The sequence below is a fragment of the Pipistrellus hanaki genome (genome assembly GCF_964339955.1).
Source record: "Pipistrellus hanaki genome assembly, chromosome: 3".
Taxonomy (NCBI): domain Eukaryota; kingdom Metazoa; phylum Chordata; class Mammalia; order Chiroptera; family Vespertilionidae; genus Pipistrellus; species Pipistrellus hanaki.
Window position 1 is genome coordinate 131,278,077 of NC_140505.1, and position 144,179 is coordinate 131,422,255.

Consider the following 144,179-nt stretch of genomic DNA (forward strand, 5'->3'; position numbering starts at 1 on the left):
TTTCTTGGGAAGAGGGCAATAAAGAAATAATTTTTTAAAACATTTTTATTGAATTTATTGAGTTGACATTGGTTAATAAAATTACATAGGTTTCAGGTATATAATTATATAAAGACTAGAGGACCAGTGCACAAAATTTGTGCACAGAAGTCAGGGGTCCCCTAAGCTCAGCTGGCACTCTCTCCAATCCAGGATCCCTCAGGGGATGTCCAACTCACAATCCAGGACCACTGGTTCCTAACTGCTCACCTGCCTGATCTCTCCTATCTGCCCCCCCCCCCCCCATCAGCCTGGTCTCCCCCAAATGTCCCCTCTGCTGGCCTTGTCGTCCCTCACTCCCTCCTCTGCCAGCCTGGTTGCCCTTCACTGCCCCCCCCTGCCAGTTTGGTCACCCCCAACTGCCCCCCGCCCGTGGGCCTGGTTGCCCCATGCAGCCTGCTGCTCAGTTGTTTGGTCACCCTTCACTAACCCTCCTGCAGGCCTGGTCACCCGACATAGCCTTCTGCTCAGTCATTTGGTAGCCCCTCACTAATCCTCCTGCCTGGTCACCCCATGAAGCCTGTTCAGTCATGTGTTCGGTTGTTTAGGATGGGATGATCCCTTAACCTTTTATATATATAGGTTATATATACATATATATATATATATATATATGATGTATTATAGAATTGTACACATAAAATGCTCTTAAAGAACAGGTAAATGCACAGTGGGATTCCTTGCCATTGTCAAGTGCCCATTTGAGGTTTTTATCCAGAACTTAAAGTTAAAGCAGTCAGTCTGGTTCCGATTTTCTTCCACAAGTAGCTACAAGATGGTATAGAGTTGGGTTCATCAGGGAAACTTTCAAGTCTACAGAGCTTCACCCATAAAAAAATAGCCTATCTCTAGAACCCAGGGAGGGTGGCAGAAAGGTGACATTATGTGTTATTCTGACTGCTGATCCCTTTAAATGAGTTTCTATTTTAAGAGCCTGGTGTCAATAGTGCTTAATTCAATCAGCTTCGTGCAGAGTGAAAGGAAATTGGAAATCTTCATGAGCACTGAGACAGTTTTCATTAGAAACTCAGACTAATGGGCTAAGGGTGTTGCAGGACAGAGGAGGATGGATGGCTTATCTAACTGTTTATTTCAAAAGACAGTTATGACCTTGTAGGACAAGTTCTTCAGCTTGCATCCCATTTATCTAGATCTTATTAGGATACCCTAGTTGCTTATCTCAGGCTCTCTCTTTAATCCCAAGCTCTCATTTCTAGCACTGGCCTGCAGAATCATTCCTGAGATCAGTCCTGATTGCAGTACAGGGAAATTTTAGGAGCTCTAGTTTCAAACTCAATGGACCCTAGCCTCCTTCCTCAGGAGTGGAAGGCCTTTCATATATGGCCTATACTGTGGTTCAATTCCTGCCACCCAACATATACCAGGCTGCTGGTGACTCCTTGCCTTGTCCACCTGGGGAGTTGTTATTGTTCCCTTGAGACTCCTCAAATATCACCTCGAGCTTTCTCTGGTTCCCTTCATACTCAGCTTCCCCATCAGCACTTAATATCTGGTTCTGTAAGCCTTACCACATTGTGCTGTGAGTTATGTATTTGTCTAGCAAAATACTCCTGGAGGGATTGTGTCAAAATTATCTCTGTACGTCCGTCCACCACTTAGCTCAATGCCTTGCATGTATATGATAAGCACTTTGTTTAATAAATAACAGCATCAGATCCAACTTGTAGAGAGAAAAATAACAATTCTAGGAAAAGAGCTTCGACCTTGTTTCAAGATCTGAAGCATTTGGGAAACTGGTATGGTGAAGTAGCTAATTTTGGTGGTTCTAGTCAGAGGGACCTAAATGTGAATCTAGGTTTCATTACTTATTAATCGAGTACCTCAGTTACTTATTAATTACTTATTAATAGAGTACCTTTGTGCCTCAGTTTCCTCATATTTTTAATGATGAAAATAAGAGAATCACCTTCATGGGATTACTATAAAAATTAGATGAGCCAGTGCATGCAATGTGGTTAGCATAATATTTTCAGAGCTTGGCATGCATGGGTAATAAACATTAGTTATCATAATCATTATTATGAACTGCAATTATCTGAAAGCTCGATTCTTGCTGATTCGCCTGTGCCTGAACCCTTGTCTTAAAACCTTAACTATTCTCACTAGAGGTTCTGGTACACAGATTCGTGCGCCTGCACCGGTGGGGCCCCTTGGCCTGGCCTTCAGGGATCGGGCCAAAACCAGCTCTCTGATATCCCTCGAGGGATCCTGGATTGTGAGAAGGCAGTTATTGTGTGACACACCCTGGAATTGGGATCCCTCCTCTCTAGTTCTAGGTGTGTCACCCCGAGAACCGCAGCTGCCAAGTCAAGGCAGCTCAGCAGCTCCTGCATTGAGCGTCTGCCCCCTGGTGGTCAGTGCACATCATAGCTACCAGCTGGACTGTCGAACTGATCAGCTGGTCTCTTCAGCATATATATATATATATATATATATATATATATATATATATATATATATATATATATTAAATGTATCTCTGCTTATATTCTCCTCCCTCTACTCCCCACCACTTCCAAACTACCATCCCACCTCAAGATGTTTGATCTCCCAGGGGCAGGACCCAGGTCCCTGGTGAGCTGACCTCTAACCATTGCCTCCATGAGGTTCCCCATTGCACACTCCACCTGTGCACCTCTGCAAGCACCTTCACCTCCAGTGGGGCCTCCTCTTGACTCCAGCTGCTTCCTGGGATTCGGTCCCTCGCTGTCAGTACAGAAATCTCAGTCTTCTTTCCTTCCTCTACGGACTCTGCCAGTATGTACCAATATCCCCAATATCTGCCCACCCAGCTTTTCCAGGTCCCTCTGGTCTGCATTGAAGTGTCATCATTAAACCCCTCTTCCATATCTGGCCATATGGTACATTTTAGATTTGCTGTGCACACTTTTGACAAACAGTAATGATCAGTTTTGTGACTGCACACAAAAGAGTGTGCTGACCCAGTTAAATTCTTTCCCTACCAGATATCCTTCTGCAGTATCCAAAAGATCGTCCATGTACTGGATTGTTGTCAGTTCTAAGCAAACCACACATATTAGATTATATTACAATTTGTTAGTTTTAACCAAAGCCATCAAAATGGCCCAATCATTTCATCCAGCCGGAGCTCTGGGGAGAAAGCATTCCAGCTGCAATGGATGGCGGTTAAAAACGCTGTGGGTTTGGTGCTTTATTCAAATGAATTTGCCAACCAGAAACTTCAGCGCTGTACAGTATTTTGACTGTACAAGGATTCTCCAGCCAACTACAAAATACTCTGAGGACATTAGTGTGTTTGTAACAGATGCAAATGTGTGGAAATAAGAAAATTCCATATTCTAATGTTTCCAAAGCCTCATATTTAGAAACGACCAATCTGTTTAACCTAAGGTCTTGGTCATGTGAAAGGTCAAATTTAATAGAAAGAGGAAGAGAAAGAAGATAGAATGAGAGGAGAGTGAGAGAGAGAGGAAGGGAGGGAGAGAGAGAGAGAGAGAGAGAGAGAGAGAGAGAGAGAGAGAGAGAGGGAGAGAGAGAGAGAGGGAGAGAGAGAGAGGGAGGGAGGGAGAGAGAGGGGGAGGGAGGGAGAGAGAGCAGGAGGGAGGGAGAGAAAGAGAGAGACTCCTGGAACTGATTTCCTGGATAAAAATAAAAAATAAAAAAATAAAAAATTACCCTTAAACTGGAGCTACCATAAGTCAGTTGAACAGACACTTACTTCCATATCATCAAATGAGTTAACTTTATCTACAAGACAATTTTTTTATTAATTTCTATTCCCATGGAACTTTACTTATTATGTAAATTTGTCTGAATTTATAAGAAATCAATTCATGCATAATGATTATGTTCTACTTATACAATTATATTTTATAAAGGAAGACACAGTTTTAGGCCCAGGGGATTTTGTAGTGTAAAATAAAATCCTTTTAGTACCAACGATACATTTCCTGCAAAACCCAGCGGCAGGCGATGCCTTTTTATTTATTTCCTAAGTAGAGAAGTCATGAGGCAATAAACTATTCCACTCATCGCATTAGTGGTTAGTTAATCTGATGTGGGAGAAGAGGTGAGGGCTGAAGGGAGGAAAATCACTGTTCACAACATTTTGAGTGATGGTTCATTCAGCAATTACGATCCCTTCTCTCCATGTTATAAAAGCAGCTGAGATGAAAGGGACTGAAATATTCTTCCCGACTGGCAAAGGCTGCCATGCAGACAGTCAGGAGGAGATGAAGGGGGGAACAGCCCAGCTCTCTCCCACGGCCTTGGCCTTCAGCACCCTGGGGATTGGTGGAGACTCCCGCACATCAGTCAAGGATCAGGGCAAAATGAACTCCAAAAGCCCATGGGTCAGTGAAATGAAACAGGAGATAAAAATAAAAGGGAAACATCCTCAGGAGGGTGGGAAGGACAGAAGAAAGGAGGACAGCAGAGGGACTGACAGGTGCGTGCCACCCCTCCCCAGGGCTGTGTTGTCTGCGCTGTTGCAGCAGCTGCTGCCCGAGCGAAGAGGAAGACAGGTGTCCCTGCTGGCTTCTTACCACAGACCCAAGCAGCGAGCAGACTGCAGAGGGTGGCTCCAGGCCGCTCGGCATTCTTCCCTGCCTGTTGGGGCCCCCACCCTTCCAGGCTGGGCCATTCAGTGTTTCAGAGTGTCTACCCAGAGCCAAGGACTGTGGTGGCCCTTGCAGAAATAGAGCGGAAGAGCCAGCCAGTGACTAGACAACGAGCGCTCCTCCTAACCTGCTGAGTGTTAGGGTGAAATACAAAAAACATCTCTCCTCTTTTTCTTGGGCAAAAAGAAGAAAAGCTTTGTAGCAGCTTCCCACTAGCAGGGCTGGTAGGACTGCAGGTTGCTTTGGAGAGGGGGTGATGTATCATAAAACCAAGATCAGTTTTAAGCCACCTCCGCCATGCTGCTGCCTGGTGCTTCCAGAATTTGGTAGGAGGGCTCTCAGCCAGCAGGAGGCCAGGGAGGGGAGGGACACTTGTACCGTATGAAGTGCTTATTCCTGTAAGAGTCAAACGTGGGCATCTGGGCTGTGGGCCGCCCCACTGCTCCCTGTTCTGCTGTGATGACAAGGCAGTAGCTGGCCAACCGTGTGTGCTGGTTCCCCTTTTGGAAACCTACATTATGCAAATCGCCTTTCACATTTTATTCTGTCAAGGCCAGAGTCCCCAGAGAAGGACAGTATAGGAGGTCTCTGCATTAGAAGTGAGATCTCGGTTGGGCTTATCTGCGACAAAAGGCACGGACAAAACTCTCCCAGACATCATCTTCCTCCTGGAGAAATCTGCTTGTGCACATGGAGTGAACTCCCCTGCACCCAGCCCCACCCAGATATTGTCTGCTCCCCCATCACTAGACTCTCTGAGATGCAAAGACACCCCTCCCCATGTGTTCGGGGTGGCTTTCAAGTGGGATAGTTTGATGGAGGCTCTGCAAAGTCTCAGTCTTTGGACGGTGTCCTGCTGAGGGCAGAGCTCCAGGCTGCTGTGGAGGACAGTCCCCTCCTGGCACAGATGGGACCTCTGCTGACACAGGAGAGACCTCTCTGACACAGGCTTCTTCCCTGAGTGATGCATAAAGAGAGAAGGCCACCCATAGCTTCAGCTTGGCTACTTCCGGGCTCTCAAGCCACTGGCTGTCTCTGCCACCTCTGCACTCTCTCATCTCCCTCTGGAGCCCCAAGTGTGGCCATTTCAAACCACAGCCCCCTACACCTCTCTGTGCTCTTCTGGAAGGTGTGGGTGAGCAAGATCTGCTGGCCCCACTGACCTCAGGACCCACCCTGGTTTGCTTTTCAAGCTTTGTTGCTGCATAAACTTGTAAGTGGCAGCTCTGTGCCCCTTAGAACCTTAGCTTTTGGTTCCAATAAAACCTCATTAATAACTGTTTCCAGATACAAGAACCAATTTAGGCTGTTTGAGGGGCAAAAACAAATAAAACTGCAATTAACTCTTTCTTGCTCTAATGGTTTTTGAATACAATAATCCTAATTCTCCTTGGCAATGGGGACCCTCTGGAAACTCCAAAAAGTTTCAGGAAATGCAGAAGAAAAGCATAAAAAAATAAAATATAAGATCTCATATTGCACCAAGTGAAATATCGATAGACTTTATTACAAAAGGAATAAATGATGTCCAATGGACAGAAAATAAACACTAGGAAATTTTAAAAAGCATGATTTCATTTTCAATGAAACAGATTAAAAATTCTTTTTTAGAACTTGTATAATTGCCCATATTTGCAACCCAAATAGAGGGGGGGAAGAGGAAGGTCGATAATTCCCTTGAGTTCTTATTTGAGTGGTCACAGTTAACTTCGCAAATTCACAAACTCGAAGCCACAGTTCAACTTCAGCCCAGCTGTCCCACCCACCCCAGGTTGGGAGAGATGCTTCAAGCCAGAGCCGCAGTTTGCTGCTCTGTTAACTAATGAGTTTGCCAACCACTGCTTTAAGCAAAGGCTATTACTGCTTTGATGCTTTGCATCTCAGTAGCCTGGGGCTCTAAGAAAATGTGGACTAGAACATGCTCATACTCACAAATGAATTACATGAGAAATTAATGTTAACCGATAGGATTCCCTTTATTTAACGATTATATTGTGAGGCCTGCTACATGTCCTCCTCTATTCTTGCTGAAGAAGGTACCGTGGGGACCAAAATCAAGTTTCTACCCTTTGAAGCTTATCGTGGAGGAAACAGACCCAAACAAAACAAAATTGATTGTCCTTATAACTCTGAAGGAAATGAGTAGGGGAGAGGGTGAGTGAGGGGACCAGCAAGAGAACGCTGTTTTGGAGGCATGGCCCAGGGAGAAAGGCCCCTCTGAGAAGAGGGCATTTTGAGTTACGGCAGGCCGAGAAGTGCAAAGGTGCTGGTAGAAGAGACAGTTTAGGGTAGTTGAGGCCCAGAAACCAGTTAGCACATGGCTTGAGCCTCGTAAAACAGGAAGAGAGAGAAGAGAAATGAGATTGGTGGGTAGGGAGGGATCAGAATAAGCCATGGAGAAGTTGAGACTTTTATTCCAATTTCAACAGAAAAGCGTGCAAGGGGTGTTAGCAGGGAAAGAATGTGATCTGATCTCCAGGTTAAATGTCAACAATTTCCAAGCAGAGCTCCAACAACATCGACAGCTTTATCACCCAGGAGACGGCGATGAGATCTCCAGATAGCTGCTGGGTGCCTGCACGTGACCTCAGCAGCGCAAGGGGCTCTCACAGCCTCAGCCTCTTGGAGTTTGAAAATTCTGCATCATCAGGGACCTGAGCTGATGCACATCCCAGAATATGCCAGGTAGGAATGCTCTTTTCCTTCCCTTCTGGGTCAGGAACCAGCTGGACCTTTCTCCCTGACTATATCCAAGAAAGTCAATAGCTCCTGCCGCCAACCTAGGTGATGAACTCCCTCCCCTCCACGTTACAGAGGACTGTCACCTTGCCTTGATTACCACATTCCATGGGCTGGGTTTGCACAGAGAAAGCCAGACAAGGGAAGATAAGCCGATTGTCCTATGTCAGACATCAGGCCTGGACAGATGGTTGTAATAAAACAGCACGTACGGATAGAATACAGTGATTTTGGTAGCTGGACTCTTCCCTCTGCTTTCGGCTACCATCAGTGGCTTTTTTACGGATTCTGTCACCATAGCTCATTGGCACGTAAGTGAAAATCTCTACACTGGATCCTTACTTGATGACCTTGGGGAGGGGAGAGGGGTAAAAGGAAAGGAGGTCAATTATATTTAATAAGAAATGGGCTGAAGATACATTTTTGGGGGTGGAGATCCGCTCTTCAAGGTTGACCACTTAAACTTTGCGGAGCTACAAATCGAGGTGACATGATTCCCTTGCCACAGCAAGGCCTCATGGGTCTCAATGAAACATCATTTAATATTGATGAGTGTTTTTCATACATGCCTTCCTTAGTCTCAGGCTTCAAAGAGGGCTCATTGGGGATACTTAGGAAGGGCCGTCTGATGAACAGAAGCCTGAATCCCAGGTCTAATTAGCGATGCTGCTCTGCTTACAATGAGCTGACATGCCCTTAGCAGGACTCCGGGTTGGTAAAGCCCTCGGATCAATAGCAGCTTAGCGGTGGTTTTTCTCTGTGCACGCATGGAACACACCAAAGGAAGTGGTTCTCTCTAGGCAGCAGCGGGATTCTGTTTCTTCAAAGTGGGCAGAGATGTAGGCAACAGCCATTTTTCACGATAAATATTAGCATTGCAGTGCACTTTCAAACACAGATTTATTGGGTAGGTTTGTGTGAATGTGTGCTTTGGGCAAAGTTCTTTTAAAACACACACACACACACACACACACACACACACACACACACACACACACGCTAAAGACCTCTCAGCCAAGGCCAAGGAAACTATTTCAGCTAGGAAAGAAGCTGCTATGGGCTGCAATGTAACCCATGAAATCATTGTAGCCAGAGCCATAAAACACAGTCATTGAAAAAACCGGCCTGGGACCAGGCCCCCAGTTAGCTGTGCTTTCATCTGCATAGCTTCCACTGCAGGAAAATGACCTTCGGGTGACTCTCAAGCCCTAAATTTCCTTAGGAAAGAAAATATTTGGGAGAAATAAGAAAATTAGAGACAGGCCCTAAAAATCATCTATTGTAGAAGAGGCCATTCTTCTGAGTTTACTTAGAAAGGAAATAATTAAATTCTTCTGAAATGACCTTTTATCTTAAAGTACCAAAAAAGGGACTTGGGGAGGGAGGAAGCAGAGCCAGAGCACACAGGGTCAGACCCCGTCTGCACAGGCCAATTGCTAAAAATGGGTTAGATTAAAAGCGGGGATTGAATTAGGTCACCTTGGCACTTTGATGGGGAGGCCAGCTACCAAGTGTGACTTGGCTCAGTATTCAACTGTTTCAACTGAAGAGGAAGCAGTTGTTGTAGTTGCCACTGCAGATTCACATATGGACAAAGCACCTGATGGTCAGGTGAGTGTTAGGGATGGTTCCTGTCCCTTGGACTCTTTTTGCCATCCTCAGGCTCCTTTCTCTGTCCTGTGCTGTGTCCTAGGGGCAAACTGCCCATGCTCTGGGATGGCTGGGTGAGCCTGGAGAGTGAGAGGAGGGATGGCTGCTTGGGGACTCCTCTGCTGGTCCCTCTCCCTCCCCTCACGTCTGGCAGGCCACTGACTGCAGGCCTCCAGCTCTCAGTGGGCTCTGAAAACAAATCCCCTTCCCCTGGCCTTTCAGCCCTGGAGGTGCTAATGGCTTTTTGCTCCGCTAATCCCTGGATGCTTCTGTTTGCTCCCTTCTCTCACCTACACCTCTCACAATAGCCCCTTCATAGCATTCTCTTCACTTAAGCCACTAGAGTGGAACTGTGTTTCCTGCCGGGACACTGGCCACACAGTCCTGGAGACATTTTTACGGAAAAGACTACAACTCTATTCTGAGGCGGATGGCCGTGTTACACCATTTGTTCCTCACTTAGTGTCACTGCCTTCAAGGGGAAATTAAGTGACATTAGGACGGGGCCCAGAGTGGCAGCTCATTGTTTTCTTTAGGCATTTTCAGCAGGAGGCCCGTGGTTGTTTTTTTTTTGTTTGTTTGCTTGTTTGTTATTGTTGTTGTTATTGTTGTTGTTGTTTTAATATATTTTATTGATTTTTTACAGAGAGGAAGGGAAAGGGATAGAGAATTAGAAACATCGATCAGCCGCCTCCTGCACACCCCCCACCAGGGATGTGCCCACAACCAAGGCACATGCCCCTGACCAGAATCAAACCTGGGCCCCTTCAGTCCATAGGCCGATGCTCTATCCACTGAGCCAAACTGGTTTTGGCAGGCCCGTGGTTTTCATATGGATGTTATAGGAGGTCTGGGACAGAGCCACCGTAACTTTGACATTGTGGAGGACCCCGTGGGAAGGTGCAGGGGAGCAGTGAATCTTTGCAGCTTGCTTTGCCATTGGTGTGGAGAGCTTATGATCTAGAAATATCCTCCAGTTTATAAAGGAGTGGAGACATTCCATCATTTGATTCTCTTCCTGGCTGAGAGTCAGTAGGCAAGATAAGAGACAGGCAATAGAGAGAAACAAGAGAGGAAGGTAATGGGGAAAGGATATGGGGGCCAGCAGCGTTGGGGGAGAAAGAGAGTTGCTACTAATTCTTTCTTAAATCTCAGGGAAGCCTAAATAAAGTCTCTTTCATAGGAAACTGAATAATGTTGCCTGTAGGATTAATGCCAAGAGCTTTGCCTTGGGAAGGGGCCAGGCTACAGAGATTCTTAATTTACAACCTGCCTCAGAGGCCTTTCCCTAGTACCCTGTCTAAAATGCCCTTAGTCCTCCATGACCCTCTGCCCCATGACGCTAATACTGTCATCACATGGAGAGAGACATATGTGTTGGTCTGTGATTGGCCTTGAGGCCTGGCCTTGGAGCTCCATGCAGCAGGGCCAGGTGGAAGGCGGCCATGGAGGCCAACGAGAGGGACCTGGGAATCCAGATGAATGAGTGGGGGTGACCCCAAGGAACAACTGGGGTTACATTTTGTCTCAGAAAGCCTGAAATGGGGCCACTTGCTACTTCAAAAGCAAATCTCCTAAAAGGACTCTCTGAAAACTCGGTTCAGGTCTTGACGCCCATGTTGTTCAAGAGAACGAAGCCATTCTTTTCCCTTCCTTGGTGCTGCGCCTCCTTCCTCTGAAATAAGAGAGAAAGGCCTCCAGATGGGGAGCCGCACGTTGCCAGCAGATTTAGAAACACTCCCTGGAATTTGTATGGGTGATGCATTTTGGTGCACACTGACAAGTGAGTAATCTTCCATCTTATCGCTTTAATTTCAGGCTTCAGAGATGCCCAGCTCTGTTGTTCAAAGAGTTTTATTAAAAATTTGTGAGGAGAGAGGAGACGTCTCCGGGGGCCTGTCTGGTTTCATTATCTCTGACAGAGCACACAGATGGAGCGGAGCTGGAGAGGGCCAGCCGGCCGGCCATGGCGCTGGCGATGCGGAGGCCTTTGGAGCCACAGATACTGAATCCAGATGTTCCAGCGTGCTGTGGTCTCTCACGGAATCCGGACCCGCAGTGTGCAACCTGGTGCAGATGTCAGAGTCCTTAAACCCCCGGCACTCTAGTCAGATGACGAACACCCACAAATCCCCTTCCTTTACCTTGTCCCCTTAGTGTAACTTCTAATGTGGCCTTTCTAACTGGCCAAAGTCCATTCTCTGATAGTTTCCACTGTAAGTTCAATTCCTCTGTAGCGTGGTTGCATAGCTCGAATCCAGCATTCTGCAAAGAGGAGGTGCTGCCATTTGAATTGCAATCCAGACAACATTCAAATTTGCCTCCAATGCCTAGATACAGATTCCACAAGATCCTGAAAGGCAGGGACCAGCCTGATGCCACCAACTAAAACAGAAGGAGAGACTGACTTGTGTGGACCGTAAGAAGGAGCACTAAGTCACAGAAAGGTAGTCACACAGCCACACAGCTGCCCTCTCCCATGCAGATTTTTCTAGTTTTCCAGAGAGGTCTCACTGGTGAAAGATGCCCAGTAGCATTTTGGGAAGGTGTGGGATGCATAAAGGGGTGGGAAGGGAGTGCACTGGCAGCCAGGCCTCTGGACTCCTGCTCCAGCTTACACTCTGCTCCATCACAGGTTTTCTCAGCCCTAGAGAAAGGCCAGTATCAACTGGGAGCTCTTTGAAAGTACTGGTGCCTGGGCCAGATCTCCAGAACAACTAAAATAGGATCAAATTAGAATCTCTGCCATCAACCCAAAGTTCTAATAGAATGTTTAAGGTTATAAAAAGTTTGGGAGCAGAAACTGCAAAGCTAATGAGGAGGATGAGTGTCTTCAGTTCCCCGGGCCACCTGTCACTCTCAGAGGGTGGGGGTGGCATTGACTCTACCAAGGGGTTCACAGCCAGAGATAAAGGTCAAGCTAGGATGACACAGTACCGGGAGGGCCAGCTCCACCCTCAGGCCCCAGTGCTCTGTCCGGATTCCGGATTGCATAGCTGCCTGGGGATATTTGGAAATTCCTGCACAGGCGCCCAACGTAGAGAAACTACCTGGTCTACTGGTCTGCGTAAGACCCCTAGCACCTACCTTTGATTCTTTGTTAAGATCACAGCCACCACCAAAGATTAAAAGATTCCTCCTTTCTTCTACCAATCCCTTCCACTTTATATACAATCCTGTTGCTGCTTAACCTACTTAAGATGATCACAGAGAACTGAGGGTAGTTTTTTGTTGTTGTTGTTTTTTTATTCAGTCATTCCCAACTTAAGATGGTTTGATTTAGGATTTTTCAACTTTACAGTGGTGTGAAGGTGATATGCATTCAGTAGAAACCATGCTTAACATTTTGACATTTGATATTTCCCTGAACTAGTATGTTATTCTCAACGCTGGGCAGCTGCAGTCAGCCACGCATCACGAGGATGAACAACCAGTACTCCACAGCACTGTGTTGCCAGCACTTGTTGGATGTCATGGTCGGTGTTTTCCCATCCCGTCATGTCTACAAAATCCTCCATCTCTCTGCCTCCCACTTCTGGTGGGAAAAAGAAGGCAATCACTCTAGATGAAACTCATGATAATTGCTCAATTGTAGGCTAATGTCAGTCCCGAACACGAGTAAGATAGGCTATGGTATTCAGTGAGTTCAGTATATTAAATGCATTTTCGATTTACAATATTTGCAGCTCACAGCAATGCATCAGGATATAAGCCCGTATTATAAGCATTTTGTAAGTCATTGTAAGCAACAATGGTATATTAGGGGTCATATTAGATTTGACGACATCAACCAAACCTGTAAAAAATATTTACAGGACTTTATTTGAACAAAACTGATGACAATTGGAGGAAAGCAAGATCTCAAATGCTGCAGAGAGTGGCAGTATTGCAGTTGGTTTATTTTATGCATTTGAGATTATGGAGGGAATTAAGGAAGACTACAGGAAGGTGGGAGCAAGCAAGGCAGGGATTGGATTACAGGATAGTTAAGATGAAGTGCTCTCTTGAGGGTGGTTTTGCTTTTAAGGAGACTGAAAAGAGGCATTTCAAAGGTGCAGTAGTCTAGATCCACAGAAACAATGCACAAGGCTGGCTTAAGGCAAAGAGAAACTTTTTACTAAAGAAGTTATAGGGTTGGGACATGATTATTCACCATGACCTGCCCAGTTAGAAATTTATGATCAGATTATCCTGTGAGGGTACTATACACCACAGCAATGATCCTGATTCTTATTCATAGCATCACTGTCCTAGCTAGTGGGGTTGTGAAGGGCACTCTCTGTACAGCTGTAGATGATAACCCCAAGGAGCTGGTGACCAGACAAGCATGCCACAGACACAACAGTCCAAATGACTAAATTAACATACACACATGTACACACATATATACACATATATGCACGCACATACACACACAGAGTGGAAAAGCCATCATTATGGCAAAGAAAAGAAAATAGCACCAACAACTTAACCAGAAGAATGACCATTTTAACTGAAGCAGCAATAAAACAGTTCTATGAAAACTGTGGTTCTAGTTGCTTCTGTAAGTCTAGAAATCATACTTCCCTTTGAAGAGTTGATGTAGCATTTAAATGATTCATTGAGTACGAGAGTTCAGTGTTCTGTGTCTCTGTAGGATGGTAATAGACACTAGATACATGTTCTGGTGTCTAATTCTCAAGTTACATAATTAGTAACTGTATACCATACAAGAAAAAAATCCTGCCACAGATAGCATCTCTTAGGAGGCAAAGAAAAAGTCCTGCCACAAGACAGAATCTCATAGGAGGCAAAGTTGAAGTTGTCCTGCATATTAATTATTTTTTAGTTCGCAAGCTTCTTTAGCTCCAAGTCATTATTATTTGTCTGCTTCTTCATCTGTTATCATTACCACTAGAGGTCCGATGCATGGACTCGTGCAAGGTAGGGTCCCTCATCCTGGCCTGTGAAGATCAGTTCCGAAACTGGCAGTCTGACATCCCCTGAGGGGTCTTGGAGTGGGAGAGGGCACTCTGCAAAGTTGCTGTCTTTCGGCAGCTCCTACATTGAGCATCTGCCCCCTGGTAGTCAGTGTGCATCATAGCTACTGGCCAGTTGGCTGGTTGGCTGGTTGGCAGGTTGCTTAGCCATATATATATATATATATATATATATATATATATATATATATATATATATAGACTAGAGGCCAGGTACACAAAATTTGTGCACAGGGGAGGGGAGCCCCTCAGCCTGGCCTGCACCCTCTCCAATCCGGGACCACTGGCTCCTCACCTGCCTGTCTGCCTGATCACCCCTAACCACTCTGCCTGCCTGCCTGACCCCTTCTAACTTCCCTCCCTTGCCAGCCTGATTGCTCCTAACTATTCTCCCCTAACGGCCTGATCACCCTTAACTGCTCTCCTGCTGGCCTGATCGCCTTGCCCCTATCCACCTCTGCCGCTACCAACATGGCTTTGTCCAAAAGGAGGACCAGACGACCAGAAAATGTTTCGTCTATCCAGTCTAATTAGCATATTACCCTTTTATTGTTTAAGATTATTATTAATACCACATGGTCACTGTCAAGAGGATATTGCTCTAGACATTTGAAGGTTAGAGAGTGGGAGAGAGGAGGTGTGGCATTGGCATCATCACTACACCACAGCTCTCTGTATCTTCTGAGAAGCCTTTCAGAGAGGAGGTGCTTTCTGTCCTAGTTTGCATGAGACCCCCAACATGTCACAATCCACTCTTTGGTGAATAACTCTGCAGTGGACAGAACACATCCCTCGAGAAAAGAAAGCAAACCATGTTAGCTAGAAGACACTGGGTCTGTAGGGCATACATCGACCAATTCCTTTGATGTCTCCTTTTGGTCCTGAAGTTATACTATAATGACTATCCCTCACCCATAGGCTCACTATACCTTTTCTCAGAGAATATGATCTCAGAGCCCACTCAAGATTAGATTTATAATCTTCCTGAACCTTGGGTTTCAGCCCACTGACCACTTCAGAAGACCCACCAAGGTCTGCTCACGACAGGTCTTACTTAGCGACTGACTAGGGCAGCAACTGGAGCAGAGACATCTTACAATTCTCTTTCCCGCAAATAAGGAGGAGCTCCTCCTCTGCGAGGCATCTCTGCAGAGCTGACCGCCGAGGCTGATCTATTATTCTCTTAGGGGCATTTCATCTTCTCTCTGGAAAGGAGCTCCCCATCTGAGTGGTGGTGTCGCCCCTGCTTTCCTTCTCCCCTCACTTCACACACACACACACATCTGCTGTCAGCCCGCCTGCTGCTTGCTATCTGTGGGGGTTGGGGGAGGAGAGGGTCTCCTTTTTCTCTAGCACACACAGAAGATGAGAGCAGTATCATCATCCTCTGACGTGTCTTTTAAAGCTCGAGAAGCCCTGTTGGCAACTGCAACCACAACAAACAGTCCACATCGAGGACTCGCAGCTCTGCCTCAGACAAGGGAAGTCAGGCCAATTCAAATATTTCTGAAACACCTCTCCTCGCCAAACGCTCAGCTCCGTGCACTTCGGGGGCAAACACTCAAGGCCTCTTCTCTGGGGGCTGTGTTGAAACGGCCCTCCCCGCTAGTGTTTTGGTAAGGATTACATAAGGAGATAGCACGCCACAGATTTCTCGTTACTTCTGGGTCTGGGCTCTGAGATTCTTGGCTGTGCACAAAGGTGAACGCTCGGTTCCTCGGTTATGTCATTGGGTGTAGTCGGTGCTAACAGTAATGAACATTTAAGAGAACCAAACAATGTGAAAATTGCTTTTATATCCATTGTGTCTGACTGTGAGGAATGGGTAAATGTAAAAAATCACATGTTTTTAAGAGATTAGAATGGTCTTTCCCTGCCAAGGAAAAGAACGGTTAGAGCCGTCCGCGGTGTCCCTGAGTGAGTACACTTCCCAGGAGAAACTTCCAAATGTTCTACTTACAACATTCCAGCTAGATTTTCCAAAATAGTTTCCATTTTTTATTAATTTGCCCTCTTGATGCCTTAAATATTCTTGTACTTGTCACACTGGGTGCCGTGCCCTTTTAGTTTAGAGTCCGCACAATTAAAGCTCCTTGCCACTTTTGGTGCACAGTCAGGCCTCTCAAACTTGAAAGAGGTCCTAGGTCACTCTCAATTTTTGAAGCTGCTATTTTTAAAGTACTATATTTTTTTTTTAAGGCAAGGCAGGGTTACATAAGTTGCAGCATGCTTTTTTGGCCTTTAACAATTTAATACTTTAACACACATACCCAAAACAATGTAATATGATTGTGGCATGCAAAAGAAATTAATAATTTGGTACACACCTATGCATGGTGTGGGCACCGATCTTGACCTTGGACCGCCTTATCTCAGGAGAGGAGATCATTTGGAAATCCTGTTTGACACCTAAATGGGAGGCGCCTCATGATGCTGATATCATAGGGGAGGAAACAGTAATTTTCCCTCTCTCCTTCTAAGTCCTTGGCTGGGACCCCGATAACAAAAGGCAGATTGACAAAGGAAAGCAAATAGGCTTTACTAACATGTATATGTCATGTATTCATGGGAGATACCAGATAATGAGTAACTCAAGGAGGTGGCTTAGCATGGACTGCTAAATGCTTCAGCTGAAGGAAGAAAGGACTGTGTGAGGAAGGGAAGGCGACCAGGTGCATACCTGAGGTAAACGCAGGTAAGGTTCCTCAGACAGATGGAAGTCGGTGCCTTCTCCAGTGACTTTGTTATTCTTCTCTTCCTGGAACACAGACATCCTTCCACGTGGAGATTTCCTTCATGAATATAAATTCACTTTACAAAATGGTAACTTTTTTTTTTCTGTTTTCAGTACCTCTCATGTCTGGCTATTTCTCATAACAAACAGCTTAAATTACCCTATGCCAACAGGCATACGTTGGGGAGGCATATTCTGGTCTCCTACCATCCTAAATGCCCTTTGGCTAAGGAAGCAGCCTGAGAGTGAGCACAGAGCCCAGGCAAACCATCCTGAGCCCTAGGAGAGAGCAGGCCCACAGAGCCAGGTCAGGAGCATGCAGAGCTGGGCCTCTTCTATCTGGCTCGGTGCTCACAGTCTGGGAAGAGCTGGGAACACTCTGCAGCCTGGAAACAATTTCACAGGCAGATGCATTTCTGAAACTAACTGCGAGGCTGCTAGAGCCTCGGCTTTGGGCTCTTTCCCACTGCAGCTTCCAGGGGAGACGTAGGGAAAGCTCAAACAGGACCACCTTCCAGAGCGGCCAGGTCCCCACCTGCTGCTGTGGACAAGGGAGGGAACCGCTGGCTGTGACGAGCTACTTCCGACCCCACCAGGTGGAAATTGTTAATGGAAAAATCAGATCTTCCTATGGAGCCCTCAGCTGCCAAGCCCAGATCTGAGCAAGGTGCTGGTGATGTGAGTTTTAGGAAAGTTTTAAAGCACAGGAATAAAAAGGTTTCTTGCATATGTGTCATATTTATCATATCTTATATATATATATATATATATCTTACTAGAGGCCTGATGCACAAAATTCATGCAAGAGGCTCAGCCTTTACAACCAAGGCTTCATCCAGAAGATGGTCCGGAAGGTTTTCCGGTCTAATTAGTATATTATGCTTTTATTATTATAGATATCTTACATATATATCATATATCTTACATTATCTTACATATTATATATATATATATATATATATATATATATACACACACACACACACACACACACACACACACACACACACTAGAGGCCTGATGTACAAAATCCGTGCAGCCCTCGAAACCCTTTGCAGCCTAGGCTTTGTCCAGAAGGTCGTCTGGAAGGACATCTGGTCTAATTAGCATATTGCACTTGTATTATTATAGATGTGTGTTACATGTATACACACACACATACACACATACATTATATATCTCTCAACATTTGACAGCAGCATTTGAAGTCTCTGTCCTCACAGGCCCTATTCCCTAAGCTAACTGAAGTATTAGCCCAGGGCTTCCTACTAAATTTAGAAAAGGAAATATAAGGTGGCAGCAGATTGTAAAGAAAACTTAGGGATCCCTGTATGTTCCTTCTCTTGATCATCCCTCCTTACAAGCAGGAAGTGGTGCAGATTTCAAGGAGCAGCCTTCCTCCGCTGTGACCCTCCCCCGCCCCCACAGCTTCCCCTCCAGGCTCTGGGGCACTCCATCCGGTAAGGCTTTGGGTCCGTGGTGCATCTTCTTCTTAACCCTGCATTTACTTTACGGATTAGAGAGTGGAGGGGGTGGGAAGGAAGGACTCCTCATGGTGCAAATATTGTCTCAGACCCAGGGAGCGTGGAAAAGCCTAACAACCAGGCAGCCTGTGTCTGTTTCCCTGACGGACCAGCTCACAGCAGCCAGGAGCAAGTCAAATTCACTTACCACAGCTTTCCCGAGCACTCATTATGTGCCAGACATGGTGCTAAATGCTTTTTATACATGCAATTATTTAATCCTCTCAACTCCTAAGAGATTTATATTACTTTCCCCCTTTTTGCAGAAAACGAAACTGAGGCTTCGGAAAGGGCAAAGCCTCGTCCAAGGTCATACAGCAAAGTTGCTGAACGCAGGACTCAGAGCCACACTAACTCCAGAAAAGGAAAATGATCTTCTGACATTCAGCACTCATTCCAGAGTCTTGGAACTTAACAGAGTCTAAAATGTTGCATCAATTTTCATTTCTTGCTTTATTATTCCACTAAGACTGCAAATTCTTTGAGGCCAAAGGCTGGGTTTTTCAATTTATTGTGTTCTTCAAAGTGCCTAACGTTGTCCTTTACACAAAACAGGCAATCTTAAAAAAAAAAAAAATGTGCATTAATAAATCTAACAGAGGAGAGGCAAATTACTAATTATCAAGCACCTTGAAGAAAAGTGAGCCTACCCAAACAAAAACACAGGAGGATTTATCTTCCCCCGTTCCCAGGACGTGGGTCATTTTTAAAAGGCAGACTTCACATCGATCTTGAGAGTTGCAAAGGAGGGAAATATCACGGCCGGGTTAATTAACCTTCTAAATGGCTACATCGTGACCGACCAGAGCAGCGGAAGCCTTCAGCAGCATCCCAAACACGTCAGTGGGAAATGCTTCCAGCAAAGCTCCAACGTAAATCACACTTGGCTCCCAGAAGCCCGGAAGTCCCACACCTTCTGAGGCATCCTTTCATCTTCCCCACGCTCTCCTGAGGGCTTACACGTTCTGCAGTGGCCAGAGGGCAGGAGTCCCAGGAGCTCAGCCCTGCTGCACACGTAGCAACATCCTTTAATAAGGTGGCCAGGCGTCCCGCTTTTGGCAGGACAGTCCCGATTTTTAACAATTTGTCCCGCGGCATTTAAAAAAAGTCCCGATTCAGCCGGAACCGGTTTGCTCAGTGGAACATCGGCCTGTGTGCGGACTGAAAGGTCCCTGGTTCGATTCCGGTCAAGGGCATGTGCCTTGCTTGTGGACATATCCCCAGTGGGAGGTGTGCAGGAGGCAGCTGATCGATGTTTCTTTTCTATCCCTCTCTCTGTGTTCCTCTCTGTAAAAAATAAATAAAATATTTAAAAAAAAAAAAAAAAAAAAAGTCCAGATTCAAAAATCGGGACTTTTTTAAAAAGCCGCAGTCCAGGACAAATTGTTAAAAATCTGGACTGTCCCGCCAAAAGCGGTACGTCTAGTCACCTTACCTTTAGGAAAGACCCCGGCAGAAACGCCCAGGTACAGGAATGTTTGCAGATGGCGGTCTGCGAGAAGAGAGAGGCCCTCGAGCATCACGGCCTAAAAGAAAACCAAATGAAGGGGCCGCACTGCTGCCCTGTCCACACTGTCCCCCTTTGAGCAGCGTGCTCCACATACATGCTCATGTGTGTACACAAGCATACACAACTTCCTCCCTGTCCTCAGCTCCCCATTGCTTTTCTTCACCAAAGCACACGGCTGTGATTCTCTTAGAATGAGCTGGGCCCAGGTCACCATGGCCATTCCCGGGCGCACTCGCACACAGACAATACAGATGGAAGAAGGTGACACACCTATGTTAAAGTGAGTAAAATCCCCTCTCCCTCTGGCCCTCTGATAACTTGGCAGTATCTGTCACTTACATGTTGTTCTTTCTCCTTCACAGACACAGGTAGGGTGTATTGTCCTTTAAGACATCTTTCTGGGGATCAGGGACTTTCTTTTCAACATTTATCCGGCACCATTTCTGGCTGGAACCTGTGGCCAAAGGCAGAGCCCAGTCTTTGGATGTGGTTTCCCTCCCAGCTGTGGGTCTCAGCCCGCAGGGTCTCCACCGGCAGTGCACATCTGTGCTCCAGGGCCCCGAGTGAGGCCAGGGCTCCTCTCCTCAGAAGTCACAGCCTGCCGCCACGCTCCGGTGTCGCCCGCTGCAATGTGATACGTTGCCATTAGGAGCCTGGTGCTGTGTTGGCTGTTTTGAAAATGAAAATATTTGCTTCCAACTCCCGTTGCCATCTGTTTGTAACCTTTACTCCTATCCTTGTGCCAGTGTGAAACCGCCACCGCGGCCTCTGGGTCTTCGTGGACTTCCACAGCAGACCAGCCACTGGCTTCCTCTTGGAACCTTCTGCTTCCAAGCGGAGTCCCCCTTTTTAAAGGGCTGCACATTACATGTCACTTCCAGGCTCCCGTGGTGAGGACCAAGAAAGGATCAGAAATTAAAACGTGAGAACTTCGTCAATCTACAAAGTTCATTACATGTTTCAGACTATAACTGGGTAGATGGGAGCGGGGGTAGGGGGAAGTTGTTCAGGCTATCAAAGACAGAAAATTGGGGGGGGGGGGGGATATAAAATAGAATCCTTAAGATATTTTTGGAGAACTATGACATACCAGAAGAGAAAGAACTCTATGTAAGAAGGGATAAAACCCATGGGAATTTTAAAACGTGTCAGGGTGTGTACTATTTAACAGCACCATCTCTAGGAAGAAAGGAGAGGCTGAGACATGCAGAAGTGATGTAGGGTGGGATATCAGTAAAGCAAGTCTGGCTGAAGAGCAGGAGTCAAACAGAAATAGTCGGTTCTGACCAGAAGGCATCTTAGCCATTGGGACCATTGCGGACATTTTTATTCATTTTTATTCAGAGGAGGCATAAGGTGAACGTCCCTGGTTGCCCAGCCAGTTGCCCAGGCTTGTCATTCATTGTCTCTTGTTTACCAAGAAAATTATCAGAACGTGAGTTTGTTCTGGCACAAAGCAAGCTGCCGTCCCAATACCCTCTGTCGCCGCCTCCATGTGAGTCTAGATTAGATGGCGAGCTGATGGGGGAAGGAGGGACTACTCTTGCCAACCCTCAGGGGAGCTGAACAGCCAGGTGTACAATGTAGAGAAGGTATGATGTGCTCAGACCTGATTCAGCCATCCTGGTGCGGAGAGGTGCAAGGTGGGAACCCAGGAATGAGGTAACATTCTAATATTGCAGGAGGCAGCATCCTGTTTCTAGGCATAGAGAAGTGCTCCTGTTAATAACAATAACACGACTGCTGGCCTGTGGTAAGAGCTTCATACATTTTATTTCATTGAATCCTTAAAACCATCCAGTGAGACAGGTGCTCTTTTTATCCCTCATGTTTAGGTGGAAAAATTGAAGTTCAGAAGTGGTGACCCCCCTGGTATTTTCCAGAGTTGGGATAGAAATCAAGCCCAGAGTCTGATTCTCCAGTATTTACCCCTCCCCTTCCTCACTCTATACTGGAACCAGAGGTAGGGGTGACCCATATTGGCCCTAGTCAATCATAGTAACTCACTGACCACTGATGGTTCAAATACTTAGACTAGTCAAATCCCTGTTAACAATTATTAATGCAAGTGCAGCATATTCTGAAATTGTTTCAAGCGAATGAATGGAAAGGACTTAGGTTTTAAAATTATCTCTTCCACCCTCCTCGACCTCTCTCTCTCTCCCTACCTCCATCCCTCCTTTCCCCCATAAATAAATAAAAGACAGCACTGATTGTTACTCAAAGCCATCATACTACCACATAGAGAAATCACCTTAGGGTGAAGACTTCTTTTTTCTTTTTATTAATATATTTTATTGATTTTTTTTTTTACAGAGAGGAAGGGAGAGGGATAAAGAGAAACATCGATGAGAGAGAAACATTGATCAGCTGTCTCCTGCATACCCGCCACTGGGGCCATGCCCGCAATCAAGGTCCATGCCCTTGACCGGAATCGAACCCAGGGTATCCACTGAGCCAAATTGGTTTCGGCAGAATGAAGTCTTCTTTATAGATGGCTGTATGGATACAGAGAAGGAAGCTGGCTTGTTGATGACATAATTAACAGTAGAATCAACAAACCTGGAGGCTGCCCTACATCTGGATTTCATTTTATATGAGCCAATAAGTGTCCTCACTTATTAAATAGCTTTGAGTTGAGTAACCATTCTCTACAACTGAAAACATTCTAACCAGTGGTCACCCCATGAGTCCTCCTCAGAGGAGAAAGAGAGGAGTAATCAGAGCCCTTATAAATGGTCTCACTGATGGGAGGGAGAGCATCGTGCGCCCTTTTTATCCGTGAGAAGGGTTAAGTAATTTGCCCTAGGTTCCTTGGCTAGTGAGTGACAAGCTGGAATTTGTGCCGAGGAGGGTCAGACACCAAAGCCTGTGTGCTTTGCAAGTATGCACAGTGGAAATCTTGGCCAATAATTAAAGGTACACAATTATAGTTCAGTCCCCTGCAGAAGGGAGGCAAGAGCTCACTGAGGTGGAGCCTAATAAGTAACTTGGTTTTCATAGCAGGATGCCAGTTGCAGAAGGAACATGTGTGCTGGGCAGGGAGAGCCCCTTGTGTGGCGGAGCCAGTTTGGAGGGAGAGAGAGAGGCTGTGATTCAGAGGCTAAACCCTGGCCCCGATGCCGGGTGGAAGGCCAGAGCATCACTTCTAGACATTACCAGATGCTGTGTGTGAGCTATAATCACTTTTCCGGCCCCCAGTCAGGACGGGCTCTGCCGCCAAAGGAGAGAACAGCAGCTCAAGTGGAAACACTTAGAAAAGACAGAAGCTGGTAAAAATAAAGAAAGAAAAAGAAAGAAAGAAAGAAAGAAAGAAAGAAAGAAAGAAAGAAAGAAAGAAAGAAAGAAAGAAAGAAAGAAAAGAAAAGAAAGAAAAAGAGGAAGGGAAAAGCAGAGGGGGAAGAAAGAAAGGAGGAAAGGAAGGAAGAAAGGAAGGAAGGGAAGGAGGAAAGGAAGGAGGGAGGGAGGGAGAAAGGAAAGAAGGAAGGTAGGAAGGAAGGTAGGAAGGAAGGAAGGGAGGGAGGGAGGGAGGGAGGGAGGGAGGGAGGGAGGGAGGGAGGAGAATCTACAGATATTGGGAACATGATCATTATGAAAGCGACAAATTGGCTCCCTGCCAGATTATTGGTTTGTCTGGAAGTATCATCTCTCTCTGGCCAATGCAAGTTTCTAATGTCTGTTTCTATTGCATTTTCAAATACAACATGGTTTACCTGAAACTGGCTACCATTTTTTCTAAGTTCTTACTCCAAAGTTATACTTGCATCTGGAAACTCAAAGTACTGTGGCCCATGGGCACCTTTCCCAATCTCTACCTGTCCCAGGGCTGGCACACATGGTGGTGGCCGGTGCTGCTGTCACTGCTCTATTTCAGGAAGTGCCAGTCACAGGGCTTCCCTAGAAAGGTCAGTGAACAACCTGAACAACCAGGCCCAGTTGTCCCCACTGGCTCCCTACCACCTCATCCACTATTTGCCTAACAATTTTTGTAATAGTATTTGTGCCTTCTTTTATGATTGCTTATGAGCTAGATTGGCTGATGACTGCCACCGCTGCATAAGTAGCCAGTGTAAGGGAAAATGTTATGACTTTGAATTCACCAAGATGTGGGCCGGAATTCTGAGTCTGCCACTTACTAGCCAGTTGGCCATGGCCAAGTCAACCGACTAAGCCATAGTTTCACCATCGATAACATAAAGTAAATACTACTTATATCATGGTACATATATTAAATTGGATTAAAATGTTAAGGTATATTTTTGTTATTATTATTAACATTATCAAAGTCCTTAGCATGGTATCTGCAATGGAGTACATCCTCAATAAACACCAATTCTCTTCTCGAATTCCTACACCAAGCTCAGCCCCTTCTTTTTCAGAGGCTGACTCTGGCCCAGCAGGTGCTATATTCTAAGTGAAGGGTACCCTTCCCTGAACGTTTTCCAACTGGTGGGGAGCATTTTGCAAAGTGGGTTCCTTCGAGACATTCTGGGTTGAGGGGACTGGGAGAGAAGCTTTTTGGTTGAACATTTGAAAGGTACGGCATTGTATAAACTTGTCTGCGTTCTTTGTAAAGCACTCAGACATGCATACTTAAAAGACAAATTTTCATCTCGGGGACATGGTGTTTGTTATGCTTGTATCTTGTTTCATGGTCTTCATCTCACTTGCTGTGGCATAAATCTGGGTTGTGTAGGGATGGGAGACAAGCTGCTTTTGAAATCCATCCTGGAATGCCTGTAGATGCCTTCTTCTCTGCCTTGCAGATGCAGAAGGGCCGCCTAAAACCCAAAAGAGCAACTGAGTCAAACAATTCTAGGAATCTAAGACATTGCCCTCTAAAGGGTAAAGGAAAGTAGACAGGAACCAAACAGAAAACAGAAATATTTATTGTATTGAAAAATGAGACTTTGTTCTGACTGGTTTGGCTCAGTGGATACAGAGTCAGCCTGCGGACTCAAGGGTTCCAGGTTTGATTCCGGTCAAGGGCATGTACCTTGTTTGTGGGCACATCCCCAGTGGGGAGTGTGCAGAAGGCAGCTGATCAATGTTTCTCTCTCATCGATGTTTCTAACTCTCTATCCCTCTTCCTTCCTCTCTGTAAGAAATAAATAAAATATATTTTTTTAAAAAATGAGACTTTAAGTACACTCTGAACCACAAGAAAATTATTCAAATTGTTTTTAGAAACCTATCTTCTTGAGTTGCTTTGTTTCATAATAACAGAAATTTCAACATACATGGATCATGTACCATATAAGACTGATTTTAAAACAAATGACGTTTTGATTACTTCCAAAATTCAAATCAGTCTTTAATAGAACAAAATCTTCCACTACTAAAAATATTCAAAAGAATGTGTTATGAGTTCTTAAATTAATTCCAAAGAGATAGTCCAAAAATATTTTAGAACAGGTGACACCACTAAAATAAATGGTTTCCCAATGTGCCACTCAATTGAATGCATGATTTTTACCAACATAGTTTTAAATTCAGGAACACCTTATAAAACACTTATTTAATTTGTGGTGCATGCATTAACTTTTCCAGTATGTATCTTTATTAATTAAAAAATGTTTCATTGTCACAACTCAGACAAAAGTCAGGCACTTCCAACTTTCAGTTTCCTCCAATGGACTCTTCATTTACAACAGCGCCTCCCCAGGCCCATAAAAAAGCCTTCCTCTCCTGTGTTTCTCCGGAATTCCATATGGCTCACCATAAGACCACATGTTCCAGATTGCAATTTTTTGTTCTTCCCAAATAAACCCTTTTTTTTTTTTTTTTTTTGCTGCGGGGGGAAAAAATGTTTCATTACAACTTTTACAAATTATTTATGAGACTGTATGTTCTCTAGGGGAAAAGAAAAAAAAAAAGATTACCTAATTTGGAAATGCATGGTACTGGTCAAACATTTTAAACTATGCAAATAATTATAAAAATTACTTTACTTTTATAACTCCATTAATCATTAGTTCTTACTTTAAAAAGAGGCCTTCCTTAAAAGGGCACATATTCAAAAGATATTCCTGATAAAATTCCATTAAACGTTATAAAACTATTAAGAAGATGCCAGTGAGGAAAGGAAGAAAGGGGGTGGGGGAGAGGAAGGAAAGCAAAACAAAAATTTCTGACTGAGAAAAATTTCCAAATGCAGGCCAATACCCCAGTATTTTCAAATAGTATTCACTACAAAAATTTCAGTAAGTCAAAAATATTCATCAGATCCTTAGATTTTTATCCTCAACCTTGACTGATGGTAAATCAAGATGTGTATCTCTTTTGAGCTATTATATTTATAGTTTGAAGTTAGTGGGCAATTGTCCAGGCTGGTCAATTTCTTTATGCTTACATTGATATTTTTTCACATGGCCTCAATAGACAATTTTAAATTGAGGTAATTCAAGTCAAAAGAAGCAGATGGATAATGTACACAAACTCATCCATTGTAATCTCAGAAAAAGCCACAAGGGTATATTGTAAATGATAACACCCTGGGAGAGTAATTGGAAGGCGTGGCTTAAAAAATTCTTTACATACTAGAATGTACGCCATTAATTTGCTGAGGCTTGTTTGGTCCTCATTCTCTGTGACAAGGATTTCTCACAATGGACTGCTAAAGGCCCTGGGGCATATTTCAAGAAAAAGAAGACAATTATTAACAGTGGGAGCACTGAGTCAAAGGAAAATAACACAGAGGTTTCTACTTACTAGAGAACAAATCAGGGGCTCAATTCTAGTTACAACAAAAATAGAAAATTCTCCTCATTCTGGATCATTTCAAAGATGTAAATTATTCTAGAAGCCCACGGCTGGTTACATAATGGCTGATCTGGAAATGAAACTGCCACAGGGGGGAAATGGAACCGGAAAGGCTTGAGTATATTCCCTTGAGCTTCCCCGGGGCTTTTCTTTATGCCCCAGGCAAGGAAATAGCTTTAAGAGGCAGAGTGTGGTTTTGAAAATAACCTTTGTCTTTTCTGAGCACTGAGAAAAAATCCTAACACATTTTAGTTCTTCCACTCTTGCTTACTTTTTGGGCAAAATTTATTTTGGAAATATTTTTATTTATACACTAATTAGCTAAATTATTTAATGTTGCTAATTAAAAGTTACTTAATATTTTTTTTTGAGGAAACTCCACACTGTTTTCCATAGAGACTACACCAATCTGTATTCCCACCAGCAGTGCACTAGAGTACCTTTTTCTCCACATCCTCACCAGCACTTGTGTATTGGTTTGTTGATGAAAAGCCATTCTGGCAGGTGTGAGGTGGTACCTCATTGTTGTTTTAATTTGCATCTCTCTGATAATTAGGGACTTTGAGTATTTTTTCATATGTCTCTTGGCCATTTTTATGTCCTCTTTGGAGAAGTGTCTATTCAGGTCCTCTGCTGATTTTTAAAATATGACACTGCCATTTGATCCAGTGATCCCACTTCTAGGAATAAATCCTAAGAAGCCAGAAACACCAATAGGAAAGAGTATATGCACCCCTAGGTTCATAGTAATGTTACTGATAATAGGTAAGATCTGGAAACAGCCCCAAGTGCCCCTCAATAGATGAATGGATTTAAAAACTGTGATACATTTACACAATGGAATACTATGTAGTTGTAAAAAAAAAAAAAAAAAAAAGAAAAGAAAAGAAAGAAAGAAAAAGAAAGCTCTCTTACCTGTTGAGACTGCCTGGAGGGTTCTGGAAAGCATTATGCTAAGTGAAATAAACCATTAGCGAAGGACAAGTACTACATGATCTCATTTATATGTGAAATCTAATGAACAAAATAAACTGATGAAGAAAATAGACCCAAAGATATGAAAGCATGCAACAGACTGAGGTATTTCAGAGGAAAGGGGGTAGGGTAGGAAGAAATTAAACAGTGAACTTATATGCATAGATGCATAGCCCATGGACAGACAGTAGTTTGGAGAAGGCCTGGGGAGGGGTTGGGAGCAGGGTGGAGGGGAACGATGTTGGGGGGAGTGTGGAAATAAAGTGGACATCTGTAATGCCTTCAACAATAAGGATAAAATTCTTTAAATCACTAAACATAAAAAAATAAAAAATAGTAACAGAGGGAAGAAAAGTTACTTAAATTATTGATTCAATATTTCAGCAATTTTAAAATGTCGTAGCCCGGTTTATTTATTTAGCCACTGAGTCCACATGAAGGAGCCAGCCATGCAAGCATCAGGAACAAAGAGCATTTCAAACAGAGGCACAGCCCCTGGGAGCTAAAGCAGAATGAGTGTGATCTGCTATGGAGCAAGCCCAGGGGAGGTAACTGGGGTGGAGGGAGTCCAGAATAGGCATGGAATCCACCCCAGACCAGAAATCTCAACCACAGCATCGCTGTACCCGGGATTGGATTGGGAAAATCCAGGCCATACGTTTTTATCTGACTTCTGGCCCCTTCCCATTCGTTATTCTTCTAATCTGTCCCCTTCTCATATAATCTGCACTTCACTGCTAATTAACCTAAAAATATTACGTTTGTTGGCCCAACTTTCATGTACGAAAATCATCTCATACACCACCTGCCTACTGCACAAGTTCAAATTTAGTTCGACATTGACAGACACCAATAAATCTATGCAACTTATCCCTCGAAGGTAAATACCCTCCTCCAGCCAAACCTTTTTTCCAACACTTATTTTATCTTCTTGGTTTTTTTAATCCCGCTATCCCCTAATATCCAGCTGAACTTTTCCCTCCTCTGAACAAATGTATCTCAATTTCTATCAGTTACAAGTCTTTTTGTAACTAGCAAGAGAAAATACAAAACAAAGTGGCTTAAATAAAAAGAGAGTGTTCCTGGCTTGAGTAAATTAAATGTTCAAAATAAAACAAACTCCAGGCCAAGGATTATGCAGAGGTCAGTGATGTCATTTATATTGACATTATCTTGACTCTGTACGGTTCCATGTGTTGACTTCATTTTCAGGCTGGTTTCGCTCAGGATGGCAAACAGGACAGTGTTGAAGTATCCCAGCCCCCATCCCCCCTCCAAAGTCGTGCATACCTGGGACCCAGGACCTGTGACTGTGACTTTATTTGGAAATAGGTAATCAAGTGAATATGAGGTCAGACTGAGTTTAGAATAGGCCCTAACGGGCCTAACCCCATGGTCGGCAAACTGCGGCTCGTGAGCCACATGCGGCTCTTTGTTCCCTTGAGTGTGGCTCTTCTACAAAATACCATGGCCTGGACAGGTCTATTTTGAAGAAGTGGCGTTAGAAGAAGTTTACATTTTAAAAATGTGGCTCTCAAAAGAAATTTCAATCGTTGTGCTGTTGATATTTGGCTCTGTTGACTAATGAGTTTGCTGACCACTGGCCTACCCCAATGACTGGAATCCTTTGAACAAGAAGTAAATTCAGGCAGAGACAGACAGGTAGGAGCCCAGGTGAAGACAGGGCTCCTACCTGTCTGTCTCTGCCTGAATTTATCACTCATATCTCCATCTAGTAGTGGAGATCTGAGTGATAAGGCAACACACCAAGAAACACCAAGGGTTGCCAAAACCGGATTGGCTCAGTGGATAGAGTGTCGGCCTGCGGACTAAAAAGTCCGAGGTTCAATTCCAGTCAAGGGCATTTACCTTGGTTGCAGGCACATCCCCAGTAGGGGGTGTGCAAGAGGCAGCTGATCGATGATTCTCTCTCATTGATGTTTCTAACTCTCTGTTCCTCTCTGTAAAAAAAAGAAAAGAAACGCCAAGGGTTGCTGGCAACCACCAGAAGCTGAGATGCGAGGAAGAATCCTTCCCTGAAGCCTTCAGAGGGAGCAGTGTCCTGACAGCACCTTTTCTCTGGGCTATAAGCCTCTAGAATTATGAAGAATACATTTCTGTAGTTTGAAGCCACCCAGTTTGTGGAGATCTGTCCCAGCAGCCCCAGGGAGCTAACACAGGCCCGATGCTCACCTGCTGTGAGGGGTAAAGGACGATGTAGCAGGTGGTTTCCATGGAGAGAGAAGCTTCTCAGAAGCCTCAGCAACTTTCCCTTATGTCCCCTGTGCCCACGTCTGAATCAGCCATTGCATCTAGCACCACCTGGAGCTAAGAGAATGTTTCTCCTGCTTAAACCACAAAGGAAGCCCTGGCCGGTGTGCTCGCTCAGTGGGTAGAGCGTTGTCCCTGGCACCAAGGGGCCTCGGGTTCGATTCCCAGTTAAGGGCACATACCTGGGTTGCAGGTCTGATCCCAGTCCTGGTTAGGTGTACGTGTGTGAAAGGCAACCGATCAGTGTATCTCTCTCCCATCAATGTTTCTCACTCTCTTTCTCCTCCCTTCCTTTCTCCCTTCCATTATCCCTGAAAATCAATGGAAAATTTTCCTCAGGTGAGAATTAATAAAAAACAAATAAACTACAAGGTGGAGGTGAGAATCCCACCCAAAAGAAACAGGGTACTATTGTCAGGAAAAGAAGAAAATAAATGCCAGGAAAACAACTACTCTGTTACTGATAGCCGTTCAGATGAGTTTGGCTGGCAGTTACAGAACACCTGGCTCTAACCCGCTTACACGAAGAAGAAATGTGTTGTCTCACATAAAGGGAGGTCCAGAGGCAGAGCAAGCTGCGGGCACAGCACAAACAGGCCTGAGCTGCATCGCCCTGCTCTCCAGCCCCTGCTTCCTCCACGTGCCAGTCCTGTCCGCACACAGGGTCCCTCATGTCTCAAAATGGCTGTGAGCGGCAAGCAGGTCCACCAACCTCCTCTGGGTGTACAGTGGGAGGGAATAAAAAACTCGTTCCCAATTATGACAAAGGCCTTCCTTTCAGACTGGTTGGATCCACCTATGTCTACCTCTAGAGCAGTGTCAGTAGCTGGGGAAATGCCACCCACTGGCTGGCTTAAACCTGGTTCCCTGAATGAATCATCGAATCATCGGGGAGGAGAGGGAGGAGAAGATAGCATTACCATGATTGACTTAGCATTAGGCTAATCAGGATTCTCCCTTGGAGCTTAAGATGGAGTGTGCTTTCCCTGAGGTATTATGGGGAGGGTTTCTGGAAAACGTGAAAATAAGGGGGAATGAATGCTGGTTAGGCCACCAATGTTGTCCACCACACCATCCTTCTAAGTGCAAATTAGATCCTGCCTCCATCATGAAGCCTACCCAGACTACTCTAGCTAGAAGCAAACTTTCCCTTTCTGAATTTCTTCAGCACTTACTGCTCCTACTAACATTTCACACCTACCTTGTATTTTAAATACTAGCAATATTTTCACATACATATTTCTAATCTCCTGATCTAAATCCTTAAAATCAGGCTATATATTACCTTTCTTGGTATATCGGATATACATAGTACAGTACCTTGCTTAGAATATTTTATGCTTAATAAAAATCTGTCGCCTAATTGAGTGACTTCTAATGTAAACAAAACCAAAACAAAACAAAACAAAAACAGCCAGATTTAAATTTAGCAGTAGAGATAGAGATACAGTTCACTTAATTCAATTCTTCCTTCTTTCTAATAGAACTCTCTTCTTGCTCATCATATCTGAGGAGTCTTTCTTACAGACATATTGGTGATTCTCAGCCTTTAAATTCATCTGTACTTAATAAAAGTGTTAAAATTTTAACCTAATTAAATAGCGAGAAATAATATTGATCATGATAATACATGATGGCTAATATTTTTATTAAGAATCTGTACAAGATACAAAAACCAAATGACAAAGAAGTTGCATTGTGGAAGCTGAATAAAAGAAAGAAAACCTCTTCAATTGTGCAAAGATGTTTCAATCACTTTTTCCATTTAATAACAAATCAAATCGTGCTTACCCATTTGATCTATTGGTATTTTCAGCATATTCTAGGTCTAATCTAGAAGTCACACATGAAAGTTGTAAAAGTTCCATCGCTAAACACCATACAACTGACTGGAGCAACCCAGGACTTAGGGAGATGACACCTGAGAAGGAGAAATAGAGTATAATTTCTGACTCCCTATAAACTTAAGTTGTCCCTGGATGTCTGCAGGGAATTGGTTCTGGGATGCCCCATAGATATCAAAATCCTCCCAACAATGGATGAAAATAGTACAAATATTTATTTTTTTTAAAAAGGAAAAGAAAAACATGGATAACCATGGGCAGTTCAAACCCATGTTGTTCAAGGATCAACTATATAATTACATTTGTATTATCTTTGTACAAAAGACTTTTGTTAAAGTATAGAGTTAGTATACACCATTATATTAGTTTCAGGTATACGACACAGTAGTCTGACATTGATATATCTTATGATGTGATTGACACATAAGTCTAGCAACCATCTGTCACCCTCAAATTTATTACAATATTATTGGCTGTACTCCCTGTGCTGGGCACTACATCCCTGTAGCTTATTTTGTAACTAGAAGTTCATACCACTTATTCCCTTCACTTTCTCTTTTTCTTTTTATTATTTTTTATCCTTGCCCAAGGACATGCTGAGAGAGAAAGAGAGAAAGAGAGAGAGAGAGAAATATATTGATCACTTGTCTTCTATACATGCCCCAACCAAGAATCGAACCCACAAATTCCAATATGGGCCCTGACCCAGAATCGAACCATTGCTGGTGCACAGGATGACATGCAACCAACTGAGCCACTCTGGCAGGGCCCCTTCACTTTTTGATGGTTGCCAGAGGTAAGGGAGGGGGGGAATGAGAAGCAGAATAATATAGTTGTATTATGTTTTAAAATTACTATACTATATTCAATAGTGGGATTTTTATAATGGTATTTTATCTAATACCTCAGAAATCTGCATAGAGTGTCCATTATTAATTTATTAAGATGACTGTGCCACTGTGAAGATGTCTTGAGGCCATCTGAAATTTCCTCTGCAAATGAAGTCCAGTATTTTTTGTCTTTATTATTGTTACTATTAGTGAGTAATGTAATGTCCTGCCTTAGATACATAACTGGAAACACTAAATGTGGCCAATATTGTGTGTGAAGGAGATTTTGTATTTCAAAGAATTCAAGTAAATAGTTAAATTCTTTATTAAAAAATAGAGTTAAGAGTAAAAATGTCTCAATGAAATCACCTTATTTTCCCTCCAAGTGGGAAAGGGGGAAAGAAAATGGATGCACACACTCCCAGCAGCTACTCCTATGTTGGGTGATATTATAAAGCCTGACTCTGCATCCTCTGCCACCTTGAGTAAGCTTTGGTATCATTTTTTTAATTTCTTTTTCAGAGAGCAAGAGAGAGATAGAAATATCAATGATGAGAGAGAATTATTGATCTGCTGCCTCCTACACACCCTCTACTTGGGACAGAGCCCACAACCCAGGTATGTGCCCTGACTGGGAATCAAATTGTGATCTTCTGGTTCACAGGTCGATCCTTAACCTCCGAGCCACACCGGCAGGGCATTTTGGTCTCACTTTAGAAAAGAATTTGAATGAGGGGGAAATAGAGTTCTAACAGTGACTCAAATTTCCAGGGACATTTAGTGTCTGCTGGCCATGTTCAGGCCGCTAAACGTAGGAAAACACACTGCCAGAGGACTCAAAACCCAAATTTCAGTTCTGAGCATTCCCAGGCCCATCCTTTTCCTCCCACTTCCCAGTTAGGTATGTGTGTAACTCTTCCTAGTTACATCTGATGTTACATCTGATGGTAGACCAGCTCTAAGAACCATCAGATGCCCAGGGCGGAGGTGGGTGGAGGCAGGTGAAGAGAGGACATTTCAAAGACAACAGCATAAAAGTGCTCTCAACTTGGCTTGATGGAAAGTATTTTCAAGGCCGAAAATAAAAAGAGATTCCCAGTATCCAAAGAGAGCTGATTTGGAACTGGAGGACGGGTCACTGGCAGGTCATACACACGAAAGCCCTCCTCCCCTACCAGGCACAGACGGGGAAGCAATGCCATGTCCTGGCAGAGGGAGCCATCTGCCTGGCTGAGTCCAAATACCAGCTCCACCCCTTTCTTGGTGACCTTGAGAAGTCACCTCCCTTTGCCACACTTCCGTTTTCATATATGTAACATGGCCGTGCTCACAGCCCTTCCTTTGCAGAGTGGCAGTGGAGACGAAACCATCTGAACCCCGGGAAGCAGCTAGCAAAGGGCCTGGAACATAATAAATGTCCCATGGAGCCAAAACCGGTTTGGCTCAGTGGATAGAGCTTTGGCCTGTGTACTCAGAGGTCCCAGGTTCGATTCCGGTCAAGGGCATGTACCTTGGTTGCGGGCACATCCCCAGTAGGAGGTATGCAAGAGGCAGCTGGTCGATATTTCTCTCTCATCCATGTTTCTAGCTCTCTATCCCTCTCTCTTCCTCTCTGTAAAAAAAAAAAAAATCAATAAAATATATTTAAAAACAAACAAACAAAAAAATGTCCCATGGATGTGAGTGACTATTACAGTTATTTCGGGGACGCCAGCCTGTTTGGGGCCCACACTTGATTCTCTGGCCCAGGGCTTCCAGCTGGCTGTGCACTTGTCTAGATATGGAAGAGGTGGGCTTCCTTCCCTTCTCACCTCCTGGCTGTCATTTTGCTTCTAGCATATGTCAAAAGGGAGGGAGATAATATGTATCTACCCTGTTTCCCCGAAAATAAGACAGTGTCTTATATTAATTTTTGCTCCCAAAATGCGCTAGGTCTTATTTTCAGGGGATGTCTTATTTTTCCATGAAGAAGAATATGGTACACATTTATTGTTAAATGAAAATAAAGGAAATTTATTACCTGTATATGGTACGGTAGTACGGTAGTTGTCAACACAAACCAGACAAACTGTGAATCCTACAGTATCAAGAATTTACTCATTTATTCAATGACAATCATGTCATCATCTTCTGGAACATCATCATAACAATCCAATTCCTGAATTTCCTGGTGAATTTCTTGTGACTCCATTTCTTTCAGAGTCAGTGGACCAAATCTCTCATGTTTAGCCTGGGGCGCTGGGGGGACTTATTTTCAGGGGGTGCCTTATATTTCACTCAGAAGGAAACCTGTAAGTAGGTCTTATTTTTGGAGGATGTCTTATTTTCGGGGAAACACGGTATTTACCTAACATCATCCTCGTGTCCTTTCTTCCCTCAGAAACTCTCCAGAATGATCAAATTAGTCACATTTTGAAGTTGGCATCCACTAGACCTCATCAAACAACAATTTCTGAGATTACCCTGAATTCTCCTCCAGGCGTGGGGCAGCTGCACCGCCTTCACCGGGGGATGGGAACACTCACGCCGCAGACTTCAGCACCGGGCCACTGCCATCGCCGTTGTTTACTGAATGCTGATATTTTCTCCACGTTACCTGGTTCAGCTTTCTGATGCCAACCCTCATTCACTGCAGACAGTGATAAATCTTCCGGGAGGAGAGTCATTCCTGCTCCATCCCAAACCACGTGCTCTCTTTTATGTCCATTGTCTGCTGCGCTTTATAACCCTACACTCTCACGTGCCATATTTCTGAATACAAATAGAGAAGCTTAACCGCTTAAAAAATCTTACACTCGTGTACCTAACTGATATTTGAATACCGCAGAACCTGCTAACAATGGAATGCTGTTTGAAATATGTGGCTATGTCTGAAACACACATCTCATGTGTCCTGTACTTTCCGATGTCCTTTGAATTTGAAATGCTACAGACACAGTTCTTCCTCTTGCATACAAATGTCCCCTAAAAGGCAGGTGTGAGGCAAAATGTCCTTCTCTCCTTCCCCTCCCTTTCTCTCCAGGCTGTGTGTCTCGATAATTCTAACGATGTCTGCATGACAAATGAAAAGTCCATTATTTACACACTTGTTTAAATAACAGAAAACAGCTATCTATACACTTGGTATTATTTCAGAATAAGGTTTCAGATGTTTGGCCCACATAACATCTTTAGACCTCCCATTTTGTATGAATACCTCTGGGGATTCTGGTTAGAGCATGGTTTACGCATACCATGCAAATGGAAGAAAAACTGATTATAAACACAAGATCACCAAATTGTGGTGCCTTTTTAAAATGATACATTCTATGGAACTGTCATACTCCACTGAGAAAAAAAATTTTTCAAGTTTTTTAAGCCAATGCTGATTATGACTGTTTATAATTATTTTTTTAAAATGCTTTCCTGCTTTATTTTTGTATCTGAGAGTAAATAGGTTACATGCCCATAATAAGAATTCAAACAGTGCAGAAAAGCACACGTAAGATAGCAGAAGTCACCTGAAACCTCACTCTTTAAAGATAGCCAGCACTAACATTCTGCTGAATACCCTGAGAGATGTGTCTCTGGGATTACATACAGGTAGATGTAGTTCTACATAATGTCGTAGAACCTGGCTTTTTCCAGTCGGCAATGCTTGGACATTTCCTCATGTCTATAAATATAGCTCTGCACCCGTGATTCTCATCACATCCTTTTTGCCCTTCCAGATAAGACCATGATGTGTACGCGGAATGACGTGGACAGGTAGAAGGATTGAGAGACACTGACAGCCATCATCATAGTTCACCCTGACATATGTAGCATCCACAGCACTGATATGCCATACTTTTTTTTTTTTTTTTACTTTATCTCTTCATGATCGATGTTTATACCCAATACTTCACAATTACAAATTTGTTGGGTCCTTTCACCCTCCAAACGCTTTATTTGTTAAACCTCTTTGTGATATCACTTTATCTTCAGCCTGACTCCTGTTGGTAGCCTGAAATATCTTAATGTTGAGAAAACAAATTCTGTTCAGTTCTGATGCCTTTGAAGTATAAATCCATGGTGAGGCAAAAGTCGGTTTAGAGTTGTTTGCATGGAAAATAATACAATATTTAAATACACGACAATACAAGAATAAACTGTGTTTTGCATACTTACAACTATAAACCTACTTGAGTCTGCTATTTCTTAATAACATGTAATACTATCTACGTAAAAGAAGATCTTCATTAGAATATGAACAATTGTTCCTAACTGATTTTCCTATTTGGCAAACAATCGAAGATGTCCTTGCTGGTAAAAAAAAAAAAAATGCTGGTTCGTGTGCCAGTTTTTGTTTTGTAATTCCAAAGACGGCCCGGGAGGATGCGGTCTTAGCCCCGCAGACAGTCTCTTTGTCACAAGTCAGCGTGCGCAGGCTGTGTCAGTGCACGTGGTCATTCACTGCTCTATTAGGCTTCAAAAGTCAACACTTGGAATAGGTTGAGGAGTTTACCTAAGTTGCAGGACCAGCCTGGCTCGTTGGGTCAAACTCCATTTCCAGAATGTGACACGAAGAGACCAATTCAAAATATTAGCATTTCAACTTGTTTTATGTTTAGGAAGATTTATTCTTTTAGAAAATACTTTGCCTGCACAGTCAGGCATATGTCCGTTTATTCAGCCAGTGGGCTGTGACCTGCGTGACATTGTCCTGCCGGCGCTGTGCGGTTTGCGTTAGGGTCCCAGCACACACTGACGCCTGGGCAAGTGCGTGTTTGTAGGTCTTTGCTGGTATCTGCAATTGAGCCACGTTTATTCCTCCTTTCACAGCCAAGCTGCCTTCCAGATGAGTCTAGAAGCTCATGAGCAGCTCTCAACACAGGAACGGAGACCTGAGTCTGACCCCCGTGCGGCCTTGAGGAATCTCTCCCATCTCAAAAGTTGCCGTATTCACATCCACGAAGGGTGTGATCACATCAATCTCACAGAGTTTACCTGAACGCTAACTAATGTGTGTGAAAGACTCTGGCACACAGTAAGCCCTTCACAAGTGTCAGGTGGTCCACTGTATTCAGTGTCAAAGCAGAAAAAGAAAACCCTTTCTGCTCGCTTCCCTTCATGGCTCTTGCCAGAAAAAAGAAAACCCAAACGCAGTGAGTAAATCCATCCAGATCTGAGTGACCCTGCACTCCCAGAGACTTGGCGGTTCATTCTCTTCTAACAAGCCAAGCTCCCCTTTTTCTTTTCTCGTCATTTAGAAAAGCAATGTGTAGCCAACTAAGCCAGGCACCTTCACTTAGGTGTTTGGTTCCTGATTCTCGATTCTACTCTGGTTTTGAATCCTGTGTCGAGGTCAAAGGAGAGACTTGCTGGACTTTATTCAAGGGGAAGAGAAACTGCAATATGACACCTGATTTTATCATGTCCCCACCAACAATCAGAAAGTCGTTTCACCTGGTAGTGAGGGTTACTGTGACTGCCTCATTCAGAAACTGATACTGCAACTGCTGAGAACAATGACGAATCAATTAACAGCTGTGCCCAAGTGTCTCCCTCTTTCCACAGGGAGTGGGCGAAGTGAGGGCAGTGCATGTAAACTAGGAGTCCCCTTATTATCCACCTACCAAAGACCTGTTCGTATTTCCCTTTCTCCAAGTATTTCTGACTTTTTCCGTTTTCATTCCCCCATCTCTAGTTTAGTCCTTTTCTACTCTTGCCCCTCTCTTCCAACAGAGCATGTGATAGAGATAAATTCCTTTCATTTTCAGAATTGAACAACCTTAAAGGAGGAGAAATCTTGCACTGGGCCTCTAGTTATATGTAACAAATTTCTGTGAATTAAATCTTTAAGCTACCCATAGAGAGTTTTTTAATTGTGTGATCTCATTATTTTGTTTTGTTTCTCTGAAGAAGAGAAGAACAGAGCAAAGCAATTCTCTACCTCTCCTGCTGGCGGCTGTGTCTGGTCCGGGGCAGTCTGTCCAGCCTCAAGGAGTTGTACCCACTCCAGCATCTAGACCAGTGTTTCCCAAACTTCTCTCATGATGAGAATCACCTGGTGGAGTTGTTAAAACACAGATTCCTGAATCCCAACTAAGAAGTGCTAAACTAGAATTTTTGGGAACATATAGGTAAAATTGCATACCTAACTTAGTGCTCTGTATATAACATCTGTCTTAGAGCACTAGTTAAGTATACAATTTTACCTATATGTTCCCAAAAATTCTAGTTTAGCACTTCTTAGTTGGGATTCAGGAATCTGTGTTTTAACAACTCCACCAGGTGATTCTCATCATGAGAGAAGCTTGGGAAACACTGCTCAAATGGTCAGAGTTATTAACTCATTGTTTAATTGAGACTTTAGTAGTTAAAGCAACCTCCACCTGTTAATCATATGTAAATTCTTGCTGATTGTCTATTATTGGAATTTCCTGCCTAAAGAATATGGGTGTTTCCCATAGCCTCAATAAAAGGGATAGCAAAACATCATGAGAGAAGTTTGGGAAACACTGATCTAGACGCTTTCATAGATGGCTGTGTCCATATCTGATTAAAAAGTGGGAACATTTAATCAAGTGGATGATTGTCCTAGGTTCCCTTTTCCCTATCTCACCCAACGAAGTCTAATCCAACCATCTTCATGTCCAAGGCAAGCAATGTCTGGCTGGGATGCCTGCCCTTCAGTGACTAGCAGTGGGAGAACATATGTGGCAACAAAAGTCTCCATTGCAGTGTTTTCACAACAAGCATCTTTGTCCAATAGAGTCACCTCATCAGATATTAGAATTTATTTCATTTGAATTTTCATGTCATATCTTGCCTTTAGCATTGCATATTAAAGAAAGGCATTGTTTTAAAAATATGTTTTTTATTTTTAAAAATTATTTCTCTTTTTCTGTATTTTACTTTTTTTTTTTGCAGTAAATTATGACTTTTTTTTAAATTCTGATCCCAGTAATACAAATTCACTCTGGGAAGGTAAAGGTCACATTTTAATGAAAACCAGCTCACAATGTGGATGGAGGTAGCGACCCTAAAAAGGGAAGAGGCAGGCGTACACTTTGACATTTCTCCTTCTTCTTAGCCACGGCATGAGATTTACCTTCATTTTTTAATATCAGAGAAATTACCCTAGAAGAACCCAGCAGGAAGATGAACTGAATGCCTTGGGAATCCATCAACCCCCACAAAATAAATCCAGAAAAAGAAAGCTTCCTGACACAGAAAAATTTGTGGTTAAATGGCAGATAAACGAAAGCAAATGAGAGTTGGAACGTACAGTGTTTTGTGCTCCCAGTAAGAAAGGGGCCACGTGAGCATGACACGTAACACAGAAGAGGACTTTCTGCCATGTGAGACTGTGGGCAGAGTCCTGAGCCCGAGGCTGTCAGGCTCCGGGAATTCTGTCTCTGTGCCACAGATCATGTAAAGGTGAGCTACATCGCTAAACCAGGCCTTTTACCTATAAATTCATGTCGTGGACATTTACTAGAACTTTATTTTTTATTTTTATTTTTTGTCTGCCCAACATCTGAACCTCTTTCCTAGTTTGGGGAATTTCTTATTCCATGAGATACAGTGAGAAGCAGGGCCTGTCGTCCTCTACAGAAGCAGGGAGCAGATACCTGCCTTTGCCACCCTCCAAAGAATAGAGTTCAGGCATGCTACCCCTGCTTGGCCCACCAGGTGCTCCCACTCAGGTTTCGGAGGCTGGAGCCATCACTGCAAACAGGAATTCGTTTCAGCTGCAGGGACACGACACCCAGTGTGTAGCAGCAGCCGGGGAGCACGTGCAGCAGCTTGTGCTGGTGGCAGTGGTGTTATCCCCAGCCCAGCTGGCAGCAGCAAGCCTCCTCCCAGACTTCTCCCACGTGGTTGTCGGGCTGGAATTTCTGCCTGGTTTCCCAGACGCATTCTCTGGAAGCCGTTGCTACTCAAAGTGGGCCTGGGGACTTGTTGGGGTTGCAGAATCAGGACCTTCCAGGCCTGTGAGGCAATGCATCAAAGGGTAGTACCTTAATGAATGTTTCCTGAGCAAATAGAAACAGAAAAACATTGAGCTCTGATCTTGCTGAAGATCTCTGAAATGTATTTCTTCAAAATATGTATGTGAACAGCCCTTAATCCAAAGGTTGTACTCTTGATAAAACATTAAGTGTTAGCCGAAACTGATTTGGCTCAGTGGATAGAGCGTCGGCCTGTGGACTGAAAGGTCCCAGGTTTGATTCCGGTCAAGGGCATGTACATTGGTTGCAGGCACATCCGTGGTAGGGGGTGTGCAAGAGGCAGCTGGTCGATGTTTCTCTCTCATCAATGTTTCTATCTTTCTATTCCTCTAACTTCCTCTCTGTAAAAAAATCAATAAAATATATATATTTTTAAAAACATTAAGTGTTGCCGAAACCGGTTTGGCTCAGTGGATAGAGCGTCGGCCTGCGGATTGAAGGGTCCCGGGTTCGATTCCGGTCAAGAGCATGTACATTCGTTGCGGGCACATCCCCTGAACGGGTTGTGCAGGAGGCAGCTGATCGATGATTCTCTCTCATCGATGTTTCTAGCTTTCTATCCCTCTCCATTCCTCTCTGTGAAAAATCAATAAAAAATATATTTTAAAAATAAATAAATAAAAAATAAAAAACATTAAGTGTTATATATAATGAATTGCTTTTTTAAAATATATATTTTTATTAACTTCAAAGAGAGAAAAGGAGAGGCAGAGAGAAAAACATCAATGATGAGAGAGAATCATGGATCAGCTGCCTCCTGCATACTCCCTCTCCCCCACCTGGGGATTCAGCTTGAAACCTGGGCATGTGCCCTGACCAGGAATTGAACTCCAACCTCCTGGGTCGACACTCAACCCCTGAGCCACACTGGCCTGGCATGAATTGCTTTTCAAGTTGCATTTCATTGATATTTAAGGGACTCATGGTAAATGCTTCTGTAAATTTACTATGTCTTTTCAAGGTGGATAGTCACCCTTTCATTTATCTGTGTTGCATTCTTTAAAGCAGGTGACACCCACAGTAAAGATTACTGTAATCAAATGAGTTGTCACTGAGATGACCATTGAAATTCTCCCCATGGCCCTCGTTATTTCAGTCCTTGTCTTTTTATTGGTTCCCTAAAATACTAGCTCCGCATGACCCTGCTGTATATCAGCCCATAGCTAAGCAACCAAAACAAATACATAAAACAGCTCTTTCACAAAGCCTGCCAAATGCTATAGTGCCAAAGCGTTGCACTGTATTTGGCTACCTGCAATTACTGGACAGTAAGGGCAAGCTGCCCTTCCAGTTGGCATCACGCCAGCCTCAAGAGTCCTCAACAGCCATCTCAAACCGGTGTTGGTAGAGTGCCTAAGAGAGCACAAAGCTCTCCCATTCTCACCCAGAAGAGGCTAGCTCCTGAAGGGTAGTCTTATTTTTAAAAAGCCTGTTGACAAAAGCTGGAGAAAAGATGGTCATAATAATATTTTGAGATGTTACAACTTTGCAATCAATCAGCTACCTGCTTGCTGGGTTCTTAGGAAAGTTTCTTAACCCTCTAAGAACTGGAGTTAGTAAGAATGCTTAGCTAATAGGGTGCTGTGGGCAGTAAGTGTAAGAATGGATAGAAAACACAGTATTAGGCATATAATTATTGCTCTTTAATTATTTGCTCAGAGGACAAACAATTAATTTAGAATTGCAGCATCATGGATATTCCTTTTCACCATATTTTTAGTTAGATGTCAACCTCTCTCCCCACAATCCACCTGCTGACCTAGACAGTGGACTTAATGGGCCTACAGGAAAGCCCATTCCCATTGCTACAGTGATTGGTTCAAGATTCCAAGCCTCAGCCAATCAGGTCACTTAATCCTCTGAAACAGAGACTAATTTAATAATGGACCAATGAGATGTGAGGAGAGATGTAGCAGCCATGAGAATACACCTCAAATACCTCCTACCCAGGAGCTTAAGACCAAGTGCCCCAGATCCTGCATTTTGAAATGCATCCACAAATGTGTGGATCCTTAGGGCAGTGAGACAGACTGGGGTCCCTGGGAGACACAGAACTCCTTTGTCAGCTGGTTTTGGCTGAAGGATTCCCTCAGTCATGCCTTAGGCTGTAGCAATGTAAGACACTCGCTCCCTCTTCCTTTCAGTCCAGAAGAGACTCCCATCAGGGCCTGACTGCTCCTCCAGCCTGCCCACGTCCGTACTTCCTCTCACACGTGCATTTCCCCCTAATGAAGGCTCAGCATGTAAAATCCTACCTTGATGTTGGTTCTTCGTGGACCCTGACTAACACAGGGGAGTTGCTGGAGGCTTCTAGGAAGTAAGTCTCATTGCCCTTTTCAAGGTACTGTACTAGGAATAATGCATTTCCCCCTCTGGATTTTATCAATGTCATGTAAAGCCTAGGACTAATTGCTACAGTCATATTTCCAACAGGAGTTTTCTTCATCGTGTTAAATGCTCCTGGATTCCTCAACATTTCTTTATATTAAGTGTTTATCCTGGTTATACCTAGAAATGAGGACAACTAGGAAGAGAAAACAGGAAGCACAGCAAGAATATGTTCTTCCTTGTTTCCCATATCGCAGCATTATATGGCTTAAGCTTTGAGAGGAACTGCATATACATTTTTAGGCGTTTGGAAGTCCCCTTTCCCTATTAGAAGGACTGACACATAGAATGCAACTGACAACTGTTTATTCATTCTCTCTTCAGTAAATGGAGCGGCAGAGAACCAGACTCCAGAACCAGACTGAGTTTCAATCCTGACTTTGCCTCTCTTGCAAGATTTGTGTCCTTGGGAAATTTAATTAACCTCCCTGTACCTCAGTAGCCTCTGTAAAGATCATTATAGCACCTACTCATAGTGTTGTAAAGTACTTAGAGCAGTACTATCATACAATGTGTTAAGTAATTATTAAATAAAAAGAGGCCGAGTGCACAAAATTCATGCAGGGGGAGGGGGTGTCCCTCAGCCCATCCTGCACCTTCTCCAATCTGGGACCCCTTGGGGGGTGTCCAACTGCCCTCCCCTGCTGGCCTAATTGTCCCCTAACTGCTTCCCCCACACAGGCCTGATCTCACCCCTAACTGCTTGCTCCCCTGCCGGCCTGATTGCCCCTAATCACCTGTGCCTTGGCCCCCACCACCATGGCTTTGTCCAAAAGGAATTCGAACGTCCAGAAGATGTCTAGTCAACCCAGTCTAATTAGCATATTGCCCTTATATTAGTATAGATTAAAACTTCTAAAGTATCTATTATATGCCAATTCTTGGCCATGCTGACAGAGTAGAAGTAGGACTAAGAAATGAACATCAGATAAATACTTTTTAAGTAGCCATTCCTAAGAATAAAATATCTGCACAAAAATAAGACTGTTGATTTTGGTCAAAGATATATCAGGTTTGTTGGCAAGAGGCTTTCTAAATACCCTTTCAACTTTCAAATTCTATGATATTCCTTCTGAATTTCAAAATCAAGATGGCACATTGTGCTGGATCTGAGGTCAAGACATTTTCTCTGAAGAGAGCCAGATACTAAATATTTTCCATTTTGCAGGCCATGCAGGTTATGTTGCAACTACTTAATTCTATCATTGCGGTGTGAAAACAGCCATAGAGAATGTGTAAGTGAATAGGCATTTATTTGTTCAAATAAACCTTCATTTATAAACACTAACATGTAAGTTTTACATAACGTTCTTGTCACAAAATGTTATTATTCTTTTAAGTTTTTAACCATTTAAAAATATTAATACCAATGCTGTGCACCTGAAACTAATATAAAATAATATTGGCTGTCAACTATGATAGCAATATATATAAAACATTGCTAGCCCGTGGATTGATTGGGCCTATGAGCCATGGTTCGATGACCACTGGTACTTTGCTAGATAGAGCAGAGGATGAAACATCAACTAACGTTAAGTGTTCCAATGACAAGTAAACATCTCAGAGGAAGAACTGAAACAGGACCGTTCCTGTTGAAATGCCACACAATCGTGAATACACAAAAAGTTCTAGGTCAAAAGAAGCAGCTAAATATTAAAAATTGCAATAAGCTGAGGTTTTGCCATTATTGCAACAATCATTGTTGAGCTTATTTTATTTGAATTAGCTCTACCCCTTTCCCATCCCCTCTCTTTATACATTTTGGATAATAAATCTTTATTCATAAGAAAATCTTGGACTTGGGCCTGCATTGCCTGACACAATTTCAGGGGAAACCACTTGGAATATCTGTTTAATTCTCAGTTGTTCTCTTCTCCCCTCAGAAAAAACCTATCCGAAAGGGCAGACCCCATTATGATTTCTACCAAGCTCTCCTTAATTGAATCTTTAGAAGATATTTAAGGAGCTGCTGATGAGCCACTATTGATTATGACTTCTTCACAGCCACCCCGAGGAGGCTGGCCCTGAAGGTGTGTGAGTAGCCCTGGATCAGCCACTGACACGGAGCAGGAGTCCTCCGGAATCCTAGAAAGTGGCCTGCACCACACTCCGTGTTCTCCCATTGCCTGTCCGGTATAACTTTGTATTAGCCCTAGTGTATGGAAAATTTTGGCAAAAATAAGGAAACAAACACAAACAAAAAAAACAGTAACCAAATTTTGTCTATTACCCAGTTTAGCGGCAAGTGACAGGAAACTCAAAATAACTTTGGTTTAAACAAGACAGGAATATGTCCTCTTCCTGCCTAGGTGAAATCAGGAGGTGCGACAGGGGCAGGGCCATCATGGCAGGTTCAGAGTCCTCAAGAGTCCAGACCCCTCTGGTTTCCCTCTCTGCCATCATCCCCCAAGTGACTGATGGTCATCCTCCTGTGTCCATCTTCCAGTCCACAATCCGAGGGAGGGACAGAGGAGCAGAGAAATCAAGGGTGCACAGTAGTCATCTCTCATTAAAGGTGATCAGACCTGCCAAGTATTGTTTGCTGAATCTCCTTGGTTAAAATTTAGTCACGAAGTCATGCCCAGTTGCCCTGAAGACAAGGGAACTGTCTCCTGCGGGATGGCGACTCACATCTGCCAATTTTGGAGTGCAGGAGTTCCCCCAGGCCGGGTTCTCACTCTGGGTGCTCCAACTTCCTTCTCCAGGGAAGTTCTTCAGTCAGGCCAGAGAGAAACCCTGCACACATGAGACACGATCAACTACAAGAGAGGCAACCGTGGCCACCAGAGCCAGAACTTAAAAAGGTCAAAGCCCAGGGGACACTCGTCGGCTTTGACTGTTGTCTAACACCTTCCTCCTGGGAACCGCGGGAAGGTCAGACCCATGTGACTTCCTACCTCCCAAACCTCACATTGGTAAACCGAGATGGAACTCATTAGGCATATGTCCTTGTTTTGAGATAATTTTTTTTTTGAAATGTCTTATAAGTGAGCTACATAAATCCTATGAATAAATATGCATTCTTTTCTCCACTTCCCCAATCTCTAAAATGTCTCTAAAATTCTCCTGGGGTCGCCTGCTTAATCTAAATGTAACATGCATTCATGTTCTTTCTGTGTATTTTGGAAGTGTTTTGCACTTAGGGGATAATCAACTTTGGTTAAAAACAAAACAAAACTATCAGGTCTTATCTTACTCTGAATGGAAGGCTCAGTAAGCAAGCAAATAAACCCGGGACATTTGGATACCATTAAATTCATATTGCTCTAGCGAGGTAAGGTGAAGAGGTGAGAAGATTTCATTTCCTCAGATAAATGAAACTGCCAGTGAGACAAATTGTGCTTTGAGTGATCTGATGGTTTGTTTACAGTGAGTAAACAAAGGAGCTAATTCTCCACCTATCATTCCTACTTCTTAATTTAAGCAATTTCTAGTCCCAGAGAGTGCAACCTACAAACGATATAGACTGGGGATCTGGAGCTTACTTCTACACTCGGTGAGCATGGAACTTGCTTTTTGCTGTGTTTGCCTCTAAAATGTCAGTAAAAATGGGTAGTTCCAGATAGGGAGAATTTTTTTGGAAATTACCTCTTCTAAGCCTGCAAAATCTGACACTAGAATAGTAACTGCTCACAGTGACTGATTGAGCTGCCTCACCTCAATTATATCTAGTGATGCTCCTTTAAGTCATATGTTCTGAAGTCTAATAAACAAATAGCTCATAGTGGAGCCCACCTTCTGTAAAGCAGTATACATATTTCTGTTGATTAAAAACTAAGCCTACATTACAGCATAAATGGTATATATATTTTACCACCACTAATTTAAGCCATAATATCTAAAGTAGACAGACGTAATTACAAAGCAGTTTTGAGGCTAATTTCCAATCTTTCTCCCACAGGAAGCTTGTAATTTTCTTTATCATCTTCTCCATCTCTCATCTAGCTTTTTTAAAAAAGAAGAAGAAAAGGCCATTTCATTCCACATAAATAGCCAAGCTATTCAGGATTCTTTTGGGTTGACTGACCACCCAACACACACACACACACACACACACACACACACACACACACACACTCCGTCCTTCAGAGGCAAGATTTTCAAAGCTCTGGTTAGGCTGTGCCTGTCTCCCAAAGCCCTAATCTCTTGAACTTTTCTCCTAAGGATCGAGTCTCTCTCCTTCCCCCGTGTTGGCATTCCACTGAAGTAAGACTTGATATCTCTTTGATAATTTGGCCTCACAATGAAAATTGTAGAGAAACTGATGAGTAACACTAGGCACTACACATATGCAGGCTGTGCCACAGCTGATCTCTAAATAACCATGAAATATCAGAGAGAGGTGGAGCAACCGCATTCCCAAGATGGCATAGAGCAGGACAAACATTCGTCTGGGTTTTAGCAACTCCTGTTCCATTCTCCCTTCTTCTGTCACTAACACACTGAGAGCTTGCGGTGTGCCCCTGATGATAATGTGAATGGCATGTCTTCTTTACAAACCACCTTCAAATCCATCAGTACATTCAACCTTCTGCCTTAGCGCTGGCTTGGCCCATGTCCACACCACCCCTCACATACCATCATTGTCTTCACTTTCCTTCATCTTGCCATCACTCAACTCAGAAGGTCATGTTTAACCCCTCTTGGTTCTCTCTCCATGTTTCTCTAACTCGGGACAATGTTCCTGACACCCTCCCATTCTGCAGCTGTATCTCAACCACCAGGATGTGCAGTGAACTAAGAAGGCACAGTCCACATCCTTAGGTAAACACCCAGCATTAGTTGGTGTTTACCTAAGAATGAAGATGCATATTAGATATCCCCCGCCAAAGCAGACCAAGTTAGAATAGTAAATCTTTTGGGGGAAAAGTAGTTCATTTTTAATAGAAGTAACTACAATTTATATATATCACCTACTATGAGCTATCATGGCCGTATTTAACATTCCCTCCTTTAAAACAACACTAACGAGGTGGGCGTCTTCTCCACATTTTACAAGTGAGAGCTTGAGCTTACATATTTGTTTTAAGTCACTTAGACATGGAGCTAAAATTCAAACCTGACTCTCCCAACTCTTCTATACCAAACTGCCTCTCCTGTTTTATTTTCCACAATGTGATTGATAATATCATTGTTATCTCTTCTTAAATGGCCACTCTCATCTCCATCTGAGAAGCAGGTTTTTATTTAAACTCAAAGTGGCTAAAAGCAAATGGCTCCATTTGGAAATGGATGTAAAATGATCCCTCTGCAAGGCACGCCTGTGTCCGTCCCTGCTGGGTGTGTCCGACCGCAGCAGGCAGAGTGGAAATTGTGGACAGCTGTGTCTCTATGCATCTCTAGGGGAGTCACAGCCTGTCTTCCAGGACTGTGGACAGAGAGGAGGAAGTTTACCCGATGGCTAGATGCCAATGACTCAGCACCTCCCCGCTCCCAGGAGTCCTGTTTGTTTTTCACAGGCTCCAGCTGGTCCATCCCCACAGAGATGGGAGCGTCTTGTGGAAACAGTGTGTGCTCTGGATGCAAACAGCTCTGGGTTCAGAGCCCCCTTCTGCAAAGAGGAGGTTGCTGCCCTCACCTCTCCCAGTCACTTGGAGTTGAAATAAAATAACATGGAAAGTACATTGCATGTGGCCATTATCTGATAAATGTCCATGGCTCTGGCCTCCCCTCTATTGATATGTCTGCTTCCTTCCATTTTCCTGATGTAAAGGGAGGTGGGACTCCCTGTGCCTCCCCTGAGGGTAGAAGTCAGCCTCACTCAAGCCAACGAGGCTTTTGAGTCAGCCCCTGCCCCTCCTGCCGCTGCTCAGATCCCCACCCCCCTTTATCCTCACCTCTCCATATCATCTCTTTATCCCATTTTCAACAAACTTACATCTTCAGGAGGCTTTGCATTTTTGAAAACGAGCACAGAGCACTAAATTCTTATAGTGTTCAGTCTGAATTGCACTTTCCCTGGATTGACTATACATCCTAGCATATTGTTTTCTGTTTATCTTTCTCTAAAACAACTTGTGCTCCCAACCTGGAGGCGCTTAACACAGCACTAAGAATGTAGGGACACTTGAAATGGCTTCATTCATATGGGTGATTCTTCTTCCACATTTGTAACACACAAGAGCCCTTATTCAGTATCTAACAAAAACGGACTTGAAAATTAAACTGAGTCTGGTTCCCCCGGCCTTCAGTCTGCTTGTGCAGGGCTTCTAAGGAGCCAAATGCTTGGAATTGCAGTAAAATTCTGAGAAAAGACTCTGTGTAGCCAGCCTCACTGATCCCACCTCCTGATGTTCACGGTCTTCTATAGTCCCTCCCACGCTGTATCAGGGTTGGTCTGCACTGTGGTATGATATTTGTGTCCTCCTTCACCCCCAAATTCATAGTTGAAACCTAGACCCCAAGGTGATGGCAGTGGTGGAAGTAGGAGATGGGGCTTTTGGGAGGTACTCAGGTTAGGAAGACTGAGCCCTCAGGAACAGAATCAATGTTCTTACAATAGAGAGCGCCAGAGACTCCTCGCCTCTTCCACCACGTGAGGGTACAGGAGGTGCCATTTACAAACCCAGAAGAGACGTCTCACCACAACGGGACTTTGCTGGCACCTTAATCTTGGGCTTCCCCGCCTCCAGAACTGTGAGAAATAAATGTCTGTGCTTACAGGCCACCCAGTCTTTCTCTCTCTCTCTTTCTCTTTCTCTCTCTCTCTCTCTCTCTCTCTCTCTCTCTCTCTCTCTCTCTCTCCCTCTCCCTCTCCCTCTCTCTCTTTCTGTGTGTGTGTGTGTGTGTGTTCTCTGTGTGTGTGCTCTCTCTGTGTGTGTGTGTGTGTGTGTGTGTGTGTGTGTGTGTGTAGCAGCCCAATGACTGAGACAGTTTGCACAACCAGTGGAAATACATCTTTTGGGGCTAGAATATGAAAGTCCTTGTGGCCTCTGTCTCATGTGCTCTTGGATGACTTTCTGGAATCCTGTGACTGTGTCTTGAGGATACTCACTACTCACACAGTCCAGTAGGAAGGCCGCATAGAGAGAAGCGGGAGGTTCTGGCCAATAGTCTGAGAGACTGAGAGCCAGGCTTCTTGGAAGCAGATCCCCCCCCCCCCCCCCAGTCGAGCCTCCAGAGGACTGAACCCCAGCCAGCATCTGGACTGCAGCTCCACAGGAGACCCCGAGCCACAACAACTTGGTTAAGTTGCTCCCAGATCCCCAATGCTGCCTTAGACTGAAATGTATGAGAGCAAATTTTTGTTCAGCAATAGATAATTAACATAAACTCCCTATCCTATATAACTAATATAACCACTTTTCCCTGCAGGAGTGCCCACCACTCCCAAATGTATTGCTGAAACCCATCTGGGGTCACCCAACTTCACTTACAATGGAAAACAAACGATGTGTACTTTAAAATTATTTGACTAGCCCTAACAGGTTTGGCTCAGTAGCTAGAGAGTCGGCCTGTGGACTGAAAGGTCCCAGGTTTGATTCTGGTCAAGGGCATGTACCTTGGTTGTAGGCACATCCCCAGTAAGAGATGTGCAGGAAGCAGCTGATCAATGTATCTCTCTCATGGATGTTTCTAACTCCCTATCCCTCTCCCTTCCTTTCTGTAAAAAATTAATAAAATATATTTTAAAATTATTTGACTGTCATTTTATTACCAAATGGCAGACACAGCAAAGCCAAACAACCTAACTTTCCTGAACAAGAATATTAGGTTTGACTCTATTATAATTGAAAGCACAACATAAAATAGATTTTCATTTTTTTTCTCTGGAGAATCAAAGGTTTGTTTAAAAAAAAAAAAATACATTAAAAGAACTTGAAGAAAGCTGCAGCAACTGGTATTTTGAAAGTCATATGCCCTCGGCTGCTATAAACCACAATATGGAAAGTAGAACCATACATCACCCTATTAGGATACATTTGTCATCCAAATGGAATGCTTCTCACAATAGACTGATACAGTGTACACGATGTGCACACATTCCACTCCCATTGGGTGTCCCCAGTGTGCCAGGCACTAGGACAGGAATTTAAAACGTTTCCTCCAGAAACTCAGAATCCAGAGGGCCCAGAGAGAGTGGACCATGAGGTCACAACTTTGCAAGCTGTTTTATGATGGGATATGTCAAATATAAGCTATTTTAATAAAAATATTAATTTATAACTACTTGCTACATAGACACGATCCTCGAAGCAGATGGTTAGACATGAGGCAAATTCCAAGGAATTTCAAAGTCGGGCTTTACTTTGTGAGTTAGAAAAACATGACAGGCGGTACCAGCTGCATACTTTGTAGGGCTCCGCGTCACATGAAACCGAAAGCCCTTTATTTGAAAATAAGTAAGAATTTCAAGATGACAGCAGACCATTAGACAAAGCGCAGGGCCTTTCTGAGCGTGGGGCCCCTGGGATGGCTCAGGCCCTGCAGCAGTGAAGCCGCCTAATGACGGGGTACACATGATGGAGCTGGTTAGAGAGGTTTCTCAGCGAGGTACGACCGAGTGGCACCGAGGATCACTCGCTAAGCAGCAACAAGGATTTCTGTTGTTCTTTGTAGTTTACCGTACAGAGCACTCCCGCCAGATCCGGTATCTCACTGAACCAAAGCAATAATTCCGTGAGATGTTAACATGTTCCCTCTTGCGTAGGAGGCAAACTGGGGTTCGAAGAGGTCAAAGCCACTCATCTCTCACGCAGGACCCAGAGGCTGGTCGTCTGCCCTCAAATCCAATGCTCTTTCCATCAAATCAGCACAGCCTGGTGCCGGGAGTTGTGTTACGAACAGGTGCAGAATTCTGCATGTGCAGAGAAAGCTGGGAGGTGCCAGGTGGGCCCCTGGCAGGTGGCATCCCCTGGTTGTTTGCACGTCTGTGGTGCAGACACGCCAGAGCAAACAGCAGGCCCAATTCCACATTCCTACTCTCTGCTCACCACCCCTCCCCGCCGTCCTCACCCTCCAACAAGAGCTTCATGTCTCAGCATTTCATCAGTATCTGGAAAAAATGAGTAAAACACAGTCAACCTAGCAATCTCTGGCTCAGGGTTGCCCTATTATGATGTCCAGGAATCTGAAGCAAATGTTTGCTGCACAGATACCTTTACTAGCAGTTTAAAGGACTCTTAACTATTACAGACATTATCGTAACAGATCCCTCATCTCTTCCAAAAAGGAAGATGGTAGCTAGTATGGAGTTTGCCAGCATGATTCTGCACTTGAATAAAACTAACTTAATAATCGTTCTTAAGCTCGTTTTATTATCTCCTATCTTGCACTAAGACCATGAAAATTTATGGGTTTTTATGACAAATTTTAATTATGAGAAATCAAGAAACAAATACTAAAACCAAAAAATATAATGTTTTTTGTTAGTACCACTCTTCCTTGACACTGCTTATGAATCATTGGCTTTTAATTAGTATATGCACTAATTGATTAAAATACTTCTGCAACCTTCATTTATAATTTCCCCTTCTTATTTCGTGTTTCCCAGTACAGGAAGTTCAATGTAGAATGTAAGATATTTCCCTTGAATTCCAGCTTTATTCCTGACTTGCTGCAAGGCTCTGGCTCCAGTTCTTAACGTCTCTATATTCCGGTTTGCTTAGCTACAAAACCCGAAGTGCGTAGTGCTGCCTGGCTCGCAAGCATGCTTGGGAAATCCTGGCTGGAGGAGTGCAACACTTTCAAAGTACAAAGTATCATCATATTTATGATTACAACTTGCTAGGCAGTTTCACTGTGGTGTATTATAGGAAATAGGTATTTCAAAATAATGGCAACAGAAATTGTACAGTTTTGGGAGTAAGTGTTCCCAAGAGATCCGGCAACAGTCAGAAGGCCTTTCAGAACAGTGTGAACAAACCTTCAAGTGCCAAGATAAAGCTCAAATCCAGAGTTCACTCGTGGCTTACGGTAAAAGAGAGGAGACTTTCGAGAATGGCATATGCTTATTCTCAACTTCTAAGCCATTCTTAATATACATTAGGATATATAATGCATCACGGTATACATTATATAATAAACCACATATAAATGTGTGTTATTATCAACCTTTGTTTTCATCACTTTTATCCTGTTTCCTATATCGATTCCTTGTGTCAATTGGATGAGGAGTAGGAAACATCAGAAGTGCCCAGTGGGAAAGCTTCCTGGAAGAATGGAAAAGCGTGGCAAAAAATGAAGGAGAGGATGTGAAGGGACAGGGCTGGGAGCTCCAAGGATGGAGAGAGGAACAGAGGGACCCTCTTGGGAGGCTTCCTGTGAAATGTGTTCGCTCCTGTTTGGGGCTCTTGTCTGATCAGTGTGGCTGTTTTTGGTTTATTTTTCTCCTTGAGTCAAAATCCCCAGAGAGATGTTCCCTAAGGTTACATGAGGAGAGGTCAAGGTCAAGCCTTTGAATAAGATGTTTTCTAATGAGTGATAACTCGCCTCCCCCTGCCTTAGCAATCTCGCATTGTTATGAGTTTGCTTGACTTTTTCTAGGTTCTTTTATAAACACACACACACACACACACACACACACACACACACACTCACAAAGCTTAATTTTTAGAGCAGTTTAGGTCCACAGCCAAATTAAGAGGAAAGCACGGAGATTTCCCATATACCTCCAGCACCCACAGCTGCACAGCCTCCCCAATTATCCATATCCCCACCAGAAGGACGGACTCTCACTTTTTATTTTTCAATATTTTCCCCTGGCCTGTCCCCAAGTAGTCACTTCCTCCAGTTCATCCTGTGTTTGATTCCCTCCCTATTTCCTTCATTTGTTTTCCTCGGGACTCTCCTACACTTTATTTTGTTTATCTTCCAGCCATCACATCCTCAATTAGCTGGGGTTATCTCTGGGTGCTGGCTCCTCAATAGACAACATTCATTTTCTTCTAACACTACTTTAAAAGACAATTTCAATTCCTTATTCATCTTTTTTTTTTTCTCCCAAAGGGGTGATCACTCAGATTTGCTTTGTCTCTGCCTGTCTTGCATTGTTACAGAGTTCCCAACGCTGGAAGCCAGCTGCCAGGGAGCAGGCAGGCACAGCCTTCTCTCTGCCTAAGGATGGTCCCACTCCTGGCGGTGACTACCCAGCTGCGTCCACCCTCGCCTGTCCCTCCCTGGCTCTGTTTCCAAAGCCCCTTCCTCCATCACCAGGCCTTGTCAGTTGCAAATACAAACACGGGAGAGAAAAAACAAAACAAAACAAAAAAAAAACTACTCTGAATTCCATTCCAGCCCAGGATACTAAACATTATCAAGATCAGCTTGGCTTGTCCTGGCCTGATGGCTCACTTAATTGGAGTGTCATCCTATACACTGCAAGACTGTGGGTTCGATTCCCATCAGGGCACATACCCAGGTTTTGGGTTCAATCCCTGGTTGGGGCACATGTGGGAGGCATCTGATCCATGTCAATCTTTCTCTCTCTCTCTCTCTCTCTCTCTCTCTCTCTCTCTCTCTCTCTCAAAAAATAAAATAAATAAATAAATAAATAAATAAATAAATAAATAAAATCATACTCTTGGGTCAGGATTTAATAAAAAAAGATAAACTCGGCTTTAATCCTAGGTATATTAACTGATGGCTTTTAATTTCATTTTCCACCAGGGACTTCTTTTTTTTTAATTTTTTTTTATTAAGGTATTATATGTGTACATATCTTTCCATTGATAAAGCTGGGTTCATACCCGAGCTGCGGAGTGGACCTGGGAGCAACCGTTGAAGACACTGTGTGGAGGCAAAGGGACGTTTACTCAGAGAGCCTCTAGGGACTGTGTCTCGGTAGGTTTTGGTAGCGTGTACCCTGGTGGGAATTTCTTCTGCTTCCTTCCTACCTTAAAACAACAACAAAACCCAAAAACTACTGTCATGGTTTTTAAAGCATACGCACGTCATTTTAAATGGGCTCAGGAAGTGTGTGTGGCATCTCTTAAAATAGCTGCCTTTTGGCCCTAACATGTTTGGCTCAGTGGATAGAGCATCAGCCTACAGACTGAAAGGTCCCAGGTTCGATTCCAGTCAATGGCATGTACCCTGGTTGCAGGCACATCCCCAGTAGGGGGTGTGCAGGAGGCAGCTGATCAATGTTTCTCTCTCATCGATGTTTCTGACTCTCTATTCCTCTCCCTTCCTCTCTGTAAACAAATCAATAAAATCTATTTAAAAAAAAAAAATAGCTGTCTTTTGTTCCAAGGATTTAAAGCACTTAAAAGATAGGCTTCTGTGCTTAAGGTGGAGAAATGCCAGGGTCATGGAAACTGGGACCCAGAGAGGCTAAATCACTTAGTCTTTAGGAAGGACTGATGGGAACAGTGGGATTAGACATTGAGCTGCTGGCTCTTTCGCTGATGCCCTGTCCATGTGCTCACAGCTCAGGTCCACTAGTGATACATTACAGTGGCTGCTACAGGAAATAGTGGATTTCTTAAACCAGAGACTCCTGATATTCCCTCTTTTAACAGCATTGTGTGTGTGTGTGGCGGGGGGGGGGGAGGGGGGGGGTCTTCATAACATTGCCACCATTACCATTAAAAATGTATCTGTTGCCCCTGCCTAGGTAGCTCACTTGGTTAAGAGCAGCATCCCTATACACCAAGGTTGTATGTTCAATCCCATGTCAGGCCACATACAAGAATCAATGAATGAATGCATAAATAAGTGAAACAACAAATCGATGTTCTCTCTCTCTTAAATTAATAAATTAAAAACAAAAAACAAAAAACGTGAATGCCTATGTTATTGCAAGGGTAATTTGTAGCAGACCAGCACTTCTGTCCAGTAAAGCAAGAAAGGTCCAATTAAATGCAGACGCCCTCTGTTTGAAGGCGACAGGGGGCTGTGGAAGCAATGAGAATTGGAGGGGCTGAGACTGGACCGTGTAGACCCTCAGAGCACGGAGCTGACTCCAGCAGCCACTCTTTCCAGGAACCCCACCCCCATCCCCATTCTGGTCCCAGCAAAGCAGGGAGTCTGGGGACAGAGAAACCAGAGAAAGCCTGGGGACACAGGGGACACAGGGGACCTCAGACACATAGCTGATTTCTCTTCACATCATTTCCTGAATTGGGAGTGTACGAGGAGTGGAGACTAAAAATCAGATGCAGAAAGTCTCTGAAATCATCTCAGAGTTTTCAGCAGTTTCAGGAGAGGAAAACCGGACAGAGTCCAGAACCTGCTGAGAGGAGGGGCCAGGCAGATCCCTGGGCTTGGCTCCAGGCTGGGCCAGGGATGGAGCTTTATCTGACCTCACAGCATAAGGAGAATTAAAATGAGATGGGTGGACACCTACATGCAAACGGCAAAGCCATAAAACTAAAAGAAAACAGGAAAAGTCCTCATGACCTTGAGGTAAAGCTTCTTTTTCCCCAGTTAAGGAATACAATCTATTTTCCTCCAATAGCATTTCAGCATTTTGAAAGAAATCAGACCTTCATATTAGGAATGAGGAAGGAGGTCATCTCTGGGGAGAAGGGGAAGCGTTAAGTGGGAATGAGGCTGCTCATTCTGGGTGGTTATCGCCCAGGCGTGTGCTCTTTGTGAAAACTCAGGTTGCTCCATGCTGGCTATTCATGCCTTTGTGTTATTTTGTGCCTCAGTGAAAAGAAGGTCTTAGCTGCTAAAAATATCAGAAAGTAACAGAAAGCTGTGGCTTGTGTGTTTAAGGAGATCAAAGCAGTGACTACAATTTTTCTTCTGACAATGAAGATTTTTACAGTTTGTTTTAAAACTACCAGATTTAATGAAAAATGATCAGAAACACATCTCATGCCGTCTGTTGATGTCCTTTTCCCACAGCTAAGGATATCAGCGGACTGTTATGTCACTGTCAATAGAAACAGGAGACAACCTGGAGCAGTGCTGACAGGGTTGGCCTCATCCCACAGGCCCTCTCAAAGGTACCACTCCCACCACATCACAGTACCAGTCATGGACCACAAGAGTTTGCCTACTTTGCTTTGTTCTTTTTACAAATTGTAGATATATGCAATTGGTAACTCAGGATTTCTAATCAATAACATTACATTACAAATAAATTAAAAATATACATCCTATATAATAAAGAGGTAATATGTAAATTGACTGTCATGCCCTCACAAGATGGCTGCCTATGACCAGGCTGGCATGGGGGTTAGGTGAGGGACAACCAAACGACTGAACAGCAGGCTGTGTGGGGTGACCAGGCCAGGGGGGTGCAGTTGGGAGTGACCAGACAGGCAGGGGGGGCAGTGAGGGGCAACTAGGCCAGCGGGGGGTGGGAGGGTGGAGTTGGGAGCAACCAGGCAGGCAGGCAGGTGAGTGATTAGGAGCCAGCAGACCAGGATTGTGAGAGGGATCCCCAGGATCAAGCCGAAACCCGCAGTTGAACATCCCCTGAGGGGTCTCAGATTGGAGAGGGTGCAGGCTGTACTGAGGGAATACCCCCCCCCCCCCCAATCTCTGCTGTGCACGAATTTTATGCACTGGGCCTCGTGTGTGTGTGTGTGTGTGTGTGTGTGTGTGTGTGTATACATGTGTGCGTCTGTATTTAATTCCAGGAACATTTTACATTCCCCTCTCATATGAATCTCCTATATTCATAGAATGGGAAAAATAAAAGAGTGTCTTCTTATTTTAAAAATATTTACAAATATGAATTATTTTGAAAGAACTTCTGGGTGTTTGTGACACCTATAACACATCATGGAAACCACTGGCAATTTCTAGAGCATTTCAAAAAGTGCAATGGGATCATTTTTCAATTGTAGAATTAAACTCAGTGAGAGCAACAGACATCTCTCACATCTCGGGAGGTGGGTCAATTATGGTATCTGTCCTACATGTATTCACATGGAGGCGGTAAAACAGTTTTATTAATTATTCTCCTCCTCAACCTCTTTGTCCCTTTCTCCTCCTTCACCTTTTTCCTTGGAACTGTTAAATGGCCCTTTATCATATCACTTTTCTTTAGATTAAACTTGGCAATATCCTTCTCATTCATGTCCTTCAACTACATTAATTTAGCAGCTTAAATCATGGCCCATTTATTAGCTCATAAGTCTATAGGTCAGAATATAGCACAGATCAAGCTAGATTATCAGCCAAGCTCTAACTAGGAATCTCTTCCAGGCTCATTCAGGCTGTTGGCAGGATTTAGTTCCTTGTGGGTGTAGGGACTGTTTCCTTAATGGTTCTTGGCCAGGGCCCTCTCTCAGTTCTTTAAGGTTGCCTGAATTCCTTCTCATGTGACCTCCTGCACCTTCAAGTCAAATCTCCTTCATTCTTCAAACTCTAACTTCCTCTCTCTAAGCTCTTTGCTTACAGAGATGTGATTGATCAAATCACAGGTACCTGGATAATCTCCTCATAAGTCCAGTTCTGCCTTCAATACCACACGATTGAATGAGTGACTAGTGTCTCATCCCACTTACAGATTCCGGGATTAGGATAAAGTATCTCTTTGGGGACATTAGAAATGCTGTATACCATAACATGCCACCAACTTTAGGGCCATCTCTCCAATGCCAATGCCTACCTTTGTGGATTTGATCTTTGAAAGAGCTCTAAGTAGAAGCAGAAGAAGACAGGTGGCCATATTAGGGTATTGGGGATATTGTGATCTTTCTTCTGGCCTCCCTGAGCTGGTCTCCAATCCTTCATTTGTGGTCTCTCTCTTTTGTAATTCTCTTTCCCACACATTGTATTCTACCTGTCAGAGCACTTGGAAAATGCAAAGTGTGCAGGGGTCTCTGGATTGTTCTTTGTATGCCCCTCCCAGTGTGTCTTCACACACAGAAGGCATGAACAGGTATCTCATTTTTGGTTTCTTAGGGCTGCCTTCAGCTATCCTGACTGAATGGTTTGCTAGTCCGTGCAACACAGTGCTTAACAATTTCCCAGTTTTGCACCAGCTGCCTCCACAAGAACTGCTCCAAGCAAAGATTTCCTAAGACAATAAAAAGCAATAACCATAAATGGGAAAAATGTTGATCAATTAAAAGTTTACGTTTAAAAAATTTGGCTCTCAAAAGAAATTCCAATCATTGTACTCTTGATATTTGGCTCTGTTGACTAATGACTTTGCCGACCACTGAGGTAACCGATAGCAAACAGGCTTAGAAAGGGTCATTAACACGAGTAGGGAATAGAACTGCTAGGATTCAAACCCTGAATATGAGCTTAATCAGGAACTTGTCATTCATGACTTATGAGCATGGTAAGCACTTGAAAACTATTTCTGGAAGGAATCCATATCGACCTCTCCATCACCCCTTACTTTTCTCCTCCCTGCTTCACAGTTGCAATCACGCACTGATAGTTGGGTCTCAGTGGTGGGTTTGGGGGCAGAGCTGCTGGGGGACCGAGGGCAGAGAGCTTCTCAGCCAGCCTTCCAGGTTAGAAAGGGTCTCCAGTGAAGACTTTTGACATGGTTCCCAAATAAGCCTCTGCATGCAGTGCATTCCCCTCATTTGACTGGAAGGAGTCATTCATCACACGCCCTTCAATCTGGGTCCCACGGCTCTATAGTGCGTCCTACATAAACATTGCTTATAAATGTTGTAATCTTTGGGGGGAGGGAGGAGAAAGATAATTATATTGCACTTATTTAAATGCATGTGTTAAAATTACTCGTTTAAACCTTAAATGTTAAAAAAAAAAATGCACTACAATGTTTGTAACTCTGTTTTGGCATTTCACTTCTGAACGTGCCAGCGGTATTAAGAAAGAAAAACTGGAAGGAAGTCAAGGAGAGACCCTGGAGAGTGCACAAGCGGTTTCTGTGTGCACAGCGGCGTTTCATCTCGTGCCAACCCGGGGTGTGAGCGCCGCTACACGGGGAGAGACAAAAGGGGAGCCCTCGGGCTAATGGGAATCACCGAAACCCACAGAACCTTGAAAGCCCCGTTTGGTTTCAGCTCTTTAGCCTGCCAGGCTTGTTACTAGGGTGGCTTTTAAATAGCAACAAAACGCCTGATTCTTCTCTCACTTCCTTCCCTCTCCATCTCGAGCCTCTCGCGGAGGCTCTCAAGAGGTTTTACTGACACAGAAACAATAACTACACCTTCCACGCACACAGGCTTCCCAGCCGTTTACAAAACCTTTTTGTTCAGGCCTCTCAAGAGCCCTGTCAACAGCCATTGCCGCTCCTGCTTGACATGCGTGAGGACTGAGTCCCCCTCCAGAAGGGGGCCTGGTCCCAGGTCCCAGAACTATTGCACAGCCAGGCGAGGGCCTCCTCCCCAGGATGGGGAAACGAAAGGTAAACCGGACCACGGACCCAGAGCTGCAGCACTGCCTTCAAAAACTGCTTTGCTTATTGGTGCCCTCAAGTCCAATTGCGGGCGGGGGGGGGGGGGGGGGGGGGGGGGGCCGAGGTGAGGGAGGTGTTTTAAAATTTCAGTTTGTCCATTTTACCGTTTTCATCAACTGAAAAAAAAAAAAGAAGAAAAAAAAGGACTCATTTTTAACGTCTTCTAATATGCACCACAAGCCTGTGGAACTGTCCATGTGAAGCAGGTGAAAATTAATTTTCATTTGCTACAGGAATCTAAAGAGGGAAAGCACATTCCGTGGAGGGTGAAGACATGCTATTTCAAAAGGGAAAAAAAATGAATATAGCATAAAAGGGAAAATATTTCAAGTTTGTAAGGAAAAATATTTTTTTCCCTAGAAAAAATTTCCTCATGCTCTCATTTCCTCATGGCTCAGCCCCCCCCGGTGGTGTTCGGGCAATCTGTCTGTCAGCACCACAGCTGGGAAAGATATGCACTGGAGGAGAGTCAGGCAGTGAGAGCCCCTCTCTACTCTTTACTGGGTTTCACTGTGAGCAGTGTCTTGCCATTGACTCTTGAACTGTGCTGTCTAAACTCTAGCGTAATTCTGTTGTATAGAATAACATTTTAATCTAGCAGAAGTTAACATAATTGGGGAAATGGTAACAATCAGAATAGACAGTCACAAAACCACATTACCATATTTGAACAAATTACTAGGCACATTATTATACTTAGAAGAATGGGCTGGTTTAAGAGGAAACTTAACAACTTAACTACAGTTGACCCTGAACAGCACAGGAGTTAAAAATCCATGTATAACGTTTTACTCCCTCAAAACCTAACTAATAATAGCCTACTGTGGACCAGAAGTCTTACCAGTATTGTAACAGTCAATTAACACATATTTTGCAGGTTATATGCATTATATACTACTAGAGTCCCGGTGCACGAAATTTGTGCAATGGAGCAGGGGGCCTCAGCCCAGCCGGCCCCCTCTCACATACTGGGAGCCCTCAGGTGATGTCCTACTGATGAGTTAGGCCCCTGCCCCATGAGGATTGGGCCTAAGCCAAAGTCTGGCCTCCCATTGTGGGAGGCAACCGAGCTGATCAGAGGAAGGCACCAGCCCCATCACCCCACTGTTGCAGCCACTGCCATTCACCGCAGCCACCAAGGTGTTTACATCAACATGGACTCCAGTCCCTTCACCAAGAAAAAAATGACAGCTTTCTTCAGGCATTTTCAAGATGTGTCTTTTATAGAATATGACATTTCTTTCTTTCTTTCTTTTGTATTTTATCTTCACCTGAGTAAATGTTTCCATTAACTTTTAAAGAATGTGGAAGAGAAAGGGAAAGTCAGAGAGAAACATCCAAGTGAGAGGAGCACTTTGATTGTTTGCCTCCTGCATGAGCCCTGATCTGGGCCCCAGCCAGGGAGGAGCCTGCAACCTAGGTACATGCCCTTGATCAGAATCAAACCCAGACCCTGCTGTCTGCATTGGCGAGGCTCTATCCACTGAGTCAAGCCAGCTAGGGCAGGATATGACATTTCTTAGCCCTCCAGCAGCGAACCTTCATTTTTTTCTTCAGGAGTGTGGTGGAAAAACCCTAGATCACCTTTTTGGATTCTTATTACCCAAGTTACTAAGAATATTGCCAGTGGCATACAGGAAGCTTAGCCAATGTGCAGTCAGAAAAGGTGTTTCCTCTATAGTTCACACCAATCAAGGGCTGGGCCCTGCCCAGGCCTAAAGCCTTTGGTCAGAGCTTTTGGCCTGGGCAGGGGCCCTCCAGCTCCCTCTGATCAGCAGCTCAGCCCCTGCCCAGGCCTAAAGTCTCTTGGGCCAGAGCGGACCCCAGTTCCTTGCAATCCAGAAGCTCCGTACATCAGGCCGAAGCAGACCCCCAGCTCCCTGCGATCAATGGCAGGGGGTCCACTCCTGCCCAGGCCTTACCTCACAGTGACCTGGGTGCCAGGATGTTCCTGGGACACAGGCCCTGGGCACCTATGTATGCAAATTAACTGCCATATTTTGGAGTTAATTTGCATAGTCACTCTGATTGACTATAGGCATAGCAAAGGTACAGTCAATTTACATTTGTCTATTACTAGGTAAGATAGCCTTACAATAAAGTAAGCCATAGAAAATAAATTGTTGTCAAGTAAATCATAAGGAAGTGTAAATTCATTTGTAGTATTTATTGGGGGAAAGGGGGGACTGTATATAGGTAGACCCAAGTAGCTCAAACCCGTGTTGGTCAAAGGTCAGCTATATTCAGACTTTATATCAGAAATTTGCATCTACTAGGTTAGGAGTCTAAAAAAATTTTTGTAAAGGGCTCAATAGCTAATAACTTAAGCTTTGCTAGCTCTATTATCTCTATCGACTACTCAACTCTGCTTTTCCAGGAAAAGCCACCAGAGACAGTAGTCAATATATACATAGCTGGATATAATTGTTTTTTAACCAAACATTACAGAAGTTCTTCCTTGTTTGTAAAGGATACGTTCCAAGACCCCCATAGGATGCCTGTAAGTGCCAATAGTATGAGCCTTACATATTCTATGTTTTCACTTATACATAGATACACTTTTTACAGCTTCTCTCCTTGATATTTTTAATGTATTTTTATTTATTTCAGATAGGAAGGGAGAGGGAGAGATAGAAACATCCATGATGAGAGAAAATCACTGATCGGTTGCCTCCTGCAAGCCCAAAACTGGGGATCAAGCCCGCAACCTGGGGATGTGCCCTGATCGGGAATCGAACATGACCTCCTGGTTCACAGTTCGACACTCAACCACTGAGCTACACCGGCTGGGCTCCTTAACATTTCTTAATTGCCAGCAACACTACTCTTTTATTTTGGGGCCATTACTAAGTGAAATGAGGGTGACTTGAACACAAGCACTGTGATACCGTGACAGTTGATCTGATAACAGAACTATAAAGTGTCGAGCTGGAGGGTGGTGAGCACAGAGTGGGTGTGCTGGACAAAGGGACGATTCACGTCCCAGGCAGCACAGAGTGGACAGTGCGAGATCTCATCACACCACTCAGAACAGCACACAATTTAAAACTTATGAATTGTTTACCTCTGTAATTTTGCACTTAATATCTTTGGACTGCCGTGGTTGGCTGTGGGTAACCAAAACTGAGGAAAATGAAACCAGGGATAAGGTAGCCTTTGGGGCTGGGCTGACCTTGTTTCAAATCTTAGACATCTCACTCCCTGTGACCTTGGGTAAGTCACCACTTGGAGATTGACTCTATGCAAAAATGGGGATTTGATATCTGCCTCATAGCATGTTGTTGGGATTAAAAGAGATACTGCATATAAATACCTAGCGCAATGCCAGCACTTATTTTCTCAATAAATATTAATCGCTTTACTATTACAACCTCCTTCTCTTCCTCCTCTTCCTCCTTTTCCTCCTCCTTCTCCTCCTCCTCCTCCTCCTCCTTCTCCTCCTCCTCCTCCTCCTCCTTCTTTTCCTCCTCTTCTTCCTCTTCCATCCCAGGGGGAAAGGAAACTAGAAGCAGCCCTGCATCTTCTGACAGGAGAAGACAAAAGCTGGAAAGACTTCTTGAAGGGAAACCTCATCATAAGGATTCATGTTAAAAGTGGCTGGTGGCATGATTATACACTGGGAATGAATTTATTACATGAACTGGAATGAGTCTAAAGAGACGTCTTTTCAGTAATTCAGATCCCTAGGAATTTGGTTCAGCTGTGAAACAGGCACTATGGTGGATAACATACATCTGTAGGAAAGAAGACAGAATTCTGGAAAAACTTGATGATGATCCCACGTTAAAAACAAATATAGGAGACCTTGTATGACTTGGGTAAAGACTGTAATATATTAGCAGTTCCAGGAAAAGCAGAAGACAGATTTGTAACTGAGCAATACAAAAATGACACAGCGCTGTGCCAAGGAAGAAGGGATTGAGGTAATCAGCTGCCAAGTGCTTTTCCATTTGGGACACACAAGGCTTACAGCAGGCAGCAGGAACAGCCAGAGACTTGATGTACATGAATCTCATAAAATTATCCGAGTATATTCTGGACTGTTGTGGCATCTGCCGCTTTCTCGTTTGGCATCCTCTACTGCAGACAACTGTCCCTGGCCAATTCCACGCGATTCTCTTGAATCTACCAATCCAGGGGTCCCATGCTCCACACCACAGGGGTGGACTTGTGACCCAGGGTGTTCAATGCTCCATTTCCTGGGCCACCAGTGATCGATCCGGAGGAAGACACGTGGCCCAAGCATGGCCAATCAGGGTTTCCTGGAGGGATTGATGTGGGTGCAGAAAGTTAGCCCATCCTTTTGAGATTGCTGGCTGTCAGTAGCATGTGAGCCTATAGCTGCTTGGGAGCCTTGTTGTTATCACCCAGAACAAAACTAAGAACTAACTCCGAATCTAGACAAGAAGAATCCAAAGAGAAGAAGGGAGGGAAGGAGAGACTGAGAGACCAGAGAAGTGTTCCTGTTGATATTATTTTATTGTTTGCACCCCTTGATTCAGTCATGCCTGAACCGACCACTTCTGAGAACTTTTCAGTTAAGTGGTTACTTTTGCTACTTTCAGTATGAATGAGACTTTTCCCCCCATTTAGAATCAAAAGAATCAATTGAAAAAAGTTTAAAAGAAATGAATCTGTGACAAACTAAATGGAAGTACATAACTCAGTCTACCCAAAAAAGATAAATGTTTTGAGACATTATAAAGACCTACTTAAGGGTGTAATTTGGGGGTGAAATGGCCAGGGGACACAGTGTGCCAAATCAATCCCAAGAATAGGACTGGAGCCTGGCTTCCCCACAAACATGGCAGATGGAACTATACTCTCTCTGTCTGTGGCATGGACAGAAGTCTGTAGCCCCACGACTCGTGTCCTGGTCTCAAACATCTAATAAGTAACCCTAAGTCTATCAGGCCAGTAACCTCAGCACAGCCGGCCATGATCATGAAGTAAATTGGACTCTTTAGTTATACATTTAGAAATACAAGTTATAAATTGTGCGTTTAAATTGTTAGAAATGTTTAAGAAAATCTGACACAACATTACAGAACCTAACAAATTTAGCTTCGTGATTTTAATTTGAAATTTATACTTAGTTTTATTCTCATTGTCTTACTTTGCAAAGTTCTGATAATTTCATAATGTTTATAAAGTCTTTGAATGTTTTAATCTGATATGTTTTTAAGGGTGAATTTTTAAATTTACAAGTATTTATCCTTTTGCTGCTTAAGGTTTGCGTCAGCATTGTCAGGCATTGGAGTTGCTTGATATATTAAATTATAAATGTTTTCAAGCATTTTTTGGAATGTAACTAATGGCTTATTAAAATGACTAATTGTATATTAATTTCAACTTGCTAAAATTGAATTAAGTAAGTGGAAGAATGGTTTTCACTTTAATTAAAGTTGCTTGGTTTCTAAGGAAAATCAGAATTTCAAAGTGAACTTAAAGACCTTAAAAAATTATTGTTTCAAATTTGTAATTTAACTTAATTAAATATTATTTTGATACTCAAATATATATTTCCTTTCTATGCATAAAAGCCCTCACTTTCCAAACATTGAAAAAAGTACAACACTCATGGTAAAGAAAATCATTATAGATTCAAAAGCTCAGGATATGAAAGTACTTCCTGTAGAGAATGAGAAATGTGTGGCTTGTATGGGGCTTGTGGTAAGGCAACTAAATACAGATATCCATAAACAATGATGAGCCAACTGGACCAGCTACCAGGACTTAAAATAAAAGCAAAGAGTCAACAGCCAAGATGGCAATACAAAATATTCATTCATTCACTCACTTATTCTTTTATTCAATAAATATTTGTTAAACATCTATGATATGTAAGGCTCTGTTGCAGCAGTTCTAAGATACAGATGAAAAAAGAAAATTATGGATTACAGTTTGGATGTGAAAAAGACAAAAAGAGAGTAAACAAAATAATTGGAGATGCTGGAGAGAGCCAGTGGAAGACTGCATTGAAGGAGGAAGACGAGATTGTCTTGTCTCGGGTTCCTTAGCTTTGCCTGATGTCAGTAAGCATGGGAAATGAAGAAAGGGGCATCGGAGACATCCACAGAAGGAAAAGAGAAACACAAAATAAAAAAGAGAGAAAATGAGAAAAACGCATCCAGTTACAGTAGAACTGCAGACCCCAGAGAAGACAGGCTGGTGTGGCAGGGAATGGAGCCTGAGACAAGTGGGGGAGGCAGTCAGCAGTCATCACTGAAAAGGAATTGGCTGTTCAAACATAGTCTTAGGGAACTAATTAAAATAATACAAATATGAGTGAAGCACAGCATAAGATAGGAACAGGCAGTACAAATAACAAGAAGGGAAAAAAAAAAACCTCAGAAAGGGTAAGTCTGTGAGATTCTGAGAAGAAAATCTGGGTATGGGTTGAGGCACAAGACACAAGACAACATCAGAACGCCTTGTTCCAAAGGATGGGGGTTGAACCCTTCATATCTATCCGGAGGGAGAGGGAGATACATGTGCAGTGACAGCTCAGGAAGAGAGGATTATAATCACACTGCAGAGAAATAGGGTGAGCTTGCTCCTGAGGCCTTACTGCTGTTAAAGTACGAGACATTGGCCCGGCCAATGTGGCTCAGTGGTTGAGTGCATAGACCTATGAACCAGGAGGTCATGGTTTGATTCCCGTCATTGCATATTCCCAAATTGCCAGCTGGATCCTGGATCCTGGATCCTGAGTGGGAGGCGTACAGGAGGCAGCTGATCAACGATCCTCTCTCATCATTGATTCTCTCTCCATCTCCATTCCTCTCCAAAATCGATAAAAATATACTTTAAAAGTTAAGAGAAAAAATAAAGTATAAATTTTTGGAAGTCTGGCTAATGACACCTCTGGCCATGCCTTCCAGTAACCTAGTGGCAAACAGCCAGAAAAAAAAAATGGAATAAGTAAAAGTAAATGATTATTTGGGATTGGGGGAAAGTGTAATTTTGTTTTAATTGTTTTTAAAATATTCTTAATAAGTTAAATAAATTCATTATAGAAAAATTAGAAAAGACAGATAACCAAATAAAATACGTGAAAAGAAAAGTCACAGCCCTACATAGTGACATTTCTGTGAGAGAAAGGGCCACTGACTTTTCTAATTAGTTATTCAAAGGTTTTTCAGGGATTACCAACCCATCTCCCTCCTATCCTGAAAGTCAGTAGTGATGGTCCATACTTGAGGAATAAGATCCCAAGTTCCAAGCAAGAAAAATGCTTTTAATCAGCTAATTAAAAATATCCCCTTCAAGTACCTGCAAGGATAAGGCGGCAAGATCTGCAAAGGGTTTATCTCAAGAATTCATCAGACTACTGATAAATATATGCAGGTGAGGGAACAACCCAAGAGCAGGAAAAGAACCATCCTAGGACTAGAGGGAACAGTATTCAGTGCTCACATATGGCTTGGCAAGTTTTATTCCCACCAGTTAGACTGGAAAATCTCAGTTCATGGATCATTGGGCAGAGTGCTTGGTCTGGGGCACAATTAGCCTTAAATACTACCCCGGTGCTGCCTAAAAACATTAATGGTATGGCCTGAGAGAATCAAACTATTTCTAAGTAATCTAGCTGCATCCCAAAACAAATCTCAATAATATGTATAGGACTAAATAATCCAGCACTCAACGTGGAAAAATAATCAATGTCTGCATACTATAAAAAATTACCAGGAAAACAAAGAAGCAGAAAAAATATAACCATGATGAGGAAAAATAAATTATCAATCAAACCCAAACAAGAACTGAGACAGATGTTACAGTTAACAGACAAAGCTATTGCTGAAACCGGTTTGGCTCAGTGGTAGAGCGTTGGTCTGCGGACTGAAAGGTCCCAGGTTCGATTCCAGTCAAGGGCATGTACATTGGTTGTGGGCACATCGCCGGTGGAGGGTATATATTTAAAAAAAAAAACAAAAACAAAAACAGACAACGCTATTGAAACAACTATTATAGCCAAGCCGGTGTGGTTCAGTGGCTGAGTGTCAAATTATGAACCAGGAGGTCACAGTTCAATTTCCAGTCAGGGTGCATGCCTTAGTGTGTGTGTGTGTGCTATCTCTCTCTCTGACTCTCCTTTCCTCTCTGAAATAAATAAAAATATATTTCTTAAATAGAAAAGTTAAGACATTAAAGCACATGTGTCAAACACAAGGCCCGCGGGCCAAATCCAGCCCGCCAGGCCTTGCAATGTGGCCCGCACCGCGCTGTCATCACTGCACTCCGCTGTCAGTTTATGACATTGTCAGTTTATGACTGTTCAGTAAACCATTCGGCCCGCGATTTAGGCTGGATTTTAGATTTTGGCCCCTTCTCTGATTGAGTTCGACACCCCTACATTAAAGGTATTTTAGAAATGAAAAATATTTAAAATCAAAAATACACGAGTAGGTTAACAGCGGATTAAATATTACAGAAGAAAAGATTAATGAACCTAAAAACATAGCAAGATGATATATATAAAAAACTACATGGGAAGCAGAAAAAATAGCTCTTGAAGGTAGACTGTAATAAGTTAAAGATGTATACTATAAACCCCAAAGCAACTAATATATATGGTAGTGTGTTACAGCTAATAAAACCAACAAAAAGATATAATGTGGAATCATAAAACTAATTCAATTAATCAAAAAAGGCAGAAAAAGAGGAAAAAGGGAACAGATAATAGAAAGCAGATAGCAAGATGATTAATTTAAACCTTAACATACCAATAGTTATATTAAATATTATTATCTAAACATCCCGATTGAGATTGTCAAGATTGGGCAAAAAAGTAAAATCCAACTATATTTTTCCTATAAGAATGCTCTTTCCATATAAAAGAATAAGTAAACATAAAAGGACAGAAAAGATAAGCCATGCTGTTATGGACTGCAGTGTCTTTCCCTAACACTCCTCTGTTGAAGCCTGAATTCCCAATGTTTTGGAGTCAGAGCCTTTAAGGGAGTGATTGAGGTAAAAAGTGAGATTGTGAGGGTGGAGCCCGAATCCCATAGGAATGGTGTCCTTATAACAAGAGGAAGAGACACCAGAAATCTCTCTGCAGGCTCACCGAGTAGAGGCCATGTGAGACACAGTAAGAAGGCAGCCATCTGTATGCCAGGAGGAGAGGTGCTACCAGACACAACTGTGCTGGTACATTTTCCTCAACTTCCAGTCTCCAGAACTGTGAAAAAAATTAATTTCTATTGTTTGAGATACCAGGCTGTGGTAATTTGTTATGGCAGCCTAAACAGACTAAAAAACATGCCAGGATTAATAGAAAGAAAGCTGAAGTGGCTATATTAATTCAGACAAAGCAGATATCAAAGCAAAGAATAGCACCAGAGACAAAGTTCATTTCATAATGATTAAGGAGTCGGTTTATCAAGATTACATAACAATCCTAAATGTTTACATATCTAAAAAAATAATCTGAAATCCATAAAGCCAAGAGAAATAGACAAACCTATCATCAAAGATGAAAATATCAATATCCTTCTCTCAATAATTGGTAGAATCATAGAGAGAAAAATCAGTAAAGATATAGAAGATCTGAACAAAACTAACCACCAACATGACCTAATCAACATTTATGGAATACCTCACCAAACAACAGCTGTGTACACATTCTTCAAGTGCACACATTACTTTAACCAAGACAGACCATGTCCAAACCATAAAATATATCTGATTAAATGCAAATGGTTCAAATCCAACAATGTATGTTTTCTAACTGTACTCAAATTAAATTAGAAATCCATAATAAAGACTACTGGAAAATTCCAAAAGTTTTGCCAACAAAATAATATACTTCTAAATAACCCATGGATAAAAGAAGAAATCAAAACAGAAAGCAGAAAGTATTTTGAACTAATTAAAAATGAAACAGAATACATAAGTATCTGTGGGATGCCACCAAAGAAGTACTTGTGGGGGACAAAGGGGTCGGAGGAGTAGTTATGGAACTAAATGTTTTTATTGAAAGAGAACAAGTGTATCAAATCACTGATCTTAGCTTCCCCTTAAGAAACAAAAAAAACAAAAAACAAAACAAAACAAAACAAAAAAAACCCCAATTAAATAGAATAAAGGAAATACTAAAGATGACAGTGGAATTCAATAAATAGAAAACAGAAAAACAATACAGAAAATCAGAAAAGCTATAAGTGGGATATTAAAGAAGACAAATAAAAATGATAAGCCTCTATCTAACCAGATTGATCAGACTAGAAGAGGGAAGAAACAGGAATGGGAATGGTCACATCACTATAGATTTTATATATATTAATCCTACATAATGAAAGGCTAATATGCAAATCAACTGAACAGCAGAACAACCGGTTGCTATGATGCACACTGACCCCTAGGGGAAAGATGCAGGAGCTGCCCCCTCGTGGTCAGTGTACTCCCACCAGGGGAGCGTTGCTGCTTCTTCTGCCTCCACAGCAGTGCTAAGGATGTTGCTACTGCTGACTTAGGCCCGCTTCCCCTGGGCTCCCAGACTGTGAGAGGGTACAGCCAGGTTGAGGAATGAATTTCGTGCACCAGGCCTCTAGTAAGATAATAAGGGCATATTATGAACAACTCCATGCCAAAATTATCGACAATTTATTTTTATTTAAAAATATTTTTTTATTTATTTCAGAGAGAAATTAAGAGGGAGAGAGAGATAATAACATCAATGATATGAGAGAGAATCATTGATCAGCTGCCTCCTGCACACCCCTACTGGGTATAGAGCCTGCAATATGGGCATGTGTCCTTGACTGAAATCAAACCCAGGACCTTTCATTCCACAGGCTGACACCCTATCCACTGAACCAAACCAAGTAGGGCAAAATTATCAACAATTTAGATGAAACAACATTTTTGAGAGAAACAAACTACTAAAGCTAATTCTAAATTTCATATGGAACCACAAAACATCCTGAGTAATCTAAGCAATCCTGAGAAAGAATAACACATCACATTCTGATTTTAAAATATATTATTATATTATTCTATATTATATTATATTATATTATATTATATTATATTATATTATAGAATACAAATAAAATAGTATGGTACTAGCTTAACAACTGATCAGTGTAACAGAAATAAACCCAGGCATAATACAGTCAATTGATCTTTGACAAAGGTGCCAAGGATATACCATGGAGAAAGGACAGTGTTGGGAAAATTGGATATCCACATGCAAAAGACTGAAATTATACCCTTATCTTACACTTAAGTATAAAACTTGAAACTATAAAACTAGAAGAAAACATAGGTGAAAATCTTCATGGCATTGGTCTAGGCAAAGATTTTTTTTGGATGACACTAAAGCACATGAAACAAAGGAAAAAGAGACAATTAGGACTACATCAAATTAAAAAGTTTCTGCACAGCAAAGGAAACCATAACATAGTAAAAAGGCAATCTACAGGATGGAAGAATATATTTGCAAATCACACATCTGACAAGGAGTTTATATCCAAAAAAAAATTTAGGAATTCCTATAATCTAATAGCAAAAAAACATAATTTAATTTTAAAATTGGCAAACTACTTAAATAGACATTTCTCCAAAGAAGACATAAAAACGGCCAGTAGGTATATGAGAAGATGCTCAACTTCATTAATCATCAGGGAAATGTAAACCAAATCCACAATGAAATACTACCTCACACCTGTTAGTAGGGCTACTATCCTATCTAATAAAAGAATAAAATGCAAATTAACCATCACTCTGCTACACCCACAAGCCATGCCCACCAGCCAATTAGGAGTGAGTATGCAAATTAACCCAACCAAGATGGTTGCAGCCACAGAGCGAACAGGTGGCTTGTGTTTCTCTGGCAATGGAGGAAGCCAAGCTTTCCACACACCCTGGTGGGCTCAGGCCTCCACTCAAGGCTACAAAGTTTCAATTATAGAAAATAAATAAATCCCAACAAAAATGGCAGCAGCCACAGAGCTGGAGAGAGCAGGAGGCTTCCTGGCAATGGAGGAAGCCAAGCTTTCCACAGCTCTGGCCTGCCTTGGCCTCCTCCATTCAAGGCTACAAAGTTTCAATTATAGAAGATAAATAAATCCCAGATACCAGGGCCTCCGCTTGGGGGCGTGGCTGGCCTGCAAACCACCACAGGTCCCTCACCCAGGCCACCCAATGTCCCAAGGAAACCCCTACCCTGATCCGGGACATACTTCAGGGCAAACCAGCCAGCCCCCACCAGTGCACCAAGCCTCTGTCCTATCTAATAAAAGAGTAATATGTAAATTGACCATCACACACAAGATGGCTGCCCCTGTGTGGTTGAAGGTCCTGCCCCCATGTGGGAACAAGATGGCCAGCAGGGAGGGCAGTTGGGAGGGATCAGGCCTGCAGGGAAGGGCAGTTAGGGGTGACCAGGCCGGCAGAGGAGAGAAGTTGGGGACAACAGGGCCTGCAGGGAAGGGCAGTTGTGAGGGACCCAGGCCTGCAGGGGAGGGCAGTTAGGGGTGACCAGGCCTGCAGGCAAGGGCAGTTAGGGGCAATCAGGCTGGCAGGGAAGCAGTTAGGCATCAATCAGTCTGTCTCAGGAGTGGTTAGGGGGTGATCAGGCTGACAGGCAGAAGTGGTTAGGGGTAATCAGGAAGGCAGGCAGGCGAGCAGTTGTGATTCAGCAGTCCTGGATTGTGAGAGGGATGTCCGACTGCCTGGTAGGATCAGGCCTAAACGAGTTGGACATTCATTTCACTTCTGGGTATATATTCCATTGAAACCAGAATTTCAAAGAGATATCTGCATTTCCATTTTTATTCCAGTATTCTTCACAATAACCAAGATAGTAAAATAACCTACTGTCTACTGATGGATAAATGAATAAATAAAATGTGGTATATACATAAATTGAATGTTATTTAGCCTTAAAAACAAAATTCTGCCATATGTAACAACATGGATGAGCCTGGAGGACATTACTAGTATGCTAAATGAATAGCAGTCATAGGAGGACGAATACTGCCTGATTCTACTTCAATAAGGCATCTAAAATAGTCAGACTCGAAGAAACGGAGTAGAGTGGTGGTTGCCAGGAACTTAGGAGAGGGAAATGAAGAGCTGCTGCTCAATGGTATACATTTTCTGCAAGGTGAATAAGTTTTAGAGATTCACTGTACAACACTGCGCCTATCTATACTAATAAAAGGGTAATGTGCTAATTAGACCAGTTAGACTGGACTTCTGGATGTCCTTCCAAACAAAGCCGCAGCACTGAGAGAGCCAAGGAGGGCCAGTGGCCTGGCAGTGGCAGCAGCAGTGCGGTGATGGGGACAGCGCCTTCCCCCTGATCATCCCAGTCATCCCGCAGGGGGAGGTCAGACTGTGGCTTAAACCCACTCCCCTCTGTCAGTAGGACATCCCCTGAGGGCTCCTGGACTGTGAGAGGGGGCAGGCTGGGCTAAGGGACGCCCTCCCCACTCCCTACTCCCAGTGCACGAATTTTCGTGCGCCAGGCCTCTAGTAGTTAATAATACTGCACTGTTCACTTAAAAAAATTTGTTTAGATGTCATGTCTTACCACAATAATTTGAAAAAAGAAATATAAAAGAATAATGATATAATCTGAGTAGCCCTAAATCTATTAATGGAATTAGATTATTAGATGAAAATCTTTCAACAAAGAAAAGTCTAGGTTCAGATAGCTTCAGTGGAGAATTCTATCAAATCTACACAAACTCTTCCAAAGTAACTAAAGAGGGGATAACATTTCCCTACTCATTCTATGTGGCCAGCAATACCCTGGTACCAAAACTTGTTAAAGACATTAAAAGAAAAGAAGTCTGCAGATCAATATCTCTCATGAACATAGATGCAAAAATTCAAAACAATGTTTTAAGAAATCAAATCCATATGATACATAAAAAGGGCAATACACAGTAACTAAAAGAAGTTTATCCCAAGAATGCCAGATTGGCTCAACATTTAAAAGTCAATGTCATTCCATCATATTAACAAGTTAAAAAGAAAAACTATATGATTCTATCAGTAAATTCAGAAAAAGCATTTGACATATTCTAGCAGCCATTCCTGATGAAAACTGTCACCAAAGTAGGCATAGAAAGGAACTTCCTCAACCTGATAAAGGGCATATAAAAAGTTACAGCTAACACCATGCGCAATGGTGAAAGACTTAATGCTTTTCTTCTAAAATCATGAACAAGATAGGCATGTCCATTTTCACCACCCCTATTGAACAATGTACAAGAGGCTCCAGCCAGGGCAATCGGACAACAAAAATAAAGAAAGAAACCCATATTAGATAAGAAGTAAAACTGTCTTCATATGCTAACAACATGATTGTTTATTTAGAAAAACAGATGGCAGCTGCAGAAAAAGGTGGAACTAATAAATGAGTGTAGCAAGGTTACAGAATACATGACAATAGTCACAAATCAATTTTATTTTCTACACCCCATCTATAAATATTTGGAAATGCAATACCATACAGTAATATCAAAAATATGAAATTCTTAGGGATAAATCTAACAAATATATACAAGACCTATTCCCTGAAAATTATAATACTGCTGAGAAAAAAAATTAAAGAAGACCTAAATAAATGAGAGAATTATACTTTGTTCATGGGTCAAAAGACACCATATTTTTAATATGGCAATTCTTTCTGAATAGATCTACATATTCAATGCAGCCCAACCAAAATTCCAGGAAATGTTATTGAAGAAATTGATATGTTTGGTTCTAAATTTACATGAAAATGCAAAATATCTATAACAGCTGAAACAACTTTGGAAAGGAAGAACATAGTAAGAGGATAGCATGACTGTTTCCAGGTTCTATGGAATAAAACGTATGCTCCCAAATCCACCTGTTGAAGCTCTATCCCACAATGTGACAGACAGTATTTGGAGAAGGGACCTTTGGGAGATGATTCCATTTAGATGAGACCCTGAGATAGCAAACCATGAAGAGATCTCTCCCCAGAACCTGAACATGTGGGCAGCTTGATCTCGAGCTTTCAGCCTCCAGAACCATGAAACAATAAATTCCTGTTGTTTAAGTCATCCAGTCTAGGAATTTTGTTATGTCAGCAAAACAGACTAAAACATGAAAACTTATTATAAGATGAATCAAGATAATGTGCTATTAGAACAGAGATAAAGAGATCAATAGGACAGGATAGAATCCATAAATAGACCCATATAAATTTGGACAACTAATATTTGACAAAAGTGCAAAGGTAATTTAGTGAAGAAAACATGGCCTTACTAATTGAGCTGAAATAATTAAATATACATATGCAAAATTTAATAATTTTCTTCCATGCATCTTACCATATAATCATCATAATATTAACTCAAAATTGATCATAGACCTAAATGTAAAACCTAAGATGACAAACACAGGAAAATCTTAATAACTGTGGATTATACAAAGATTTTGTAAACATAACACCAAAAGCATGATATAGAAAAAGAAAAAAGATGAAGATTGAGCTTCATCAAAATCCAAACTGCCTGTTCTTCAGAAGATACTGTAAGAGAATATAAGGAGAAGCCATAGATGAGAAGAAAATATATTTGGGCATATTGATAAAGTCATATATTTCATAAAGGCTTTGCAGCTAAAATATATAAAGAATTCTCAAATTTAAATATATTCAAAATATATATTCAAAACATTTGAACAGACACTTTTCCAAAGAAGATTTACAGTCAAAAAATAAAAAGTGAGAAGATGCTTGGAATCAATAGTCACCGTGGAAATACAAATCAAAACCACTGCCCGCCTGCTGGAATGTCTTTAAAAAGACTGATGGCTAGAGCAAGGATGTGGAGGAGCTGGAACTCTGCTGCTGGGAATAGAGAACACCTTGGAGAAACAGTTTGGCAATTTCTTAAAAGTTTAAAAATATGCCTATCATATGACTCAACCATTCTACTTCTACATTTTCACACAAGAGAAATAAAATCCCGTGTCCACACAAAGACTTGTACAGGAATGTTTACATAGCTCTATTTGCAACTTTCAAAAATTGGGGGTGATGGGGAGACAACTAATTTCCATCAACAGGTGAGTTTCTGCATTGTGCTTTATTCACACAAAGAATGAACTATTGATGCACTCTATAATATGGATGAATCTCAATATAATTGTGTTTATAAAAGAAATCAGACAAAGAAGTACATCCTGTGTGATTTCATCTGCATAAAATTCTAAAACCTTAAAACTAAATAATTCTCACAGAAGCCAGAATAGTGGTTTCCTCTTTCTCCAAACTTCCATTCAAGCATGCTATTGTTATTACATTTGTCCATAACTACAATTACTTTGTAAACAATATATATATATATTTTTATTCATTTCAGAGAGGACAGAAGGAGAGAGAAATATAAACATAAATGAGAGAGAATCTTTGATCGCTGCCTCCTGCACTGGGGATCGAACCTGGGCATATACCCTGACCTGGAATGTAACCGTGATTTCCTGGTTCATACGTCAACACTCAACCACTGAGCCACACTGGCCAGGCTACAGTTACATTTTTAGTGCTGTTTATAAACTCATTTTTAAACTAAAATACAATGTTCACAATAATATTTGTATGGGAATATCATTCACTGCAGAGCCAAGTAGTGCCACAGAGCCTACAAAGAAGATGGCACTCTTGACAATAAACTATTGGAAGCAGAAAATAACTTCAAAGTTTGGAGAGGGATAAGATGGTACCATGTCATAATGACTTAATAAGACATTGCCTCAGGTTACAAGATCATCCAGCTCCTTCATCATTGTTTTTGTTGGAAGAAATCAATTTTTCTCCCAAAAGAGTTTCTTCATAGGGCTTCTAACTTCCAGTTGTATTTGGATGCTGGCTTTCTAGGCCTGCTTCAGAGTTCCCATCCTGGAGTTACTTTCTACTACAAGTCTGGGTTGGATCCAATGTTCCTTGGAGCCTATGACTTCCTCAGACTTGGACTCTTTTTTGTTTTGCTTGAGCAATTCTTTCAGAAACGGTCTGTGGGTGGTAAATGGTCTGAGTTCTTGCATGTTTGAAAATTCCTCAGTCGATTGATAGTTTGGCTAGGTAGAGAATGGTAGGCTCAAAAACATTTTTCCTTCAACATTTTCCAAACATGCTTCTTGATTTTTTTCCCCTAATATCTAGAGTTGCCGATGATCTAGCTAATGTCAACTGGATTCTCATTTCTTTCTGAATGACTTATTATTTTAGCGTTTAGAATCTTCCCTCTATCGCAGTGTCAAAAACATCAGAAGAACATGTCTTGGGGGAGGTTTGTTTATACATCCTCTTCTACATTCTCAAGGTCCTTACAATCTAAAGTCCTGTTTCTTCACATCTAGAAATCCTCTCCACTTGTTACCTGTTTTGCATTCTAAATATCACATTGAATGTTGGGACTTTCAGACAGTTCTCTAATCTCTTAATTTCACCTTCCCATTCCTATTTTCTACTCCTTTCACTTTTTGCTCTACAATCAAATAGACACACACACACACACCCCTTTTTTTTCCTTCCATGGAATTTTTTTTCAATAATTCCTTTTTCATCTTAAGAGCACTTTTTGGTTTTGACTGTTCTTTTTCTTAGCAATATATTTTTGCTTTACAAATCCTTTCTCTTGAGATTTCCTTTGATGAGGCATCTGTGTAGAATAACTTTAAATGTATATTCTGTTTCCTGAATTATCTATCCTCCAGAGTCAGCTATTTATTTCCACCTGCCTTTATCTCCTTATTTTTTAATCAGATTTTTATGATTACTGGCAATCAATTCACATTTGTATCTGAAGCAGACCAACTTGCTTAACACACAGCTCTCTTTGCTTAGGTCTCACCTTCTGTCCACATGGGTGGACCTTTAGACTGCAGGCTTGGCTTCAGGCTTTGAGGGCAGGAGGAGGAGGAGGATGCCCTCCCTGATCTCTCCCACCTCTCCCGCCTCCTAGCCAACACGGGGAATATTTTATTAAAAGTTGGCATCACTCCTTCTTGGGCTCCCTCTCACGCAGACTATTCCCAGTTGTTGTGAAGACCAGTCCTCTGCTTCCAGCCTGAGCATGTGACACAGGGAAGGGAACGTGGGCTGTGACTCACACTTATTCCGCAGATGATTGCTTTCCAGCTTCCCTCTCACACTCCGCGTCCTGAGCCTCTCTGTGGTCTGCTGCCAGGAAAAGTAGCTCCAGCCCCTACGGCAGCCTTCTCCTGTGAATGTGATTGAACCTGTTAATTCCACTCCAAGCACTTTTTACTTTGGAGACATTTGTCTATCGCTTTAGGTCTCAGATGCTCTTTCCTTTGCACACAGCATTGTCATCAATGTATTATTCTCTGTTCCTCTTTTCTGACGTTTCTATGGCATCTGGAAGCAGAAAGGGGATGTATGTATGTGCTCTGGCTGCCATCTTGAACAAGAATTCCTTTTGTGTCTTTGGACATCTTTGTGCTTTGTTTTTCTTTCTTATTTTGAGACAAAGACTCCTTTTAGCTTCCACTTAAGGCCCACAGGACCATACAAACAAGGGTTAATTTCTCTTCTACTTATCAACTCTCCAAATATTTGAAACTAGTTTTATAGCCTCCTATCTTCTCCAGATTACATATTTCTAGTCCCACTAAACTATCTCTCATTGAATGTGTAGTCTTCCATTCTTATCATTTTCCCCCGAACTTCCTCTATCTCTGAAAGAATGCAATGCAAATGTTAGAGAGGACTTTCAGAGTAATATAGTCCTCCCTACTCACACATCCACACTGTCCAGTCCTCCTTACTTCCCTGTCTCAAACACATGAAATGAATGTCATCCTTCAGCAGCTGTGGGGAAGACTGTATAATGGTGGCATTTTTAAAGCCTTAAAAGTATGGGGAGATATAAAAGAATTCCAATCCAAGAATTTCCAAGGCCTCTATCTAGCACAGCTTTTACATAATTGCTTTGTCACTTAAATAAAGGTCATTTTAAACTTCTTAGGTTTAGAATTTTATAAAAAGTGGTACTATATGCTGAGGAAGATATTTGGAATAAATTATTCCTAAACTCATTTAATCTTGCAAGTAAACACACACTATATAGGTATATGTCTCTCCATAGATATTTTTCCACTTATCTAAAATGCAACTTTAAAATTCTAACACATTTCCTATTTCTCACTAACAAAAATTTTTATGAAATCACTACTAAATTAAAATTAAAATATGTATAGTACTTAAAAAGCAATAAAAGAAAACAAAAGCAAGCATTGTAACCATTTAAAACATCACAACTATGGCCCGACCCCCATGGCTCAGATGTTGGGCATCGACCTATAAACCAGGAAGTCACGGTTCGGTTCCTGATCAGGGCACATACCCAGGTTTTAGGCTCAATCCCCAGTGTGGGGCATGCAGCAGGCAACTGATCAATGATTCTCATCATTGATGTTTCTCTCTCTCCCTCTTCCTTCCTCTCTGAAATCAATAAAAATTTATTTAAAAAATAATAATAAATAAGTAAAACATCCCAGCTATGGTGACATCCCTTATAGCAGACAGAGCTTTAAAATGTTTTTCAAATGTTGTGTTTGAAAATTACATGGGACACAAAGAGTTTTCTGATGTGCGCCCCTTCCTTATAACAACCCCTAGCCCCAGTTCCTCGTAGAGCATATCTTAAAACTATAAAAGAAAAAAAAAGTTTCTGAGTCATATTATAATAATATATAGGGAAAGATTTATAAATCAGATGTATTAGAAGACCAAAAAATAGGTAGAAGTTTTCACAATCTATCTCTTTGCTTCTTAAAAGTATTAATTTAAGAAAGTGCTATGTACAAGGCACTAGTGGTTCAATAATACACTGGGAAGGCCTGCAGTCTCTATTTTCATGGAGCTTCCTTGGGTGAAAAGCATTCAAATGCGTGAGAGCACGTTTTTTTCCCTTTAGCTGTGATGAACGAAGGTAGATTCAGAAGTACACGGAACGATGCCGCCAAGCTCCAGGAAGCCAGAAGCCTTGCATCTTTTCCATTCTCTGGGCCAAGCAGCCTATGCCAGTAACACTTGTGGAATGTAGAATATGAGGAATCAGAGCTGAAACGCTGGCTGGATGTTCAGAAGCCATCTCAGAAAAACACTCATTCGTTACCCCACCTTTACCTCGCTTCCTCTGATCGATGGGAGTTGGGAGAGAAGGCATTTCTGTCCCCACAGGGGTGTGGCAGCACCTGCCCTACGTGGCCTTTGGGATCAGCCTTTACCGCTGGACCCCCTGTGAGGCTCCTAAATGTGAATGTGAGCGGTGCTCTCCCCGGGACAGCTATTTTTAGTTCTCCAGGCACGCCATGCTCTTTCACACTTCCTTCTCTTCGCCTGAAATGCCCTTGCTCTCCTCACTCACCTGGAGGCCTCCTGCTCAGGTTTCCAGGCTCAGCTCAAACCCTGCTTCCCCTGGGAACCTCCACTGACCCCGGCTGCTTAGTCAGCTCAATGCCGTTGTAGCAGCAACTGTGAGAAAAGACAGGCCAGGAAATGGATCTCATTCTAGCTTTCACCAGATGTGGAGTTATGTAAACTTTCTGAACCCTCGTTTTCCCCAGTTAAAAATTCAGACACTTGCCTTCCAGGGCTGTGGTGAGGATTAAGTACAACGGTGAAGGAAAAGTCCCTGAACCAAGAACTTGGCACCCAGACAACATTCAGTGACTACTGCTTCCTGTCCCCTCCTCTCTAGTCATACATTGGAATGGCATGAACCTAAAACCTCATGCTCTAGATCAGGGGTCCTCAAACTTTTTAAAGTGGGGGCCAGATCACGGTCCCTCAGAGAGCTGGAGGGCCGGACTATATGAACTACTAATTCCTACTGTAACACCTGGGCTGCACTCACTGCCCAAAAAACCTGGCGGGCAGGATCAGACTCCTCTGCCGGCCGCATGTGGCCCGAGGGCCGTAGTTTGAAGACCCCTGCGTCTAGATCAACCGCAGTTCTTATTTTGAAAATCATTGGGATTACAATAATATGAAGTATCAAATTAAAACCACTATTATAAATCAAAGCTTTGAAAGATTGTCTGATTACTTACAAAGGTCCTTTGTATGAAGAATGACGATGAAACAATCAGAATGATCTGCTACTTGAAGTGCATGCATGTGATACTTTCAAAGATTCTGATCAAAAGCCTCAGCAACGCGTATCACAGGCCTATACATTTTAAATAGAGGTCAATACTATAGTCTTAGCAATCACATCTGCTCTTGTACCTATTTTACAAACTCAGAGCTAGACCAAGAACACAGTACATCGATAGCAAAGATTAAAAAAAAAAACACAAAAAAAACACCTAATAACATTATGAGAGCAATAATTATTTTATTTAATAAGACCTTTTATTTCTTCCAAGTCTTTCAAGCAGGCCTTAAACACATGATGAACATTCCTCACCCCTCACCATATCCTCTGTGGCAGGACCGTGGTACTGGGATAACTCAGCTGTCCAGGTTCCAGCACTGTGTGCAGAAGTCCTGCCACCTCAGTGTGGCACAGTGATGCTGGCTGTGTTTTTAGGAGGAGAAAGTAGATGAGGCATATGGGGTACTCCTAACCAGGCCTGAAAGTTTCATGTTCTGTTTTGATAAATTCTGAAACCATTAGTGCCTTACTCCATCAACTGTTTATAAATATTGTGGTAAAAACATGGAATCCTGAGTACAAAGCCTGGGTTCAAATTCCAGCTCTGTCACTTCCTAGTCCTGAGGCTTTGGGTGAGTTACTTCCTCTGTCTGTGGTTTAGCATGCCCATCTGTAAAATGGGCATAACAAATGGTTACCACAGAGCTGCTATAGGGAGCAGTGCCTAGCACATAATGAATGCCCCTAATTATTGGGAACTGTTAGTGTTAACTTTTATTCCTATGCTAGACACTGAGATGCATTGGTGAACAAGGCACTCAATAAATATTTAGTGGATGAATAATACAAAGCCATAATAGAGTGAAGCTATAAATATAATTTCAGATACCCAGGTGGTTTCCATGAATGGCTGATGTTAGAGAATAATAATTGAAACATTCATATGATTTAGACTCAGCAACATGCTCATTTGCCCAAGAGCAGAAATAGATCATGTTGGAGAAATGACATTATATACCTGATGTCACCAAAGAGACCAATGAGAATAGGCCCTCAGCTTTGTGCACAAGTGTTTCTTTTTTAACTTGGCTATCATATGAATATTTTTTAATCAGCTTATAAACCTTGTTTAATTGCTAGCCAAATACACTGACTCTCCAATGAGGTCATGTTTGGAAATATATGTAGCAACATTTAAAGAACTCAAAACCATAAGAAAATCTGAACTACTCCAGCCAAATTTGGCCTGAATATTGAAATGTGAGATGTAAAAGTTAGAGGGAGGCATATGCTCAATTGGATCATTGTTTTATACTGCCCTTTATACTTGAGGGCAGGGTAAAGGAGTTTTAGGATATCATTATTAAAACTTCTCACAGCATAAACCAGTTCAAACCACTGCTAAAATGTCTCGTGCTGCTTAAAAATGCTCAGCAGAGCATAACTACAATATTTGCGTCTGGCTACAAGCACATAATCATCTTAAGTCTTGATTTTTAAATACTGATATTTTCTTCTAAAATTCATCAAAATGTATGCCCTGAGAAAAGGGGAATTTAATAAGCATGATCAAAAGCTGCAGGGGAGATGGAGTTACTGAGGAAGGTGTTGAGAGAGTGAATACAAGCAATTGGTACAAATCAAAAACGGCACAGAAGGCCCACGAATAGAGGGGGCTGGAGGAAGAAAATCACTTCCCTCCAACTGAGAGGAGCATGTGTGTATTCGTGACTAAGTCCTCTGGCTTTTTGTGGGTTAGTTAGTTAGTTTGTTTGTTTTTGCAAGAGATGATCAAACATTAGGAACTATGGGTAGAAAGTTAGCCTTTTCAGAAATCAGCATGGATGTAAAGGTTGGTTTCTTTAGCAGCTAATAAAAATGACAAGAGAGAATAGAAGTAAACCAGAAAGAATGGTGAAGCCATTCTTCAAAATACAGTAATGGGAAGCTGCCTTCAGTGTTGGGCATCCTGAAACCACCAGTGATCCCTGAAAATCACACACACACACACACACACACACACACACTCAAAAGTAATAATTGATAAAGGGGAGAATTAACTATTATTTAAAAGTTCTTTGCAGGCAGTAATTCACAAAATTTATATACTTATTTAGACTTTTTGTGAGTCTTAGTTTGGACAAAGGAAGTATAATAAAGTGGAAGTTAGATACCCTTTGGTTTTACTTACCCAGGGTTCTCCTGGCAGCCACTTATCTAGCTTATAGACAGACTACACTCTGTCACCTTATTATGCTCTACGTCGCTTTATCTTTTAGGAGAAAATGGATCCCAAATATATGTGTATATTCAAAATATTATTTTTAAAGTGTTAATATGTAGATATTATGCCTTAACATGCTTATGTTGATCTTAGCTTGGAGATACAACAAATTACCATACACTTCACGGCTTAACCTGAATTTATTCTCTTACTGCTCTGTAGGTTAAAAGTTTGACACAGACTCACGGGGCTAAAACCAGTGTCGGCAGGATGGCGTTGTTTTCTGGAGGCTCTAGAAGAGAATGCATCTCTCTGCCATTCCCAGTGTCTAGAGGCTGCTTGCATTCCTTGGTTCCTAAACCCCTTCCTCTGTCTTCAAAGCCAGCCACCTTGTACCTCCCTAAACTAATACACAATAATTATGTCTCCCTCTGACTCCCTTTTTCTGCCTCCTTCTCTCGTGGTTAGGACCCCTGTGGTTGCATGCTGCTACCTGGACTATCCATAGTAATCTGCCTATCTCAGAATCAGTTGATTAACAGGTTTAATTCCATCTGCAAACTTTACCCACCTCCGTCATGGGTAGTAGTTTGCTGGAGCTGCCGTAACAAACTACCACAGCCTAGATGGCTCAAACAACAGAAATCTAGTTTCTCACACTTCTGGAAGTTCAAGGCTAGAAGTCCAAGCTCACGTTGCCAGCAGGGTGAGTGTCAGGCAATAGCTCCCTCCTTGGTTTGCAAATAGCCGCCTTCTCACTGGCCTTTCCTCCCTGTGAGCACAGGGAGGACTCTGGTATCTCAGGCTTATGGGATTAGGGCTCCACCCTTATGACCTCATTTAATCTTCATTACTTCCTTAAAAGCCTGGTCTCCAAGTACAGTCACACTGAGGTTAAGGCTCACTAAAGAAAAGTGTTTTTGCCCTTATTATATTTCTGACACCAAAAATTGGGTTGTTTTCTCACCAACAATCAGTTCTTCAATTTTCCAGATACCAACTAGCTGTCCCACAATTTAATTTAATTCCAACTACTAGACTTTGTGTAAGTCATTCTGGTTATAAGGGCTGAGTCCCACTAGACCACTCCCATTTCAGATACCAGTCAGAAGTCCCATGTTGTCACCTGTACTTCTGACTAACCAGGGGTTCCCACAATCTCCTCCTCAGATTCAATAATTAGTTATATAGGCTTACAGAACTCAAAGAAACACTTTACTTAAATGTATAATTTTATTATAAAGAATAATAGAGACCTGGTGCACAAAGTCCATGTATGAGGGATGGGTCCCTCAGCCCAGCCTGCGCCCTCTCCAATCCAGGACCTCTCAGGGGATGTCTGATTGCAGGTTTAGACCTGATCCCTCTCACAATCTGGCTCCTAACTGCTCGCCTGCCTGCCTTATCACTCCCTAACGGCCTCTGCCTTGGCCCCAATGGCTTTGTCTGGAAGGACATCAGGAACATTAGCATATTACCCTTTTATTAGTATAGATTGTAAAGGATACAAATGAACAGCCAGATGACGAGTTACAAAGGTGAGGTCCAGAAAGGTCCCAAGAGCAGAAGCTGTGTTCCTGTGGAGTTAGGATATACCAAGCTTTCTGTATGTGGACATAGTCACTGGCCCAGAAGCTCACTGAACTCTGTGGTTTAGGGATTCTAATAGAGATTTCATCATGTAGGTGTGATTGATTACTAACTCAATCTTAAACCACTCTCCCCTCCCCTGAGGTCAGGGGTAACAGCTGGAAGTCCATGCCTTGGTCTTTCCAGCCTCTATCCTGACACTACCTCAGCCATCTCATTAGCATACAAAAAGACATTCTTATCACTATAGGGATGCCAAGGGTCTTTAAAGCTCTTACATACCATTTGATAGACAATTACTCCAGTAACAGGGAAGAAATGTCTTATTTGAATGTTTTTGGATGTTAGGAAAAGGTGGTATCAAACTTATAAAAGCAGATCTGATAAAGATCATAGGAGAGAAATGTTCATTTTATATATAGCATAAGAAGTCATTTCTTGAGTGTTCTCAGGGAGGCAGTATGTCAAAAGGCCTAAGTTTTAGTCCTGGCTCCATCCTTTACCAACTGTGTGACCTTATTTTACCTCTGAGCCTTGTTCTCCTCACTAGTAATAGGAAAATAACACTGACCCTGCTTACCTCACAGGGATGCTTTTAATGAGGGTTAATTGATGTGTAAGTTCTTTCAAAATTGTAAAATGTTATATAATTAATGAATTGTTAGTGTATTTGTTCCAATATTATTAATAAAGACTTGTTTCATTTATTTATTTACTTTTAATATATTTTATTGATTTTTTACAGAGAGGAAGAGAGAGGGATAGAGAGTTAGAAACATCGATGAGAGAGAATCATCAATCAGCTGCCTCTTGCACACCCCCTACTGGGGATGTGCCCGCAACCAAGGTACATGCCCTTGACCGGAATCGAACCTGGGACCTTTCAGTCTGCAGGCCAATGCTCTATCCACTGAGCCAAACCGGTCTTGGCAAGACTTGTTTCATTTAAAAAAAAAAAAAAATTAAATAAAAATAAAGCTCTTACATCGGGATTTACCTAAAATGCCTTGGGATGTGGGACAAATTGTTAAAAATCGGGACTGTCCCACCAAAAGCGAAACGTCTGGTCACCTTAGAATAAGACAAAGTATTTACAAAAGATTTTACTATCACCCCTATCACTCAGGAAACTACAAGAGTTTTAGGAGCTCTGAGCCAGTAACCAGGGACAAGTACCAAGTATATATTTCTTATTATAGCACAACACCACAAGCTTCAACATATGAATTTTAGGGGGGAAACACAAGCCATGTGATGTTACACAGTCACAGGTTTTGGGAATGAGGACATGCATATGTTCTGTAGAGCCATTATTCTGCCTGCCATGTTGCTTTACTTTGCATTGCAGACTCACCATCATGATATGCTTGCTCAGAGGTCAAATGAGGGAACAGTGAGAGCCGGACCACAGATAGGGCCAGGGAGAGGAAAGACTGCAGGGGACAGTGACTCCTTGGCCTTCCCCTTACTCCCCACCCGCAAGTGGTTGTAATGGATGCTTGGACCACTTCCAAACAGAGAACCAGCCTTCCTTCCTCTCTGGCACCGTTTCAGGGGAAGATCAATGTGTGCCACTTACGCAGAGTAAAAGGTTCAAGTGGCAGTGGTGGCAGGCCCTCCAAACCTTGCAGCTGTAACAGCTGCAACACTGTGGGAACTCGCAGGTGCCTCGAGGTTAATCTGAACACTGTTAAATGGTTTGCACTAGCAGCTCCTGGGAAAGGACCCGTGTACTGGGTCTTAAAATCCACATTTTATGATAGTCTGATGCATGAAAGAGCCAAGAAATAAGCACAGCACTAGTTGTTGTAAAGGAGTATGCCTCTGAAAAGTGCAGGGCAGCTGATTCCCAGAGCAGGCAAAAGCTTGCATCTCTATATTTCCCTTTTATCATTCATGAAGGTCACCGGGTTAATCAGACCCATTATTCATCATTTGTGTGTCAGAATACACAGGAATGAGACCATCTTGATAAAAGGCCTTACTGTTCTCAAGGGGAAATAATTAGCCCGGGGAGTAAGAGATCTGCAGATTTGAAGCCTAAAAGGACACAGCAAGTATCTGCAGAAAGAAAACAACTGTAGCTTCCCCCCACCTTGTCATCTGTACTAGACCACCTCTTACTGTCAGGCAGGAGCTTGTTAATGATTTTATTTTTAGCCAGAATTAGCTACCATTCTGATAACACCCTAATGGATCAAGCAAGGAAAGTGTAAAAGAAAGGAGAGTAAGATGACAAAGGAATACTTTCTGTCCTTCCATCACACACACACACACACACACACACACACACACTCATGTCTTATTAAAGAACAAAATCATAAGCTGTGAACAGCATTTATACTGTTCTTATTATGATGGTTCCTAAAAACAAAACACTAAACACCTAATATGTTAACTAATATCTAGTCTCAGTCATATCCTGAACACAATGTCCTTGCAGAAGCAATGCACACTGGAATACAGGAAAGTCTATGCAACCAATAACTCTCCCTTCCTATGCCCATGACAGACATTTCGAATTAATTGTAGCATTATTTCCTACTGAACCAAGAAGAAACTTCATAAACCCAAGACAGGGTTCCAGGTAGCCACTGTCAAGCATTCTGGGTTGGCTTTAGAAATGATACCTAGCTGTCTTCCTGGCATATAACATTTCTAATGTTTCTCTCTCTACCAACCTCTTCCTCACTTCCTTCAAACATAGATAGGTTGAACCCACTCGCAGTCATCATACACCACCCAAGCTGTTTACAGGGGTCTTTCTATATAAATAGCCTGTCCTGGCTCAGGCTTCAGACTTTTCTAAAATCTCTCAAACAAGCAGCAGCTGGCCTCAGTGTGCCCCATACCTCTCAATAAAAGGCCTAGATCTAGCACTAGCAGCAGCCTGCATTGGTTCACAAACCCAAGACATATAACAGCTACCTGCATATCGCTCTGTAGCTCCTGTTGGGTGGCCCCAGGCAGGGCACAAATAGTAACTGACTTTGCACCTTCTGGGAGGCCCTGGAGCCAAGGCACCCAGAGGTCAGCCTCAGACCACTCCAGATTACAACCACACTACATCCATGAGTGAGCAACACACTCAAGGGGCAGACTTGGGGAGCACCAAAGCCCCAATAAAGCAAGTCCTGCTCCACAGGGGGTCTCCTGTACAGCAGCTCTTCTGCTGTAATTGCAGCTGGTATGCACAGCTGATTGGCTTGGGAGGTGAATCCCTCCCAGTGATGCCAACAGCAATCAAGGCTCAACTACAAAAGGACAGCTCACACAGCTAACACAGAGGCACAGCTAGAGTGCCCAGCTCAGTTGACTGTGGAAGCTGAGCCACTGGGCCCTACAGCACACCTCCTACATAAGGCCAATCTACCAATTCCAGGAGACATAGCAACTCTATCCAATACATAGAAACAAACACAGGGGAGCAGCTGAAATTCAGAGACAAGAAACATGTCACAAAAGAAACCTCCAGAAAAAGCACTAAATTAAATGGAAGCGAGCAACCTATCAGATACATAGTTCAAAACAATGGTAATAAAAATGCTCCAGAAACTTAATGAGAGCTTCAAGGAACTTAGTGACAACTTCAAGGCACTCAGAGAGAACATCAATGACATGAAAAAGGACCAACCAGAAATAATGCATACACTAACTGAAATGAATAATAATTTACAGAATATCAATAGTAGAATAGAGAATTTCAAATCAGCAATTTGGAATATAGTGAAGCAAAAGCAATCAGAGCAGCAACAAGAAAAAAGAATTAAAAAATATGAACATAATGCTAGGATCCTCTGAGACAATTTCAAGCAAATCAACATTTACATCATAATGGTATTGGAAGGAGAAGAGAGGGAGCAAGAAATAAAAAACCTGTTCAAAAAAATAATGACAGAAAACTTCCCTTACCTGGTGAAGGAAATATATACAAGTCCAAGAGGCACAGAGAACCCCAAACAAGAGGAACCCAAAGAGACCCACATCAAGACACATAACAATTAAAATGCCAAAGGTTAAAAACAAAGTGAATCTTAGAAGAATTAAGAGAAAAGCAGTTAGATACCTATAAGAGAGTGCCTATACAATCATCAGCTGATTTCTCAATAGAAACTTTGTAGGCCAGAAGAGAATGGCAAGAAATATTCAACATGATGAGAAGCAGGGACCTACAACCAAAATTACTCTACCCAGAAAGCCATCATTTAGAAATGAAGGTCAGATAAAGAGTTTTCCAGATAAAGAAAAGCTAAAGGAGTTCATTCCTACCATTTCTTATCAGGATTATAAGAAATGTTATAGGGTCTTCCTTAAGAAGAAGACAAAGAACGATAAAAAAAATATGAACAATAAAATGGCAAAAATTACTTATTGCCTATCAACAATTGAAGCTAAAAATCAAAATAAACAAACAAGGAATCTAGTGAACAAAATAAACCGACGAATAAAATAGAACCAGAGGCATGAAAACATGGAACAGACTGACGAATCTCAGAGGGAAGGTGAGGCAGGAAGAGATTAACCAAGGAGTTTATATTACCCATGAATACAGACAATAATGTGGCAAAGTCCTGGGGTAGGGTGGGATCTAGGTGAAGGGGGTAATGCGGGGGGAGGGCATCTATAATACTCTCAAAGAACAAAATAAAATAAAATAAAATAAAATAAAATAAAATAAAATAAAATAAAATAAAATAAAATAAAATAAAACATAAATAGGCCTTAGTGATAACAGCAAATATTTGTGGAGTACTTACTGTGTGCCAAGCATTATTTAATGCTCCCAGTGTACACAAAAGCTAATAATCAAACCAGTCCTGACAGTGAAGTTTAAGGTTTTGGGGTCATTATGGGAGACCTCCACTGGAGCATCTTTGCTAGCCTGAGGAAGACTGCATGAGGTGGGAGACCAGAAGGACCGAGGAAGCACTGACTACCCAAGACCTTGGACAGTGGGAATTGCCCAGGAGGAAGAGGAGGAAAGCCACAGTCTGGGTAGTGGAAACTGGAGATGAGAAAGAGCACAGCAAGTGGTAGAAGCAAAAATGGTTCAACAATAGGTCAATGAGACAGGAAGTGAATTCCCCAACATGAAAGTCCTCTGCTCACTTGGTCCACAGAGTCTTCTTGTCCTTTTACTGCTTCCCTTCCAAATACTTTTCTTCTTAATAATGTACTGGGTATTAAAAATATTATTAAAATGTGAATGCTCATTGTGAAAATTGATGAAAAACTGCCACAGAGAATTAAAATTAAGTTCGGCTCCCTATTCACACATTGGCCTGTTTTCTGATAGTGTTTCCTATGCCATCGCTCTGCCTCAGTCTGTTTTGAAGGGAGGACATTTCGTTCTCTTTCCTATTTTGTTTGGGGTAGAGGGAGTTTTATTTCCCTGAAAATTATTCTGTGAACATTTTGTACCGCAAAACATAAAATTATCATAATATATTACCTAATCCTCTATTGGTAGCTACAATTTTTTTTTCTATTCATGCTTGCTATGATTATGATTATGATTATGATTATTCTTGTACATAAATACTTGTTTACATCTTGGGTTATTCTGAGATAGAGTCCTGGAAGTAGAACTATCAAGCAAAGGAAAATAAAAGGAGCATTTCTAAAGCTCTTAGTCAGATTGCCAGCTCTTAGTCAAAAGGCCAGGCTGCCCTTCATAGAGGTTCTGCTAATTTCCACCCCAGCAGCAGCTAATGAGCCTTTTGTGCCACCCCACACCCTGCTAGCACGGAGCAGCAGTGTTTCATTCATGGGTTAAAATAAACTCATTGCTTTAATTTGCATGACTTTGATTCACAATTTTAAATGTTTTCTTTCAGGGAGTTGATTTATGTTTCTCACATAAATTATTTAAATATGCCACATGTTTTGTTTTTGTTTTTAATGGAGTGTCCATTTTTTCATTTTTTTAAAATGTTTTCCTACTGATTTAAAAAGCCCTTAGCCTGGCCAGTGTGGCTCAGGGGTTGAGCATTGACCCAGGCACCGAAAGGCTGCAGGCTCCATTCCCTGGTCAGGGCACACGCCTGGATTTCAGGCTCCATCTCCAGTGGGGGTCAGGGGAGATGCAGGAGGCAGCCAATGGGTATTTCTCTCTCATCTCTTTCTCCTTCTTCCTTCCTCTCTCTCTCTCAAATCAATTTAAAAAACAAACAAACATATTTTTTTAAAAAAATAATAAAAAGAAAAATGCTTAATAGATTAATTGAGCCTGTGAATCTTGAGATGTTGTAGGCAAACAGACCTCTCAAATTTGTCAGTTAAAAACCTTTAAGCCTTGTTTGTAATTTTATATAGTCACATTTAACAGTTTTGTTTTTTTTCTACCTGTGCCACTCTAGTTATAACATACCACCACAACGATATCTTCAGAATCCTGCATGGTCTTCCCCACACCTCCCCTCACTTCCTAAGCAGACCCCTGGACCTGGGACCATTACTAAATCCATCAAGTTATCTCCCCCACCTTCCCGTGGTTAGGCCTCCTCAGTCTCATGGAGCCTCACCATTTCTATGTGGCTCCAAAAAGGGGGAGTGGGGGAAAATGACTTTTTAAAGATCTTCTTTGAAAGCTTCAAGGGCTTCCTGGTATAATAAGAACAAATTCCCAATTCCTCAAGGTGTGGGGGGTGGGACACACACACACACACACACACACACACACACACACACAGCCTCTCCACGGGCTGGCTCTGCTTTCCTCTCCCCTCAGCTCACCAGATGCCAGGCACAGGGCCTGCCTTCTTTCCGTCCTGGATTGCTCTTCCCTGGGCGGCTGAGCTGCCTCTCCCTTCAGAATGCATCAAACATGCTCCCATCCCATAGGGGCCTTCGCTGACCTCCTGTCTATTCTCCTTTCTCACAAAACCTGGCTACTTCTCCTTCATGGCACATCTCATAACTTATAACTAACACTGTTGAGATGATCTGTTTAAGATCTACCTCTCTCACTAAAATGTTATCTCCGGACTCCACACATACTTTGCTTGCAGCCTAGGCTCAGAGGGGAAGATGGAGAGAAGCCCGGGAAAGGATTCCACTGCTTCCCTCAACTCTCAGTTCCACTCAGCTTCTAGTGAGCAAAAATTCCTCCCAGATGCTAATATAAAGCGCCAGTGTTAGCTTTGGCCCAGCCTTAGGTAAGGGAGGGGCTTTGCAGAGGAAGTGACATGGGCCACGTCTGCACTGAGTCCCACAGGATGCGGCTGAGATTGGGGAAGACAGAGAGCACCTGTGCCTTGAGAACAGGGCACATTTGAGGAATCCACTAGCCCAGTGGTCAGCAAACTCATTAGTCAACAGAGCCAAACATCAACAGTACAAGGGTTGAAATTTCTTTTGAGAGCCAAATTTTTTAAAAACTTCTTCTAATGCCACTGCTTCAAAATAGACTCACCCAGTCTGTGGTATTTTGAAGAGCCACACTCAAGGAGCCAAAGAGCCGCATGTGGCTCTCGAGCCGCAGTTTGCCGACCACTGCACTAGGCAACAAGGCTTCCCCTTCCCAAAGGAATTATCCTCTCCTCTGCAAAAACCTCAGCCTCTTTGCCACCCCGTGCATTATGCCAGGAGTCCTGCATATAGATGCTCAATTAGTATTGGGTGATCGAGCAGATGAATGAATGATACATGACATGCCTCAATTAAAGCAATTCTCTTCTACAATACACCTTTCTATCCGTCTGCAATCCAGCAAGACTTGCCTAGAGACCTCCCTCCCTGAAGCTGTTCTTACCTAATAACAGCACAGATTACCTTCACATGCATGGAATTTTGCCTTTTATTGTTCTCAGATTGTTTAATGCTTTCTGTCTAATCTTATCTTTCTGATTGGACAAGAAGTCCAAGAGCAAAACTCCTCCTTCCCCTTCTCTTCCTTTTGTTTGTTTGTTTGGTTTTGGTTTTCCAAATCCCCTATTGAGTAGATGTTTAATTTTTTTAAAAAAGGGCAAAAGGGAGGGAGGGAAATCTAACCAAGAAGATAGCTGACTGAGGGGAATTTGGTTTAGCTGACTTCCGCAATTCCCAATCCCACTTCTCTATTATTATTATTATTATTATTATTATTATTATTATTATTTTACAGTCCCTTGAAATCTAAAATGTCCTGAACAGATTTAATTGAATTAATAAGATTTTACTCCAAGGCTTCAAGTTTCAGCAAAAGATAAATAGCTTACTGGTACTTCATACAATGCAAATAAAGGCATTAATTTTCACCATTCTCTTTTCTCTGAAAGATCAGATACTGTAATTTCCTTTGATGCAATTAGACACTAACATAGCACCAACTACTTTTCATTCACAAGAAACACTATTGTCATCTCTACCTGAATATTTCTGCTTCCTCAAGAGACCTCAAATCCATCCTCTCTCTTACATCCCCATCTCTGCTGTCTGTTCTCATCTCCTGTCTCTTACATCTACTTTTACCCCTGTTTGTACACTCTACTACAGACAGCCAGGGTGCCAAGCTGCTCGTGGCATGTTCCTCCTTAAAACCCCTTGGTTGCTGCCCTTGCACATCCAGGAAGACCTTCAAGGCGTGGCATGATCTGGGGCCAACCACTTCGCCAGCTTCATTTCACCCCATCCTCTCTCATTCTCCTGGTTCCTGTGGGCTCCAGCCACAAGAACGTCCTTTCATTGCTCACACATACCTTCCTTCCTCTAGCTCCAAGGTTTCTGTGCATGCTCCCTTCCTCAGCTCAATAGCTATTTATTTCCTAGGGAAGCCATTCCTGAGCCACTCGGCAATACAACCTCCTCCCCTCCATTACACATTACACACACACACACACACACACACACACACACACACACACTCAGCACCACCTACTTTTCCTTCATAGTACTTATTAGATTTGCTATTGTGAATTTGTTCATATAATTACTTGTATAATGCCTTACCCTCCCAACCAGTCTAAAAACTCTAAGGACAGAAACTATGCCTGTTTGGTTCATCATTATATTATATACCCTTCGTGCCCGAGTAGTACCTGGCAGGTAGTAGATATTTAATAACTCTGACAAATGAGTGCCATCTGCAGTAGACACTAATAAGATGGATGTCTTTTTTCCTTTTTAATCTAAGGCTACACAAGCCAAAATTTCAATAAATTGAAATCGAGGGGAAGAAAGGGGAAATTAGGTTGGAAATTTCTCTTCAAATAAAAGGATGACAAATTAGCCCAAAGTTACCCATACACTTATTTCCTGTTAAGTCTACAGAAATGGCTTGCACACAAATCACATTTCCCCCAAATAACGGAAAGCAATTCAATAAGCTCTTACCTAAATGTCCTGAGCCTGCTCCCGGGTTTTGTTTGGTAAATAACACACTTCGTTTCGCAAGTGAAAAAACAATCCCAGATATTCAAAACTCCTCAAACTTAGGAAGGGAAGAAATTTGGGATAAAAACCAAAGGAAAAAACACAATTTTTTAGTTTGTAAATTTGGTTTATTTACAATTTGGTGTTTTAAAGTTGTATTTGGAATTTTAAGTTTTATATATTTCCCTGGAAGGCATTTCTGTTTTCTTAAATATGGAGGCAAAGGATAGGACACCCGAGTAAGTTTGAATTTAAGAGATTTACCTGCTGCTACCGTCAGTAAAATTTAATGTTTAATCCCTGAGAATTAGTAAAGAGCCAAGAAAATGTTCACACATTCAAATGTAAAAGGCATATTGTAAGAACAGAAATAAAGCTACTATAATGACCTCCCACATATGGCAATATAAAAAGTCCCTCTTTCACAAATAAACCGAAGGGGTGAGTGCATATGCCTTTTAGCTATAAGGTGCACTTACAGAGACTAAGATGGACTACTCCGGTTTTTGGTAGTCACCCACCCCCCTTAAAAAATATTCCTGGACACGGATACACAACTCACTCAAATAATGGTAATGCCCACTGCTAGCTCAATGGGCCCTCTTTCTAAATGTGTGTGCACTTGTGCTGTTAGCGATTCTCCTTCACTGCCCCAAGACCAAAACTCTTTATCTGACTGCAATACGAAGCCCAAACTGTTTTTGCAAAGTCACTTTGGAGCAAGTCCCTTTAGTATCCTCCAATATCAAGTGAGGATAATTATAGCTCATAGGGATGTAGAAGGCAGCATTGATGTACACCACCATGGGACCCGCAAAGCTTTCTCCATATCGAGCAATGGTCTGGAACCGGTGATTTCTGTAACACTCCTGCTGCTTGTTACTATAGATGACTAAATGCCCTAAATGTCAGCTTCCTTCAGGAGTAAATAGTAATTCATTAGTTTGCACATTAAACTTCCTGAGATGAAAAGGAATGGCAATTATGCCTCTTCCCCCATATATTAAGTGTAGCACAGATAGTATGTAACCACAGCAAAATAGAAGAAACCAAAGAATTTGCAGTAATATGCAATTAAAATATATATATACATATATATATGCGGCCGTTTTTCATTGTGGGCAGTGTTAAGTATCACTAATGACAAGTGTTTATTTGCCTAATTGGCCCAAAGGAAATGAAGTGCAATTCAAACTTTAAAAAAAACCACAACAGGGAAACAAAGCCACAAATACCCTTTCTTCCAATGTCTCTTCATGCTTCCATCCAAAACAGAAAATAATCAAGCGAACTTCCCTCTCTCTAAAAGACCAATCCATTAATGCCAGCCACGACCATTCGCGAGTACCAGTTTAAAGGCAACCTTTAAGCTCCAAGAATATTTATTGGTATCGTTGTTGACTCCCAAAGGGAAAAGATTACAGAAATTAAATTTAAGAAAGCTTTGAAAAAAGAGACAGAGAGAGAGAGAGAGAGAGAGAGAGAGAGAGAGAGAGAGAGAGAGAGAGAATGAATGAGTGGGAACTATTACCAGATCTGGGGGAAGTCAGATCTGGACAATCAACTTTAAGTTGCTGCTTTAAGTACCAAGTTTCAATGTTATACCTTATGTGCATTTCTTAAAACTTTCTATATGCATAATTTCTTAGTTTTTTGGTTGGTTGGTTGGTATTTTTTCACAGGACAAGAGCTCGTAAGTAACAAGAGAAGCAAGAATGGAAGTCTGTGGCCTAGGCTAAGAGGCTATGTGTGGGTTTGGGAATTCCCACAGTATGCTCTTGTTTTAGCAAATCCCACGTCCGCTGCAGGAAGCCACACTAAGTCATCCTCTGGCTGTTGGTGGCTGAGGGGTGTAAATAAAAATGTGAGATAGTTCTTGACACAAGAGGGAAATATTTGTCTACGTAATACCCTTGCAATGTCTGACGAATTACTAGAGCATCTGCTTGCTGTCATCTATCTGTAAGTAAACTCTAAGCTTGGTATTAACTGAACTTGACAAATTATGAGCTAGTTGCAGTTCACAGGCCTTGTTTTTTGATTCAGCCGTGATAGACGGAGACACTAAAATCCCCAGAAATGTGAACCAGAGACCACCAAGAACTGCAGCAGCATAAGCATTTGAAAGCATATGGGAGAGCTAGGAAGAGCATGTAGTTCACCAGAACTGTGCATAAAAAAAGAGTGAAGGCTGTGGGGATTAACTTACAGACTCTGCTCCCAGTTTAACTGTCACCTTGAAGGTTTAAAAAAAGATCTGAAGCTCTAGCATAATAGAGAATGTGGCAGAGGCTAGATAAAGGAAAATTAACATAGGATAAAGGGATAGAATATTCAGAGAAAAGCAAGAGTTGTCCAGCAAGACAACTTTTAGTCCTTCCCATTGGGGAGTGTTAGGATGTGCATGTTAACAACGAATAAGAAATCCATTGTTGCCGAAAATATTTGCCTCCTCTACTTTCTTTAGGCCACTGGACCAAGGATACCAGAAATAGACCAGGAGTAAAATTATAGTTAGAAAAGGGGAGAAGTAAGGTATGACATTAAAATTTTATTCTGAAATTATCTCTGGCCACGACAATAAAATTTAACAAATAGTCACTGAACAGTCTCACTCCTGTCATCAGCTGTACAATACATACAGTATCATAGAACTGGCCACTAGGATTAAAATCCACTAGAACATATTTCATGTTAAGTGGCGACAGCAGCATCTCACAGAAAATGTTTACATACATATATACACAGTCCACATTCAACCGTTTTCACATATTTTCAGTACACACAGTTGCAGCATATTACAGTCACGTGTCTAAGTTGTTGCTCGATGAAAACCCAAGCCCCTGCCTAGACAGAACTGTAGCAGTTGAGCTGAGTATAATCACAATTAACTTTATATATGTCCATAGCAGGTAGATGCACAGCCCCTAAGAAACAAGAGTTCACAAATACTGTTGTTTTTTTTAAATGCTACCACAGCATTATGTTGGGCAATATTAAAACCTTTACCAACTCAATCAGATTTTTTTTTGTGTGTTTTTTTTAAACATCTTCTGCTTACCAGAAATATTCTTGATGAAAAAAAAATTACAAAAACGAATGCTCTCTTTTAAAATAACTCGCACTTTTTTAAGATTCCAATATGGCCCAAAGCTACCGATGCCTAAAGTGTTCCTAACACTCTGATGGAGTCCTTGAACCTGACTCCAAACCACCCATTAAGTGTAAAAGTGGCTTAAGTGCCTTGCACCCAAATTGTAAAAATCCCTGGCCATCCTCACTAGAGCCAGGCACATAGAAAAGGAATGCACTTTGGTTCATACCAAATGCCCTGGGATTAGTCACACTAGAAAAATCAAATGGGTTTGAGGTAAATTTTTACAAAGAGTCGATTTTTTATTTTTTTATTTTTTGTCTAGTGTTAGCATAACAACAAAAAAGTATCATTTAAAAAAATTCAGTCTGATGTTAAGATCCAACAAAGGCCATCTTTAACTAACCCTTACACATAGGAATCCCCGTGTAACTAAGCAGTGGTTACATTCCTCAGTGCCTGGTGATGCTTCCCGCCTTATGGTTTCTATTAAGGCCTAGAAGTAGCTGGGTATTTAAGACAGATGTATCTTTGCAGAGGTGGGTTCCATCCTTCCTGCCCAGTACTCAAAGAGTTAAAAAAGAGGCCAAAAAAAATATGCATGCCTTCCAACATGGCATTCAGAACAAAAGGCACATTGTTAAGACTAAGGGCACGATTTCTCCTCTATGTTCATTAACCTACACTGTCTCGCATCACCGTCGTTCCACTGTTGTAGCAACTCACGTGCGTGGGGATGCCCACTCTGGTGGTGCAAGAAGCGGAGCCAGATGAGGCTGCAACCAAAGACAAGAGGACACACGGGGCTATTCCTAAATCTGAAAACAGCTCTGGCATCTCTAGACAATGGTAACCTGTGAGACCAAGGGCTGTTTCCAAGCCAACCCCTAGGAGCCTAAGGAGAGAGCCCTTCGGTTATTGATGTGTTAAAATTGCAAAGATGCAACGTTTTCCTCTTTTTTGACATTATAATTAAGCTAGACGTTTTGAAACGTGGCTCTATCACTAAACACTGAACAGGGTGGCTCTTGTGAATAAATTTCATTATATTGTGGGGGGTGGGGGTGGGGTCAGGGAGAGCCCCATAGCGCTGCACATCCTAGTTTGGCTTAAAAGTTTCCGGTTACATTTGCGAATAAAGGAAGTCACAATGTTGACATGTTCGAAACCAGTTTTGTGTGGTGGGGGGAGACAGACAATATTAGCACATTTATGACTCTTCACATGAATACTAATCATTTTAAGAGAAATTCGTATGAACGGCAGGCTCAGTCAGGTTCATAGACATCACTAAACGTGGAGCTGAGACTGGACTCGGGAGAGGAGCCTTGCAAAGGGGAAAACAGCCTCTATGTTCTTATTTTAACGACCTAAAGAAGCTAACCATCACCAAGAGGCTTGTGGTGTTCACAAAGCCATCACACCAAGTCTGACTCTTCTTATGCCTTTCAGCTGAAACTTTAATAATAAATACATAATCCTTAAATTTTTGTAAGCCACTGATTGGGAGCACCAGCACATGAGCATCAGTTAGAATGCAAATTACTAGCACACTGCCCTTCCACAGATTACACAGAAATGTGTACAACATGGTAAAGAATTTGACTAGGGGGAAGAAGCTGTAATTTTTAAATACAGAAGTACAAGTTAATTTATCAGCAACACCCTTAAATATTGATAGTAAAGCAAACATCAACATCATTATCTTATTAATAAGCTAATCTTATTACTGGTTTGTGTTTTGTGTGTTTTTTTTTTTTTTTTGGCAAATATTCGTAGTATTTCCTGAGCATTTTTCTCCACCATCAACTGACAAAGCCTCAAAATAAGAAAAGTGTTTTATTCAAAACTACTTTTTTTTTTTTTAAGTAAGAGAAACTCTAGGATTAATATTAAAAAAAAAAAAAAAAATTAACCGGAAACTTTCTTGGCCTCAATGGGGACCATGCTTTAAGTACTTATAAACCAATTTACAGGCAATACAATAATATCTGTGCATATAAAAGAGTATTTACCTTAATTTTTACTACCCAAACCTATTTCCAAACAGGCAGACATCTTCCTATATTTAATTGCACATACTAAGAATTTCTCACGTGCCTTGCAATTGATATATATCACTGCTCATACATTAGTGATAAAATACTGAAATTTCCACTGTGAAAATAATTATTCAGAGAAGAAAATATTCTTTTATTTTTAACTCTTGTTACTTTTCCAGGTAAAGTGTCATTCTCACAAACACAATCAGTGCAATCCAAACGAAAGGAAAATGAAAGGGAGAATGCAATCTCTGTGGTTCTTCGTAAGAATGGTTTGATTCAAAGACTAAATCAAACCATTTAACTTGAGGTCAAACTTTTCCTCCTTTAAATTTGTTGTTCAAATTGGCCTTGCAGAACAGCCACAATGACTTCTGTTCAAAAGGATTTTAAGCCCCCCCTCCCTCTTTTTTTTTTTTTTTTTTAAGAAAGAACTGATACTTTCCCAGGCTAAGAGAACCCTACAGTGGCACTTGGCAAGTAGGAACTCATGCTAATCTGTCAAACCTTCTCTGGAACTGTGGAAATCCCCATCTTACGCAGCTAGGCTGCTGTTCTTTCTTATATTGGAATATGAAACGGTGGTCATAATCATAGCTGAAATGTCTCTTTTCTGATTGAACAGTCTGGGATATCTACGTGAAGGGAAGGAAGGAAAAAAAAAAAAGAACTAAATGCAAACCACAGATGTGTGGTAAGAGAGTAACAGGAGAAAAGCACAGAGAGGGGAGGAACAGTTCATGGAACACATTTCTAATTTTAGGTGCAAGACCAACTCTGTAATGTGAGGCTTCTTTACAAAACAGCTCGCTGACCCTATTAGATTTAGAGGAACACACACTTTCCCACCGTGTATCCACCAGGCCTGGTTGGCCAGCTCTGAGACCGTCAGAATGCTAACTGGTCAGGTAAACCTTGGGAATTTCATTGTTTGTGAGCATGATTTACTTCAGAGGGGGGGGGGAAATCTCTAAGGTGCAGTATTTCTTAGAACATCATTTTCATCCTGACCTTTCCCCTCCCTCCATAACTACCACCCAGATAACCTACGGGAAACAGAGGCAGGACATGCTACACCTGTGCAGGAGTCTTGAGCTCGGAGAGAGAAGGGGGTCTTTGGGGGCAGTCACCTGGAGGAGGAGATACTAGGAACCATAAAAACATAGTGAATGTCTCTGACACCAATCTGTAGATGCATGGCAGTCATGAAGGGATCAATGGCCTGCCACTGATGTTTATTACTCTGCCACACCAAATACAGTAAGGCTCATTGTACTTTTAGAACACACACACATACACACACACACACACACACAGAGGAAAAAAAAAAACAGCTTCAGAAAGTATAAAAACTTAAAGCATTGTCCCCATGTATTTTATAAAAACAAAACAAATGACTTTCTTACATTAAAATAAGTGCTGAAGAGATACAAATGAGTCGAGTTATTGAGCAAATAAAAACGGGTCTGAGCTACTCCTCCTTTGCAACCCAATAAGGCTCAGCCGCATTGTATCTTTCAGATTACCAGCATGGGGGGGAAACTCAGCTCAGCTAACAAGTTTTGGCAAGACTGTCCTCTGCTGAATATTCCCGTTGGCATCTGTCATCTGTGCCAAATTAGTCCTCAGTTTGGAAGCGGAGCTGGAAGGTGGAGGTAACTTGGAAATGGAAGTGATAGCACCAGTGGTCTCAGTTATCCTTTTCACCGCCGTCTTCTCCCCGGAGGGGGGCTTTGGCAACCGCCTCCTCAGCCAGGGGTGCCGCAACGCCTGGCCGGGGGTCATGCGGACCACAGGATCCCATTCTAAACACTGTTTCAAGAAGTCAAGGAAGAGGGGATCGTCACACCCCTTCAGTGCATTCCCCCACTCTCTGCTCTCCGGCGGGCCCCTCAGTTTCCCCCTCCGGGAGCGGCCTCCGTTGAGGACCACAGAGCCGTCCGAGAGGGTCGTGACAGTGCAGTAGCGGGGGTATCCCTTGGAGCTCACGAAATTTTTGGCTCGTTTGGAAGCATCCAGCAGTTTCTGGGAGGGCATGCCCAACAGTTCGATCATACAGGCCAGCTGGTCCCCTTCATCCTCCCCCGGCAAGAGGGGGTACCCGGTCAGGAGCTCCGCCAGAATGCAGCCCAGGCTCCACATATCGATGGGCATGCCGTACCTGGCGCCGAGGATCACCTCCGGGGCCCGGTAAAAGCGGGACTGGATGTACGTGTACACGCGCTGGTGCTCGTAGCAGCTGGAGCCGAAGTCGATCACCTTGATGCCGCTCCTGCCCTGCTGCTTCAGCAGGATGTTCTCGGGCTTCAGGTCACAGTGGATGATCCTGTTTTTGTGCAAGGCGTCCAAGCACTGCAGGATGGAGTGCGCGAACTTGCGCACCAGAGGCAGGCTGAAGCCCTGGAACTTGTTCTTCTTGATGAGCTCGTAGAGGTTCATGCTCAGCAGCTCGAACGTCATGCAGATGTGGTTGCGGAAGGTGAAGTTCTCCAGCATGTGGATGACGTTCATGGTGTTGTCCTTGTCCTGCTTCCGCAGGTGCTCCAGGATGCGGATCTCCTCGGCCGCCTGCCGGTGGAAGCGCTTCTCGTTCCGCACCATCTTCAGGGCCACGTGCTGGTGCACCTTGTGGTCGTAGGCCTTGACCACCTGCCCGAAGCTGCCCTTCCCGATGACCTTGAGGACCTCGTACCTGTAGGCCACGTGGTCGTGGGGCACCTGCACATAGGAGCCCTGGTCGTCGTCGTAGCCGCCGTTGTTGGACCCGCCCGTCATGCCCTGGCGCTTCTTGGCGTTCGGACCCAGGAAGTAGATCTCGGGGTAGCTGAAGATCTCGTGGTGCTCGAAGGTGGTCAGCTTCTGCATGTACTGCTTCATGGCCTGCTCGGGCGTCAGCGGGGAGGCTTTCACCTTCCCCAGGCCTTCCATGGACTTCAGGGAGGTGGAGCTCCCCTGCCGCCGGTGGATGCTCTCCAGCTGCCGCTCCGGCACCGCCGGCAGCCCCGCCTTCCCCACCGAGGTGAGCCCATTTGGCTGGGTCGTGAGCACGGTCCGCTTGTTGCTGTTGTCCTCAAACAGCTGCTGCACCTGGATCTGCCCGTGGCCGTGGCTGCCCACATGGAGGTGATCATTCATCGTGTGCTTACTGCCACCAATCTGGAATGCGGAAAGGAAACATGAATAGCATGGAAGAGGGCTGTCTGTTCAAACGGGGTATTTTCTAAGTCAGCCCCCAACCCCCACCTCTACCAAACCCAATTTGGTTGGGATGTACAGTTAGCATCGGGTTTCCTAAAGGGCCCAAGAGGGACCTCGGGAACACCCTGACAGGGACAGCGGATACGATGCTGTCAAAATAGAGGAACTAGAGGTCAGTTGGCTGGGTAAGGCTACAAGACCTTGAAATCCTGAACAAAGGACCCCATACATGCTGCACTTAAGAGACGAGCAGCTTGCTATACATATTGAGGTTCCTTAGAATAATTCCCTGTGGGGGCAGGGAATTATCATTCTTGGTTATCATCCTATACCTAACAGTTAGCACAGGAACTGGCACAACACAGGCATTCCACTCAATCCACCCTTGGTACGGAAATAGGACACAGAAAAATGCATGAGCACCCTCCTGGCTCCACCTCCCCCAGATGCTAGCACCTTTCCCGCCTCCTCTAAGAGCTCCTGATTACCCCAGGGCAGGGACGTCTGTGTCTTGTCCATTTCTCTTTCTTCATTGTTTCGTTAGCTCTATTCTGAAAACACTGGTATGTTCCTCCCGGTCTTCACTGCTTGGAAATCTGATTACACCTAAGAAAATGCACAATCCAGTGGCAAAGAACACCGTGCATTCAGGCTTGAGAGGTTGCCATGCCGATACACACTGCAAACCCCTAACCTATTTTTAAAAGTTTCTGGGCTCACTAACTGTGATGACCATTTAAGGCCATTCAGCCCAACAAACCAACTGTTGCAGCTCTTGGGGCCTTCCTTTGGCCAATGGCTCAGCGCTCTGAAGAGCTGCATTTCTCTGGGCTGCTGGGATAGTCAGCTTTTCTATTTTCAGGCACACATACCACCCTGAACATTGCTGCCTAAACAAAATAATGGTGTAAGCCAAGGCGTCCCCTCCTCCACTCCCCAACCTCCACTGAGAATCTACTAGGATTTTTCTTTCTTTTTTCACTATCATTGCAAAAAGGTGAGGGGTGGGAGAGGACTAATAGCCAGGATCCACTCCCAGTTGGGAGTTCCTGACACCTTACACAACCACCCACACATTTTAAAGCACCCTGCTGGATGGTTTTTACATGAAATCTTAAGTAAAGATCAATTTGTCCTTCACAATCCATCTCATTCATCCCACCACCATTCGCTGAGGTCTAGCCACGTAAGTGGCAGTCCCTACCATCAAGCTTACAATGAACTCGTTCAAGTCCTTTGCCATCAGTATTTTTTTCTATTATCTCTTCCTAAGCCCTACCTTTGGGGCTTTATCTACCACTATAAGCACAGAAGTGCTCTGCAAATGTAATATATGACAATGCAGGAAATGGTTTGAAATCACCTAGACTACAAAATGAAATTCCAAGACCTTACTCACAGACTAAGACCTTCGCAGACTAACCTTTGAATTTTCTTTCACTGACATATGCCATGCACAGTGACTATCTGAGCAGTGAGCTCTCTCTCTCTCTGCATTCTTCCAAGACAAAGTAGACTATAGCACAGTACTCGGGCATGTCTGAAGTGTGAATTCACAGACCGAGGGGTTTTATTTCTCAGACAGACTTCTGGAAGACTTCTAGTTGATCCCTCTCAGTAAATACAGAGATGATATTCCAAGCTAAGAGGACTTAACTCTTGTAAGGGTAGCTGGACAGGTTATTGTTTTTCCGTGTTCTATGCCAAAAGCAAGGAGTCCATAAAAATGAGGAAAGCCTTAGGTATATGCAAAATTAGTACAGGTTTGCTCACTGCTGTTGTTCCTAAGCCTCACTCCCTGCAACCCTCTCCCCACTGTGGTCTTTCGAGCACCCAGGAATAACAGGAGCTGGAATTAGAAATATCAGAACCATTCTCTTTAAGGTAGCAAGGAGCAAGGTCAAAAGAAAACACACATTACCAGCATACATGCTACAAAAAGCGTGAGGTCTCATTAGGGACAAAATTAACCTTGGGGCTTTAGGAATTCCTAAAAAGATGGCCAAGTAAAACATCTGAGCGCCTGAAACTGACATAAGTTTTTGCAATAGCAATTTTAATGTTCTGCATAATTTAAAAAACAATCAGTTTAGTGACTAGAACTAAAGAGAGCTTCCCCATTAACTTGACCACTTCCAATCTATCCAACGATCCTCTCTGGTCTCCTCCACAGCTTCAGCTCACCTACCTAGAGGAGGGTGCAAGGGTTCCCCAGGGTTCCAGCCACAACTCCCGTAGCTTCTCCTGGTCCATCGTGACCGCAGCCACCGGGGGGTTGACACCTGCCACAGCTACACCTCTAACTCAGACCTGCCCAAGCCATGTCTCCTGAGTTCAAGACCCATATGTCCATGCACAGAACAGCTGCCTGTCCCACAGGCAACTCAAACTCAACTCATGATTTTTCTGCCAAAACTATGTCTTCCTTCCCTCACCCTCAATTTCTGATAAACAAAAGGCTTCACCTCCACATCGTCACTCAAGCTCTACACCTGGATGTCCTGCTCCACGTCTTACTCGCCTTCCCAAGTCACCCTAAGTCTCATTTCTTTCTATCCCACACTGTCTCCCCTCACACTCCTGTTGTCTTTCACTGGGACAGTTCAAACCGCCTAACTCGACCCATTGCTTCTAAGTCTAGAGTTCTCAAATTTCTTCTCTCCATAGTACTCCTACAGTCACTATTCAACAGCGTCACTCTGACACTGCCCATGCCTTCGCTCAAGGCCCACAACTGCACCCATTTCCACAGACAGTACAAGAACTCACAGGCAAGAACACAAGACCCCAAAGCATAGAGCCTTAATGACCCAAGTCCTTCCACCGTCACCTGCAACTCGCACTATTCTCTCCGAGGGTAACAGAGCTGGATTCGCCAAGACCTGTGCAAGCACCACTGTTTTCTTATGCTCCTCTGCTCTGGGTGAAGTTATTCTCATAATGGTGAGGAGTCCAGGGATTTTCAAGCAGACACATGGGAAATGAGTCCGTTTCACTGCTGATTAACTGTGACCTTGGGCAAAGTACCTACTCTCTGAACCACAATGTCCTTATCGGTAAAAAGGAGGTAACAAAGATACTTAAGAAGGGCCATTAGGAGGATAAGGTAGTACTGAGTAAAGGAGAACTATTATTAGCATCATCCTTTCCTTCCTAACCACACCTAAGCGGTAAACTCCTCAACCCTCAATGTCCAGTTCAACGCTCACCTCCTCTGTGAAACTCCCTTTCCCTTCTACTGTGCTGACAGATTGGAACATATCGATACTTCATTTTACTGCGATTCTTTTATCATCTGGTGTACCCACCCAGCTGTGAGCCATTCCAGGGCAGGGTTCCTCTTATCTCTTAAAGTCCCTATTGATAGAAACCCAGACATTCAGTAAGCACTCATAGTCATCTCTTGAATGGAAAAAGGCATGTCAATATGTCCTTGCTAACTCACATCTCTGAATTATTATTGTTTTTTATTCACAGGTCTCTTATTTTTTTAAAAATATATATATATTTTATTGATTTTTTACAGAGAGGAAGAGAGAGGGATAGAGAGTTAGAAACATCGATGAAAGAATCATCGATCAGCTGCCTCTTGCACACCCCTTTCTGGGGATGTGTCTGCAACCAAGGTACATGCCCTTGACCAGAATCTAACCTGGGACCTTTCAGTCTGCAGGCCAACGCTCTATCCATTGAGCCAAACTGATTTCAGCCACTGGTCTCTTATTTATATGTATTTATTTTCTTTATTGATTAAGGTATTATATATGTGTCCTCATCCCCCATTGCCTCCCTCACCCCCCACTCATGCCCTCACCCTCCTGGTGTCTGTGTCCATTGGTTAGGCTTATATGCATGCACACAAGATCTTTGGTGCTGCCTTATTCTTGAGAAGTACCTTTGTACCTTCCTAAGAAAACATGAAGTAAATGCCCAGGGAATTGCAAATTGTCCCTGATGACCCAAGTCACAAGATGGTAAGCTTGTAGCACATCAGGGGAGACCTGGAGGCAAATGGCAGCAGTTACAAAGTACCTGTAGCAGATACATAAACCTGTAGCAGATAAAGCAACATGTGGTGCCTTAAAAACTTTCCAGGTGTTAAGAAATCCATAGGAAAGGAGGACTTTGAGTCTCAAACTCTGTAAAACTCTTAACATCAAAACCAAATTTGGAAGCACCATTGACTGGTCTGTAAAGAGGGAAGGAGACCCTAGAAAAGCCAAGACATTTCCAGAACACATATGCCAGGACAGCACCATACACTGAAGGACCCTGAAAACTCTCACTCGGCCTCGTGAAGCCTGAGACGGTGGCTTCTTCCTGTTTGCCAATGCTTTCCTAGCACAGTGCCCGCCACATCTGAAACGTACACTGAGAGGATACAATTGTTAGATACCTACAATGCAAGTGTTAAAATGCAGGGATCTACCACAGCCTTCTCTGACCACGAAATAGACATTAAGAACAAGAGACTCACCAGTTTTGTAGTTTTAATCTCTCCCTATGATCAAATGGAAACAGCAGATATTACACTGTGCTGACATTTCTGGGCATTTAAAAACTTCTCTGAAGTCATCTTAGAAATGCTGTATAGTGCTATGGGAATAGAACTGAGTCCAAAAGATTGGAATTTTAGCTCCTCCTCAAACAACTGAAGGTCTGTGGGGCCCTGAGTCAAATGTCTACTTCTTCAAGTTATTACTGTTTTGAAAAGCATGTTTATTTCTTCAATTCTAATTATTTCATAAAGGTAAATTAGCACCTTAAAAATGCTTTAAACATTAAGACACTTCTAAAAGTGATACCATACTAATATTTGGGAGTTAAAAAAAAAACTAAGTATATTAATATTGTCCACACCACATGAAAAAACAAAACAAAACACACCTAGTAGTTAAAAAAAATAGTTATTAGATATACTTTCAGTACAGAGATAAACAAAATGAGTAAGTGTGCAATAATATAGCCATGGAGATAGGAAACACAGAGCAATGGACTAATAGATAAATTCCAAAGTTCATAATCTTTATAATCATATGTTTATCCACCTACTATGTTATTTACAAGGGAAAATATGGGCAGGCTCCTATGACAAGATTATTTTCCTCTCATTAATGCCCTTTCCCCCCACTCCTTCTATACCAGCTTTTCCCAGCTGCAACTGCTGTGGAACTAAACACTTACAAAAACCTTAAAAGCCATATGGGGATATAGATCTGCAAAGGTTCCTACATTTATAATGAAATTAATACCATTTCCTAGAATTAGCCGTGTCAAGCAGTATGTCAATGCTAGGCTCAGGAGGGCCTGGCTTGGGCTCCAGCCTTGCTCTGGGAATCTTGACCAAACCAGTTAACGTGTCAGTTTCCTCATCTGTAAAGTGAAGGAGTAGGATCACATAAATGACGTGGTCCTCTTATACTTCCCTGTTCTAGGGAAATCTGCCGTGTTGTGCAAATAAAATAAAAATTAAACAACAAAACTCCAAATCACACTTTCAAAGACCAAGCCTCTAACGATCAACAGCCTACTGAAGTTCACAGGGAAGTTAAAACGAGGTAAATCAGATGCCACAGCAAACACAAGCACCCCTCCTGAGGAGTCCTAAGAAGCATCCTCACATCTGTTCCTTTTCGGGCAGCCACAGGCTACTCCTCCAGCTCTCCCTAATCCCATGACACATTTCAATTGCAAAGAGGCTCTGGTCAGGCAAAGCCAACCCTTACAAAACTGGAATCCTGATGCAAACCAAATATACCCCCCCAAGTCACGTGATTACATCCACACATGGGAAAATGGATGTTATGTTCTCCCACTTGTCAGGTGATTCCAAATAAGCCCAAACCCTTAAAAACAACGGCAACTCCTCAAGTAAAATGTCACTGGGACAAGAACATGCAACCGTAAGAAACAACCCAGCCTACTGGCAGATTCTCTTCTACCATCAACGGTCCAACACAGACCAGTTCAACTTCTGTGTCTGGATGTGTCGGGGAAGACAAAGGAAGAGAGAAACGAGTAAGACGAACCACAAAACGTTTTCCTGTGAAAGTTGTGCACATCTGTCCGGGTCTCAGAGGACAGACTCCACTCTGGCCATCCTCCCCTAACAAACAAGTTTCTCCGTTAATGCATTACCCTCAGAGCTACTCTTCTGGGGGCCAGACATGGACACTCCACTTCCACGCGACAGAGCTCCATCCTTCGCAAGCATCCCTCATCCAGAACGACCTGAGGCAGTTCCTCAGGAAGATCCAATGGGAAAGAAGACCTTGGAAACCTCCACCTCCGCCAAGTGCCCACACCACCTCTAGGCTGGCGGGCACCGTCCGTCCAAGGGCCTTGAGCTGAGACCACGCACATGCTGAAGTCAAACCCAGCCAGGGCCAGTCACTGCAGCCACCAGTCCTACAGGGCTCTCTCTCCCCCCTCCCTCCGGCCCTCAGAGGGACCCCAGCATCCATCAGGTGCCCTTGCAGTCCGCTTTCACATATCCATCCGGGAGGCTTGTTGTTCTGACTGCTCCTGCTGGCTCTCATGTTTGTCAATGTTAATTACCATTGCTGCTGTGCTCAAACCTGTAGCACTCATAAAACATGCTTCCACACGCGGAGGGCAAATGAGGGTGCTCCCTGCTGGCTGGAGCCAGGCCTGGGATGGGAGGCTTTTTTGGGGGGGGGATCGATTTTCCGGGCAGGACTGTCTGGCTGTCCCCGAACACAGATCTGTTTCTATAAATACCCACTCTCCGACGTGGGGGAGGAGAGATGTTTACCCGGTCAGGGGAAAAGGAGCTCTGGGAAGAAGCAAGGCCAAAAAAAAAAAAGAATTAGAAAGAAAGAAAGAAAGAAAAGAGGGAAGAGAAGGCAAGCAGCAAGGAGGGAAGTTCCGAGGCAGAGGAGCGCAGGGGTGGGCGGGCTCCGGAGGGGAAGTGCGGGGCCCACGCCACGCATCTTCCTTTGTGGCTGCAGCTCCTCCGGGAGCGCCCGGGGTCCAGAGGGCGGCGTCCCGGGGAGGCCACCGGCCAGGGGCGCACCGACCCTGGGGGCACTGGGACCTCTCTCCTCCGGAGTCAGCACCCAACAAGTCCGGGCGTTCCCGCCGCCCCGGCCCCTCCCGCACCCTTCCCGCCCGCCCCCCACCCCCCCACCCCCGGCCGCCGCGGGCAGGGGCTCACCGTGTGCGCCGCGGCCGCAGCGTTGCTGGCCCGGAGGGGCGGCAGGGCGATGGGCGAGGGCGGGCCGGTCCCCACTCCGCTCCGGGGGGGCCCCGCTCCGAGCGCCGCGGGGGAAGCCTGCAGCTGGCGGGCGGCGCTGTCCCCTCCTCGGCCTGGGAGCCACGCGCGGGAGGAGACAAAAGAGGGTCAGGGCGGGGGGAGAGGCACCCGGACCCCGCGGCCCCGCCCCACCCCACCCCTCCTCTGGACGGCGGAGCCCGCTCTCCCCGGGGGAGGCACGGGGACCGAAGAGCCGGGCGTCCGGGGCGCAGGTCCCCGGCGGCGCTCACCCCAGGGCCGGGCTCGGGCGGCTGCAAAGTTAAGTCGGGCCCGGGGGCGCGAGTTCGCGACCCCGCGCCGGGCACGGCTGGGGCGGTCCACGTTGCAGGCCCGGCGCCGGGGGGAGCGCTGGCCGCGGCGCCTCCGCCTCGCCCGCCAAGCCCAGGGGGAGGCCGGCCAGGCACCCACCGCGCCCGGCGGGGTGGCAGGGCGCCCCCCTGGAGCGGCCCGGGCCCCGCGCGCAACAATGAGCGGAGCGAGGCCGGCGCCGCCCGCCGGGGAGCCGCCGCCGCGGCGCAGACTTTGTTCGAGGGCCCGGTCCCACGAGGGCCGGCCGGGCCGGCGGGGCGGGGGCCGGCGGGGCCCTGCTTACCGGTCGGGTAGGCGGCGGGAGCGGCGGCCGAAGGTTTCCTGGTTAACATGGCCGCTGGAGGAGAGAATGCATCTCAGGCTGCCGTCCCCGCCGCCGGTCCTGCTGCTACTTCTGGCGGCCGCCGCCGCCGCCTCCGGGCCGCCCTGCCCGCAGCCCGCCAGCGCCGCCTCCGAGCCGCCTGGGGTGCGCTACCGCCGGGCACACGCCGCCCGCCGCATCGCCCCGGCGCCGGCCCGCCGCCGCGAGCGCCCCGCTGTCCTCGCCGCCGCCGTCCTCCTCGTCCCCGGGCGGCCGCGGCACCCGCCGGCCCGTGCACATGCCTCGCCCTCCCAGAGCCGCCGGCCTCCCCGGTTCCCTCACATGGGGCGCGGGCGGGGGGGGGGGGGGACCGGGCTGAGCCGCGAGGACCTTCTCGCTCTCGGGAGCCTCCTCCCGGCCCGCGCGCGCCCCCGCGCACACACCCGCTCCGGCGCCCGCGCTCTGGGCGGCCGGGGAGGGAGGGCCGCCCCGTCCCCGCCCCCGATCCGGCGGCCGCCGGTGCAGGCCCCGCCCCGGGCTCCCCCCTCCTCCCCCCACCCCACCCCCCACGGCCCGCCACACACGCTCACGCACACCCCACCCCCACCCGGCCACACGCCGGAGTCCCTCCTCCCACCACCCAGTCATCTGCATGGCCACCCCTCTCCGCTCCCCGGAAAAGTCTGCAGCCTCGGCGGCTGGCCCTCCGCCGCCGCTCCCTTCTGCCATCTGCACCGCTTTCCGCTGCCTGCGACCTTCTCCCCGCCCTGGCCTCCCCGGCCCCGGCAGCTGCCCCCCACACCTTCCCCATAGCACCCCCTCCCGCTGCTCGCCTCCCACCACGATCGCTGCAGAGACCCCTCCTCTTGTAGGCGCGCCCCCAGAGCCAAACGCATTTTCAGCTTTCTAACCGAATGGCTGCTCCCACACAATACGGTCCCCCCTTCCGTGGCTTCACCACCACCAACCCCCGCTGCTCCCCAATGTATCTGGTCAATAACTTAGTTGTGCAAGAGGGTCACCTCTGTAAGTCAAGCCCCGGTGGAGGGTCGCAGGATAGCCTGGTGATACCCCGAGCCTGGGCGAAGGAGGGGGCTGGCCTCCCACCTTCACCTCCACCACACACACACACACCCTCCCGGTTTACTGACGCCAAGTGACCGCTCTCCAGTCGACAGGACGGACAAGGGGAGGCTGAGAGGCGCGTGTGGACGGCTGCTGGGGAAGCAGTTGGCTGTGGGTTGCTAGGCAAAAATAAACACCAGACACACCTCTCCTTTCCTTACAACTCCGGAGCCCTTCCCCAGCGCGGCCACAGGCAGAGCCACACGCCTTCCTCTAAGCCTGCTGCAGCAAGGGAGCAACACCTTTAATTTCTCTCATCCCTGAGACAAGTCTCTCCCCCCATTCCTTCCAAGACACGTGGACAGTTCCCCTGCCTTTTTAACTTGCTACCTACATCCTGTCCTCCCCTTGCAGACTGAAAAACTGTATGCCCAACTCACAGGGTACCCCCCTGTAGTGTGTGTGTGTGGGGGGGGGTTATATATGCCTTTGTCCAGAGGTCACAAGTTTTGTCACTTCAGCCTTTGAGGGGGCTGGGGCGGGGAAGAGCTGGCGATTCCTGGTGACTGGATTAAGAGCTATGCTGTGCATTTCCTTCCTCAGAGATGCCAAGTTTCTGAAGTTCTCCTGGGGACCTGGATCCTTCATGCTCTTTGCCTCAGGCATCTGCCAGCCAGCCCCTGGATGGACCAAGTTTGCAGGCCTGAACTAGTGCAGATTAAGATCAGAAGGAGGCCACCTCCCGCGGAGTTCCATCATCCCTATTGTTTGCAAATTGTCATAGCAACCTCCCAGAGAGATTACCCTCAGCTTTGTGCAGACGTCAAAAAAAAAAAAAAAAAAAAAGTGTATCAAAGATAAAGTGTGGTCCTCTCAGAGTCTCCAGGGCTCCTACAGGGGTATTAAAGATAGGTGGCATTGGCAGAAGGAACAGGTGCAAAAATCCTCTGTGTGTTCTAATAAAGTAGAATCACACTGAAATAATCAATCTAATAATATGCCTTTATGATGACCTGATTCAACCCCAGAAAGAAATAATCCCCTTTTCTTATCATCAGGGACTATCGCCTTCAAATCCACTTGGGGAGACATTTAATGTACAGAATTAACTAATGAAAAGATCTACTTAATAGCAGAGTGTAATTCAGAACCCACTTCTTTACTCCCACTGTAATTCCATTACTCTTTCTAATATACCACCTTGGGTTTTTAAGAGCCTCACATCACTTTTCCTATTTTCTTGTTCAAAACAGTTACTGCCATACCATTTTTCTTTTAAAAAATATTTTTTTTAATTGATTTCAGATAGAAAGGGACAGGGAGAGAGATAGAAACATCAGTGACAAGAGAGAATCATTGACTGGCTGCCTCCTCTACACCCCCAACTGAGATGAAGCCTGCAACACCATCTGGGCCCATTTTCTTATTTTATTTTATTTTTTTATTTTTATTTTTTTACTACTGGTGTTCAAAGGAAAAATATTGAAGCAATAATTTAATTTTAATATAACCTGATGCCCCTTCTCACTTAAATTATTCTTACAGTACTTCAATAGAAGTTAAGAATGCTAGTGCTTTTTCCATGAATTCATATAATTCTATAAGTTTGTGAATTAAATTGCTCTGTATATTAAACATTGTTGGGTTTGATCTAGCAATTAAATCAATACCCCTCCCCCAGGAACTGGCTTTTGAGGTTATTTCAGTATGGACATTACCTTTGCTGAGACTACATTTCACTTGTGGTGACCACATTCCACTCTCTCCCCTCCGGGTAGGCATAAGGAAGTCCCCATCCAGAAAAAGCCCGCCCGCCAACAGTCCTTTAAAAGCTGCTGACTCCTGTCACTGGGGGCTGGAGCCATCCAGGCTCAGCCACCTGGTGTGCGGGTGATCAAATAAATTCATGATCCCTCACCATTCTGGCCTTGTGAATTCCTCCTTCGATGACCTAACAAGCATGAGGACAAGGAGCTCTGGCTTTTTTGTTTTACAAAGGGACACAAAGAATTATTAACTTTAATTAGGAAAAAAAGGATACACATTTAAGGAATTTTTTCTAGTATATTTGTTTCAAGACATGATAAATACAATTTTCATTTTACACTTTTGTTTCTGACCCTAAAGAAAATTAGTCTAACTTTTAACTATTTTAATTATAAATGGTACACCTCTCAAGATTAAGTTCTTACTGACTAAATATTAGTATCTACAATTATTTGGATTTCTCTCACTCTGAGAAATATTGATGACCTCAACCAAAATTAATATCAAATAGAAAGATGTACAAATGTACTCTCTGAGCTTTCAAGGAGAATGAGCTGGGTAAATTCAAAGACTTATTACCCTCAAACTTTATTATCCTAAAGCATTATATTATTCATCTATACTGTACATTCACCTCTTTATTAAACCTTCCCACAAATATTATTATGGGCAATCTTTTCAATACATAACCAGACCAGAATTTTATCCATGTTAAAAAGTAGCCTCTTCTGATGCCTCATTCAGTTCGTAAGCATCTGCTCTTCAGTTCTTGCCTATTGTAAAAACTCTATCTGTTCTGAAAATCCAGATTCAGATAACAAGCAGGTAGGCAGGATGTGGCAGAACTGGAGATAAAGAAACTTCTGGGAACTCAGAATAGAGCCTTGAGGAAGGAAGTTGATTTTTCACTGGGAAAAGTACTGATCACAGAAAAATCGGAAGTGAACAAGAAAGTTGCTGCTTTCAAAATATGTTCAGTCGTTTCATTTCTTTATCCCAGAAACATGTACAAAGAATTTATTATATGCTAGGCTTAGGGGATGTGATGAATCATCAGATGTTGTGGGCTTGGTTTCAGTCTGGCAATCCATTAGGACTTCTTTCTTCCATTAAGCAATAAACAGTAAGCACCTCACATATTTTTGAAATTATTAGTACTGGGGCTACACAGTTAAATGAATAATTCCTGTCTCTGGTCATTGTTACTAGGAAGTGCACAATCCAATAAAGAAGACAAGACATTTCATGACGTGATGGGCAGAAATCAAGGCATGTAAAAGGCACAATGGTGGCACACAGGAGGGAGTGGTGAGCTCACGTAAGTGGTGCCTGACATCAAAGGTACTGTGGTTTTTTAAATGCCTGCATGTTTGCTAGTCAAACGAGCCAACCTAGAACTTTCTAGGCAGAATAAGATGAGCAGAGGCAACACGGTATAAGAAAGCACAGGGCATTCAAGAAGCATAAGAAATTCAGAATTCAGGAAACTTGAAGTGGGGAGCAGGGGCAAGGGCGAGAGGTGTGGTACTTCTATCTTTCAGGTCAGGATTACAGGTGATGGGTTAAGAGTTATCCGAAACTTTACCAGCTGTGAAAATGTAAAAAATAAGGTACAAGGTTGACTCACTTTGGGTAACAGACTTGCGGGTAAGTTGTGTCTAACTTTCCTTAGAAGAACACTTGTTACTGATGGCACCTTCCGTGTGTCCATCACCAAGGTCCAGAACCACCGAGAGAAGAGCATGAACCCAAGGGCCTGAAACTCATGAATATAACCTCCTCAGGTATAGAGGGCATGGGTGCCATAACCAAATGGCCAATAGGTATTCTATTTGCCTCGGTGGCCACTGCTGGTGTGTGGAAATCAGAAAAGATTCTATAACACTAGAAAGTAGGTGATCTGAAGTTTCTGGTCATGTTGGCCATGTTTTGGTCAGGGTATTTACAGGCCCATTTCCTTAATCCTAGGTGAGGGAGAATGAATGTGTCCCCTAATTTAAGCTAGATATCTGGGAAGATTGGGGGTATTGTCCAGTGTTTCTTGGGAACAGTTCATGTGCTTTTTCACATGCATCCTAAGAACAGAGTTAATGTTAAAACACAGTAAGCAAGAAGAGAGAGAGAGAGAGAGAGAGAGAGAGAGAGAGAGAGAGAGAGAGAGAGAGAGAAAGTTGTATCCTGGAGGTAGGAGTGCTGTGACAAAGAGCCCAGTGGCCCGCTACTCAAATTCTACCTTTGATATACCAGGAAAAGTGTGAACAGAGCGGTGCCCAATGTGTCAGGAGCTTCAAAGGAATGGAGTGGTGTGACTAGAGAGGGTCCCCAGCAACTGACCCCCACGGAGTGGTTGCCAATGGAGTCAGGCTCCAGGAAACAGGCCCATGAGGCTGCACTGGGAACAACGAGCTAGGAACAGGCTGGTTCCAGGGCACCTGGGTCCTGCACCAGGTGAGGAATGAACAAGGAAAAGTGGTAAGAGAAACGTGGAGAGCAACTCTCACCTAGGGAGTTTACTGTAAGAGAAACGGTGCTGCAATTCTGCACACTGGAGAAAAATATGGGGAGAGGGGACACGACAGGTTTCAGGATCTTTGGTGCCACTCTAATCAAAAGTAATGCCATTGAGTAGCTAGGAAGAGATAAGTGAGAAGGAAAAGCCTTGAGTATTATGAGGGCTGCACTAGGCACTACCAACTTACTGCATGGGACTGAACTTATTTGCTAAAAATGGGTTCAGGGCAAACGTCCACATCAAACTGTCAGGACTGCTCATAACCAATGAAAAGAAACTCAACTTCACTTTATCATATATTATATATTAATCATATAGGATACATCTATATTATATATAAATTATATGTTACATATCTATATTATGTATAATTTATTTTTTTATTTATATATCAATATCTATATATATAAAAGGCTAATATGCAAAGTGTCCCCTCAGAAGTTTGACTGGGAGTTCGATCACTCACTATGATGTGCACTGACCACCAGGGGGTCATTAAAAGGAAGGCCCCAGCAGGCAGCCTGCAGCCGGGGAAGGGAGGCCCTGGTCAGCAGCTGGAAGGCCCTGATTGGCCCTGGTCACCTGTCAGGCCTAGGGACCATACCTATTCACGAATTTCGTGCACCAGGCCCCTAGTAGATATATATCCATTTATCAAGATCCTGCTGTGTGTCAGACACTGATCTAGATATTTGGAACAAAGCAGATGAAGTCCTTGCTCCACGGATGTTGTATTCTAGTGCAAGGAGAATAACAAATATCATGTGTGGTGGTAAGTAATATATGGAAAGTGAAGTGATGTAAGAGGATAGGGAGAGATGGGAGATGGTGCTGTTTTACCTAGGGTCATTGACAAAGGGCTCCCTAATGAGGCAACATTTTAGCAGACTTGAAGGAAGTGAAAAGCATGTGGAAAGAATACAGGCAGAGGGCCCAGCAGATGCAAAGGTCCTGAAGTGAAAACATATTTGGAGCAAGAAAAACAGGTGGTTGGAGCTGTACATGGGCAAGAGGAAACCACGTAGAGAGGAGATCAGAGAGATAGCGAAGATCCAGGCCATGTTAAGGAATCTGGGTTCAACTCAGTTTGAGTTGGAAAACCTTGCTTAGATGCTTGAAAACATACCAAACCAAGAGTGGGAAGTTACAACTGACTTTTTGTTTTGTTTTGTTTTTTTTGTTTTAAAAAGAATTTCTAATGTATATGTGTGGGGGTTGTTGTTTATTTTTTTCATTTAATTCATTAATTTTTACTTTTTACTAGGGAACAATTGTTCGTTTTTATATTTATTTATTGTCTAAAGTTTTACATATGCAGATATGTGTTTTTGTACATTTTCCAATTCACATTGTACTAAGCACCATGGAAGGTAAGAAGCACACACAAGCCATGGTCTCTCTTCTCAAGGAGCTTTCAGTCTAGCTTGGGAGGGAGGAATGGTGGCATGACTAGACGGGGTCCCTAGCTACCTTTGGGTCTCAGTAAAGAGCATGTGCTGCCTGTTTCCCATTGTCGCTCAGATCCACTCTTTTCCACCCTGCCCTGTGCCACAGAAGGCTTTACAGACGGCATCAGTGGGCTCCCTTCCCCATTGCTTCTAGTTGGATTTAGCTAATGAAATATCCTGGCAAGAGACTCAAGGGCTCAACGACAATGAGGTCAAGCTTTTTACCTCGCTGGCTCCCCTCATGCCAACTTGTCACAGATTGGCCACGGCCCTTGACCGAAGACAGCTCCCTGCAGAGAGCCCTTTCCTGCAGCCATCGCTACTCTCTCGGAGTTCTGGACACCATTCAGCCCCCTTGTTTCTTCAAGCCTAGATGTTGTGAGCATTTCCTACTGTTGCCAGCTCTGTGGTGTTCATTTTCCCCCGCTGATTTCCCTTCACCTGTGTACATAGTCCTTTAGTTAAACTCTGACTATGCCACATTTTTGCCGCCATATCCTGACAATACAGAGGACCATATAAGCTCTATATGGTGTAAGTTATGGGACCTAAATGCCAAAGAACTCACAAGGCTGAGGAGAACCGGTGCTTGTTGGAAGAATCAGAGTTGGGTTCCTGGAGAAGGTAGAATATGATCTGAGCCTCAAAAAAAATTTTAAAAAGGGCAGACTCCTTTTAATGCAAAGAAAAAGTACTCCAGGATGAGGGAGCAATGTGCATGAAGGGAGAGAAGTGGGAATAAGCACTGAAGAAGTGGCAGCAGCCCACGGACAAGAGATGGGAACCGAGGAGGTCTAGAAAACCGGTGGTGGGGAGGGAGGTGGGTGCCTCTAGGTCATGCACTACAGGGGAAGCCGGAGAGAGGCGTTTCCACTTGTGTGGACGGAAACAGTGGCCAGTGGAGATTTCTGAGCAGTAAGTTGACCTAAGGAAAGTGCGAAGCAAAGAACGTAGATTGATTTAGCTGCAGTGTTAGAGAAAGTGGAGTGGGCGGGAGTGGAGAGGGAAAAGACCAGTTTGGAGGGGGTTTCCAAAAGCAGCTGAGGGCAGCACCCCAGGGAGGCAGGGGCACCTACGTTTTATCTTGAGGCTCTCTCCAGACCCCAAGAGAGGGGCCTCTGAAGTGAGGAGAGGCCAGAAGTAATGGAAGGGCCAGATGTTCTCCTTGCTACCTTTGGGTTTCAAAAGTATTCGCAATTCTTAAAGCTGCTTATCTAGGCATTTTGCAATAAAGCTAATTAAAATAATCAGCTAAAATGAGGCATAATTAAAAGATAAAAGGTCATGAAAACTTGGAATCCAAAAAGATTTCCCCATCAGGTATTTTCCCAGTGGTCTGTGGACATGATTTATCAGTCACTCAGGGAGAAAAAAAAAATAAGATATCATAAACGAATAAATAGTGGAGCCTAGTTTTATTAACTAATGTTTCATCTACAGAGAGGATTGAAGCACTGGCTTCTGACTGCTGTTGTGTACAGAATGTTTACATTTAAACAAAAGTGTATGGGATATTAAATGGAAATGCAAAAATCTGAAGACCCGTCCTTTATTATCTTGCTTTTAAAGAGATATTTAAGGAAAGGGACACTCAGACACTGCAACAGGATCTGGAACAATCCCTGCCTGAGTTCCCTAGGCAGCCCTGAGCGCTGAGGTCCCATGCAACTCCGAGGTCTGAGCCAGTCCTGCGTCTTCGGGCCTCTGGCTCCAGACCTCCATAGGCTGAGTCCAGGGATGCAACTTTGGGTGTCCCACACATGTAGGTCTGATATGAGGAAAGTTCAGGCTAGTTTGGTGCTCATCAGGGAAAATCCAAAGGTGCTAAACGGACCCTGGTTCTGAGGGCTTCCCAGACCTAGGTGAGAGAGGAAGAGTGCTGCAGGGGTCTAAGGTTAAGGGCCTCTCCCAGAGAGTAATGATGGCCCAGTGGCCGTGGTGACACCTTAGCTGCCTGAGTAGCCTCAAAATAATAGCTACTTCCTACACAAGGCACTGACATAGGTAGGTCGTAGTCTGAGAACTTCACCCACATAAACTAGTGTAATTTTCACAGTCCTCCTGGGACTATGATTAGTTTAGAGATGAGGAAACTGAAGCATGGAGAGGTTCACTACCTTGCACAAGATCACACACTGAAGACATGACAAGGCAAGTTCTCTGGCTCTAGGGTCTGAGCAGTTGCTGCTCTCAGCCCTCGGTAAGGGATTTGACTAGGTCACCACCATGACCACCTCAGTCTCATTATTGCCATCTATAATGTTTCGTGTCGCAAAATGAACTTTTTTGGAGAAGCCCCTCATGTTTATAAGACCATTCAGCTCTCTGGCTATCCTCAGTCGCCTAATACCCAGGACAAACTTACTTCATAAATGAGAATCATGAGAGGAAAAGAGCTAAATGGCATCACGCCCAGAGCCACAGGTGAGGGTAGAGGGGGCATTAGGCTCAGCAACCAGGTTTTTCAACTGCTGACAAATCCTTCCCCCCCCCAAAAAAAACCCCCAAATTATTATAAAATTTCCTCCATTTCAGAGATGAAGGAATAGGTATTCCTAAAAGCACACGCCACTTCATGGGCAAGTTTTGACATGTTGGGACTTTGGGAATAGCTCTTACTGTGACTTCCTGAAGGCTGATTTGAGTCTGGTCATTACTCAAAGGACAGAATTAAAGAATTAACTTATCTAGATTCACAAAAAGTGCAAACACAAATTAGTTCTTTCTCCTCTAGGCCTTGAACCCTGAGGGCTAAAGGGGGCTCCTGGTGGCTGCCTGGGCACAAATTACTTAGCAGCCATTTCTGCACGGGGGCCTCTTACACAGACTGCCTGCACCGTCTGCCCTCTGAGCCAGCCCTTCTCAAGGGCTGCTCAGATGCAGCCTCGGGCAGCACAGATCCTTGGGGATCTCTTCTGCCTCTTTCTCCTTAGCTTCTCCCTCTCTCTCCTTTTCCTCTCCCCACTCCCTCCAGCAGGCCTCTGACTCCCATTATCGTCTTAATGAACCCTCACAACTGAGCAGGTTCCCCCACCTCCTCGCCCCCCATCTTATAGAGAAGGGAGCGGAGTGGAGGCCAGAACTCGGGAAGAATGTGCCTCGAGACTGCCCTCGCCTGCATTCTGACCAATCAGGGGCCAAGGATGCGACTTCTTTCTATAAAAGCCAGCTCCCCTCTGGCTCCCAGAGAGCGCATTTTACCTAAAACTGAAGACTGCGTTTCCCCAGCTGGAGCTGAAACACCGAAGACATTTCCAAAGACTGGCATAGAAGAGTTGGGTAGAGCAGAGCCGACCATAATGGAGCAGAGCTGCCTAGCTGAAGGGGGCGGGGCCTGGCCCCTGTGCAGCCTCAGAGCCCTGCTGTTTTCACAGCCATGCTGTATTTATGTCAAACTGTTGGCACTAAACAGGGGATTCCTATTGGTGTTTGAGTTGGAGGCAAGGACCATTGTTTGACAATCCTATTGTGGTAAGACAGCCCCTCTCCCTCTAGCAAATGAAAAAGGGTAGGAGCCTGTGGCAGTAGAAGTAGGTCCTGTCAACCAACGTGGCCAACCTATGGCGGTATCCTGACCAGCCTAGATCCTTGAAGAATTGCTTTCTATTAAATCTTACATTTATGCATATCTACACTGTTAGATTAAAGTCTGGGTTGACAATGAGCTGGCTCAGTAAGATAAACAATCCGTAGATAATCTAAGCCTAAAACCCACTGCTGTCTTCAGTTGATTTGACAAAGGCAAGAGAAATCACTTTTGGTGATTGAATAATTTGGGCAATTGTTTGTTAAATAGTCCTAAATAATTTTTTAAAAATTTGTATCCCAAATATTTTTGATTGAAGAACAGCCATTTTAAATATCATTATCGACAGTCCATTGTGCTTGTTAGTTATCTCTCATAAGATGACATTGGTCAGGCCCACTGTTCACACAGCAATGTTCTCTAATAAAGGATTTGAAATACAAAAACTCTAAAGGCCTGTACGCAAGCACTTGTATTTAGCTCGTGTGCAGGTGAGTGTCCTTGATTGGTATCTCCAACTGGCACAAATAATAAAAATTAGCCAAGAGTACTGAACTACCAGTGGGCAGATAGTAATGGATATAAAGAAAAGATTAAAAGGGAATTTGTTAAGTGGTTAGTGAAAAGAGCATTGCTTTTGGAGAAAGAAAAATAGCCTTATGACCTGGAAGAAACAAAAATAAAGTAGCTAGTAGGCAAGAGAGAGCAATGCTTTATTGTTTCCCCATCACCACTTATCCCCTCTATGCCCTCTTCCACCTCCACCCCCTCCACTCCCCCCCCCCACACACACACACACAGTCACCACACTCTTTTCCAGGTCCACGAGTTCTCTCTCTCTCTTTTCTCTCTCTCTCTCCCTCTCTCTATCTCTCTTTCTTTTTTTGAGAAAGCAATACTTTAAAAGAACAGCAAAAGAGAAATAATCATAGTGGATATAAGAATGAAGAGCAAGAAAATGGGTGCAGAGAGGGAACAAGAATAAGGGAGGAGGAGGCAGGAGAAACAAGATAGGCATTTTTGTAGGAAAGGAAGGGATATGATGAAATGCATCAGGTGCAGCAAAGCATAGAATAAAGGTGAAAAAACAAAACAGAGAAGCAGGCCTGGAATGCTAGAATGGAATGATTTTCTTATGATACACATGGTTATGCCTGGGGCTTACCTTATCCAAGGATTCTTTCTGCTTCTTTGTCTGACTGAGCTATTTGTGTTCTCCCTCTCACTGGGGTTGTTCCATTCCAGCCAGTTTTCCCTTCTCCCTCCTCTCATACCAATGTTCTATCATCTTTTCCTCTTTGCCTAATCCATAGTGAGTGAGCCTCCAAAAAGTTAGGTGACTTGTTGGTTATGGGCAGTGACAGGAAAATCTGTTCTCAAAGCTCTCTTGCCCATAGGTTGTGTATTGCTGCGGGCATGGGGTATGCCCACACAGTTCCATTTGACCTACTAGTACCACCTTCGGCTTCCATGATGGCATTTCTGCACTCATTGGCTGGGCAGTGAAAAGAAAGAGGAATCCCCTCCATAAAAGTCCTGCCATGAGCAGGCTCAACCCGAACCAAATCCAAGGTTGCTTCTTCTTTTGCTCTATGTCTGTTTCCATGGTGCCGCTTCCTGGCTAGGCCCTCATTTTGTCTTCCCTTATGTGTCTATCTTTGCTGAACAAAATTGCTTCCTGTAACTACTGAGCTATTAAAACAACATATGGACATGAAGAAGAAGGAGGAGGAAGAGGAGGAGGAGGAGGAGGAGGAGGAGGAGGAGGAGGAGGAGGAGGAGGAGGAGGAGAAAAAGCCTAGGGGATTTATGCAAAGAAATGCTCTCTAAAGTATTTGAACTAATATAAAAATACACACTTCTGATTTGCTTCACTCAAGTACCATCACATTTGTAAGTGAGAATGTTGGCTGATAATCTAACTCGATAGAGAAAAATTGTCCAACACATGAAATTACTGTCTATTTCAGATCTTTGAAACAAATAAAAAAAAGTATGTGTGACATGATATTTAGTGATTTTTCCTTCTTGAGTTATGAAAGCTCAACGGAATCTTTTGATGAAAACACTCTATCTAAAGGTGCTGTGGGTTGAGAACACAGATCCTATTAGAAGATTAACTATTCAAAATCTAATAAAATAATGTGATGATCCTCTAAAAGGAAATATTTTTTTAACCGGGTAAAGCTATGAAAAAGAGAAAGACACCTTTCTCCCTTTTTTAAAAAAAAATAAATAAATAAAAGGAGTTTTATGTTGAGTTAATTGGTACAAAGGGGTGTCTACAGGGACTGTTTATGAAGGGTAAGTCAGGGAAACACTAGTAGCCTGAAATCCTACAAGGTTTTACAAAGTGCTGAAGAAATCACTGAGCAGACACGGGGCTGACTGGCACTGGCACCAGAGCCCACAGCAGAGTGAGAACTTCCTCATTTGTGAGAGGGGCTGAATGTTCACCAGCAGCTTCCAACCTCACACTTACCCCTTCCAGTCCTGTGTCAGCAAATCTTCCCAAATTTTGCAAAGTAAGGCCTGCTGAATTTATGGGTAAGTGGCCAAGAAACATTCGTCAGCTCTCCTTGAGCCAAGTTCTTCCAACATTGCTTTTTCCTCCATAGCTTTCCACACATCTTTTTTCTAGTCATTAAACATTTTTCTGAAAGGATATGAAATTATCTATAAAACGGGGGTGTGGGTAAAGTTGACTAAAATGCTACTTCCTGTCTATAAACCCTAAATCTTTTTCTATTTTCTTCTCAAGTAATAGGCGATTTATTTTTTTTTTCAATTTCCTGAAACAACCTGAGAACATCTTGACTTGTAATATGAGACCATATGAAAAGTCACTTCAAGACTTCACCTGTAACTCTTGCTGCCCTGGGAATTGGAGGGAGCACTAGGCAGGGCTAAGAGGCACTCTCACACCTCCAGGTCATTCCCTTTCCAGACTTCTGTAGCTTCTGCTATTACTTTATGATCTTGCTCTCCCAGTTCCCTGCCCACTCCCACCTACAGTGTTAGCTAATGATAAGAGTTTTCAGATATTGCTCTACTATGGGAATATCTGTTCTCGCGAATATTTTAGAAAACAAAATAATGAAGACCTTCCCCCCCTTCTCCCCCCGCCCCCCCAGATCTATCTATATGAGCAGAAATGAAGCCATCACAGGGCAAGGGTCTCTTGGAAAAGTTGCTCAGAAGTCAGAACTCTTCCCAGACCCCTCTCCAGTCATAGTGGCTTGGTTAGGCTATCCCAGCTTCCCAGCTTCACAGATCCTAATAGACTAAGCTTAAGCATTTCACCAAATCAATTCAATCGTCCAATATTCTTGCTTTTCAATAGAGATTTCTTTATAGAATGATGGAGAAAATGACTTACAGAAAAGACTATGAAAACTAGCCTTAATCATAATGAAAATCTCTCCTTCCACTTGTTCGCTCTCATCAGAACTAATCCTTTCCCATCAGCCTTATATTTTCTGAAGCTGAACATCCCTTAACAATTTCCAGGAGAATCTTGAAAAGTGTCAATCTATTTTGGAAGGAGCAGAGTGTGACTGTTTATTCTACATCACCGTTAGTTTAATGTAGACTTCACTTTAATTTGAGATTTATGAAAAATAGTAACAAAAGTCAATAACTTTTATTTATTTATTTTTAATCCTGGGAAGCTAAGGATTTTTTTTTTATGGTATTACTGCTTTGCTTTCACTTCTTTATATTTGCATGTTAGGACTTCATATTGAAGCAGAAAGTGCAGGTCACATGCAAAAAAAGAATGGTTTCTCCTGTGTAGGATAAATAATTGTCATAACTATGTAGGGGTTTAATGGTTCAGTTTAGTTAATAATTAAGACTATTTGTATGTCAATGAATAAGTTAGACTTTGGAAGTAGGGAACTTACATACAAAAAGCAGCTTACAAATGTTACGTTTGGCTTACAGCACTTTTTGAAAACGTGAGCTAAACACCAACATTTAAATATCAGATTTCATACAAATATCTAGATTTCTAGTTCTCCTGGAAATAAGGCAAGGCCTGGCTGCACTGACCCAGTCCTGCCTGACAACAGAGGACCCCAGCTCTCTTTGGGGGAAGCCTGTGCCTTGCTAGCACCGCAGTTCCCACCACTTCCTGTTATTGTGCAGGCCTGGGACCTGACTCCCCCAGCAGCATTTGATGGTTAGCCTCTCCTCCGAGTTTTACATTTCCTGAAATGTCCTCATGCCGTTCCTGTAGCTCCACATTTATCCCCACCTTCCTTCCTTTCCGTTTTCATGCTCCATTTCTTGGTGCCACTGCCTTGCCTGCCAGGGGTCAATTGCAATTAGCCCTTTCAAACTAATTTTGTGAAAACATAGACTCGTATCTGCCACCAGAAACATTGCTTTGCCTTGTGCTTGAAAATGAAACCGAGTTACACTTAGTACCTAAGAGTGCAGGAGACCCTCAAAACCACTGCTATGTAAGAGCTAGCTGCAGTTCAGTTTGCACTGCTTTGCCCTGTGGTGACCTCTGCAGCTGCTGTGGACGGAGGAAGCTCTATTTTGGGACCCTTTCTGCACTCTCTCGGCACACGAGTTATATGCTTCCTTTTATTAGTGTGCTTTCTCTAAAAGCGGTGTTAAGGTTCTGAACTTCTTATAGATGTTCATAAATATGTTCTATACTGAGAAGCAATTCAAGTATGTGCCATTACTGAAAAAAAAAAAAAAAAAACACTTAGCTGTCAGGAATATAGTATTCAGGGCACAGAAGAATCATAAAGCAAACTGCTTATTCAGCACCACTGCTTAGATAGCTAATAAATATAATAGGTATCTCGAATTTTGCATGCCTAGTACTGCAAGTCTGAGCTCTGCCTCTCCAAACTTTCAAAAAGCCTCATTGTGTTCCCTGTCTCAGCAAATGGCAACTCCAGCCTTTCAACTGCTCAGACTAAAACCATGGAGTCATTCTTCATTTCCCTCTTGCTCTTACACCTCATATCCCATCCATCTGCAATTCCTGTTGGTTATACATTAAAAAAAAAAGGCATGTCCAGAATCCATCCAGTTCCCTCTACTACCACTAATATCAACATAGTCAAAGCCACCATGATCACTCACCTGAGTTAGAGAAAAACCTCTTACCCCCTTTAGTCTGTATTCAACATGATAGTGATCCTTCTGCCTTTCAAAGGTAAGCAAGACCGTGTCAACTTCTCAAAACTCTGCCTGGGAATCAGGCGGAGTAAAAGCTGAAATCCTTACAGCAGCAAAAAGCTCCAATGTGATTTGGGAGCTTCCCCTCATGACCTTATGTCTGTCTCTAAACGTGCATCCAGCCCCACCTGCCTCACTCACTCTGCTCCAGCCACACTGGCACCATTGCTGTTCTCAAACGCCCCACGCAGGCCCCGCCTCAGAGCTTTTGCATCTCTTGGGTCCTTCCCCTGAAACCCTCTGATCTCTTTACTGTGCCTGCTGTGTGAATCCTGCCCTGACCACCCTATTAAAAGAGTTTTCTCTTTGTCCCATTATGTATTTTACTCACTTGTTATCTTTAGTTCCCTCACAATGTATACATTTCATAATGTATACACTCTACAGTGTACGCTTTATGAGGGCAGGGACTTTTGTCATTCTTTTTTTCCACTGCTGTTTTTCAGTACCTACAACAGTGCCTGGGACATAGTAGTTCCTCAATAAATATTTGATGAATAAAGTGGGTAGAAATGCCATCCATCTAACCTTTTCTCTTTTGGGGCATTGTAGTCTGGAAGGAAGAATGCTTGCTTCCACTCAAGAGCATGTGTGTATGATCTTGAACAGGATAGAAGCCAAAATAAAAAGTTTTCTTACATTTTATAGACATGACCAGCGATTCCTGGCTTATCAAAGTAAATCCTTACTGCTGAATTCCAAACCTGCGGAACCCTAATTTCCTCATAAAGGAAGATTCAACATTTCAAGTTAAAGAATGCTGAGGGGAAAGGACTCTGTTTGATACTATAGTCACTGCTTGCCCGGAGGGTCCAATGCATCGTAAGGAAGGCCCTTGGGGGGAGGCCTGTTTAGAGGTGTGTTTCTGGGTCTGAGTTCCACTCTGTTAATGCAGTGGCATTATTTCTTTTAAAATATATTTTATTGATTTTTTTTTTTTTTTACAGAGAGGAAGGGAGAGGGATAGAAAGTTAGAAACATCGATGATGAGAGAGAAACATTCATCAGCTGCCTCCTGCATAGCCCCCACTGGGGATGTGCCCACAACCAAGGTACATGCCTTGACTGGAATCGAACCTGGGACCTTCCAGTCCGAAGGCCGACGCTCTACCCACTGAGCCAAACCGAGTTCGGCTGCAGTGGCATTATTGACTTCTGCATTTGTTTTATTAAATTGCTTAAACAAGGAGGCCATTAAATCGAGGTGGCCCGAATGCCTTCGTAGGCTACATATGCGGCAAACCAAAACCTTAGCCTACAAATCACTCAAGGTTAAAAAAAATCAAACCTGAGGGCCTCTAATCACAAATAGCCAACTAGGCTTTTCCAGACAAAGCAGACTCTTAAGCTATAGCCAATCAGATAATGTCCTTGCTTTGCTTCTAAGTATCTTCCTTGTAAAAGTCTTCCCTGAGCTCCTGTGGGTGGCGGACTGGCAGTCATGTCTAATTTGGCACTGCATGATTCAAACACATTTTTGCTCAAATAAACTTCTAAAAAGTTGATAATGCCTCAGTTTATCTTTTAACAGTTCTAACAACCCCTCAATGTGGGTTAAGATGTTACAACCTTTAGGCCTATATTATTTAAAGGTAGCATGATTACTCTGAACTTGGAAAAAATATAACTGCAGGGGGGAGGGGGAAAGCACAACAGAAAAATCTGCTACTCTGGTAGAAACAATTACAAGACAAAACAAGATGGATACTACATTGACCCTCTTAAAGTTTCTGTTAACCATTGATTTCTTAGGGTTAATTTAGACATGGGTCTGATTGTTGCTTGTTGCATATGCCATCAAATAAGGTAAAAGGGGCCGGGACCGATTTGGCTCAGTGGATAGAGCATCAGCCTGCGGACTGAAAGGTCCTGGGTTTGATTCCGGGCAAGGACATGTACCTTGGTTGCGGGCACATCCCCAGTAGGGGGTGTGCAGGAGGCAGCTGATCGACGATTCTTTCTCATCAATGTTTCTAACTCTCTATCCCTCTCTCTTCCACTCTGTGAAAAATCAATAAAATATATTTTTAAAAAAATAAGATAAAAGGGGATGTGATTAATTGTCCGATGAGATTATTAATTCTGGAGTTGGTGTTCACCTACTTCAGGGAATTTTTAATGCTGACTTTTCTTCAAAGTACTCTTAGACAAGTAAAACTGGGAGCTGGCGATTAAGCTCTTATCCCACAGGATGACACCATCTCCCAGCAGAGAGTCTGCACCTGAGATACATTTGTAGGACAGTCAGTAGTAATAGCCAATATTTACAAAGCTCTCACCCAGGACAGGCACTGTTCCAAGGGATTTACGTACATTAACTAACTACCATGCTATGCGGTCGAGATTGTGTGCTTAAAGAAAAAGTGTTTCTCTACCTTCTTAGGGTCACTGGCCAGGTCAGAAAATGTTACTTACAAAGACATTAACAGAAGAAAAAGCATACACATTTCATTAAGTTTTTACATGTATGTGGGAGCTTTTGCAAGAGAATGAAGATCTGAAAAAGTGACCAGTACAGGAAGCTCTTATATACCTTTTAGACAAAGAAACAATAAATTTGTGGAGAATTGACAAGACAAAGGGGTTTTGGCTACCAGTAGTACATGGTGAAGAAGTAACTTGGAAATGAATGGCTATTTTAACAAGGTCTGTTTGCACAAACTTCTTTCCCCCAACCCCCTCTACCCCCCATGTCTGGTAATAAGAATGTGTTCTTTCCTGGAACAGGGAGGGCATCTTTCACAGAGGAGTTTTTAGGACCTGTTTCAGGGAAGAGGGGTGAGGGGTAAGGGAAGGTCAGAGTGACCTTCTTGCTTCTGCTATCTTTTAAATTCTTTTAGCTTAATTAAGATATATAATATGTCAAGGTGCCATATTTTGGGAACAATGCCCTGAATCCCATTACTGTTATTATCTCCACTTTACAGAAAAGGAAACTGAGTCAAAAAGAGGTCAAGTAACTGGTGTAAGGTCACAGATCTAGTTGGTTGCAAACACCTAGTTTGGACCCAGGTAGTCTGGCTTTAGAGTCCATGCTCTTAAGTACTGCTATTTTTGTTTAAATTTTTATTGTTGTTAATCCTCACCAGAAAATACTTTTTCCCAATAATTTTTAGAGAGAGTGTAAGGGAGGGAGAGGGAGAGGGAGAGAGAGAGAGAGAGAGAGGAACATTGATGTGAGAGAGAGTAATCGATTGGTTATCTTCTGCACGTGCCACAACTGGGGCCTGGGATCCAACCTGTGACCCAGGCACATGCCCTTGACTGGGTATGGAACCCGCCACCCTTTGGTTTGTGGGCTGATGATCTAACCACTGAGCAAAACCAGCCAGGGCTACCATTGCTATATTAAAAAAGAAAAGAAAAGAAAAGAAAATAACACTGGGCATAATAAGAAATATGTTGGTCTTTGTCCCATATTTTCTGGCAGAGCTCCTAAAATCAGTCCTTTGGAGTACACCTGAATTTATGCTAATGAAGTGGCTTTGAGTCACCAGAAAGGGAAAAAACCGTCTAGAAATTAAGCTCTTAACCTCTGGAATTTGACACCATTTCTGGGTAGATGGTATCAGGATTAAGTTAAATTTGCAGAACACGCAGTAGGTGTCTGCTGAGAATTGAAGCATTACTTAGTGTTGGAAAACACCCCAGAAATACAAAAAACAGACCTCAAACAACTTAGTCTTATGCTGGAGGAAGATGATAAAATCTCTCTCTTACAGAATCAGTAGCACTGTTTTGAATTTGACAGGCTTTGAACAGATAGATTCAATTAAGAATGTAAAAATCTAACTCCAAGGAGTACAAACTCTTACGGAAATGTCTTTCATCTCCTCACAGTCTCTAACTCTCTGATATGAAATCCCAGAAGTGACTAAATATCATGCAACATCAGAAGGTGGTAAGGGCACCGCAGAATATTCTGTCCCGGAGACGTTTTATGGAGGCCAGCGCCAGGTCTCTCCTGACACCCGAGGTGGGACAGAGGGGAAGTGGAGCATGGGGTAGGTCTTCACACCTCAGCTGCCCCCACAGCAGTATGTGACACAGGGGCCCATGACGGGAGGCTATCCTTCGGCAGCAGAGCAGGCTGGGAGTTCATACAGAACATAGCTTTGCCTCTTTGTACATTCTAGCCGCACGCTTTCAGAGCACTCATTATGCAGGCTTCTGCTGCATGTTTCTGAAGCAGCAGTATTCCTTTTCCTTCTCAGCCAGCTTTCTGAACATTTGTTGGTTTTTAATTTTCAAAACTAAATAAAATCGAATTTCTTTAAATGATTTAATTTAATGATTTAGAAAGAAATATTTTTTTTAAAAAAATATATAATTACTTCATTAAATTTAAAAAGATTTTCCTTTCCTTTTCAACATAAACATATGGCAATTGAGTGGGGGGTGGGGGAGAAACAAACTCTTTTAATACATCTTATTTTTATACTTAAAACATCATTCATCAATGTAGTTCACAATTTTTTTCCCTAGACATGCTGTTCTGCTTTTCCCCAAAGCACAAAAGAAAAGCACTCATTTATGGGTGTTTAACACACCCTGAGAGTTAGAGGATATGGTGATTTTTCTAATATGTCAGTCTGTCTGTATTATACTCTATAGTATTTCAACTCCACAACTCCCTACTGCTCTAGGATCGAGTCCAAATTCCTTAGCACAGTATTTAGGGTGAGCCAGAGCCTTATTCTGCCAGAACCTTGGACATGCTCGTGCCTTCACCTGGAATGTCTCTCACACTCCCAGGGCCCTGCTCTGGCCTCTTCCTGCCTCAGGCCTCCGTCTTCACTCTGTCTTCCCTGACCCACATGGATGACTGGGTTGGTTGCCCTCCTACGTGCTGCTAGTGTACAGTCATTGAAGACAGAGATTATATTTTCGCTCTCACCTCTCCCGTGTCTAGCACAGTGCTGACACATAGTCCATGGCTGATAACCGTGTGTCCAATCAATGAACAAACAAGATGAACTAATGATCAAAATGGTACACAAGATGAAATTAGGTCATACACTTCTGCAGGCCCCATCAAATGCCAACCAAGGCACACGCTTCACCTGTCCTTTTCTTTCACAATATCTCTTATTCATCTCGCAAGTATTATTTGAATATCTACAATTCACCAGGCACTGGGATATTGTAGACATTATCTAAGACTTTGGGATACCCATAGGTGACACAGACTGCTGTCTCATTGGTATGTATAATCTAACAAGGAGATCAGCAATAAATATAAAAAATAAGTAACTGCATATAGCGCTGGGTAGTAATTATTATGGGGGAAGAAGTAGAGTAGCGTCAGGGGATCAGAAAATTGGAAGGACAGAGTCCAGGTTGCAGTTTTAATAATAGATAAGGAAGATAGGTGAGCCTCACTGAACGGGTGACATTTGAACAAATATATAACAGAGTAATCAAGTGTTCCTCCCCAGAAATCTAGGGCCGTGGTCTGCAAACTGCAGCTCGCGAGCCACATGCGGCTCTTTGGCCCCTTGAGTGTGGCTCTTCCACAAAATACCCCAGCCTGGGCGAGTCTATTTTGAAGAAGTGGTATTAGAAGAAGTTTAAAAAAATTTGGCTCTCAAAAAAAATTTCAATCATTGATATTTGGCTCTGTTGACTAATGAGTTTGCCGACCACTGGGCTAAGGGAAGAAGGCCCAGCCAGAGATCAGGTCATGCAAAGGTCAGAGCCTAGGAAAGAGTTTGCTTAGCTTGTTCCAGGAGCAGCCCAGAGGCCAGAGTAAGTGAATGGGATGGGGAAGGGGGAGGGAGAGAGGAGGTGACTGAGTCTGCACACTGGGGCAAAGGGTGAAACAGTGGGCCTGGGAGAGGAGCAACATGACTTGGCTTACATTTTGAATATATAAGCCCCATTTGGGGAACAATCTCTATTTCCAGTAAACAACAAAAAAATCATTTTTCTTAATTGACAGTTTCCTCTTTCATAGTCTTTGAACAATTTCTTGTACAGCCAATTCTGTGCCAAAGGAAAATCTCATCCTATAGGTCTGAATTGTATCTAGGATTTTGAGGCCAACTTATTTTGGCACACAGGAAGGTTATGACCTGTGGCTAGGATTTTCCCAATATTCACAGCCAAGTTGGTTTTTAGGACTCTCTTAAGATATAATATTTAAAAAACGTAATTTTAATTTTTGATCTTAAATATTACTTCAAAATAAAGAATCTGACAATAAACATAAAAAATAAGTAATTACATATAGTGTTAGGTAATAATTATTATGGTGGGGCAGGGTGTGTGTGTGTGTGTGTGGGGGGGAGATAGACTAAGGGAGATCAGAAATGTGGGTCCAGGTTGCAGTTTTAAATAAGGAAGTTAGGTATCAAGAGGTACATTATTCATGATGCCGTATACGAATTTGTAACTGTAGCTATACAATTGTCCTGCCAAATTTACAGCATCATCCAATCAAATGCTCTGTGTGGACCTTTAGAATAAAAGTAACTTTTGAGAAATTATCGCTCCTGTGGGACTTTACCATATCAAAAAAGAATGTATAAATTTATTGAAACTGGTCCTAGAAATGACCATCAGCCAAAAGAAAAAGTCACAAAAAGGCTATTTCAAAAGGAAACTAGAGAAAATATTTTCAAAAGGAGATTATAAATTGCTAATAAATCTGACAAAAAATGTTTAACTGTACCAGTAACCAAAAAAATGCAAAGCATCCATGAGATACCTAAAATAAGTTTTAAGAATAAAGACAAGGAGAAAAGAGACAATATTTGAATATCTGGGTGAGAATATAGGAATTTAGCGAACATATGCTCAGATTTCTTGGGAGTGAGAAAAGGCATTCTCTCACTGCTGATGAAGAAAATGCAAGGTGGTAATGTGGATTATCCCTTGAAAAATGATCACATATTTTGGGCTTGTACTTTTACTCTTGGGAAAGTTTGTTTAGAAAGTGATACCCCACCCCCCAAAAAATGTAATTGCTTCATTATTTTAGAGAGAAATTCTATATTCTATATAATAAAAGAGTAATATGCAAATAGACCGAATGGCGAAACAACTAGTTGGTGGGGGTTGGGGCCAGTGAGCAGGAGGCACCAGGATAGCCAAGGCACGTGATAGGAGGGAGAGGGAGGGGATGGCAATGGGGCTGGAGGGGGGGGGGGAGACGGTAGCAACCAAGATCAGTGGAGGGACAATGGGGAGGGTGGGACCGTGCCAGCTGGCACTGTCCCTTGATCAGCCACCCAGTCACCTCTTGCAGAGGGAGGCCAGACTGTGACTTAGGCCTGCTCCCGGTATCTAAGCCATCAGTAGGATATCCCCTGAGGGCTCCCAGACTGTGAGAGGGTGCAGCCCTGGCTAAGAGACTCCCTTCCCCTTCGCCAGTACACCAGTTGTCTTGCACCAGGTCTCTAGTCTTTCAATAAAAGGAGGAGTAAATAAAATATTTTAAATCCATACTGAGAAATGACATATAACTTTATTTTGTGAAAAAATGAATGACATGGAAAATACTTATGATACATATAACAATAAGAATAATCCAGAATGAGGAGCTTAAAGATGGCGACCGAACAGATGGACTTGTTCTGACCCCGGTCCCAAAACAGATAGAAGCAACATCTGAGTCGCTCAGGGAATGTTGATTAGCAGCTAAGGGGCAGCGGATCACTCTAGGAAGGTAAGGAAGTGTCCGCTGGACAGGTTTTCCTGACCAAGCGGCCAGCACTCCCGACTTCTCCCGGAGCTCCGGGCTCGGCGCAAAGGCGGCGCCACCCTACCAGGAAGGGAGCAGCTTCTCTGAGGCCTGGAAAACCCACAGCCGAGGAGTCCATCGAGCACCTGTGGCGCCCCGATCGGAGCAAGCGCGTGGATTCAAGGAAGCTCTTCAACCACCCACAGAAAGGTCAGAGTTTGAGTGGCTAGGCTGAGAGTTCAGGCTGCGGTAGCCCCATTGCTCCCGTGAGGCCCCGCCCCCAGTGCTGCCCTGAGCGCCACGGCCCCACCTATTGATATATTGTAGCACCAGAGCACCGCGAGGCCCCACCACCAGTGCGGCCCTGAGCGCTTCGGCCCCGGAGCGCCGCGAGGCCCCGCCCCCAGTGTGGCCCTGAGCACCACAGCCCCAGAGCACCGCGAGGCCCCACCCCCAGTGCGGCCTGGAAAGCCGCGGCCCCGCCTATATTGTAGCCCAGGAGAGCTGCGAGGGCCCGCCCCCAGAGAGAAAGAAGGCCAGAGCAACCAAAGACTGGGAGGTCAAACCGGTAACACTGACACCTAAGGGCTGAAGTACAAACTGCCTTTTTTTTTTTTTTTTCTTTTTTCTTTTTCTTTTTCTTTTAATTAATCAAAAATAAATGGACACAAATAACTAAGATATAGCCTACCTAAAATTAAGGACTACCTTACAAAACTGAGGTGCAGTGGAATGCTGGGAACTGCAAGACTCTCTGGTCCAAGAACCAGGCATACCAAATACAATAACAGAGGAAGTGATTGAACATTACTGGACACTTTTATGCTAATTTTACTATTCTTTATTTTATTTTCATTTTTTACATTTTTTATTTAATTTTCATTTTTTACATCTTTTACTTCAGAAACGATTTTTTTCTTTTTTCCTTACTTGATTTTACCTTTTCAATTATTACATTTTTCAATCTCTATCATCACTATTACTACTGCTATTTTGCAATTTTTTTTTTTCTTTTCCTCTCCAGTACCATTTTACTTCGACTTTATTTTACATTGGGAGTAACCTTCATTCTATTTTAATCTCTACTATAGCATCATTCAACCCTATCTCAATTCGACCTTTACCCCATCACTCTCTTACTAAACTTTAACCTTTTAGTTTCCAGTTTATCCTATCCCTTTCCGGCTTTAGTTTTTCCTCTATTCTTTCTGTATACCCCCTGCTAAAGCTCTCACTATACTCATAGACCTAAGTTCCAACCCCTGATACAAGTGTATAAATACCACTCTCTGCACTATATTAACTAGTTAAAAAAAAAAAACAAAAAACGGTTTTACTTTCTATCCTTTTCTCATTGTTTGAGTAAAGGTTGATTATTGTGAATATTTATGCTTTTCGGTGAAATTGTTATGCTTATTCCTGTGTTGTTATTGTTGCTTTGTATTTTTTTTTAAATCCTCTGTTTTTGTTTGTTTCTTTGACTTCTGTATATCATAACCTTACTTAATAATAGTGGATACTGTATTGTAGTTTGTATTAATCTCCAAGTATTGTTACCGGCATTGGCTGGGCTCAGTGGTTGATCTATGGCAATTTTCTCCACATATATATAGTTTGTTTCCCATTTTTTTAGTTTGCTTCTTTTCTCTCTCTCTCTCTCTCTCTCCCTCTCTCTCTCTCTTTCCCTCTCTCTTCTTTTTCTCCCTGTTTTCCAACTTCATTTTGTCATTACTTTATTTCTTCTTTGACTTTTTTCTTTATTTTATTTTTACCTTCCTTCCTTCCTTCTCTCCTATACCCTAATTTGCTTATCGCTAGGGGTTACCTTTATTAGAGGTTATTAATATTGTAAATACATTCCTGTTAAGTGCCTCTCGTGTTGTACCTGGTAGTGTTGTATTTTGCACCTATAAATTAACGCAAGAGAAAGAACACCACATAACCAGACATCCTGAAAAGAGATACCATGGGAAGACAAAGAAACACCCCACAAATGAAAGAAAAGCAGGCATCACCAGAAAAGGAAATAAACGAGCCAGAGGCAAGCAGCCTACCAGAGCAAGAGTTCAGAATAATGATTATAGGTTGGCTAAAAAGAATGGAAGAGAAATTTGACAATAACCAAGAAGAAATGAGGAAGAACCATCAGGAATTGAGGAAGAACCAAGAAGAAATGAAAAATGACATCGCTACCATGAAGAACTCAATAGAAAGCATCAAGAGTAGACTAGATGAAGCGGAGGACCGCATCAGTGAGCTAGAAGACAAGATGGAAAAAAATACCCAATTAGAGCAGCTTCTAGAAAAAAAGATTAAAAAGCAGGAGGAGAGCCTACGGGAGCTTTGGGACATTACAAAACAAAATAATATTCGAATAATAGGGGTTCCAGAAGGAAAGGAAACTGAGGTAGACGTGGAAAAAGTATTTCAAGAAATAATGACAGAAAACTTTCCTGAGATAGAGAAGAAAAAACCCACACAAATCCAAGATGCTCGCAGAGTCCCAAGCAAAATGAATCCCAGAAGACAGATGCCAAGGCACATTATAATTAAAGTGGCAAACAACAACGACAAAGTAAGAATCTTAAAAGCAGCCAGAGAGAGACAGAAAGTTACTTACAAAGGAACCCCCATCAGACTAGCAACTGATTTCTCAACAGAAACATATCAGGCCAGAAGAGAATGGGATGAAATATACAAAGTCATGCAAAGGAAGAGTTTGAATCCAAGAATACTGTACCTAGCAAGACTATCAATCAAAATTGAAGGGGAAATCAGGAGCTTCACAGACAAAAAAAGACTGAAGGAATTTATCTCCACCAAACCAGCAATGCAAGAAATGCTAAAGGGTCTACTGTAAAAATAAAGAAATAGGAATTGAAGAAGGAACATGGGTATAGAATAAAAATGCCATCAAATGAGTACCTATCAATAATAACCTTAAATGTAAATGGATTAAATGCTCCAATCAAAAGACATAGGGTGTCAGATTGGATAAGAAAACAAGACCCTTACATCTGTTGCCTACAAGAAACCCACCTCAGAAAAAAAGATGCACACAGACTGAGGGTGAAGGGATGGAAAAAAGTTTTCCAGGCAAATGGAAAGGAAAGAAAAGCTGGGGTAGCAATACTTATATCTGACAAATTAGATCTCAGAGTGAAGGACATAACAAGAGATAATGAAGGCCACTTCATAATACTAAAGGGAACAATCCAACAAGAAGAAATAACCCTGGTAAATATATATGCACCCAATACAGGAGCACCCAAATACATAAAAAAAACTGCTGGAGGACATTAAGGGAGAGATTAATAGCAATACAATCATAGTAGGAGATTTTAATACCCCACTGTCACCCTTCGACAAATCATCTAAACAAAAAATCAGCAAAGAAATATCAATCCTAAACGACTCACTAGACCAGATGGAATTAATTGACATCTTTAGAACATTCCACCCCAAAGCCACAGAATATACATTCTTCTCAAGTGCACATGGGACATTCTCAAAGATAGACCACATTTTGGGACATAGGCAAAGTCTCTTCAAATTCAAGAAGATAGAAATCATATCAAGCATCTTCTCAGATCATAGTGGCATAAAACTGGAAATTAATTACAATAAAAATAATCCAAAGAAATCAAACACATGGAGACTAAATAGCATGCTATTAAACAAGGACTGGGTTACCAGAGAAATCAAGGAAGAAATTAAAAACATCCTGGCAACAAATGACAATGAAAACACAACAATCCAAAATCTATGGGACACAGCAAAAGCAGTTTTGAGAGGGAAGTTCATATCCTTACAAGCCTATTGCAAAAAACTAGAAAAAATGGTAACAGATGAACTAACTCTACAACTCAAAGAGTTAGAAAAAGAGCAACAAGAAAAGCCCAGTGTAAGCAGAAGGAAGGAAATAACAAAAATCAGAGCACAGATAAATGACATAGAGACCAAAGAAACAATACATAAGATCAACAAAACCAAGAGCTGGTTCTTCGAAAGGATAAACAAGATTGATGGACCTCTAGCCAGGCTAACCAAGAAACAAAGAGAGAGGACCCAAATAAACAAAATCAGAAATGAAAGAGGTGAAATAACAACAGACCCCACCGAAATACAACAGATTGTTACAAAATACTACGAACAACTCTACTCCAACAAACTAAACAACCTGGAGGAAATGGACATATTCCTAGAAAAATACAAACTGCCAAAACTCAATCAGGAAGACTCTAAAAATCTCAATAGACCAGTGACGTGGGAAGAAATTGAAACAGTCATCAAAAAGCTTCCAGCAAACAAAAGCCCAGGGCCAGATGGCTTCACAGGAGAGTTTTACCAAACATTCAAGGAAGAACTAAAACCTATCCTCCTCAGACTATTCCAAAAAATCCAAGAGGAAGGAACACTTCCAAACTCCTTCTATGAAGCCAGCATCACCCTAATACCAAAACCAGATAAAGACAACTCAATGAAAGAGAATTACAGGCCAATATCCCTCATGAACATAGATGCCAAAATCCTCAACAAAATTCTAGCAAATCGACTCCAGAAGAATATCACAAAGATCATACACCATGACCAAGTAGGATTTATTCCAGGAATGCAAGGATGGTAAAATATCCGCAAATCAATAAACGTGATACATCACATAAACAAATTGAAAGATAAAAATCATATAGTCATATCAATTGATACAGAAAAAGCATTTGACAAAATCCAACACCCTTTCCTGTTAAAAACTCTTAAAAAGGTGGGAGTACAAGGATCATACCTCAACATAATAAAAGCTATATATGATAAACCCACAGCCAACATTATACTCAATGGGCAAAAACTAAAACCATTCCCTCTAAGAACAGGAACAAGACAGGGATGCCCACTCTCGCCACTCCTGTTTGACATAGTTCTGGAAGTACTAGCCATTGCAATTAGACAAGAGGAGGAAATAAAAGGCATCCAAATTGGAAAAGAAGAAGTAAAGTTATCCTTATTTGCAGATGACATGATATTGTACATAAAAAACCCAAAAGACTCCATTAAAATCTAATTGACTTAATAAATGAATTTGGCAACGTAGCAGGATATAAAATTAATGCCAAGAAATCCATGGCATTTCTATACACCAACAGTGAAACTACAGAAACAGAGGCTAAAAAAGCAATTCCATTCACCATCGCACCAAAAAAATTAAGATACCTAGGAATAAATTTAACTAAAGAAATAAAGGACCTATTTGCGGAAAACTACACGACACTGAAAAAAGAGATAGAGGAAGATGTAAGGAGATGGAAGAACATACCATGTTCATGGATTGGTAGAATCAACATAATCAAAATGTCCATACTTCCTAAAGCAATCTATAGGTTCAATGCACTCCCCATTAAAATACCAACGACATATTTCACTGACCTAGAAAGAACTCTCCAAAAGTTCATTTGGAACAATAAAAGACCCCGAATAGCCACAGCAATTCTGAGAAAGAAGAGTAAAGTAGGAGGGATCTCAATACCAGACTTCAAACTATATTACAAAGCCACTGTTCTCAAAACAGCCTGGTACTGGCACAAGAACAGACAAATAGATCAATGGAATAGAATTGAGAACCCAGATATCAACCCAAATCACTATGCTCAATTAATATTTGACAAAGGAGGCACGAATATACAATGGAGTCAAGACAGTCTCTTCAATAAATGGTGTTGGGAAAATTGGACAGACACATGCAAAAGAATGAAACTAGATCACCAACTTACACCATTCACAAAGATAAACTCAAAATGGATACAGGACTTAAACATCAGACGGGAAACCATAAAAATACTAGAAGCATCCACAGGTAGCAAAATCTCAGACGTATGCCAAAATAACTTCTTCACTGATACTGCCCCTAGGGCAATGGAAGCTAAAGAGAAAATAAACAAATGGGACTACTTCAAAATAAAAAGCTTTTTTTCAGCAAAAGAAACCATCAATAAAACAACAAGAAAGCCCACGGTGTGGGAGGTCATATTTGCAAATGTTACCACTGATAAAGGTTTAATCTCCAACATTTACAGACAGCTTATACAACTAAATAAAAGGAAGATGAATGATCCAATTAAAAAATGGGCAATGGACCTAAACAGAATATTTCCAAAAGAAGACAGAAGGAAGGCCAAAGGGCACATGAAAACATGCTCAAAGTCACTAATTATCCGAGAGGTGCAAATCAAAACAACAATGCGGTACCATCTCACACCTGTCAGAATGGCCAACATCAACAAATCAACAAACGACAAGTGTTGGCGAGGTTGCGGAGAAAAAGGAACCCTCGTGCACTGCTGGTGGGAATGCAGACTGGTGCAACCACTGTGGAGAACAGTCTGGAGTTTCCTAAAAAAACTGAAAATGGAACTCCCATTTGACCCAGTAATCCCACTTCTAGGAATATATCCCAAGAAACTAGAAACACCAATCAGAAAGGATATATGCACCCCTATGTTCATAGCAGCACAATCTACAATAGCCAGAATTTGGAAACAGCCTAGGTGCCCGTCAGCAGATGATTGGATCCAAAAACTATGGTACATCTACACAATGGAATACTATGCTGCCATAAAGAAGAAGGAATTCTCATCATTTGCAGCAACCTGGTTGGAATTGGAGAGCATCATGCTGAGTGAAATAAACCAATCAATGAAAGAGAAACACCACATGACCTCACACATCGGTGGATGATAAAGATCTTTATAAACTGATGAACCAAGAGACAGATATAGAGAAAGTAAAGCAACAGGCAGACTGTCAAATTACAGTGGGGAGGGTAGGGATATCAGGGGGAGATAATAGATCAACCGAAGGACTTGTATAAATGCATATAAGTACAACCAATGGACATAAAACTATGGGGAGGGAGGGGATGTGTGGGAGGGAGGGAGGGGGGCAATAAAAAAAAAACAAGAAAATATGTAAAAAAATAAATAAAAGAAGAATAAACACCTGAAAAAAAAAAAAAAAAAGAATAATCCAGAATGAAATGAGATTCAGACATATGGTTTCAGCACATGATAGAAAAACTGGGTGGAAACACACTCAGTTGCTAACAGTAGTTATCTTTGAATGGTGATATCACAGAGAGTTTTATTTTTCCTTTGTAATTATAATAAACTAGAGTCCTAATGCCCAAAGATTCATGCAAGAATAGGCCTTCCTTCCCCTGGCTGTTGGCACCGCCTTTGCTCTGACTGAAGTCACCTTTCTGCCTTCCTTCACTGCCTAGAGGCCCTGAGCAGCTGGGGAGGAGCAGAATGCCTGCATCTCGAGGCCGCTCAGTGCCTGTGTATGCAAATTAACCCACCATCTTTGTTGGGTTAATTTGCATACTAACTCCTGATTGGCTGGTGAGTGTCACAAAGGTACAGTCAATTAGCATGTTTCTCTTTTATTAGTGGAAAATATTTCCAATGTGTTTTTCATTTTACTATAAACTTTGTGGATTGTTTATTTTACTATAAACTTTGTGGTTTGTTTTTTAATGTGTTCTTACTTATTTTTTTAGAGAGAGAGGAAGAGAGGAGGAGGAAGAGAAAAAAAACATCAATCAGTTGCCTCCTGCATTGGAGCCCACAACCCAGGCATGTGTTCTGACTGGGAATTGAACCAGTGACTGCTTGCTGCATGGGACAATACTCAATCCATTGAGCCATGCCAGCCAAGCTAAACTTTGTGTTTAAATATGTAAACCTACTTAACATTTTTTATATATAAACTTTTAAGATTATTTTTAAACAAAATAAAAAAAATATATCCAGGAAATAGCTAAGCAGTAAAAAATGTGAAGTATTTTGATCTAGTCAATGGTATAAAGTAAATACTGGAAAATAGTGTAGATCAGAATATCTTAATTGAAATAAGAAGATATCATATTAAATATATTTGAATTTTCTAAGGGCCAAACCACTGCCATTAGCTCTCCACCAATTTGAGCAAAATGAGTTAGTAACTGTCTATTTGGTGCTAACTGTAAAGGAAGTTAGCATTGACCACATTATTAGTGAAACTGGGTTTATGGAGATCCTTAGGATGGTCCAAGTCTTGGAAGTGCTATTGTTAAGGAATAGATACACAGGAGAAATATTTCATGTAAAAATCAATAAGAAAAGGAAGGTTTGTAAGAGAATCTAAACCCTAAATACTTACAAGTGTCCTTACCTAGGAGGTGTGTAAGAGAACTGACTCAAATTAAAAACTCTTAATGAACTTGTTCAAAATCCTCCATAGAGGCTACAGGTAGAAGAACATCATTGTTTTCCCTCTTGGTTTTCCATTCTTCTGGTAGTTTTGTTCAGTGATAGGCTGCCTTACTGTCTGGCTTGATACAAATAAAGAAATACCAGCCTCTTTTTCCGGGAGGCTTTTAGCCTTTCCAAAGCAAGCCATTTCGTTTTGTTACTAGTAAAATCAGGTATTGATTCCTTTAAGGAAACATGCTTCTGCTTCTTCTTCTCCCCCCCCCCCCCCCCCCCCCCCCCCCCGCCCCCAGTTCAGTCTTTTCTCTAGGAACTTTGGAAAATCAGCACTTTTAGAGCTCCTTTTTATTGTTGCGTTCAACAATTGAGGCAGCTGCGTTCAATGCGTTCAAAGCATTCCTAAGAGTCTTCCTTCTCCTGGGAGTTCTCCTCTGCACCTTGGTGACCCACATTGTCCCTAGTCTCCTTCAAAAGCAAGCTAAGTCTGTGGGCATTCAACATGCTGTCCAGAGTGCATTTTCCCCTGCAGACTCAAAGCTTGGTGATTATAATGGTGGGAACTCTCAATGGTCTCCACTTAACCAAAGCCACATTAGTACTTTCAGGGCTTATGCTTATCTCTCTGAAAAGGTAATTTCCTAAAGGGGCCCATCTAGTCCTCCTAGGTAAGCAGTTCCTTCCTGCAAAGATTGGTTCTCACCCTGCACCATTCATCCTTGGGTGTTTTTATGTATTTTGTTGAAATAAAATACATAAAAATAAACTCTAAGAAGTTGGAACACTTGATATAAACTTGCTGTTCTATTTCTTAGTCTTCCACTTGGTTAGGCAGGGCATCAACGATCACAGACATTTAAGCTTCTTCCTTCAAGCAATGAAGGACATCGTAGGAACCCCATGTAAACTCCAGCAAGGCACTGTATTTCGGAGAACTCTTAAGTCAGAATGTTATCCCCAGCATAATACTCAAAAGTGTCGGGATGGGGAGGGTGTGAGTGCCATTTTCCTCTTAAATTCGATTTCTTACTTACCGTTCCACGCTTCTTTTAAGTCAGTCCATACTGGACTTGTTGGAATATGAGCCACTTCCCTGGGAGTGAGTTTGGAAACTAATCATTCAGCCCTAATTAAGCCTCAGATGACTGCAGCCTTATAGGACACCAAGATTGCTGCTTAGCCCGGCTGGTATGGCTCAGTGGTTGAGCATCAGGAGATCACAGTTTGATTCCCATTGAGATTCCTAGTCAGGGCATACGACCAGGTTGCTGGCTTACTCCCCAATGTGAGGTATGCAGGAGGCAGCCAATTGATGATTTTCACCAATGATGTTCTATCTCTCTCTCTCTCCCTTTCCCTTCCTCTCTGAAATCAATAAAAACATTTTTTTTAAAAGATTGCTGTTTATAGTTGCATGTTTACATTTTACACTGCCTTTTAGGATTACCAGGTAGAGATTCAAGGGAGCAACTTCATATCACTGTCCGCCTTGACCTCCTATGAAGAGTTGCTTGCCTTGGGAAGCCATTAGGGAAATATTCCAGAAAAAATTTATCCTCCATTTAGCCACAGGGAAGATGTAGAGGAGAAGATTTGAGCTTTAAACCTTAAATGTTCAGGACCAGAGAATCTCAATATCACTTCTATATTTTACCAAATGTTGAGTGCCCTGTGCCAGGAATGCCTACCATTCAGATCTTTTTGCAACATCTCTTGATTATCTCCTCTGTTTTTGCCATTTAAATTTTTTTTTTTTTTTTGTGGGGAATCAAGATATGAGGTGCAATCAAGTTACTCTGTCTACCGAAATGAATGGTTTTGTTTTCCATTCGCAGGTGTTCTGCTTGTGTTTACTTGATGTTCCCTCCACTATTTCAAAGATACTGTCATTTTCAGTTGGTTTATAAATGTGTCACAGACACTTCAGATATCTTAATAGTGTCAGCAAAAGCTCACTGCCACCAATCTAATGTCAGCAAGAGTCCCCAATGGGGGAGGGGGGAAGGGGGAGAAACAGTATGGGAAAAGAAGCAGCTTTATTCAGATGAACAGTTTGCAATCTGGGAACACAGCCCCTGGTGGAAACGAAAAGTGCGCTACCC

The 144,179-nt window shown here is 42.9% G+C and overlaps 1 protein-coding gene and 1 long non-coding RNA gene across 3 annotated transcripts; both read right to left on the minus strand.

Annotated features, from left to right (window-relative positions):
- Positions 1–44,344: 44,344 nt before the first annotated feature.
- LOC311620326 lies at positions 44,345–80,604 on the minus strand. The gene is made up of 3 exons (XR_014794679.1): positions 80,517–80,604; positions 78,235–78,345; positions 44,345–45,581 (listed from the first exon to the last, which is right to left on the minus strand). It is a non-coding gene; the product is annotated as an uncharacterized lncRNA (long non-coding RNA).
- Positions 80,605–96,944: 16,340 nt separating this feature from the next.
- On the minus strand, positions 96,945–111,112 carry DYRK2 (dual specificity tyrosine phosphorylation regulated kinase 2). Of its 2 annotated transcripts, none has more exons than XM_084878932.1 (3): positions 110,616–111,112; positions 109,925–110,076; positions 96,945–102,705 (listed from the first exon to the last, which is right to left on the minus strand). In XM_084878932.1, the coding sequence occupies exons 1-3, from the start codon at positions 110,662–110,664 to the stop codon at positions 101,098–101,100; spliced, it is 1,809 nt and encodes a 602-aa protein (XP_084735058.1). In that variant the 5' UTR covers positions 110,665–111,112; the 3' UTR covers positions 96,945–101,097. The 2 variants fall into 2 exon arrangements, with proteins under 2 accessions (XP_084735058.1, XP_084735059.1); XM_084878933.1 differs by lacking the exon at positions 110,616–111,112 and adding an exon at positions 110,254–110,502.
- Positions 111,113–144,179: the final 33,067 nt, after the last annotated feature.

What these genes read in the sequence shown, in the direction of transcription:
- DYRK2 (XM_084878932.1), bottom strand. Translation starts at nt 110,664, where the DNA reads ATGTTAACCAGGAAACCTTCGGCCGCCGCTCCCGCCGCCTACCCGACC. An exon ending in TCCCGCCGCCTACCCGACCG is followed by an intron (nt 110,077 to 110,615) that starts GTAAGCAGGGCC and finishes CGTGGCTCCCAG; the next exon opens with GCCGAGGAGGGGACAGCGCC. An exon ending in CTGCGGCCGCGGCGCACACG is followed by an intron (nt 102,706 to 109,924) that starts GTGAGCCCCTGC and finishes TCCGCATTCCAG; the next exon opens with ATTGGTGGCAGTAAGCACAC.